Source organism: Lepidochelys kempii, chromosome 1 (assembly GCF_965140265.1).
Source record: "Lepidochelys kempii isolate rLepKem1 chromosome 1, rLepKem1.hap2, whole genome shotgun sequence".
NCBI lineage: Eukaryota > Metazoa > Chordata > Testudines > Cheloniidae > Lepidochelys > Lepidochelys kempii.
The window spans coordinates 175,796,089-175,916,885 of record NC_133256.1 but is presented as its reverse complement, the minus strand read 5'-3'; the positions used below and the strand labels follow the sequence as shown (position 1 = coordinate 175,916,885).

At 41.8% G+C, this 120,797-nt stretch overlaps 2 protein-coding genes across 4 annotated transcripts; one reads left to right on the top strand and one right to left on the bottom strand.

Moving 5' to 3' along the window:
- Nucleotides 1–4,071: 4,071 nt before the first annotated feature.
- Nucleotides 4,072–75,933, top strand: LOC140894923 (multidrug resistance-associated protein 1-like). Of its 3 annotated transcripts, none has more exons than XM_073303835.1 (28): nucleotides 4,072–4,294; nucleotides 8,224–8,285; nucleotides 22,522–22,663; nucleotides 26,034–26,191; nucleotides 30,674–30,851; nucleotides 32,272–32,526; nucleotides 35,714–35,779; nucleotides 37,143–37,280; nucleotides 40,871–41,017; nucleotides 42,506–42,590; nucleotides 42,719–42,785; nucleotides 43,541–43,667; nucleotides 45,702–45,878; nucleotides 47,061–47,228; nucleotides 48,852–49,038; nucleotides 51,894–51,966; nucleotides 52,519–52,579; nucleotides 53,771–53,990; nucleotides 54,564–54,718; nucleotides 57,282–57,437; nucleotides 66,508–66,707; nucleotides 67,346–67,472; nucleotides 69,464–69,565; nucleotides 71,043–71,186; nucleotides 72,227–72,385; nucleotides 73,233–73,399; nucleotides 74,494–74,688; nucleotides 75,191–75,933. In XM_073303835.1, exons 1-28 carry the CDS (start codon nucleotides 4,229–4,231, stop codon nucleotides 75,315–75,317), a joined length of 3,909 nt encoding a protein of 1,302 aa, XP_073159936.1. In that variant the 5' UTR covers nucleotides 4,072–4,228; the 3' UTR covers nucleotides 75,318–75,933. The 3 variants fall into 3 exon arrangements, with proteins under 3 accessions (XP_073159936.1, XP_073159954.1, XP_073159945.1); XM_073303844.1 differs by lacking the exon at nucleotides 4,072–4,294 and adding an exon at nucleotides 4,301–4,748; XM_073303853.1 differs by lacking the exon at nucleotides 57,282–57,437.
- A 7,880-nt stretch (nucleotides 75,934–83,813) lies between these two features.
- Nucleotides 83,814–97,333, bottom strand: HSPA13 (heat shock protein family A (Hsp70) member 13). Its single transcript, XM_073303790.1, has 5 exons — nucleotides 97,205–97,333; nucleotides 92,608–92,948; nucleotides 90,035–90,248; nucleotides 88,682–88,849; nucleotides 83,814–86,990 (listed from the first exon to the last, which is right to left on the bottom strand). The coding sequence occupies exons 1-5, from the start codon at nucleotides 97,227–97,229 to the stop codon at nucleotides 86,311–86,313; spliced, it is 1,428 nt and encodes a 475-aa protein (XP_073159891.1). The 5' UTR covers nucleotides 97,230–97,333; the 3' UTR covers nucleotides 83,814–86,310.
- Between the last annotated feature and the right edge of the window lie 23,464 nt (nucleotides 97,334–120,797).

Below are 120,797 nucleotides of genomic sequence, written 5' to 3'. Positions count from 1 at the left end.
GGGCCGCCTGTCAAAGGTTGCCAATCCCTGGGCTAAAGTATCAAAAACGGTAACAGATTTTTTCAGGTGTCAGAATCTGCTTTGATTTAATTTTCCTAGACCAAGGGTATATTTTCAGCTGGGCTAAGATCTGGCCTTCCATAGTTATTGGTACTGTTAAGACTTGCGAAATAATTTGGGGCGGAAATCTGAGTCATTTCACTTGTAGCTATGTGATTTGTGCCCATGGTTACTTATATGTACTAATAATTAAGATTATATGCACATTTTGTGGGTGTGATTTGCACCCACAAAAGGGATGTCACCCTTCCATAAATTTATCTTTCGGTATATTATTTGCTTGCTTTAAAATCAGGAATGCAAGCTTTGTGTCAATGGGTCAAAAGGTCACCTACGTGTTGTTATTGCCTCTGTGAGTAGCTTTTAATCTTTTACTGGAATGCTAATTTCTAACCCAACAGCAAGACAAGTGAATTACTACAGCAATTGTATGAAAAGAAGACAACTATTCCACTATTTACCAAAGGGAAAACATCACTGTCACAAAACTGTGAAAAATCAGAATAATGCAAGAAGAAATAATTTTCCTATTTTTCACTGCCTTGCTTATATTTGCAACAAAGTATAACTCATTACAGTAACAAACAGAAATGTACAGTGCTGTGGTTTTGTGCAAGAAAAGGGCAACAGAAATAATACTATAATCCTATTGAGTGGAAAGGATGACTTTGCTTTGAAATTTTTCTGTTACAAAAAGTTTAGGCTCAATGTAGACTGTTAATATTTCTATTACTATTAGTTTTTTTTAATCTTCTCTTTTTAATTGACCCAGTTCATTTAGATGTAAATATCACTTTGGATTGTTTGTGAAGCAAATAGTGTAACATTTTATTAATGCAAAGAAACCATTTTCAACTTGATTAGAATTGATTATTTCTAGTACCCAAATTGAATGAGATGGAAAGAGTAAACAGTATAGATGAAGAGAAAATTGAGAGTTGTAAATATTTCTATTTTATCATATATCACCGGTAAGTAAACTTGTTTTTTAAGGATGCTACCTGTAACCTGCCAATGTCCGTTTAACCAGAACTACCAGATATGGTACTTCCAGACAAGATAGACCCAATGGAAAATTAATACAACTATTCTGTGTCCTTGAGCTGTGTATGCTACACAATCTGCATTTAGGATTGTTAGAATCAATGAAGTAGGGGAAAGAATTCTGTTTGAGAACTGTTTGAGTCAGTGCATTATATGTATTGTAAAGCAGAAAATTTCCATTATATCTTATTTAGTATACACATAAGGAAAACACTGCGTCCAGCACAAAACACTGTGTGCAAAGTATAACTTCACTTATCTTGGTTAAGTGGAGAGAACATTACTTAAGATTAAACAGTTCTGTCTTGAGTCATAATTCATAGACTGGAAAAATTCCTACTCCAAAAATTATCTTGGTTTACATTTAAGTTTACTCAATTATGTTTCTCATCAAACACAATTACTAAAAATCTAGGAAGTCACTAGTTAAGGAAACATGAACCATCTATGCATATTTATAGGTATAGGGGCCTGATTTTCATTTATACTAAGACCTGTTTACATAACTCTGGGAATGTTACTGGACCTTAAAGGGAGTGTAAATGTAACTTACACCCACTTTGGCCTTTCTGCATTGTCAGGATGGGATAAAAGGGCCTTAGTGTAACTGAGAATCATGCCCATAAATCTTTACATTTTCAAACTTTTAAAAGTGGAATGGGATAGGAGAGTGGGGGGGGGCATGGAAGGATGGGTCTAAAGGGAGATCCAATGAGGTAGGGGAACATGCAGGGGATTAAGGGCAGAGCTTGGAGCTGGAGGAGGGCACGACTTGGATCAGATTCCAGTTATCCATATCTGTGAAGACCAAGATCGTGGACAGCTTTATTTTATTTTCAGGTGGTTCTAAAAATGGAATTGCAATCAGCTAATGCATTGGGCCTGGGTAACTTCAGTCTCCCGAGACTGCAATACTACCAGCTAGTGACCATTATTACTCAGCTTGTTCATTTGTGTGCAAGCTAGCATGCTGTTATTGTTACTTGTTTGCAGAGAGCCAATAGCATGCAAACATTTTGAAGAGCTTTATGAGATAAAACTATTCTCAAGTCTCATAAGGCCAACTTTGTCCCCACCTTCGGCCCCTCGGGTTTTAAACCACATACTGCTCATAAGATCAGAAAGTTGGGCCCAAGGTCTCTGTATCAAAGCCCTTTCTGTCATTTTAGAGCAGCCTATGCTCTGTGACAGGTGACAGCAGGCAGCAGTTAAGTAAAGGGTTCCAGCATGGAGGAATACATTATTATTTATTTTAGTGTCGAGCCTAATAGCTCCAGTTATGGATTAGGATCCCATTGTGCTAGGTGTTGTACAAACAGAACAAAAGATGGTCCTTTACCCAAAGAGCCTACAATCTAAGTATAAGACAAGAGAATACACATGGGGGAGTCCAGACGGGGAGTACAAGGAGAAAATATTGCACAGCATGACCGGCAGTGGTCTCAGCACTCCAACATTGTCGAGTTTTTTGTAGCAAAGGAGAGCTCTAAGGAGGAATCGGAAGTGGGACAAGGAGGTTGGTTTGCCAATGTTTATGGGGAGCTTCTCCTAAGCACAAGGGGCAGCATGAGAGAAAGCACAAAGGTACATGTTAGAAAATTTAACAAGTGAGCAGCATAGGCTGGCATCATGGGCTGACTGGAGGTGTGATTGTCATCTTGATAGTGAATGAGAGATGATAGGGTGGGGAAAGTGAAGACAAGCAGCTTGTTTGATGTGATACAAAAGGGGGAGCCAGTGGAGGGATTCAAAGAGAGGGGTGACATGATCAAAGTGACAGGCTAGGAAAATGATCTTTGCAGCAGCAGCAGTCTGAATGGACATGAGTAGGGCAAGTTGTATTTGTCAAGGCCAGTGAAAATGCACCAGTGATCAAGACGGGAGATGATGAAAGCTTGAACAAGTGATTTAGCTGTGTGGATGAACGGTAGTATCTTAGATGTTTTACATGTGGCAGGGGTGTGAGGATCTAGAGCGAGGTCCGAGTTGAAAATGGCACCCAGGTTACAGGTCTGAGTAACTGACAGGATGGTGGTGTTGGCTACAGTAATTGAGAAAGAAGATGGTGGAAGGCTTGACAGAAAAAGTAATACTCTGTTTCAGCTATGCTGAGCTTGAGCTGAACACTAAGCATCCCCAAGGAGATATGAGAGATAAGCTGAGATTTTAGTTTGGATAGAAGAAGACAGCCCGGAGTAGAGAGGTAGATCTGTTAGTTTTCAGCACGCTGCTGGTAGTGGAATTTATGTTTGCTGATTAGATTACCCAAAGATAAGGGGACCAAGGAGCGTCCCTGGTGAATCTCTCCCTGCCCCCAAAAAATTTAGAGGGAGAATGGGGAGGATCCTCCAAAGCACACGCTGAAGGAGCCATTAGAGGTATTACAGGCGTACTTCTGCCACCCTTCCCAACCTTGAGTAGTAAGTCCCTTAGTGTGCAAGGAGTCCCAGTGAGACTGGGGAATAAGATACTAGTCCACACAAAAAAGCAGGGGGTCAGAATTAGGCCCTGGGAAAGCCTGAAAGGCGAACATGAGCAGGAGGAAACCCTGCCCTGGCGGTCAGCTGCGACCCCAGCCTAACCTGTGTCCCACAGCGTCCAATAAAAAGCCCTTCTCTTTAACGCAACCGGAGAGCCCTGCTCTTGGAGCCGGGACCGCTACCTCGAAAAGCCTCCAGGGGGGATGTTAGCCCCGAACCCCTGCCTGTGCTCGCCCCCGCGCAGTCAGCCAGCACGCGGCTCTGGGCAGGGGCACCCGCTGCTAACGTGCAGCGCTCCCATTCCCTCCAAGGGGCTCTGGCCTCTGCCTCTAAGCCCCGGGGACGCAGGAACAGGCGGGGGTTGCTTCCCACCCCCGTGACCCGACCCTGCCGCCGCTTGCGGGCAGAGTGCGGCGACGGCCTTGCGCCTGGGCTGGGGCCAAGACGCGGAGGTGGGTGGTGCCTACGGGCCAGCTCCTCCCAGGCTCCCGGAGCTGCCCTCGGCACTGGGTGCCCCTTGGCTGTCACTCAGCCAAGCCCTGGCGGCTGCTACTACCGCCCTGCCCCGCATCCAGAGCCACCCCGAGCGGCTGCGGAGCCCCTGACGGCAGGCGCCCCGCGGGGCTGCAGGACGCGCTCGGATCATGCCGGCCGCCCTGCGCGGGCGAGGGGGCGGCTCCTACGAGCTCCTCCCCCCGCTCAGCCAGAAGGTAACCCGGCCCCGCTGGGTTGGCGAGGGGTCCGGGCCGCAGCCGCCGGGCGCGACTGGCGGGGCGGTTGCGTGGAGAGCCCGGCTGGGGACTGAGCCCCGCTCTGCCCGTGCAGCCCGGCAGGGATGGGGCGTGGCGGCGGGCGGCGGACAGGGGCGCTTGTGCTAGGGCCGCCTGGCCTGTGCTGGGCCCCCTCCGGTCGCTCCCCCGCCAGCCGTGTACAGCGCACAGACCCGCCGCTCCCGCTGCCTGCACCAGGTCTGAGCCTGGCCCAGGCTAAAGTCACCTAATGGCTGGCTTGGTGGGGCTCGGTCCAGCGGTTTCCCCGGAGCAGTTCCATGCGATCACTGCTGGGGGCAGGATCCCGGGCTTCTTGGTCCCCTTGTTTTTTTAATGGAAACCTGGTCGTTATATGAGGCAAAACCAGGGAGGGGCGGTGCGCGGAAGTAAAAAGGTCCTAATCAAGAGTTAAAGGATTAGGGGGGAGGAAGGTGATTGCGGGATAGGGGCAGTCTTCTGAGGGCTCTTTAAAATGTGACGTTAGGTAAATATACCGTCTTGGAAATAGGGGTCAGGACTGTGTCAGGTCCCAGTGAGTCTCGCATCCCCTTTCTTCTGGCCGTTGTTTATCCGAGGTATCTTGCACATCTCGCTCCCTTCACTCGGATAACTCCAAGTGAGTCTCACATCACCTTTCTTTGGGAGGTCTTGTAACATCCCTCCCCGGTTTACACCCCTGACCCCTAAAAAAACAAAACAAAAACATGCTAGGAACCTTGCACTTCCTGCTTCCTCCACTTTGGTAAATCTTTCCTGCTATCACTCTTTTTAGGATTCTCCCTGTCCTATGCATTTTTTTCCTCTCCTTTACATTCTCTTTTGTGCCTCCCTCAGGCTAGTATTAGAATAAGTAAAATTCCATGAACAGAATGTAAACTGATTTCAGAGTAAGAGAAACCAACAAGAGGACGCTTTGTTTCTGTGCTTATCTTTCCCTTCCCATTCCTTTTCTGTGTTGTCTGTATAATTGTAAGCCTTTTCGGCAGAGATGGTCTCTCACTACATATTTGAACAGTGCCTAACACAATGGGACCTGAGTTGATATTTTAATATGAGAAAAAAAAAAAACCAGCCGTTTATGCTCTTAGATTAGAATTACAGTATCAGGGCCTGAGTGGTACACATGTAAAAGGATTTGCAGGCTGTAGTTTGGATCAAAGTGAGAGACTGGTGTGAAATTAATGCATGTGTTATGGCCTAAAAAACATATTATAATACATTACAATAATTTAAATTAAATTAAAAAAATAAGCAATATCTGTTGGCTGCCAAATTGTAAAGAAAACCAAACCATTGGCAGGATGTAAGTCACTGGATAAGCACCTGCAACCAGAGTTTGTGAAGCTAACCAGCTTTTGACAGCAGTTGCTTTTTTATTTTCAGGGGCAAAGAGTACATTTTCCTTATTTCACTTTAATCAACCTGTTAAGTTCAATGACTAGTTCACTTAAAAAGTTAAGAAACCAGTTGGGAAAATGGAAGGCCTGTTTTCCTCTTCCAGTCTTTGAATAAAAACTAAATGCATGAGGATGAGATTTAGTGGTTCTAAAATCTTGAAGGATGTGGTCAGTTCAATTCACTGACTACAGATACTACTTTGTTTGATTGTTTAAGAAATCATTTAGTTTTAAATGGCAAGCATGTTTTGATAAACTGTGATAAACTTTTTTCTTATTTATCCAGCACAGTTAAGGTAATTTTATTTAACAACTGAAACATTTTAAATGGTGCATTTTTGTGCATTTCTGATTAAATTTGAATTTCCAGCTTGACACAAGTCACATACGGAAAAAAAATTAACATCATCCAGTAAAAAAAAAAAAAGGCATCACTCACCAGTTTATCAAATAATAAATGAAAGATTTAAGAATCTAAATAAAAATAAATTAAATTATATAATTGCTCAGATAAATGTGTATAGATATAGTGTGTCCTCCTGGTTAACAAAAAGAAGCTCCAAATTTAGTGTAAAGGCTATATTTAGTTGCAAATCAACATGTTTTAATGGTTAATGAGAAGCAACCTTTCTTTAGGAAAATAACTAAAAAATACCAATGCAAAACAAGATTAAAATCAGTTATTTAAATGAAGATTTCTTTCTTGCTGATTTAAATTATGATTAAAATCTATGATTTAAGTCAATCTACCTTGATGATGACACTGTATCATTAGTGTTATGGTAACATCTGCACTCAAAATATGTCCTGTATCCTTAGTAAAAAGTGCTGTTGCCTCTGGATAAAATATTTTTAGAAATTTTCAATTGAGCAATGATTTTCTTGATTGGACTGCAACTTTGGAGACTCAGTCAACCCCATTAAGGGTCTGTATATACTACAAATTAAAAATTAGCAAAGAAACATTTTCTTAATCATCAACATCATCATCAGAAAGTGCCTTCACTTCAGATTTCCCTCTCCTCATTCTCCAAATTGGAAAAATTCCCTAATTTTAAAAATTCAAAACAAGTCATAGGACTTAAAAGGTATCTTGTTGCTCAGTCACCATATCACTTGGCTCATTGAAGAGCACCTCCATGAGCTAGGAATGGGAAACCAGTCTATGTAACAAGATGGTAAAGCTGTATAATAAAACTGAACAAAAATCAGATTTTTTAATAACTAGCAGTGAAAGTAATACCAAATATTATTATAACTGCAAAAATAGTGATTCCCATTGTTTTGAGGCTTTAATACAGTGAAAAATACTAAAATAGGAAAATGTGCTTCTAAAAGCAGAAAGATTGGCAGGGGAACTCTGGAACAGGTGTAATATCTAAAAGTACTTTTAGATTGATTAGATTTTAGATTAATGCTTTTAAATAGGGTCAGTGTCAGGAAGTGAAAATGTGAGTGACTAGTCTGAGACAGTGCTGTAAACTTGTCCCGACATACACCCTTTGAATTAATGGGGAGGCAAGGGATGAACATCCATTCACAGATTTTAATCATAATTTAAATCAGCAAGAAAGAAATCTTCATTTAAGTAACTGATTTTAATCTTGTTTTGCATTGGTATTTTTTAGTTATTTTCCTAAAGAAAGGTTGTTTCCTCATTGGTTGGTAACCATTAAAACATGTTGATTTGCAACTAAATGTAGCCTTTACACTAAATGTGGAGCTTCTTTTTGTTAACCAGGAGGACACACTATATCTGTACACATTTATCTGAGCAATTATATAATTTATTTCTAGTTAGATTCTTAAATCTTTCATTTATTATTTGATAAACTGGTGAGTAATGCCTTTTTTTTACTAGATGATGTTTAATTTATTTTCCCCTGATAGTTTAGTTGGCCAAATAGTAAGGCAACAATTTTTAGTTTTAGAAATTTTAAGGTAGTTTTACTTATGTTAGGCCTGATTCACTGTTGCTGTAGTTGTTTACATCAGTGCAAAGTGGGTAAAAAACCACTACCAGATCAATGTAAAATGGTAGCATTTTACATCCACTTTCCACTGGAGATGAGTTGTGCCCATTGAATCAAGTAGCCTTAAACCTCTCTCTCATTCCATGTGTCTTCTGTGTTAAAGAGAGAAGGGAGATAGTTGTGGCACTTGATCATGATGAGGAGAAAATCATAGCAGTAAATTCTAGTATTTAGGTCTAGGTTTTCTGTGTTACCTAGAAAATATAGGTTATATCACTGGAATATTAAATATGAAGAAAATTTATTTTTAGTTACAACTTTGTGTACTGGACTTGGAGTTTATTATCTGAGATATATAAATTTAACTCACATTAACATTGATCCAGGGGAGAATGGTTCTCTTAATGCTTAAGTTTCTAAGGAAAAATGTGAAGTACAGATTCATTTTCCTCTGCCTTTCAAATAACATGAATTGTGTTTGGTTTATTTTTATTAATAGAAATGCAGTCCTGAAGAAAATGCTTCCTTCTTCAGTAAGATAACATATTCCTGGTATAGCAGGTGAGAATTAAAGTTATTTATTAGTGCTTATGCTCAGTTGGTTTAGGCACAAGTCATACATGCATTCCATCCCTTTATGCAACCTTGCATTTTAATCCAGAATGAGTGTGCTATTAAAACAGTGTTCTAAAGCCACAGTTTGCAATTCCTACAAGTCACTTCTTAACAGTTACTTCCTAATGTACTGGTCCTGTAGTTCTAGGCACATACTAATGTTTTAGATTGCCTGATTCTTACTAATAACAAACAGATAATGTTTAGCACTTTAATTAACAATTATAAAATGCTCTAAGTCAGTGGGAGCTATGCACAAGATCCCCTTCATTAGAAAATACACATGTATGTTTCCCAGTGTTGTGTGTGGTAATACAATTACCAGAGTAAATATTTTGGTGTGACCTACAGAAGATTAGTCAAGTAACCCTGTTGATCAGTTATGACTAATTTTCTGTGTATTCTTCTTTAATGTATGTTCTCTCCTTCCCTCCAAGTCATGTCATTTAAACAAGTGATTAAAAACCCCTCTCCTCCTTAGGTATAGCATACCTTCGTATGAACAGAAAGCTCAGCTACTTTAGGTTGGACTGCCTATTGTCATTTAACATTCTGTAGGATATTTCAAGCAATTTCACGTTTTGTCTCCTGACCATTACTCATTATTAGCACTTCTTCTACATCACGTGCTTACTCTGGAAATACTGTCAGTCAAAATAAACAGTGAGGCACGTAAGTGTATAGTGTAAGCCTATAGTCCTGAGAAAGAGAAATATTAAAAATATTATTAAAGTCAGTTTACAAGTAACAGCTGTTTTTTGCTTTGTTCTACATTACTATTGTAATATTCTTAAACTTTAGTATCTGATTCTTTTTTGCTTAGCCTAATTTTCAAACTTTCACATTATATGGTGAAAACCTAACTCCATTAAAGTTAGAGTTTTGTCATTGATTTCAGTGGACCCAGGATTTAATCCATGGTCTTGAATACAGTAGTGTTGCAAGTTAAAGTTTCCAGTTCTCGCACAATTTGCATAACATTTAGAACTCATCACTTTTATTACAGACATTGACTTATGAATATTAAGATCACAACTTTCTTCAAAAATAGAAAGGTTCAAATTTTGTTTAAGGTTTTGATTTTCTTGTCTGTCTGTGCAAAACTTGGTGATGGAAAAGGTTATCCATGTGCTCTGTATACACGCATATATGCTATAATCTCCTTGAGGGAGCTCCTTAGGATTTCTGTAACATAAATACTACACAACTTGTTGCAATCAATATTATTTAAACTTAAGTGTCCTTTTTGGAGAGCTCTAAAAGACTTATTTAAAATGTTGTTTTATTAGATAACGTTCTAAATAAATCATGTATTACTCTCCAGTAAAGTGTAGTTGCAGCCTTCTTGGTCCCAGGATATTAGAGAGACAAGGTGGGCATAGGTGACTTGTGCCTCCCCATACTGGTGGGGCACAATCTAAAGGGGAGGACACATGACCGCCCCACATGTCTCCTCTGCCCAGTGACTTCCCACCCTGCGCCCAGTCCAGGGCTGACAGTCTCCCCCGCACCAGGTTACCTGCGGGGGGAAGCTCTGTCCTTCTCTCCCTACATCTCCCCACCAGCATATTCATCTACTCTCTCTGGCAGCCAGGTGGGGAGTGGGACGGAGCCATTTCTGCCAGAGAGAGCCTGGCTGGGAGGCTACACCTTGCTCTGACTCTGCTGCCAGGGACAGGAGCCGAACATGCCGGGAAGTACAGGGGGGATTCTGGCTCACTCGGCCCCTGTCCCTGGCAGCAGAGCCTAAGTGGGGGGCAGCCCGCTGTCACCCCAGCTGCCAGGGACCATCCGAGCAAGCTGGAGCCCCCTCTCCACCCCTGGCATGTTTCCAGCTCACTTGGCCCTGCTCCTGCTGAAGCCCCAAGCCCCAGCAGGTGTGCCCTGTGGGGCTGAAGCCCCAACATCCCTCTCCTCACTGGGCAGAAGCCCCTACCCCACCACTCCACTGCAAAGCAGAGTTCCAGAGCTTCCCCTTTCCCTCCTCGCCCCCCCGCCTCCACCCCCGGGGCCTGGTAGGTGGAGAATGGGATGAGGGGGAGTGGAGGTCTCCGAAAGCCGCACTTTAAATGTAAAAGAACTGCATGCAGCTCATGAGCCACAGTTGGGCCACCCCGTAATAAGCCATAAATCCAGCGTGTCTGATCAGTCCATTATTTTTTGTGCCTAGCAGAGTAATGAATTTAAGCTCCCAGGCTCATCTTTTGAAAGTGTTGTGGAGCTTTCCTTTAAGGATGGGAACTGAGAGGTCAAATGTCGTTTTGTGAAAAGTAAAAAGAAAAGGAGTACTTGTGGCACCTTAGAGACTAACTAATTTATTTGAGCATAAGCTTTCGTGAGCTACAGCTGTTAGCCGACGGCCAAGGATGTTTGGTGAGGTGCCAGCTATGCCCGTTTATACCATCCGTGACTTTAACCGCTAGGACGCACTGTCCCTTCGCGGCGGGCAGCCCGGGCTAGGCTGACGGATGCCCCAAGGTCCTAACCACCCGTGACTTTAACTGCTAGAGCTCAGAGCTCCTTCGCAGCGGGCAGTCAATACTGACTGACAGGTGCCCCAATGGCAGCACTAAGAGCCTCTCCACACCCGTGACTTTAACTGCTAGAGCTCAGAGCTCCTTCGCAGCGGGCAGCCAGGATTGACTGACAGGTGCCCCAAGAGTTTGCCCCATGGAGGCGGCACAACTCAACGCTAGGCTCTTAGTACTCTCACCTAATGGCCAGGCTTTAGAGCCAAAACGGCTGAGGTTCTTTAATTGTGTTGGCTGCTTTACAGTAAACCAGAGAAAACAAGTCAGGCTTATGCATAAATGGTTACCAAAATTTATTAAGCTAGATTCTAATCATGTGGTTACAAAATTGCTAGTGCCTACTTATTTAAATGTAGAGGTGTTACACATACAAACAAGTTACAAAACTGAAACCACAATCCCAAAGAAAGAAAACAAAGTATAGAGCTCTATTTCAAAATATGTGTACACTAAAGATAGGAGATCAGGTGTGGGTGCTTCTTACCCTCCTTGCATCTCTCGATTCCAGCGGTGCCAAGCCAGGATCGGTCACTCAATTCCGCGGAAAGACGAATAAGGGACAAGGCGTAGGGACCCTCTTAGCTGCAGAAGCCTTGGGAGGCTGTCACTTATCTGACCAGCAGATAGATAGTGAAAAGCACTCAAAAATCATGGTGCTGTAGGTCCCCTACTTATACCTCTGTACTCCTTTATTCTCTTTCTCCTTTCTTATGCCAAATTGAGGCTGGTCTGTCGGGGTGACGCCAGCTTTCACAAGAGTAGTTTACATTTGCAAAGGAGAGAAACAATAAGTGTCGACGACTGGACATTTCTTTTATCAGGGTAAATATTTTCCCAACTAGGATGTTGGTGTGTGTGCATCACGCTATTTAGTAGGGGCTAACAGCCATGTCTGTCACAGGGCCTCTGCCTGCTGTGAGCTTAATCGTTGTATCTGTTCCCAGAGGCACATTGTAGCAGCACACCTGTGCTTTCACAGCTTCAAAGGCTGTGCTGGAATATATGTTAAGTGCCCTGTTCCTGCTTCCTCCTGTGTTTCCAGCAATGCTGGTCTGAGAGGGGGGGGGCTGGCTGTCTGGCTACATTCCACCCCCTGATGCACCACACTACATCCCAGATTGCAAGGTGGCTGTGATGCCAGCACCTCTTGCCCTCCTTGGGGAAATCTAGAAATACCCAACAACCAAATTAGAGGATGAGGGTTCGCGGAATTGGTTAGGATCCCTTTTTAGCTCTAGGTATCTGATTTGCGTGGAGGAAAGAGCAGTTTGAATCAAACGCTTCATAATACATAGAGTTACACAAAAAACAATTACAATAATTAAAATGGTTAAAACAGTATTCACAACCGAATGTAAAAACGGGGAGAGGGAGAATCCCAAGTGTTGAGCTAACCATTGCATCCATGAGGTTTGTCCATTCTCAGCCACTGCATGTAGTGGTACAAATTCAAGTCCCAGTCCATTGGTTGAATCCAGCAAGGTGCACATCCAGCAATTTGTAGCACCAGCAGCTGAGGCGATGGTTTGGATTGCTCCCCGAAGAGGATGTTCTGGTATTGCCAAGGTGACTGGAGCCAACAGAAGGATCGTGAGGGCTTGCAGGAACATATCTCTGGTGGGTCGTGTTGTAGCTAAAAAAACTTATTTTAAAACCAAAAGCAAAAATTACACCTGATATTATAAGTAATGGCAAATATATCAACAGTCCATAGTAGTCTCTAGTGATCAAACAGGTCTGCTGCATGGTCCATTTTGCTGACAGGTTAGCTGGCAGGTTGCTCGGAACCATGGGACCATTCCTGCAATAAATCACATGGTCAGCCGGTCTTGGATGCGATCCAAGCCTCTGTAATGGTTATTAGCCTTTTATCAGCATTTAAGGCACTCCATACACCTTTCTCTTTATAGGCGTGCAAAACGCAGGTAAAGGTTCCCAGGGCTGGGTGTTTAATCACAACAGTATCTCCAGGAGCATACTTGGAACTGTGCAGTGGTGTTCTGGCAGGGGAGATAGCTTTCCCTGTAGGGAAGAATCCCCTGCTGATTGGACTTCCTGTAGGAGTCTGTCTGTTGTTTAATCTCTGCACCACTTCGTCCAGTCTGTCTCCCCATGTGCCATCAGTAGGCTTCAAGTGATTCTTTAGAAACCCATTCCAGCGCTCGACCATGCCATTAGATTGAGGTCGATATGGAAGGTGGAAGGTCCATTGGACTCCATGGTTAAGGGTTCATTCCCTTACAAGTTTATTCTTAAAATGCGAACCATTATCTGATTGGATTTCTTGAGGCATTGGGACAATTGCTGTTAAGCGGTTTAGTCCCATAACTGTGGACAACCCTGTTGCCAATCGGGTTGGATATGCAAAACCAATCCCTGAAACAATTTCTACTCCAGTCAAGATGTATTTCCACCTCTGCCTTGTAGTGGGCAGTGGTCCGACATAGTCGACCTGCCAGGTTGCCCATAGTGTTTTTCCATCTCTTAGCCTGGCAAACCTTTGTCCTTCTGCTGTATGTTTTCTAGTCTCAGCACAAATAGTGCAGGCTTGCACCAGGTCTCTAGCCTGTCTGTGGGTGATAGGCCACCCCCTGATATGTGCTTGCCGCACTAACTCATCACTTCCTGTGTGTCCTAAATTATCATGTAACCATGAATATAAGCATTCCCATTCTACTTGTGTGGTAAAGAGCTGGGCAGCTGCATCGGCTAAATTGTTTAACTGTGCAGCTGGGGTATTATTCCTCTGATGAGCTGAGACATGTCCTATAGACAGGGGTTGTTGCAGGGCATGCTGATATAACCACTTCCAGTATTCCAGTCCCCAGACTGGTTTACCTCCTATTTCCCAGTGGTTATTTTTCCAGTTAGTGATCCACTGAGTGGCACCTGCCCATACCGCATAGGAGTCCGTATATACTGCGGTGGCTCCTGCTTCACAGGCCAGTTTAATTGCAGCCAATTCTGCAAGTTGTGCTGACCCATCAATTTCAGCAGTTAGGGGCGCTGCAGAGGTGTCTGCAGGCACTGCTGCAGCTTTTCCCTTCCATTTTCCTTTGACCAGCCTGGCACTGCCATCAGTGAACCATACTCCCTCAGGCTTAGAAGGATCAAATGGGGCAGCATCCTTAATGGGAGACTGCTGTGGAGGCAGGCGGTATTCATCAGGCATTCCTACTTTCCATAGGGATTCCTGAATCATAGTGGGGTTTTGTGCAGTGTCTGCACTCCCTACCCTGTGGTGTATGTAAAGTGCCCATCTTTGGATAGTCATCTTTTGTGCTACACCAGGTGGTAACTCTTTCCCTTCCAATATAGGTTTAATGATTGGAAGAGGAGTGTGAATTGTGATGTCCTTATCCTGAGTTAATTCCTCAGTTTCTCTCAAGGCTGTGTAAGCTGCCAGAAGCACCTTCTCATAAGGCGTGTAGTTAGCCTGTGACCCTTGCCATGACTTGGAACCAAACTGAATTGGTCGTCTGGGAGCAGTGTCACTTTCTTGCCAGAGAGCATAAGACATTCCAGTGGCTCCCACAGTTAGGTACAAATGGAATGGGGCTTCAGGATGTATGGGACCCAGAGCCTGATAGGTGTGTATCTCCCCTATCAGTTGCCTGAGGGCTTCCTCATGGGCAGGAGCCCATTCCCAGGCAGCACTTTTCTTTAACAAATTGTACAATGGTCTGGCTATAATGGCAAAGCCAGGTACATGTTTTCTCCAAAACCCCAGGGTTCCCAAAATCTGTCTCAATTGATCTTTACTTTCAGGGGAGGGTGCCTGATTTAGCTCTTGCACAGTGTCATTAGGCACAGACCTCCTACCTCCCATCCATACAGTACCTAAGAATTTTATCTCTTGGGAGGGACCTTGGCATTTCTCAGCTGGTAACTCTAAATTAAGGGCTTCTAGTGCTCCTTTGATTTGATTCATAGCCTCCTGTACCTCTTCTGGGGTTTTCCCACCTATTAAGATGTCATCAATGTATTGCACAGTTTGTACATTGTGTGGCAGTATAAGGTCATCTAGGACCTTTGCCAGTGCCCCATGGCAAATAGTGGGTGAGTGTTTAAACCCTTGTGGCATTCGGGTAAAAGTGTATTGTACACCTTTCCAAGTAAAAGCAAATCTTTCCTGGTCAGCTGGTTGCAAAGGGACCATGAAGAACATGTCCTTTACATCTAATGCTGCTAGCCAGGGTTTATCCCAGGTTTGTATGGTGTTTACAATATCTGTTATGCTAGGGACTGCTGCAGTTAATGGTCCAGTGTTACTGTTTAGCTTCCTATAGTCTATAGTGAGTCTCCATTTGCCATTTGGTTTCTTAATGGGCCACACAGGAGAATTAAAGGGAGAGTGGGTACGAATTAAAATTCCTCGCTGTTCCAATTCTTTGATCAGGTCAGTAACAGGGCTTATGGCCTCAGCTGGGACATTATACTGCTTTGTGTTTGTTACTGTTGAGGGCGAGAGAGCAGGCGCGCTGCTAAGTAAGTTTACAGAATAGTGGGGAGGGTTTTCCTCTTCCAGGTGGGTGGCATGAGGAACAGAACTGACTCCAAAAGCCCATCTTTCCCCATTAATCCTTCCCTTCTTTCCTCTTAAAACGTCCATGCCCAGTATGTTGGCATTGCCCAAAATCACCTCATATTTTCGGGGCTGATGGTGGGGTTGCAATGGGATATCCAGTTTTATCTTAACTAATGGGTAAGTTATGGTACTGCCATTTACCCCTGTAACAAGTACCTGCTTTCCGCCAGTAGGTGGCAAGCCCTGAAAACTTTCTCGCTTAATCATGGACCTTTGAGCCCCTGTGTCCATTAAGAAAGGAATAATGTGTTTGTCATTTACAGTTACATGTATCCGGGGGTCTTTTGCTGTTGTTTTCTCCTCTTTGGATTTAAGCTGGTTTATTAGGAGAGGAGATTGGCCCCCGCAAGCTAGTTTCCCTGCTCTGGTAACTCTTGCAGTTGCTGCAGCAATGGAGTATACCGGGTGTCTGCAGGTGGGGAAAGAGGAGAGAGCTGCAGAGGTGCACTGGGAGTAACATTAGTTGTCTCCCAGTCAGCTCTTTTAAAGGTGGTTAATAATTTTAGCCGCTCTGTGGGCAGTCCATTTATCACATCTCTGGGATAACCTAAAGCCAGACATTGTCTCCACAACTTGGCTCTAAGCTCCTTTTCCTCCTGGGTTGGCTCTCGCTTGTTTTTATGTCCTTTAGATGGTGTCCCCTTGTTTCCCTGAAGGGAACGCATCTTAGCTTTGCCTGTCAGTGCTCTGATGTCTCCGAATTCTCTAAAGTATGACACCAGAAGGTTTAGCAGTGCCCGAAAGGTACTGTTATGTGCTGCAGCTTCTGATCTAAGGGACAGTGCCATAGCCCTGTGGTTACTCGGAACTCCCTTAAGCAGGGGTCTGAGATCATCTACATCTACCTGACCCTCCCATGGGCTTTCATAGGCTAACTCTTGAGGGTTTTGACCAAGCATGCTAATGACAGCCACAGTTAATAGAGCTGTTTTTACCTCATCTATGTTGGTCCAGTGCATTACTGTGGGTTCATCTCGGTCTGCTGGGTAAATTCCTTTTGCCCATTGACAAGCCAGAGACCAAAGTGTTTTAGGGGTGTTCCCCTCTGAATGTTCCAGGAATATTCCTGCACCTAAGTTAAGGCGCTCAGTTTCTTGGGCTGTCAGGCGTATATATCCACCCCCAGTGTCCCAGAGGCGGACCAGCCACTCTATTATACCTTCCTCAGGCTTTTTAGCAAAATCTCCCTGGATTGTTTTTAACTCCATGGGAGTATATTGGCGGGTGATAATTTTGGTAAAGTGTGTTGGAGCTTTACTCCCTTTTCCCTTTTTACCTCCCTTCTTTGTTTTTGAAGAGGTGGATGGATAATTGTCATCCCCTTCTTCATCCAGCTCTGCCCCACTTAAATTTTCCTCATGTTCTTCTGATTTGTGATGTGTGATAGCTGGTCTTAATTTTACAGAGGGACCTTCCTCCTCAGAGGAGGGGGACTCATCTGCTGAATCCCAAATGTCTCCATCCCATTCCTCAGGGTCTAGCCAGAGAGCAGTCTCAACTTTAGCCCGGTTGATACTGCGTGTTTTAGTCTCCAGCTTTTCCCTTCGTTCTATCCCTTCTTTCTCAATTAAGGGAAGTAATCTTTTCTGAAGATGTTCCATATCCCTATTCAGTGTTCTTACTCTGGTATCTAAATTCTGGCATTCCTTGCGCAGTGTGTCCCTTTCCTGTTGCAGCCTATTAAATTCTATTGCCAGACCATGATAATCCTTACAGGCAGCTTGCCAAACGTTAGTAAGCAGCCATATACAAGCACCTTTTCCTTTCCCTTTCTTCATCTTGCAGGCAGTTCTCCAGTTACAGAAATGCTGCCAGATCTCTGCTGGTTTTCCCCAATATTTCTCCAGCAGTTCTTTGCTCCACAGAGGATTTCCCCATCCCTCTTGGGTCAAACTTTTCTCTAGCTCAGGGAATTCTGTGGTGTTTATCATGACTGGTTTCATTGTGTTACTGTAGTGCAGCCTATATCACAATCCTGTTCGTGACGCCAATTTCTGTTAGCCGACGGCCAAGGATGTTTGGTGAGGTGCCAGCTATGCCCGTTTATACCATCCGTGACTTTAACCGCTAGGACGCACTGTCCCTTCGCGGCGGGCAGCCCGGGCTAGGCTGACGGATGCCCCAAGGTCCTAACCACCCGTGACTTTAACTGCTAGAGCTCAGAGCTCCTTCGCAGCGGGCAGTCAATACTGACTGACAGGTGCCCCAATGGCAGCACTAAGAGCCTCTCCACACCCGTGACTTTAACTGCTAGAGCTCAGAGCTCCTTCGCAGCGGGCAGCCAGGATTGACTGACAGGTGCCCCAAGAGTTTGCCCCATGGAGGCGGCACAACTCAACGCTAGGCTCTTAGTACTCTCACCTAATGGCCAGGCTTTAGAGCCAAAACGGCTGAGGTTCTTTAATTGTGTTGGCTGCTTTACAGTAAACCAGAGAAAACAAGTCAGGCTTATGCATAAATGGTTACCAAAATTTATTAAGCTAGATTCTAATCATGTGGTTACAAAATTGCTAGTGCCTACTTATTTAAATGTAGAGGTGTTACACATACAAACAAGTTACAAAACTGAAACCACAATCCCAAAGAAAGAAAACAAAGTATAGAGCTCTATTTCAAAATATGTGTACACTAAAGATAGGAGATCAGGTGTGGGTGCTTCTTACCCTCCTTGCATCTCTCGATTCCAGCGGTGCCAAGCCAGGATCGGTCACTCAATTCCGCGGAAAGACGAATAAGGGACAAGGCGTAGGGACCCTCTTAGCTGCAGAAGCCTTGGGAGGCTGTCACTTATCTGACCAGCAGATAGATAGTGAAAAGCACTCAAAAATCATGGTGCTGTAGGTCCCCTACTTATACCTCTGTACTCCTTTATTCTCTTTCTCCTTTCTTATGCCAAATTGAGGCTGGTCTGTCGGGGTGACGCCAGCTTTCACAAGAGTAGTTTACATTTGCAAAGGAGAGAAACAATAAGTGTCGACGACTGGACATTTCTTTTATCAGGGTAAATATTTTCCCAACTAGGATGTTGGTGTGTGTGCATCACGCTATTTAGTAGGGGCTAACAGCCATGTCTGTCACAGGGCCTCTGCCTGCTGTGAGCTTAATCGTTGTATCTGTTCCCAGAGGCACATTGTAGCAGCACACCTGTGCTTTCACAGCTTCAAAGGCTGTGCTGGAATATATGTTAAGTGCCCTGTTCCTGCTTCCTCCTGTGTTTCCAGCAATGCTGGTCTGAGAGGGGGGGGGCTGGCTGTCTGGCTACAACAGCTCACTTCATCACGAAAGCTTATGCTCAAATAAATTGGTTAGTCTCTAAGGTGCCACAAGTCCTCCTTTTCTTTTTGCGAATACAGACTAACACGGCTGTTACTCTGAAATTTGTGAAAAGTGTTCATCCAGAGGTGGTGATTTTGTCTTTTATCATTTTCCTGTGTTAGTTCATTTGAGAGTGTAGTGATTGTCTGGTTTCACCCACATAGTTGTTGTTGGGGCATTTAGTGCACTGGATGAGGTACACTGCATGTTGTGATAGGGATGTGTAGGATCCCGGGATCTTGAAAGGGGTGTTATTGGGGTTGTTGATCATTGTAGCAGTGGAGCTATGTCTGTAGGTTTTGCATCTGCTGTTCTGGCAACATCTGGTGCTGCTTTGAGTTGGTGTGTCCTGGTCTGTGGGGAGTTTGCTTTTGATGATGAGCTTGAGTTGGGGGTTTATCTGAAAGCCAGAGGTGGGGGCATTCAGGAAAGATTTCTTTCAGGATGGGATCCCCATCAAATATGGGTTGTAGTTGTTTGATGATAGACAATCTGGGTTCCAGTGTGGGGTGATATGTGATGACTAGGGGTGTGTAATCTGAGGGGGGTTTATTTCTGTATTGAAGCAGGTTCTTTCAGGGTATTTGGGTGGCCTGTTCCATGATGCGATCTACTCCTCTGGTGCAGTGTCCTTGTTTGGCAGAGGCGATTTTAAGTGTGTTAAGGTGTATATCAGTAACTTTCTCGTGTGAGCATATTCTGTTGTTATACCAATAAATTAAAACCAGCAGGATCTTATTAAAGGGAAAAAGGCAAAATACCACATTTATTGTGAATACAGAAAGAATCATAGTAAGCAGTTAGTTATAGCTATAACATTCCATTCAATCTCATATTTATTCACACATTCATTCATACAAACACACACACAGGTTCTGCAAGGTTGTTCTCATAGTTACCAGCCTTAGAGTTGCTCATGCCAAGCCACTGGCCAGGTGGCCTGGACATGGGGGGGAAGCAGGGCCTTGTCAGATGCTCATCTGATGCTCCTGGAAGTTGGTTTGCAGAATCAGACCCCAAAGTTCTCACTTTTTAGAATCTATTTTTATAGGAATTTCTTCCTATGCCAGTCTATGGGAATTGCTTCATCATGCTGTTGCTGAATCAATCAGCAGATAGCACATTCCTGACGGCTCCGTGCTGCTAGATGTTATCTTGTTCTTTGACAGGTTTCAGAGTAACAGCGGTGTTAGTCTGTATTCGCAAAAAGAAAAGGAGTACTTGTGCACCTTAGAGACTAACCAATTTATTTGAGCATAAGCTTTCGTGAGCTACAGCTCACTTTGGTTCTCCCATTCTTGAGGCTGTTGGGTGGATTCCAGTCTGCCCTCCGGGGGTCCTCTGGTTATTTCCACTTGATGCCTTCTTCAGCCGATGGACACTGGATTCTTAGGCTGGCACCTCCCTGATCATTCAGTTATTATCCACACCACGCATCCATCCACATACATATCTCTATTTTAATCACAATTGTTAATACAACAAAAGGGCGGGGAATCTCTGGATGCTATTTCTGTTGTTAGAGTATTGCTTTGAGTCTCTCTCTCTGTGAATTGCTTTGAGAACAGACTCTGTCTTAGAATGTACTAACGCAATTAGCAGCTTGCAAGTTTCACACATAGAGGGAGAAAACCAGTACCAAAACCCAAGAGACCTCTTAATTAGTAATACCCTGGAATTTAAACTATGGGGAATCAAACTCATTTGTGATTTTAATACAGAACTTCTTTAATATGATCCAACACTGTGGTGTCTGAGTGCCTGGCTGTAGATAACAAATTTATTGGTGTGCTTGGGGTGATTACTGGATCTATGAAGGTGGGTGTGATGGTCTGTGGGTTTCTTTTATATGATTATCTGAATGGTTCCATTGTTTAAGATGATGATGGTGAACAGGAAGTTGATTCTAGTGTGAGAGTGTGGAAAGCTATAAGGGAGTTTAAGCTGTTTGTCTGTATCTGTTCCACCTTGCAATTTTGCTGTGATGCTAGGAGTTCCTTTCCCAGACCTGAAGAAGAGCTCTGTGTGGCTTGAAAGCTTGTCTCTGACTAACAGAAGTTGGTCCAATAAAAGATATTGCCTCACCCACCTTGTCTCTCCAGTAAAGGACACTTAGGGATTAAGTAATATTAGGCTTCTGCAGTCTGAACTGGGAAATCTCAAACTGATTATTATATAACTAACTCATAACATTTCATCATGCTTCCAGAATGAGATTAAGGCAATCTGGGGCTTTAGGCACAACCCACATTGGGCCCTTCAGTGGACTCCTCTGTCTTTTGGGGGAGCACCAGGATTCAGAATTGAGACCAGTGGGGCAGTTCACTGCTCGTAGAGGCATTGTTTCAGGTTCTCTCCTGAGTCAGACAGGTACCATTATACTCAGGTCACATTTTAAAATTTTCTTTGAATCCCTGAGGCCTAGAACCTTTTTTTTTTTTTTGTAAAATGAATGGTGAAATTCTGATCTTACCACCTGACTCCAGGGGTTGAGACTCTAAGCAATGACTTAATCTTGCCATGTTGGGACCCCGGTAGACCTATGCAGTGACATCTGGTTGTTTCATATCTGTTGCTTTCCAAACTTTTGGAACTTTCTTAAAAAATTAATTGACTTTGACATCAGCATTAATTTTTGCAGATTTGGTTGCTCTGCCCCCTCCCAAAACCTACAGGTTCCTTTCATACTCCCAAAACCTACAGGTTCCTTTCATTGTTCTTGGGGGGGGGGGGATTCCTGTGGGTTCAGAGTGATTATGACCATTATTTACATCCATTTTAGTTCTTCTGTATCTAACAGCAAAGGGTATAATATGGCCCCAAATTTAAACAACTCAAGATCTATTGTAAGCTTATTGTAGACTTATACTAAAACCCAGTTTCTGTTTGTCCCTGCGTACCCTGGTTAAGGATGAGTCACAGTAGGGTGGAATCCTGTTATAAAGAAGAACAGACTCCAATGTGAAACTGCAGAACTGGAATTAATTTGCAAACTGGACACCATCAAATTAGGCCTGAATAAAGACTAGGAGTGGTTGGGTCATTACAAAACCTAATTTTTTCCTGTACTAATTTCCCCCTACTGTTACTCACACCTTCTTGTCAACTGTTTGAAATGGGCCACTCTCATTACCACTACAAAAGTGATTTTTCCTCCCTTGGTATCCTACTGTTAATGGAATTGTCTCGTTAGACTGACCTCCCACTTGGTAAGGCAACTCCCATATTTTCATGTGCTGTGTATTTATACCTGCTATTGTATTTTCCACTCTATGCATCTGATGAAGTGGGTTCTAGCCCACGAAAGCTTATACCCAAATAAATTTGTTAGTCTCTAAGGTGCCACAAGGACTCCACATTGTATTTTCTGTGTAGATTATCATAATAAATGGACAGTCACTAACCAGATTTGCTGTTGAAATAACTAGAAATTTTTATTCTCCTTAACTTCATAACTACAGGTGAATGCTAAAGTGCAGGTTTTCCTCATTGAGGGTGTTCAGGTCTGGGGATTTTGGATTGGGCCCTTGTTTACTATAACTATAGTTTCAGTATAGTCAAGTTGACTGTAGGTGGGTTCCACAATTTTGCCTTTTATATTATACATTATTTATTATTGTGAATGTAGAGCTCATTTATAAGTATTATATTATGTGTATAAAGCTTCTCAGTTAGGATTCCTGTTTGATTTGGCTGCTTTGTGTTTCTTGTAATAGTTCACTTATTAAAGTATGTATTTTCCTTTCAGAATAATAACTTTAGGCTACAAGAAACCATTGGAAAGAGAGGACCTGTTTGAATTGAATGAAAGTGACTCTCCATATACTGTATGTCCCAACTTTGAAAAGCATTGGAGGAAGGAACTCTTAAAGGCAACAAAAGGATTAAAGGTAACGGTGATAGCAATAAGTAACATCACTAACCCTTACCTTTTTCTAAATTTATATTAGGCATCCCGAAAAATCCTTGTCAAAACTTAATTAAATTCTTGCAATGATTTATATCAAATATCTTCACAAGCACCCCATAGATTTCCATATAGTCTGCCCTCCCTTGATGGGTGCACTAGTTCAGAGTACCAGACAAAAGTGCTTCAGTGTATATGTTTAGCTCCCATTAGCAATGGTAATGAGTCTTGCTCTAAGCCAGTGATTTTCAACCTGTGGTCTGCGGGTCCCTGGAGGTCCGCAGACTGTCAAAGGGGTCCGGGAAAGATGACTATGAAAATAAAATGTTTCAGCTCCCAGAAAAGGCATTCTGTTGTTCTGATCAATCAAAAGTATGTGAATACCCCCACCAACAGATCGAAGCCCGGAAGTGGTGTCGTTACCATATATGCCCACAGTTCAGCGCCCTTTCTCAAGCTGCATTAACTGCTGTGCTGAGCACATGCAACATTTATAGTTGAACTATGTTCAACCAATTTTCAGTCTGACTTCTATGGTAAGGGTCCGTGGACTACGGCTTGAATTTCCAAAGGGGTCCACACCTCCATTTGAAATTTAGGGGTCCACACATGAAAAAAGGTTGACAATCACTGCTCTAAGCAAAAAGCAATTGTCTAAGGTTCTGGCAACACTTGTGCACCATTGCAAGCACTGGTATGTGTAGATGCCCGGTGTATTACAACCATAAGTAAGATTCTGCAGTGTAGAGCAGGCTCCAGTGTAATGTTTTAATGAAATTTCCTGGGGGGTTGTTTTATGATAGGTGTTTGTGGGTTTTTTGTTTATTTTTTGAAGTTTCACATTATGGACTTACACTGCAGGATTGCCATAACCTTAGGAAGTCTATATGAAGATCCTCTGTCCTGAGAGTCTTAGGAGCATACAGTGCTCACCATTCCCAATAAGGCAGACAAACTTTTCTTGATGGCCAGTCAAGATCAGATCATCAGGGGACTCCGGCTTCTGCATGATATGGTCGGCAGGGTGTTGAGGTCTGGCAGCTCTGATCTTGGGGCTGTGCCCCAGAGTTATGTTCCAAAAGGCTTCAGACCTTACAGGGCCATTTCTTTTCTGGATGCCATCTTTCTAACCCCAGCTGATTTGTGGAACTCTCTGCCTTCACCCCCTCACTCTTGTAATACCCAAGAAGGGTAGGTTTGTTTTTGCTCAGACTTTATAAGAATATTCATTTTTGATTAGAGACTTAACTTGGAAAATTTCAGGGTGCCAGGTAAAGATTTAGAAAGCTATTTAGCAACTAACATCACACCATTAGAATAGAAATTCTTAGGCAACCTTAAATATAACAAAAAGAAAAGGAGTACTTGTGGCACCTTAGAGACAAACAAATTTATTTGAGCATAAGCTTTCGTGAGCTACAGCTCACTTCATCGGAATGCATCTGATGAAGTGAGTTGTAGCGCACAAAAGCTCATGCTCAAATAAATTGGTTAGTCTCTAAGGTGCCACAAGTACTCCTTTTCTTTTTGCGAATACAGACTAACACGGCTGCTACTCTGAAACCTGTTAAATATAGCAGTTGTTACAATTCCCACTGGAAAGCAAAAAGATACACTGAAAAGCCACTTACTTATCTAGATCTATATACAGTACAAAAGGCTTCCTCCAACATGTCTAACAGATTTTTGGACGTTCCAACTATCATTTTTTGAGGAAGACTTTTTCTGTTGTTGGCCTACCCATGGTAATAAATTGCCTTTTTGTGATACTGAAGGATGATTGCAGAACCCTTATTCCCCCTTTTGTAAAGGATTACTAGATAGAAATATTTCTGTGCAAAAAGAATTTAGACTATCCGTCCCCCTCACTGAGTTGGAAGAAGTATGCTCCACAGCACTATAGGTGTGCCCGTTGCTGTAGATTGACACTCTTTGTTGACACTCATAGAATCATAGAATATCAGGGTTGGAAGGGACCTCAGGAGGTCATCTAGTCCAACCCCCTGCTCAAAAGCAGGACTCATCCCCAATTAAATCATCCCAGCCAGGGCTTTGTCAAGCCTGACCTTAAAAACTTCTAAGGAAGGAGATTCCACCATCTCCGTAGGCAACGCATTCCAGTGTTTCACCACCCTCCTAGTGAAAAAGTTTTTCCTAATATCCAACCTAAACCTCCCCCACTGCAACTTGAGACCATTGCTCCTTGTCCTGTCCTCTTCCACCACTGAGAATAGTCTAGAACCACCTCTCTGGAACCACCTCTCAGGTAGTTGAAAGCAGCTATCAAATCCCCCCTCATTCTTCTCTTCTGCAGACTAAACAATCCCAGTTCCCTCAGCCTCTCCTCATAAGTCATGTGTTCCAGACCCCTAATCATTTTTGTTGCCCTTCGCTGGACTCTTTCCAATTTATCCACATCCTTCTTGTAGTGTGGGGCCCAAAACTGGACACAGTACTCCAGATGAGGCCTCACCAATGTCGAATAGAGGGGGACGATCACGTCCCTCGATCTGCTCGCTATGCCCCTACTTATACATCCCAAAATGCCATTGGCCTTCTTGGCAACAAGGGCACACTGCTGACTCATATCCAGCTTCTCGTCCACTGTCACCCCTAGGTCCTTTTCCGCAGAACTGCTGCCTAGCCATTTGGTCCCTAGTCTGTAGTGGTGCATTGGGTTCTTCCGTCCTAAGTGCAGGACCCTGCACTTATCCTTATTGAACCTCATCAGATTTCTTTTGGCCCAATCCTCCAATTTGTCTAGGTCCCTCTGTATCCTATCCCTGCCCTCCAGCGTGTCCACCACTCCTCCCAGTTTAGTATCATCCGCAAATTTGCTGAGAGTGCAATCCACACCATCCTCCAGATCATTTATGAAGATATTGAACAAAACCGGCCCCAGGACTGACCCTTGGGGCACTCCGCTAGATACCGGCTGCCAATTAGACATGGAGCCATTGATCACTACCCGTTGAGCCCGACAATCTAGCCAACTTTCTACCCACCTTGTAGTGCATCCATCCAGCCCATACTTCTTTAACTTGCTGACAAGAATACTGTGGGAGACCGTGTCAAAAGCTTTGCTAAAGTCGAGGAATAACACATCCACTGCTTTCCCTTCATCCACAGAACCAGTAATCTCATCATAGAAGGTGATTAGATTAGTCAGGCATGACCTTCCCTTGGTGAATCCATGCTGACTGTTCCTGATCACTTTCCCCTCATGTAAGTGCTTCAGGATTGATTCCTTGAGGACCTGCTCCATGATTTTTCTGGGGACTGAAATGTTCACTCTGCATTTTTGTGTTAAAATCTTTGTCTTTATTGTGTGTGTCTCTTTTGTAAATTGACAGGCTCCTTGTGACAAAGGGATGATATCAGAGAAAGCAAGTTTCCAGAAACCATCTCTACTTTACCCTCTGTGGCAAACGTTTAGATTTTTATTGATTAAAGTTGCCATTCTGAAAGTTGCAGCTGATATTCTGGCCTTCATGAGTCCACAGATAATGAAGTAAGTTTTTTTTTTTTTAATGTACTCCATTTTTTGTTCAGGACAGCAATAATAATAAAGCTAAACAATTCCCAATATCAAGAAATTTAGTTCTGCTAACACAACTTTTCAGTGGCTAGGTTTATTAGAGCAAAGGTCTCTGTAACTTAAAATTATCCACATATTACATATTTTTATAAGATTTTTGAGGGATTAACAAACTTACTCTAAGGATGTTTTAATGCCAGTTTGTGACCAACATAAACAAAAGATACTTCTGATATTTACAGACTGAGAAGTTAGGTCATTGAGAAATGAGTCTCTGACTGAATTCCACTCAGCCCATGTCCTAGCAGATTGCACGCAGCCGTTCACATGAAGTTATTGAAATGCAAATATTGATAGTCACAGTTTGACAGTTCTAGTTTGAATTTGTAATTTCCTTCATGCATATTTTCTTAAATATTTGGCTGATTGTTTATTACATCTGTAGATCTAAATAGCATTCTATCAATACTACCAATTAGGGAGCTCCTTCCTGCCTTGCATTGATATAATATCAATGGAGCTAATAAGGAGCTAATAAGGCAAAGAAAATGTGGATTAGTTATGAATTATGAACCCTATTGATAGCAGAGATGCATTTCTCTCTTTGCAGTGTTACATGGCTAATATGATGTTGCTATTGATATTGAAATATCAGATGTTACTATATTAAAGAAAACAATGAAATATTTAAAAGTGTGTGTGTTGGGGGGAAGCCTGAGTTACAAAAGCTAAAAAAAAATAGAAAATCACGGTGCAAATTATCCCTTTCCACACAACGGGGGAAGGAAGAAAGTAAGGAAATACAAATACACTCAAAGTGGTTCATCTACTGAGAGGTGGGGCAAATGTTTCCCTTTCCTAGAAACACAAGGTAGAAACCACCAGCAAAGAGAGTTGGCTCATGGAGTTATCCAAATTTTCCCCTGAACTCAGGCCTATCAACCTGTATCTCTGAAACATTATTGTATTACAGAAAACTAGTAAATGTCTTATTAAAAAATGCAGAAGATTGTGGGGAGGAAGAGGAAATGAAGGAAACCTTTTAGTCACCAAAGTATGTTTTAAAAATGTACATCCGGTACGTAGCAGCTTCACGCATCATGTGTCAAAAGGAGGCTCATGAGTCTTTCCTCAAACAAATCAGACGTCAAGAATTAGAACATTCAAAAACCAGTTGGAGAACACTTCAGTCTCTCTGGTCACGCGATTACAGACCTAAAAGTGGCAATTCTTCAACAAAAAAACTTCAAAAACAGACTCCAATGAGAGACTGCTGAATTGGAATTAATTTGCAAACTGGATACAATTAACTTAGGCTTGAATAAAGACTGGGAGTGGATGGGTCATTACACAAAGTAAAACTATTTCTCCATGTCCCCCCCACACACTGTTCCTCAGATGTTCTTGTCAACTACTGGAAATGGCCCACCTTGATTATCACTACAAAAGGTTACCCACACCCCACCCCCGCTCTCCTGCTGACAAGAGCTCACCTTACCTGATCACTCTCCTTACAGTGTGTATGGTAACACCCTTTGTTTCATGTTCTCTGTGTATATTAATCTCCCCACTGTATTTTCCACTGCATGCATCCAGTGAAGTGAGCTGTAGCTCACGAAAGTTTATGCTCAAATGAATTTGTTAGTCTCTAAGGTGCCACAAGTACTCCTTTTCTTTTTGAGGATACAGACTAACACGGCTGCTACTCTGAAACCTGTCATAAGGTTTTGACTCTGAAGTAGATTTCAGGTCAGCTGTGTAAACAGCCCCTATATGACTTAATCAGAGCAGATACAATTACTCCATAAACAGTACTTTACTCCTTAGCATGATTAACTGTAAGTGTTCCCTAATAATGTATTTGCTCAAGCTAAGGAATCATATTTTTAAAATTTCATAATTCAGGTTATATACCAAGTTGTGGTATGAAGTCATTGGAACTTTTTTTTAAAAAATGCTTGAAGTGAAAATGCTGTGACCATCATGGAACTGCTATGTAATGATCTAAGAATACGGTTATGTAGCAATTTTATGAATGCTGTATGTGACCTGGGCAGTGAGGTAAAGTTACTGTGTAACTAGTATGGATTTATTTGAATTTCCTTAAATGTCAGAATTGATTTAACTTACATTGGAGGTAGTGGAATGTTTATTATATGCTTAAAATGTTAAAATTCAGCGTGGTCTGTGCATGAAGGCAACACAATGGCTGTCCAGACAAGAACATCCAGGCACTTGAAAGACAATGAGGCAAAATGTTACCCTCAATGATCCTGTGTCCTCTTTACAACAAACTGCAAACCAGTTACAAAGTCCTTCTCTGGAGAGGAAGTGAGAGTTAATTGTCAGGTGCTGCCCAAGGGGAGAGAAGCTGACAGTGACAGAGACTTTGAGGAGGAATCTGAAAGAGTTGGATCTTTCCCCATGTCCATGGAGTGCTAAGCTTTAGGGACAGACAGGCAAGAGTGTAGACTGGCTTTTTTTTTTCTTCTTTTTTTATGATTACATTTCAGAGAAAAATCTATTGTTCTAATAAATAATACTCCACTTTAAAAAAGCTGTCTGGTTGCAACTGTCATTATTCTTGGAAGGAACAGAATTGTAGGGTCTGGACGTACATCAGACCTACTGAGTCAATCTAGGGTGGCCATGTGTCTGGCTTTCGACCAGAAAGTCTGGTAGAAAAGGGAACCTGACAGTGTCTGGTCACCTCTACTGACTGGACACCCAAAGTCCAGTTATTGCAGGGGGGGGAGGTGGGGTGTCACTGGGTCATTGCCCGCGCCAGCCCTTACTCAGCTGCGGCGGCCCCCTATCTGCATCAGGCAGCTGCAGCTCCCAGCCCTGGCTTCACAGGCGAGTCCCTCCTGACCTGGGTGGTGGGGGGTGGGAGGGGAAAAGCACCGAGTGACTGGGGGAGGGGAAAAGAGGAGTGGGGGTGGGACATCAGGGGAAAAGATGGGGCAGGAGATTGGGGGAAGAGGCAGGGTGAGGGAGGTTCTGACACTCCTGCTGGAGTGGTCAGTTTCTAAATATTATCAAGGTGGCAATCCTAAGGTAATCATGGTTGATACACAAGGGACTGCAGCACAGTGCCTGGTCTGAGAGTGGGAGAATTGTGTGGTTCATCCTAAGAGGCAGGCAACTACTAGGGACTTGAGAGGGAGTGTATTTAGAGGAGGATCAGAGGGGCAGTTAGCCCAGGAACTGTGACAAATGCAAAACCCATCTGTGCAATCTGTGTTTAAGAATTTCAAAATTTAGAATCTGAATCAAGAACTAAAAACAAATGAAATGCAAAGCTAATTGAAGGCTGATTCTCAGACTAACTCAAAAAGTACATATTAAGTGTTAGCTTAAATTCAGAGTCAAAACTCTGAATTTCCAGGTTTTTGTTGCTTAGATGTAGATTTTTCTCGTTTGCTGGAGCAGCTTGAACAAAAAAGAAAAACCTACATCTCAGCCACAAAAGCATGGAAGTTCAGTGAAATTATAATAACTACAATTCAGGTTTAATTGAAGACTGAAAATGACTCTGCCAAGGGAGAGGAGGAAGTGATTTTTATCAATAAAGGGAAGGTGGTTAACACGGTTGTTCACCTGGTTGGTTGTCAGAGAATTCATGAACATAAGTGATTGTGTTAACCTTTAGACTGTTGCGGCTGTCACCCTCAGCTATGGAACAATTTTTGCTAAAAATAAACCTTGCTGAGACCTACATCTGCAATTGTCTGAAAGGAAATGTTAGAATGACACTGTCAACTACTCTACATTGTTTATTACACTCACTTGTTAGTAAAAAGAAAAGGAGTACTTGTGGCACCTTAGAGACTAACCAATTTATTTGAGCATGAGCTTTCGTGAGCTACAGCTCACTTCATCGGATGCATCCGATGAAGTGAGCTGTAGCTCACGAAAGCTCATGCTCAGATAAATTGGTTAGTCTCTAAGGTGCCACAAGTACTCCTTTTCTTTTTGCGAATACAGACTAACATGGCTGTTACTCTGTCACTTGTTAGTGGTAGTCTATTTTCAGGCTAGTAACAAAACTTAATTTTAACTTCTGATATTTTTTTTTACTCTTTTCATTTGGCAAATACTGATTTTTTTATTCTATATTTCTAACAAAAAATGGTAGACTTTTTTTAACCACCCTGTATTTGTGCTTCATTACCAGTGAAATCAGCAGCAACGTCCCCCTCTGTGGCATTTGAGAATTGTTTCAAAGGCAGCAAAGCAGCACACAGACGAATACTCTCTCTTGCCTCCCCTCCCCACATTTTGAATATCTTGGTTCTCCACTGTCTTGCACGTTTTAGACTCATTTTGGCCTGTGCAAAGTGGATGTAATAACTACACAGATTGTAAATGTATCCGTTTTACTGAAACCGTTTGCCAGATGCATATTGTTGATTAATGCACAGATTTTAAAATTTTGTATGCCTTCATTTGCAGGGAAATGATAACTTTGTATGAAAATGACTCTGATTTACGCTGGAAGGGATACAGCTATGCCATTGCTCTTCTTGTCGTGGTTGTCTTGCAGACACTTGTCCATCAGTTATACCAGCGTTTCAATATGCTCACCTCTGTCAAAATTAAGACTGCTGCTGTTGGCCTGATATACAGAAAGGTAACTGCTTCTTCTAACATTACCCGCTAATCTCCAAAAAGGGCAAATGTCTCCCTTTTGAAAGACAAAAGAAGTGCTACAAAAACAAAGATGTTGTAGATTGATGAAAATATTAATAAAGGTGCCTGAACTATAACTGTAGCACTAGCAACAGCTGAAGTTAAAATTGCATGTTTCCATTCTAAGAGTCCCATCTTACAACTAAATGGGGGAAGCTCTGCATCAGTGCAGAATCCGTGGAGATATAGGGGTCTGCTAGGGTAGGGCAAGTTGCTGGATTGGGAGCTACCCCCTTTTTCACTTGCTTACTGTTCTCTGAAACTCACTTTTTTTTTTTTTTTTTAAACTGGAAAGTTTCCAGCCTTGGTCTGTGTGTAAAGGTGGAGGGCTGTGTGTGTGTGTGTGTGTGTAAGTTTGAACAAAAATGATTCATCCATTTTTGAGCAAAAAGAAGGCTGAATTCCCCTCCATCCCTAGCCTTTTTAAAAAATAAAAACTACTTATGCAACCTTTCCTTGAATTGCTCTAGCATTGAAGTGGTGGGAGCAGAAAGTTGAAATTTTGGCCAGGAAATCTCCTCTGTAGGGGAGAAAAGTTGAGATCTTCAGCATTTCAGTGAAAATTGGATTTGATTTGGCACAGCAGTGCTACTTTGAAAGTTGCAGTATGCACAATAGTTTAGGAACGGTTGTGTTTTTTTAAAAGTAACTTTCACCTGATGTTTTAGATGAACTCTGTAAATGTGTGCATAGCTAATACATGTAGTAGGCCCTGTCTCATTCAGCGCAAGGAAGCTTAGGTGCTAATAAAGCTCAAGAACTTTTCTGGAGAGAGAGAAGATATCTCTATAGCTGGTCTATGTTGAGTTTGTGAGCTACAAAGTATTTACTGTACTGTAGTGCACAGCAAATGAGGCAAAGATGTTTTCTTTTTTCCCCCTTTTAAATTTACTGTGTAATGAATGAGGCAGGACTGTGCATGGGTTGCTACACAGTGCATCTTATACTTACTGTGCACAATCTGAAGGATGCAAGGGCTGAAACAATTCACTGTCTCTATTTAATGTGTCCAAAAGACAACCTCCTCTTTCAGGAGACTCAAACTAGCCTCAAACATTAGGTGAGATTCTGTGCTGCACTCCTAAGACAGCCTGTAACTGTCTTCCTTGGTTTCTGCACTGGGGGGTATTCTCTCTTGGCCTCATATAGGGCTTGTAAAACCCCTTTACCCCACTCTGGCCCCTTTAGCTCATATGCGGGGGCCAAAGCAGTGCGGGGAATCTCATCCATTGAGTGCAATTTAGCTGTTACTTTATTATGGCTAAGACAGGTCTTTGAAAACACCTTTAAAATAAAGTACATATTTAAGAAAGGTAGTTCATTTTGTAACCGTACACTTTGGTTTCTTGCTATTGTTGCAGGCTTTAAGCTTAGCTAATTCTTCACGGAGAAAATATACAACTGGTGACATTGTTAACTTGATGTCAGCAGATGCTCAACAACTTATGGAACTGACTGTAAACCTCAACCTTCTATGGTCAGCACCTTTTCAGATCCTGATGGCTATAGTCTTTCTCTGGCAAGAACTGGGCCCATCAGTGCTAGCAGGTGTTGCAGTGCTCGTCTTGGTTATACCTATAAATGCTTTTGTTGCTGCAAAAGTGAAACGGCTGAGGGTAAGAAATCTAAATGTTAATGCTGGAAACAATTGTGGTGTTACAATGAAGAGCTGATTTTTAAAGAAGAACGTAAAACTAATGTAGGCACAAAATAACCAGATTCCTTTGTTGGAGGGGGAGCTTTTGGTATATCGTCTATCAATATTTAGATCACTAAACTTTATCTATAAACAAAAAACAATAAACTGAAGAGATTTTGTGTATCTGTAGAAGTGTTATAGGCCATAATCCTACAAACACTTATGCATGTGCTTAACTTTACACACAAGTCATCCTGTTCAACTCACTGTTAGCAAATTTCTGGCAATAGTTAGGATTTCTGGTTTTAGGACAAAACTGACTAAAATACCAACAAAATAGTAAGGTGTGTTTTCAGGGGCTTGTTATTAAATAAAATGGAAGTCAAAAATCCAAAGGTCCAAATCCTACAACTGCTGCACCCATGTGGAGTACTAAATAGCGTGATCAGATGTCCCGATTTTATAGGGATAGTCCCAATATTCAGGGCTTTGTCTTATATAGGCACCTATTTCCCCCCACCCTTTTTCCTGATTTTTCACACTTGCTATCTAGTCCCCAAAGCACTATTGAGTCAGCAACTGATTTGGGCCTATATCTTTTCCCTGTTCACAGTTTTCGTTTGGGGGTGAAGAAGGAAAAGAAAATAGGAGAGGTAGCCCATACGTTTTTGGGTGTTAATCCCCAGGAGCAGAGGATGTTGACATAGGTGTTACATGGCTTCCCTTCTGTCAGTAAAGAGCAGGTCTTAAAAAAAAAAATCATATGCCTAAAGATAAACACCACAAACCAGACACTCTGCTTACAGTGTGAAATACTGACCAGAAGAGTTAGTCACAGAAGTGAGTGTGCCAGTAATTCAATACATTTAAATTAATAATACACGTTTGATTTAGGCCCTAAATCTAGGTTTAATTAACAAAAAAGCTTTTACAAACCTTTCCATGATTACTATAATTAATTTAAGTGGGGGTTGGGAAGTGGAATAAGTGACCTTCCTCAGCAGAGATGAAATGATCTGGCCATGATCTGTAGTAAAAGGTGCAGGAGGTAATTCTGGGAAAAGATATCTTTGTGAGGATCCTCTCAGAGATTTCACTTTCATGCTCTGACTCACACCATCCCATTGAGGTGTGTGTGTGTGGGGGGCAGATTAGCCCCCCCAATACTCAGAAAAGGCTGCACGACCCACTCTGAAACCTGCCTCCACAACCCCTCTCTGGCTCCCTGATACCACAGCTCCATTGGCACCCTTTTATCATGGACTTCCCTTGGCCACAGCTGCCCATGATCCACAGAAAGAATAAAAACAGCCCAAACTATTATCTTTTCCAAGGAAACTTTACAGGGCTATAAGGGAAGCTATTTGTATTCCCCAGCATACCCTGTTTCTAGCTGCTTATGCAGTGAGGGCCATGGACTTGTGGAGAGGTCTGGTCTATGTGTCTGTGAAAACAGTGCCACAGCTGACCTCCACCAGGAGGAAGGGGAGGGCAGATTTTTACACAGAAGTTCCCCTCACCATACAGATCTTGTCAGTGATGTGAAGGGAGAAGGAGAACAGTGAGGGCGAGTGCAGTGATCTTGGCCACTGTTTGCAACCCAAAGTGTTCTGCCTAAGTATCCTAATAACCAGAGTGTGAAAGGTGTTAAGTGAAACTGACTAGCATGTTTTCATTGAGCGAATTGAGTGAAATGCACAAATTAAATCTAGCATAAGTAGTAAGAAGAGAGGATTTTTTTAAAAAATCAGGTTTTAGTCATCAAAGATGTTGTCAGTAACAGAGGAAAGGAATTACTTTTTCAAAATATGCTCTTTAACCTAAGTATTCCTTCACATCTCACAAATCAGACTGGGCCAAATTCTGTTTGCTTTTGTCACAGAAATAGTTTCAGCAGTTTTTTGGGACTACTTACATGTGGTAGGTGAGTAGGATTTGACTCCTTGTGAGTGACTATTAAAGTCAATTTGCAAATGGTTACTACTCCATGGAAAAATATAATGAATAATCTATTCAAGATTTTAAGGAATCAACATCACAATTTTTTTTATAAATCATAATTTAGATGTTTAAGCATTGTTAAGATTAATCTATTTTGTAATTCTAGAACACTGAGAACTGAAACTCTAATTAGGAAGCTTTTAATTAGAATCTAAGAAATGCAGTTATTACTGTAATCATGCTGCAGGAAGTATTACAAAAAAATCAAGATGATATTTTTTAAAGAAAAAGTGCTATTAGAGAGGACATACCAATCCTTTTATCATATGATGATAAAATGATATACACGTCAGATACCAAATGTGAAGTACATTTGACAATGTAACGTGTACAGTACAAGAATTTTTTTCCAAGAGAGTCAATAATAGAGTACAGAGTAACAGCTGTGTTAGTCTGTATTCTCAAAAAGAAAAGGAGTACTTGTGGCACCTTAGAGACTAACCAATTTATTTGAGCATAAGCTTTCGTGAGCATAAGCTTTCGTGAGCTACAGCTCACTTCATCGGATGCATACTGTGGAAAGTGTAGATGATCTTTTTATACACACAAAGCATGAAAAAATACCTCCCCCCACCCCACTCTCCTGCTGGTAATAGCTTATCTAAAGTGACCACTCTCCTTACAATGCGTATGATAATCAAGGTGGGCCATTTCCAGCACAAATCCAGGGAGACTGCTGAAATTCAGAGAGACTGCTGAATTGGAATTCACTTGCAAATTGGATACAATTAACTTAGGCTTGAATAGAGACTGGGAGTGGCTAAGTCATTATGCAAGGTAACCTATTTCCCCTCTTTTTTTCCTACCCCTCCCCCCCCATCAGACATTCTTGTTTAACCCTGGATTTGTGCTGGAAATGGCCCACCTTGATTATCATACGCATTGTAAGGAGAGTGGGGTGGGGGGAGGTATTTTTTCATGCTTTGTGTGTATAAAAAGATCTTCTACACTTTCCACAGTATGCATCCGATGAAGTGAGCTGTAGCTCACGAAAGCTTATGCTCAAATAAATTGGTTAGTCTCTAAGGTGCCACAAGTACTCCTTTTCTTTTTGCGAATAATAGAGTAGTAGCTGTGTTCACTGTTTGAAGTACACAAAATATGTTTGAATCTCTGATATTTTTTAAAAAATTGTAAGCATTGCTCTCTCTTTTTTAAACTAGAAAAGCCAAATGAAGAATACAGATCAGCGAGTGAAACTACTAAATGAAATCTTGCATGGAATAAAGGTAATACCAGCAGCTAATGAGTTTCATTGCTCTCCCTAATAAAGAAGAACGACTATGTTATTCAGAAAACTAGGGTTTTGTCACTGAACCTTTCGACTGATAATGTAGGAAAGAAGAATTTAGGGGAAAATATATTCTGTTATATAACTACTTAAAGTGGATTTTTAAAGCATTATTAAAATAAGAGATGTGATTATAAAATATAGATTACCCATGATATTTTGATCATGTTCTCTTGTTTTATTTTTTAATCAGCACAGATAGTTTGTCATTAGATGGTTGGAAATCTTCACTAAACTTCACTTTTCTTGAAGAACAAAATTGAGTTTTTCAAATTTGTTCTTGTTTCTGAAAAACTATTTGTTATTTATGCTTCTTCAATTTTTAAATATTGAAGTAGCCAGTACTTCAAATTATTCACAGTTCGTTCTGCATTTTTCTGAAGTTTTGTGGATTTCTAACCACAGACATTGGTGCTGCTATAAAATGTATATAATACTTTCTTTAAGATGTTGCTTCTTGGTTGCAAGTAAGATAGAGAATATTTTTATCATGAAAGTGCTAGTATGATGGACTGGTAGCTATTTGCCAATACAAAGCTTGAAACCTCTTCTTCCTTGGGCATTTTGTGTTCTTTTCATTCATAATACCACCTTATATAGTATCTTTCATGTAGATGGATCCTAAGAGTTTCTTTCCAGATTCTATGGGCATACTTCCTTCAATTAAACTACTCACATAGCTAAAGGGTTAGGCCCTACTTGTATATGTAAATTCTTCTGTCTGGTGTTCTGGACAATAGTAAAGGATGTTTTCAGGTGTCCTTAGGAGTCCTTTGGCCACACTTTAAATTTACTTCCTTATCAGATAACAGTATTGTCTGGACACACCACCTGGAGATGATCAGTCTAACATGCTGTGCACCAGAAAAATGACATAAGCGTGTAGCTTACCAAGCTGATTTTTTCCCACATCAGAAAGTGATAGAAGAGGGTTACAATGAAGTCAGATGGTGGCACCTCTGTGAATAAATTTAATAAACTAAAATGTACATGGGGTGAATGCTGATAGTAGTAATCTGGAATAATAAGTAATCCACCAAAACAGGAGCACAGTGAAATGTATAGAGCTCAAGGTGACTACACTATAGCATTCTTCATAACAAATCTCATTTTGGGTTATATTGGGTCTTGCTGGGACAATATTTCATTTGTAGAAGCTATCCACTGGAAAATGCAAGTGTTGGATATTTACAGTTTTGTATTGTTCAACATTTGCAGGTACATTTTTGGAATTTAAACTCATTTTAACAATCACTGCTGTTGATTTACTAAGATGTAATTTTCTGTTTATTTGTATTTAGATTCTTAAACTTTATGCATGGGAACCTTCATATCAGAAGAAGGTTGTGGAAATACGAGAACATGAAATAGATGTTCTGAAGTCATCTGGGTACCTGACAACTTTCTCCATGCTAACTTTAACCTGTATCCCTTTTATGGTGCGTTACTTAACAATATCCATTTTTGTAGCTAGCTATCACTCACACCAGAGTATCTGACAGCCTCACAACCATTAATGAATTTATCACCACAATATCTCTGTGAGGTCTGGAAGTATTATTATAATACCCGTTTTACATAGGGGAATTGAGGCATAGAGAGATTGTGACTTTTCCAAGGTCATACAGGAAATCTGTGGCAGAGCCAGGAATGAAATCCAGATCTCTTCAGTCCAGTCCAGTCCCTTAATCCAAAGACCCTCCTTCTGTAATGTAAACAGTCACACATTATTTTTTTAATAGCGTTGATTCTTGTTGATATCCCCATTAAGCATCTAAGACAAGTTTTTGCTTTTTTTCCATGCTCAGATTTTTAAAAGGAAACAAGGTTGGGGTGGAGGTGGGGAAAGAGGTACACATTCTAGTTCTTCTGAGAAGAATAACTTTCTGTGGGTGAAAAAAGATTCCTTACATCGGAGTGAGATAGAGACAACTTAAGCCTGGCTGTGTTGGATAATATACTTGAGAAGGACAGAAGCTAAATTCCCTCCGACACACTCCTTGAAGTTGATAGCATCTGTTAGAGGTTCCCCCATCAAACTCCCTACATAGCAAATAAAGCTTCTCGCAGTTATTCACAAAAGTCACAATCTGTTTAGTACGCTTCCACACCTACTGATAGCATAGCTATATTCAGAAGTCAGATAGGAATTTTTCTTTTCCCTCCTCTGAAGCCACATAACTAGGGCCCTACCAAATTCACGGTCCATTTTGGTCAATTTCACAGTGATAGGGTTTTAAAAAATGTAAATTTAATAATTTCAGCTATTTAAGTCTGAAATTTCAGTATTGTAATTGTAGGGGTCCTCACCCAAAAGAGGAGTTTTGGGAGGGAAGGGTTCCGCAAGATTATTGTAGGGGTTATTGCCACCCTTACGTCTGCACTGTCTTCAGAGCTGGGCAGCCGGAGAGCAGCGGCTCTTGGCCAGATGCCCAGCTCTGAAAGCAGAGCCACTGCCAGTAGCAGCACAGAAGTAAGGATGACATAGTACAACACTTTTACTTCTGCACTGCTGCCTGCAGAGCTGGGACCTCAATCAGCAGCCGCCACTCTCTGGCTGCCCAGCTCTGAAGGCAGCAGTGCAGAAATAAGGGTGGCCTGGTATGGTTTTGTCACCCTTACTTCTGCGCTGCTGCTGGCAGGGCGCTGCCTTCAGAGCTGGGCACCTGGTAAACAGCCGCTGCTCTCGAGCCACCCAGCTCTGAAGGCAGTGCAGACATAAGGGTGGCAATACCACAAACTCCTAAAATAACCTTGTGACACCCACTCCGTTTTCAGTCAGGACCATCAATTTGAGAAACTCTGGTGTCCCATGTGAAATCTGTATCGTATACGGTAAAAACACACAAAAGACCAGATTTCACAGGGGGAGACTAGATTTCATGGTCCGCGACACATTTTTCATGGCCATGAATTTGGTAAGGCTCTACACATAACAAGCAATTGCTATAGTAAAGTACCAAAAACAACATAAGTGAACACATTTATTTCTGCAGCACACCTGATCTTCTGAGCTAAAGCCTACATCTGCTGGAAAATTGGGGGACCATGTGTTAGTAGATTGAATTCATAACTGGGAGTCAGAAACTCATGGGTTAATTCCAGTTTACTGTATGAATTTAGGCCAATCTTTTAACTCTTCTCTGCTAGTATTTTCATTTGTAAAAGTGGGATACTGATGTTTATTTGTGTATTATAAATCACAACCATGTTATGATGCATGATTTGTAAAGTACTAAATAATAATTGCAGAAGTGCAACTGTTACTGCATAATACATTTGTGCATTTACCTCAGTAACATATTTCATCCCTTCCTAAATTCCTGCAGAAGAAAGAAAATGATACAATTTAATTATATAAGTAAACACTGTTGAAAAATCATGTGGTCATATGGTGACCAGCTCTGTTATCATTATGCCTTTCTGCTTTTTAAAGTTTGGAAGATGCTTTTAATCCTTGTTTTTAGCAACCTCCTCTCTCTTCCCTTCCCTTCCCTTCCCTTCCTCTCTGCCACTCCCCTCCCTGCCACTGAACTGTAAGGTTCTGAATTTTAAGAAACTAAAACTGTTAAAAAAAAAAAAATAACAAGACTTCTAGCCAACTTCATCCCAACTCCGTTTCAGTGGAGTTACACTAGGAATGCATTTGGCCCTTCAGACTTAATCACTTCAATAAATAGGAGAAAGTATGGGCCAGATCCTCACCTGGATAAGTCCTGTTTTGTCAAACTAAAGTAGAGAAGTTTCAGAGTAGCAGCTGTGTTAGTCTGTGTCCGCAAAAAGAAAAGGAGTACTTGTGGCACCTTAGAGACTAACAAATTTATTTGAGCATAAGCTTTCGTGAACTACAGCTACAGCTCATAAAAGCTTATGCTCAAATAAATTTGTTAGTCTCAAGGTGCCAAAAGTCCTCCTTTTTTTTTTAAAAGTAGAGAAGTATCTTTTTCTCCTTTTTATCATCTTTAACAAAACATAAGCCTTTAAAATACATCCATTCTGTGTGAAATGCCTGGGTTAGTTAACTTGATTTTCAGAGCACTCGTGTAAAACGTACATGTCCAAATTCTTTGTTGCTTTATATCTGGCTGCAGCTTCATTGACTTCAGTTGCTTTGTCCATTTACAGCTGCTGAGAATTTGACCTTTATTAGAATGTCACATGTTTTTAGGAATAGTAAAACCTAGGTGATCCTTCATGACCTTCTAGTAAGGCTGAAACTAGAGCTGGTTGGGAATTTGTCGACTTAAATATTTTTCTTCAGAAAATGCCGATTCATTGAAACAAAACCTGTTCATGGGAGAGGGACAGTTTTGACACTTCTTGTGGAAAAAAATTGGAAAAATTTCAGAGTTGCCAGTTTCCCATTTTGACATTTTTGAAACAAAAAAGTCCTTTTCTTTAGTTCAAAATGACTTTTTTCATTTTGAAATGCAAGCTAATTATAGTAAATAAAATTTAAAAATGAAAATCGTCAAAATTGACACACAGTGTTTCATGTGCGCTGAATGGAATGTTTCCTCACACTGTCAGTCCATAAATATGTGCGATGGACTTTTTGTCCCAATTCAGGACCAAAAATCTGTTTCCTGCCCCATTCTAACAGAAACACCTTCATTTGTTTATGTCAGTAGGCATGCAATTGCTTGTTAAAATGACAGTGCCAATATACTGTGGAAAAAGCAGACAGTGGGGATACAAGTGCCAATCAACAAATGGAAACTATTGAGACCTTCAAATAGACTGAAATCCAATGGGAATATTATGTGTGTACAAACTTAAGTATGAAATGGAATTTTATACCACAAGATATAAGAGCTTGTATTTAGTCTAAAGACAGAAGTATGTTCGTTTTAATGCATGAATAGTAGCACAGTTTGTGTTTCAGTTTGCATTAAGCTGTAGTCAACATCCAGCTCTTAATTGCTACCATCATATTTTTGTAGCAGGAATCATTGAAAAGTAAAACTAAGCAGGATGAGAAAAGTAATGAAAAAATAATCACCCCCTCCCCTCCTCTTTTTTTTTAAAGGTCTCATTGGCTACGTTTGGAGTGTATTTTCTGCTGGATCAAGAGAATGTACTAACTGCAACTAAAGTTTTTACATCTATTTCTTTGTTTAATATTTTGCGACTGCCTTTGTTTGATTTGCCAACAGTGATCTCTGCCGTAGCCCAGGTAAAATCTAAATCAAATGCAAATAGGTGTCAAAAAAGGATGACCTTTATGGCCCTTTATTAATCTCCAGGGTGTCATGTGGTTTAATCTATTTAAGATTAAGGTTAAGCCACCTGATTATTTCTAGTTTTATTTTGTTGAAATTTTCATGTCTTTGAGGGGTGGGAGAGGCACTGGTATTGGAGGGGGTTTCAGAGTACATTATCTTTTGAAGTATGTGAACATATTATAAGGAATGACCAGCAGGTGGCATGAGTACTGTTCCTATTTCTACTTGTGCTCTATCTACTGTTTCTATATGTAGTTCAGTTTCTTGTAAAGAAAGTAGCAAGGCCATTGTCAGCAGATGCCCTCTCCATCCTGCTGTCAGACATGGGCAACAAACTATGCTGAATCAGAACTCAACCCTTCCTGGGGTTTGGTTTTATTAACCCAGAAATTAGCAGTAGTATAACAAAATTGAGCTAAGTCTCCCCAAGCATGGCTGCTGCCTTAGGACTGCTCAGTTTATATGCTAAATGTTCCCTCTCTCTTCCGGAGAGCTAATCCACAAACAACCTGTCTCAGACTTTGTCTCCACTGACACACAGATGTTTTTTAAACAGCAAGATAACTAACGAGCGTGGAAACAAGTCACTCGTAGTGTTTGCCACAAGGTAGCTAGCAGGTCAGCATTGTACCCCAATGCTGGTAGCTAGCAGGTCAGCATTGTACCCCAATGTGGTTGACTTTGCTTCATTTACCTTAAATAAAACTAAAGTGCATTGTCTCCACTATGTTTTTCCAGTAGAATAATAGCTAAAGCACCCTTTTTTTGTCAGTGAAGACATAACCTTCATGAGTCAGCAGAGCCTACTTCCCACTGGGACACGATTATCAATGCTGTCTAACAGGGTGTAGTGTTTCAAGTGAATACTGCTGTCCACCTAAATCAGTGGTCTCCAAACTTTTCAGGGTTGCGCCCCTCCTTGACCCTGTCCGTGCCCCTGCCAGAGCCGGGGCTGGGAGTGGGGCTGCAGCTTGGGAGGGGGAACATAGACAGGGGTAAGGGGTCTGAGGCTGGGGCCGCAGCTGAGATGGGGCTGGGAATGGAGCCCTGGCTGGGGTCCAAGGCTGGGGAGAGGGCTGGAGCTGCAGCCAGGAGCTGAGGCTGGGCATGGGGCCAAGGCTCGGAGTGGGGCTGGAGCAGATATGGGGGCATAGCGGAGCTGGGTGGCTCTCCCGCTCCGCTCCCTGTGGGGGCTGGCCCAGGTCCCACACTGCCTCCTGGAATGTTCCTCTGTGCCTCCCTACAGGGTGCGCCCCACAGTTTTGGGACCACTGGCCTAAAACTTCAGCTACCTTTATGAATGTACATAAGGAAAACATTTTCTGTTCATTTCCCATCTCAGAATAAATGAATAGACATGTTTGTTTCTTGGTGTAATCTAGAATATATGAAGTATTGCTTAAAAAACCAAATAGCATAAAAGTTTGTGCATTCTACAGACAAAGGTTTCTCTGGGTCGTTTAGAGGATTTTCTGTATTCTGAAGACCTCGACCCTCAAGACATCAACACAAACTACAGTGGAAGTAAGCAGGGTTTTGTTGTTGTTTCTGTTGTTGTTATTCAATGTCTGCAGAAACAAATTGATTAACCAGCAATATCAGCTGAGGGGCTGCCTCTGTAACTTATTGTTGATTTCTCTTTATTGCAACAGATCATGCTGTGGGATTTATTGGTGCTTCTTTCCGATGGGAGAAGACTGGACCTTCAATCTTAAATAAGTAAGAATCAAGGTTTGTGAAGTAACTTTGAACAAGAATCTGTACAGGCATCACATTCTGCTAGGCGGAGTTTACATAGATCATGACATAACCGTCCACCTAGTGCAAGGTGCAGCACGTTGTGATGTCCCAGAACAGCGAGGTGGGAGACTGACTCCCCAGACCACAGTATCCCTCCGGATCTCCCCACTACTCAGGGAATGGAATAAACCCGTAACAGCGCATGCTTCCTGAGGTGCTGGCACTGCTATGTGACCAGAGCTGTCTTCTCCTATCACATTGCTACTCATGATGCAGGTAGCCAGAACAGAGACATGAAGGCACAAGATGGCCCAGTACCTCCGCACAGCTGCACAAGCTGGACCACTGAGCCCCCTGAAAGCATTTGTGAAAATAGCTACAAATCAAACAGGGTGTTTTTGTTTTCCTTTCGGAACTTACATGGTCTCTTACTGTTGTTAATCTTGTACTGTGTGGTGGCTTCCTACTGCACTGTTGCCCTGATTCTGCAATTGATAGTGTATGGTGAATTTTTAACATGCAGAGAGACACTACAGTCTCCTTAAGTCCATAGCTTTTCAGGGTTCTAGAGTATGCTCTAGTCACAGGTATCCAAACTGAAATATTCACCTCCCCAGTCACAGTGGAGTAGGCTGTATTTTTGCCGTTTAGTGTCCACTAAAGAGGATTCTACTCTGTACACAGTACAGTGTTTATAGAGGATTACTGTTGTTTGTCTTCCTAAATGTTTCCAGTTTGAACATGAAGATCCCAGAAGGCTCTTTAGTTGCTGTGGTGGGGCAGGTTGGATCTGGAAAGTCATCTCTCCTTTCTGCTATTCTTGGAGAAATGAACAAGTTTGAAGGAACAGTCCAGAGAAAAGTAAAGTTGATTTTGTTTCTTGTATCCACAGTTATATTATTACAATATGACTGTTTTATAGAGGATGGTTTATTTGTGAATATAATAAAATATATTGACAATGGAAGCATTTCTTTTAGTATGCTGACCATTGGATTCTTTGAAAAAATGGCTTGGTGGCATTCATGTTACTTGTCAAGTTAACTGATTCGCAGCCACCTACTCTAAAACTAATATGATTTAGTTTTCATAAACCTATAATTATTTATATTTATAATTATTGATTGCAAAAATCCTTAGGATTAAGGTCATGCATCAAGCCTACACATCCTACAGTGGCTGGTTTAGAAGAGTGATACAACCGTAACTCATTTGGAGCAGTGATATAGTTTTGCAGGAGATAGTCAGCCATTTCACAATGGCTTACACATAGAAAGGAGAGAAAACATTTAAATGGGGGAAAGTGAGTTGTGGACAGAGATGGAAGGAAGTTCATTCTGCCCCTCTCAATGATAACAGCTCCCTTGGCATAAACTCTTTCTGTGGTTGAACAGAGTGAGGAAATTGTCCAAGTGCCCATCACAATAAAATAGAATTTAAAGAGGCTTATATTAGGCTAAAACAGCTAAGCAGAAAGATAACCTCTCAACATAGCCCACACTAATAATAATACTTATCATACCAAACACTGTAAATAAATTAACCAATCACCATAATACTGATAAATGCAGAGTTGTCAAGTAACTCCTGAGTTTGAGTCACTTTGGAGTAAGATTAGAATTTGTTAGTCCCTTTCTTCCATTCCTATGTAAATCCGCTAGACCATATTGCCTTTCACTAATGTTTAAATAAAGAGGGGTCTGAAGTCTCTTGCTAATTTACAGCAAGCGAATCAATTTAGTACATTTTAGTGGAAATAAAAAACAACAACAACAAAAGTGAGGGGGAGCCTCTTTGGGACAGGGAACTATATAGAGCAGGGATTGGCAGCCTTTGGCACGTGCCCGTCAGGGAAATCCGCTGGCTGGCCGGGACGGTTTATTTACCTGCAGCGTCCGCAGGTTTGGCCTATCGCAGCTCCCACTGACTGCGGTTCGCCATTCCAGGCCAATGGGGGCTGCAGGAAGTGGCGTGGGCTGAGGGATGTGGGGGCTGCTGCTTCCCGCAGCCCCCTTTGGCCTGGAATGGTGAACCACTGCCAGTGGGAGCTGCAATCGGCCGAACCTGCAGATGCGGCAGGTAAACAAACCAGCCTGGCCCGTCAGCGGATTTCCCTGATGAGCCGCGTGCCAAAGGTTGCCAATTCCTGATATAGAGTAAGCTACTGAAGAGTTAGTATGGATTCATTGGGTGGAGGATGATGTCAATGAATCTCATCATATTTCTTAATAAAATTAATAGATTTTCATAGATTTATGCATTTAAGTCAGAAGGATCCACTATGATCATATAGTCAGGAGCTTTTAAAATCATCACTCCTGTCCCATAAAACCATGTTAGTTTCTAGTGTTGACATTTTTATCTAGCTGGATCATCAGTGGTACATAAAGGCAGTGTGTAACTAACCACAGGAGTTTCCAGAATTAAGCAGTACTTCACCTTGTTGTTCTAATTGAGCAATGCTTCAAAACTGGCTTTACATTAAAAACCGCAAATTAAACCAAAATATAATCTTCCTATATTTGCCACGTACTAACTACAGGTCCAGTTTTGCTACCTTTAAGTGCACTGAGTAATACCTTAGGATGCAAGAAGTCCTATTGCTCTCAATGAGGCTACTCAATGAGTAAGATTTTACTCAATTCGTGTAAGGGTGACAGTATAGTGTGCACATGCCCTCATAACATGCACAGTATTTCAGCCAGTATCTTCAACAGCTTGGTTTGGAACATTTGACTTTTTAGAATTCTAACAGTTTGACTATGCTAATGTTTTAGAAGTAATAACCAATGACTTTACTTTGAAATATAATTTGAACAGCAGATGTTCTTAAAATGCTATCTTACCACATGTAGAACTGTCCAAATGAGAGTGTTGCCTTTTCTCTTTATTTAGGGTTCAGTGGCTTATGTTTCCCAGCAGGCCTGGATGCAGAATTCCATTTTGCAAGAAAATATTCTCTTTGGCTCAGATCTGAACAGGCCATATTATGAGAGGGTTTTGGAAGCCTGCGCTCTACTACCAGATTTGGAGCAGTTACCAAATAGGGATCAAACGGAGATTGGAGAAAGGGTGAGAACTTGAAAAATCACATGCAGTCACTCAGCTGAGCTGTAGTTCACAATGTCTTCCAAATGCATTTAGTTTGCTAAGGCTATGTCTACACTACATTGCCTTCAGCAAAATTTATGTCACTTAGTGGTGTGAATATTCCACTCCCCTGAGTGACCTAAATTACGCCAGCATAAGCACTAGTGTGCACAGCGCTATGGCGGCAGGAGAACTTCTCCTGCCAACATAACTACTGCCACATGTTGAGGGTGGATTAATTGTGTTAACGGAGAGCTCTCTCCCGTCAGCATAGAGAGACTACATGAGAGATCTTACAGCTGTGCCGCTGCAACCTCTCTAGTGTAGACGTAGTTTAATTGACATTAAACATGAAAAATACTAGAAAGACCTAACTCTGCCCCAAATGAAATCAGTGGGAACAGAGTTAGGCCAATGCTGGTTGCTTCTGAAAACCCCCCTCCCTTGTCCATAATATTGCTCTCCCCTCTCTACCCCTTTTCCCAGCTTGTGCGCAAACACGCGGATACTTCGCCTATCACAAATCACTCTTGTTTTTTCAAAGGTTACGTATGTTTGTCACAAAGCAGATGTACTGTATAAAATACATTCATATCCTTTTCTAGTCCTAAGCTTGGGAGTTTGCTAGAGCTCCTGTATGGAAGTTAGTGAGAGAACCAGAATGGAAAAGTTTAATTGTAAACTCTTTCAAATAAAGCTAAGTGGACATTTGTAAAACTCTAAGGGGATTTATAGCCACTTCCAAAGAGTTCCTCTTTTGAAGTAAAGCTGTGTCCCTACTTTCATGCTCTATGGTTGACTTACAACAGCAGTTTTAAGCTGTAAACAATTACTTTTAACCCTATAACCTTCAAGAAGAATGGAAAATAAATTATATACATATATTAAAACTACCACAAATATGTTTCATATGTGGTATCTCCTCTTGAAGTGATTTACACAGTCTATTTTCACTTAGTGGTATAGTGTAACTGATAGGAGCTAGACATGCTGCTTGAGAATGACAGTATCTTCCGTCCGATGATGTGAGCTGTAGCTCACGAAAGCTTATGCTCAAATAAATTTGTTAGTCTCTAAGGTGCCACAAGTACTCCTTTTCTTTTTTAGTAAATCATGTGTATCTCTTTTGACTGGTTTGATCTAATAATGCTTTTATTTTCCTAGGGAGTGAATATAAGTGTGGGGCAGAAGCAGAGAGTGAGTCTAGCTAGAGCTGTTTACAGCAATGCTGACCTGTATCTTCTGGATGACCCCTTGTCTGCTGTAGATGTACATGTTGGAAAGCATCTTTTTGAGAAGCTGATTGGGCCCTCAGGGCTCTTAAAAAACAAGGTAAATAAATCAGTCTTCACATAGTACAACAGGCAAATTGAAAATCTTGAATCGTGTCTGAGTGGGCTTGTTATATATGGTAAAAAGAGGGAGCACCTTGTTAAATAAGAAGCCCTGCTGATTATACTATTTGAATCATATCAAGCAGTCTTATGAACACAGACACAATTAACACTTAACCTGGGCTGACCTGGAAGTGTGAAAGGGTACAACTACACTGCAATAAAAAACCTGTGGCACCGAGTTTCAGCATCCAGGGCAACTAACTCAGGCTCGCGGGCCTCAGGGATAAAAAGCACAGTGTAAAAGTTTGGGCTGGGGCTGGAGCCCAGGCTCTGAGCCCCATCTTCCTTGTGCGGTTTCAGAGCTTGGCCTCCAGCCTGAGCCCAAATGTCTTCACTGCACTTTTTAGCCCCTTGAGCCCGAGTCAGCTGACCGGCCAAAGAGGGTCTTTTATTGCAGTACAGATGTACCCATACAGTCTCAGAGAGTCATATAATATTTCGGCTTCCAACTTGGCCCTTGCTCGTTAGTTGACAGAGATTTTAAGAGTGCCGTGGATTCTATCTGTGAGGAGGGAGGAAGGGCCTTGTGGTCACCATTGATCCTTCACCTGGCTGAAAGGGGGGCTGAAGGTTCACAGGTTCTAAGGCCAGAAGGACCCACTGTGATCATCTAGTTATCCTGCATCAGACACAGGCCATAGAACTTCCCCAAAATTCCTATTTGAATTACAACATATCTTTTAAAAAAACTGCTCATGATGGAGAATCCACCACAACCCTTGGGAAGTTGTTCCAATGGTTAGTTATACCACAACCTGTCCCCATTAAAAACTTGCACCTTATTTCCAGTTTGAATTTGTCTAGATTCAACTTCCAAATGTACTTGATAGGAAGTTGCATCCAATGTTAGTGGCAAAAAGGTTTTCTGGTGACCAAAGGAATCCCTGAGGAAGAGTGGGCAGGGGATGGAGTTTTCTCATCTAAAATTTGTTAAAGATTCAAATATCTTGGTGAAAAGTAACTTTCCACAATATTACTGATTTATGCAGATTATTTACTGCTAGCTGATGTCTATGGAATTCATGAATTGGTGGAAGTGGAGATGTTCCTCTTTTTACTTCCCTCTTAACCTTCTCTTCTTCACCTGCTTTATTGGTAATAAACACCTGAAAAAGGAGGTTCCAGTACTGAAAACACTAGTAGTGACAGATGCCTAAACAAGATGAACAGGGCTGCTATCAACATAGATATGGTACTAGGTTGTATTTAGAGGGACTCTTACCAAGAAACTCGAGCTTTCATGATCTTCTGTTATCATTAAAAATGAGCACTTCCCTAATTCTAAAGTATTTTTATTTGTAAGGCTGATACAACATGCCTTAAGAACCATGTGTGCAACAGCAGTATAATAATGTGTACTTTGATCATTACTTAGTTTATTGTAATATGTAACAATGGTAACAATTTCTTCAAATCTATTTGGTTGCTTTAAAGAAGGAGCTAGATAAATTCCTAAGACAATTCCATATGCAACTCTCCTTTTTTAAAAACTCCCTTGTACTGTTAGTATACACTTCATTTTCATATGGTAAAAAATAAAACGTTTTGTGTTTTTCAGACGCGTATTTTAGTGACCCATAACCTGACACTCCTGCCTCAGACAGACGTTATAATTGTAATGGAAGATGGCAGGATAGCGCACATGGGGACCTACCAAGAGCTGCTCTCAGAAAGACCTAACTTTGCTGAGCTCCTTCAAGTCTTCAGTGCAGAAAATAAAAGTGAAGAAACACCTCAAATGAAAAGTGAGCACATATAGTATTTTTTAATATACCATGTTTTCCGAAAACCTAGTTTTACCTTTCTACATCAATTGCTAAGAAAATATTTTTCCTTTAGGGGATTGAATAGCACAAGGATTTGGTAAAAGAAGCTTTCACCTTTCTATCACTTGTTTGAATTCAGGCAGGTCTAGATACTGAGATTCCAAGTTATAAACTGGAATAAAATTCAGGCACTATTGGAATAATAAGTCATTGACTTCAGGCACCTAAAGGCCCTCCTGTGACCAGGCCCTGTGTGAATATAAGTAATTCCTGGAACAGGAAACTGCCACATAGTTCCATGATTTTTCTGCCTATGCTTTTTTGTCCTGTTAACTCCTAATTGACTTTAGTCAAAGATTCATTTTGGTGTATCTGACACTTCAATAATTCTGACTTTTATAGTCATTTTTAGTTATTACAGTAATACCTGCTGGTACATCACCAATCTACATGGTGTTACATTAGAAACTCCCCTCCATTTCCATAAGTTTGTGGAACATGTTATGGAGAAGTATGGCATAGGAATTGTCAACCTGAGAGCATTTCTCTTCCTCTCACAAATATACAAAGAAAGTGTCCTGCACTTTTCAGAGGGATGTTTAGGCTTAACATTTTATCTAGCTGACAACTCTTTCAGTGTTGCTGGGAAACATTTCACATGGAAAGTTTCTGAATTTATTGTTTGTTTGGTTTTTTTAATGTATTGCTCTAGTGCTGAGAAACAAACAATTCCTTGTTTTGTATCTCCTATTTCTGTATAGTAGTAAAAGATTTAAGGGTGGCAATATTGCAACAGAAAAGCCTCAAAAACAGACTCCAAGGAGAAACTACTGAGCTTGCATTAATATGCAAACTAGATACCATTAACTTGGGTTTGAATAGAGACTGGGAGTGGCTGGGTCATTACACATATTGAATCTATTTCCCCATGTTAAGTATCCTCATACCTCCTTGTCAACTGTCTAAATGGGCCATTTTGATTATCACTACAAAAGTTTTTTTCTCCTGCTGATAATAGCTCATCTTAATTAATTAGCTTCTCACAGTTTGTATGGCAACTTCCACCTTCTCTGTATGTGTGTGTATATATCTATATATCTATATATCTATATCTTCTTACTATATGTTCCATTCTATGCATCCGATGAAGTGGGCTGTAGCCCACGAAAGCTTATGCTAACATGGCTGCTACTCTGAAACTAGTTAAACAATGTATTCTCAGATTGCAAATGATGCTGCTACTGTGTAAATTGACATGTTTTTTGGTTAGCAAGGCCTCTATGGGTAATCATATATTTATGAAAAATAGTGGGATGGAAGCAAATCAGTTTTTGCATAATGAAATAGGCCAGATTCAACAGAGAGATTATTGCCAAACTTCAAAGGGGACACTCCTGGCAACTGTAAGTAAAGATAATTAACACACAAACTTTAAAAAACAACTACTATATATTACAGAGATAGAATATACAAATAGATATACAGACATATTACAGATATATATATATATTATATCAGTCTGTGTGTGTGTGTATATATGTGTGTGTGTGTGTATATATATATATATACACACACACACACCCCTAGAGGTTTGCCAAGTAGGCAGGCCTCACTTTACCAGTTCCCAGTAACTGTTGCGGTCTTGGTGTCAGTCTGTTTCCCTCTAACTGTGTCTCCCCCTGCTTGAAGGAATGTGTCGTTTTCCATCTAGTTCAGTCATGTGTTCCCAAGTTTGACCTTTTTTGACAAACTAGTCCAGTTGACTTAGTGGGGGGCGAGAGGTAGGACATCAAAGTGAATGGCTCTTGCATCGTCTCTTAAGTGTTGGTAGAAAGGTAACTTTCTAATGCCATTGTTCTGCTTCCTGCTTGTTTTCCCTGCAGCCTGCTTGTGAATGATATGTGATCTGCTGTTATATTTCATTAATATTGTATGGTCTGTTAGATTGTTATGTCATTTTCTGTCATGATTACAAGGGGTCAACAGCACATATGCAGGAAAATGGACAATAGCTTCAGATAGTCCCATACAGTGATACTTAAAGGACAATGCAGGTGTTATTTGCTTTCAAATTTTACCTCTGACCATGCTGAGTTGAACAGACCGGTTAGCAGCTACAGGACAGGGGATCCACCCAACTTTGGCGTGGATAAAAGGACAGTCCCTGAAGAACTGAGGGGAGAGGCAATCTGCCGGGGACCAGACTGAATACCAGGCCTCAGAGGTTAGGGTGTCTGGGTTAAGATAGTCCTACTTATGCCTTTAGGTAAGATAGATATATGTGTAGACCATCTGTTGTGTTAAAACCCCATTTCTCTGTTTATGCTTTGTTCCTACTATTGGGCTTAAACAATACTTCTGTTTTGAAAAGGCTATTCGGAGTCACTGTATTCACCTACTGGTCACAGGGATCCTGAAGTGCACAAGGCTTGTAGGTAGTTGAACACAGCTGGGTCTGCTGAGTAACTAGGGTTAGTACACAGGGGTGTTGTACCCTGGGAAACTATTCTGAAAGTGGAAAAATTGCAGGATTGCATTCTTTGAGACGTGAAGGTACGGGTCTGTCACCTGAAAAGGTTCACTCAGGCTAAAGAGGGGGTCAAAAGTGCAGCTGGCCCTGAACTCTGATACTGATATTAATTTAAACCAACATATTCATACAGTAAACATCCCAATAACCAGGTCAGTATACAGTATTCATATATAGTTATAGAGCAGCCCCACTTCCACTTCACCTACATTCTCTCCTTTTTATTCCTCGCTTCTTAATTATTGCAGCTGTCTGAACAAACTATAAAGACTCGAAAAAAGTATTTTCCATTTTTTCACTATAGTGTCTTCTTTAAAGAAAGAGAGTCAAAAAGGCAATACTCTGCCTCAAAAAGAGCTCCAGGGGCAGAAAAACAGGTGAGTACTGAAAGCAAGTAGTACATAGCCAGGATCCGATTTGGGGAGGGTAATTGATGTGATACTAGAACTAGTCCAGCCTTAGGGAGTGCACAGTGCAAGATTTGGGTGCAAATCTGGGCTAGGGGAGGGGCTTCTTGCATCATCTCCATCTGTTCATAAGCAACATAAGAATATGGCTTTGTTTTTTCTTTGCACTCATGCTGCTCTCTCACATTGGTTTGGTTTGCTTTTTTGTGTACATCAGATTGCCTCTATATTCTGTTTGATAGCTGAGTAAATTCCTAGGGGCGGATATCTATTTGCAAGTTTGTAAAGCACTGTGTGCACTTAAGACACTGCATCAATCGTGGTTATTGTGTCTGGATACGCTAACATTTTAATGATAAAAAGGAAGGGCTTGGAAATACGCTGTGGCATTTTCAAGGAAGAGGAATTCACAGACCTTTAAGTTCACTGTTTTTTGTTCAAGATTAATTCTGTGTATGTGTTTTTCTTGATGTTTAACTTCATATTTACGATTAAAATACATTTTAAAATTGTTATTTTTAGTTCTTCCTTTGAACAAACCAAAGCATTCTCAATGAAGAAAGAAAATGTTGCTACTGGCAGTGTAAGCATTAGCTAAATTACCTTTGTAGTTTTCTATATACATGTAATGTATTAAAGTAATTATAGGCAGGGCTGGTAGCGCCACCGATTAAGATTTCCTGACATTGCCCATTATAAGACTCAGTTTTCAGTTATTGGTAGCTTTGCCAAACATTAACCATTTGGGCTGAAATTTTCCATACTAGGTGCCTGCCTCAAGGTGAATATTTTGGGAAAAATTCAGCCAAATAGTTCAGCTGTTTCTGAGCTCAGCGCTAGAGAAAAACATGTTTTGCCTGTGTTAAAAATAATTCTGGTGACCCCTTCTTTGAAAAGTTCTAATGCCTCCATGTTTTGGAGCCAGGGCTTGAAATTTGGCAAGAGGGTGGCCTTTGTGTCAGGGATTTGTTTTTTGCGATCACTGTGAAAATCTGCCCATATTTGGTCAAGTTATAAGCCTCTGAAAATCATGTTAAGTAGTCTGGAAAATCAGGTCTGAGATGTCTCAAATTAGGCACAGAAAACGATTGGATGCTTTTGAGCTGAATTTTACTGTGCCTCAACTTTCAGTCTGTAAAATGGAGATGATGCCCTGAGTGTCATCAAAATTAATTAATAAATATTTGTGTAGTACTCAGATACTATAATGACGAGCATTATAGGAAAGACCATGAGAAAAATTCATAATTCTGTATTCAGAGTAGGGTTTGAATAGCATGAAGTAAATAAGGTCAACAGCACACATTGTTTAGTGAAACGAAAACTAATAATGAATAATTGCTTATTAAGTAAGCATCATCAATCCTGTGCACCTGAATGAGACTAGGGTCCTATTGAAAAGAGTAGTATGTGATCATGTAATTAATTATTGTACTATGATGCATTTGAAGAAAGGGGGCAAGTTATAGGTGATTAAGCAACCTTTATTCTGGCATTTCCTAACATTTTTAGGCTTGAGTTTGTAATCTTAATGTTCTTTTTAATGTTGTGTGTAGCATATATTAAAAGTATCCCACCCTGTACAGCTGACAAATTTGTATTATAAGGGGGAAAATAGATTTTTGGAGATCCAAAATATGACTGCATGTGATTAAATTATTAGATTTCATTATTTATATGAATGTCTGAAGAAATTAGTGTATTCAGTTCATTTACTGTAATTTGTCTTTCACGGTGACATTTTTAGTAACTCCTGTGCTTTTCTTGTATTTAGATGTCAATGTCAGTTATTTTGAAATACCTGCAAGCGTTTGGATGGCTATGGGTGTGGCTAACCCTAGCAGCTTACTTGGGACAAAATGCAGTAGCCGTAGGACAAAATCTGTGGCTTAGCACCTGGTCAGCAGAAGAAGAAAAAAATAAGGATCACACAGAGTGGAAACACTTAAGAAACAACAAACTGGGTATCTATGGGCTTTTGGGATTCATACAAGGTAAGCCTAAGCATACAAGACTTTATTTTCTCTGTATTTGCAAAGCTTAGTTACCTGGGGTTCTTTTACATTCTGTTAAATCTGTAATGGAGACTGGAGATTGGGGTAATACAAAGACAAACTATATTGGTAATTCTGCAATCAGAGGTGTGTATAGCAGCAGAATAGAATCACTTCACATTTGGTCGAGGGGAGTGGCAGGGAGAAAGGATCAAGCTAGGGAGCTGTAAAGTGAAGGAATTATTGAAAAGGCAGATTAGACTAATTTGTAAAATGACTGTCCTTGGAACTAAGTCAATGTTGTATGAACAAGTGCACATTTTAGCTAATGAGGTGTTACTATTTTTTGTGAGGTTAGATGTCAGTGTCCATGTCACAGCTAGTGTTAACAGGAATCATACGCACTTGCTAATGGTAGGCTAGACTTGCTTATGAAGGGGTAAGATGTGAACAGATGCATACGTAAAACAAAACTTTATAGTGGGCCTACCAGGCTGAAGTGTAATCCGTTTAGAAGAGGAAAAAAACCACCAGTCATTATTTTATTTATTTATGTATTCATTTATTCTTAAGGTCTTCTGGTCTGCTATGGTGCATATGTGCTTACTCGGGGATCCCTCTGTGCTTCTCGGACATTGCATAATCACATGTTAGCCAACGTGCTGCACCTTCCCCTCCAGTATTTTGAAACTAATCCAGTAGGTCAGATCATCAATAGATTCACAAAGGTAAAGGAAAAACATGTCCACATTTTTTAGAAAATATACTGCAAAGAACTACAACTTTAATGCCATCTAATGCTTTTAAAAATCAAAGAGTAATACCAGATGCTAGACATCAGTTTCAGTATAGAAAGAAGCCTTCACAAATGCCACAGAATACTTTCCTGCAAAAACCACCAGTAGCTTTTATCAACTGAAGCCCTTTAATATTATTGCCCATGGTCACTGGGCGTGCATACCTCAGAGCACAGTCCTGCAAACTTGAGGTGTTAAGCTGAGTTGAGCTCAGTCTGGTTGTGACAAGTTACCCCCTTAGGATGCCATCTGATGTGCTGAGATACCACTGAGTCTGCCTGTTTTGCTAGCCTGGGCACCCCTTTTACCTGTCTTGCTGAGCCAGGCTATTAAGTCTCCTCCAGCACTCACACAGGCAGGGCCACACCCAACTGCAGAATGAAACAGACACTCAGATCAGTTCTGGGAAGGCTCATCTTAAGGCACTTGCCCCAGCACTCAGGTGTCCACCTCCCTTGGAGTGCAGACCCAAAGGTAAATTTTGAAATCCTCCTCCTCCCTCTGTGGAGGAAGGTATGCACAGCCTCTTATCCCCCCCTCAGTTATGAATTGCACAAACTGGGTTATATTATAAGTGAGAAATAAGTTTATTAACTACAGAAGGTGGATTTTAAGTGAATATAAGAGATGACAGACAGAACAAAGCAGATTACTAAGAAAATAAAACAAAACACACAAGCTAAGCTTGTTTCACTAAAGAAATTGGTTACAAAGAGTAATTTCTCACCCTAGATATTGTTGTCGGCAGATTAGAGAAAGTCTTGAAAGGTAGCTACACTGGTCTGTAGCTTGAGACTTCAGATATTATTACCCACAAGCTAGATGCCCTTTCAGCTTAGGCTTAACCCTTCTCCCCCAAGTTTAGTTCTTGCTTCCAGGCATTTTTCAGTGTCTCTCTGGGTGCGGAGGCAGAGAAGAAACATGATGATGTCACTCCCCTGCCTTATATAGCTCTTGTGTATGGCGGGAACCCTTTGTCTCCAAGTGGAAGAACACTGGCATTACAAGGGGTGGGTCCAGTACCAGGTGACTCAGCCTCATGTCTCTGCAGGGCTGTGGCAACCATTACTCATAGGCTGTCTGGAGCATCCACAGGAAGACTAAGCTCTTTCACAGTTCATTGTCTCTGCTAATGGCCCATTAGCCCTGTCTGGCTTTTCCATTGTTGTACCTGAAGGGCTGGTTGGGGGTGACACCCAAAGTAACACATTTTGAAATACAGATACATAGTTAATATTCCTAACTTCAGATACAGAAATGATACTGGCATACAAATTGGATAATCACATTCAGTAAATCATAACCTTTCCAATTATATCTTACATGCGCCATCTGGCATAAAGTATATCTCAGTTATGTCATTCATATCATAAGCATATTTTCATAAAGAATATGAAGTGAAATGTCCCACTGATATTAAAAGATTATAATTTTTATATCTTGCTAATGCATTGCTACTTGATATAAAAGATTACAGACAAACTATGTTGAATGAACACTAAGGTGTGAAATTCAAGCTCTCAAAGTTAGGATCCCCCCAACCCCCACCCAATACCTCTTTCAATGCACAGAATGGACAGTGCTCAGGGAATGACCTTTCTTAACTTTTGAGTGCATGACTTTGCAACCTTAACATTTGTAATGTTTATTTTTTGTATATAACATCTTATGTTTTTTTAAAAACAAAAGAATTCTATTTCATATAACTATAATGCTGCCCGTTCCTCTCATAAACATAGTTTGAACCCACAAGCTTCAGCACTGCCCATATACATCTGCTACTTGAGCTAAAGGATGATGTGCAATTACTGGTAGGCTGCTATCTTCTGTGGACTGGACCCAAGGAGGATGCATATTGCACTGAAACAGACATCATAACCATGTACTTAGATTTGGTAGCTTCTTTCTGAAAGACAGTGTGGCTAAGTAAATGAGACTTGGATCTGCCTTTTGAGAATCAGGGTTTTGCTCCCAGCTTTTATAACCTCTCAGTGGGTTATGAGGCCTTGATTAATAATACAGATTATAAAAGGAACAGAAATAACAGGAGTGAATAGAAAAGTTGAGAGTTGAATTCATGGTTTCTGGTTCCCAGTCTTGTATGCCTTCTCTTGCCTAATAGTATTTTGAGAGGGGAAAGCAGCAATAGCTGCCACTATGAATTTGTCTGTGGCAGTTCAGTTGAGTGCGTTAAGCTTTAGAGCATACTCACCAACTATGGAACAGTCTGATATTTTAGCAACAAGCCTCTAACATCTACTGAACAAAGTTCAGATGGGAAAAGGGGAGTAATTCTATCTATTTGTAGTAATAGACAGACTACAATATGTTAAATTAGTCTGTCATATGTCACCAGAACTTTTCCCCCAATAATTTTTGCTGCAGTAAAAGGATTTGGGTTGTTGGAGTTCAGAGTCTAAGGACAGTTTCTTGAGAAATGTCTACAGTTTTAGTAAGGAGACATTAAAACTAATTTTTGTGTGTAATATCACAGGACATGTTTATCATTGATCTACGCTTCCATTACTATTTACGGACCTGGTTAAACTGTACACTAGATGTTATTGGAACCATTCTAGTAATCATATCTGCTTCACCTCTCTTCATACTGGTAGTTATTCCCCTTGGATACCTGTATTTTATTATCCAAGTAAGTTGCTTAAATTTTTACAATAAGAGATATGTATTTTCCGTGTGAGAGAGAGAGAGACTAAAACAAAATCATCATTAAGCATTGTTTAAAACAATTGGGTGTAAATTTCAAATCTTGCCTGAAAAGTCAAAGTAGAAACCTAAAACTTATATTTTAGTATTCTGCCACCCAAATCTTTGCCTCCCTGCCCACACACACACTTTTTAAAGCTGACTCCTAAAAATATCCTCCGGCTTCTCTCAAGTATACAGAGTAGTCAAATACATTTTGACTGTTTCCTACAGTAATGCCCAGGGTGGATTTGATTTACATCACTAGTCAGGAAGACTCGATTTAATCATGGATGTCTATATAAAAGTGCATTCTTGTTGGTTGTTACAACCTTAATACATATTCTTCACAACTCAGAGATAGATGAGACCCAAACTGGGTCTCTTTTATGGCCTGCTGCCATTATAGGTTTTCCCTCTAGTGAGAGAATGGTATAGTAGATCTCAAATCAATGAAGGCTCTATTCTGCCCCCAACAATCTTCTGTTCGTTGATCTTTATGAAACTTTGCACATTTAGAGAGAGGTAAGGGACTAACTCTGTGTATACAAATTTGCAGAGGGACAATAGGGTTGAGGTCCGTTATTTCTCACATCTATATATGTCATAAATATAAAGGGAAGGGTAAACCCCTTTGAAATCCCTCCTGGCCAGGGGAAAGCTCCTCTCACCTGTAAAGGGTTAAGAAGCTAAAGGTAACCTCGCTGGCACCTGACCAAAATGACCAATGAGGAGACAAGATACTTTCAAAAGCTGGGAGGAGGGAGAGAAACAAAGGGTCTGGGTCTGTCTGTAGTCGTCTTGGCCAGGGACAGAACAGGAATGGAGTCTTAGAACTTTTAGTAAGTAATCTAGCTAGGTATGTGTTAGATTATGATTTCTTTAAATGGCTGAGAAAAGAATTGTGCTGAATAGAATAACTATTTCTGTCTGTGTATCTTTTTTGTAACTTAAGGTTTTGCCTAGAGGGGTTCTCTATGTTTTGAATCTAATTACCCTGTAAGATATCTACCATCCTGATTTTACAGGGGGGATTTCTTTATTTCTATTTACTTCTATTTTTTATTAAAAGTCTTCTTGTAAAACACTGAATGCTTTTTCATTGTTCTCAGATCCAAGGGTTTGGGTCTGTGGTCACCTATGCAAATTGGTGAGGCTTTTTATCCAACATTTCCCAGGAAAAGGGGGGTGCAAGTGTTGGGAGGATTGTTCAGTGTTCTTAAGATCCAAGGGTCTGGATCTGTAGTCACCTAGGCAAATTGGTGAGGCTTTTTACCAAACCTTGTCCAGGAAGTGGGGTGCAAGGTTTTGGGAAGTATTTTGGGGGGAAGGACGCGTCCAAACAGCTCTTCCCCAGTAACCAGTATTAGTTTGGTGGTGGTAGCGGCCAGTCCAAGGTGTAATATTTTGTACCTTGGGGGGAAGTTTTGACCTAAGCTGGTAAAGATAAGCTTAGGAGGTTTTTCATGCAGGTCCCCACATCTGTACCCTAGAGTTCAGAGTGGGGGAGGAACCGTGACATGGTGGCACAGTGGTGGGATTAACCTGAAATCATTTTGAGATCCAGTTGAGATTTTTTGAACTAGAAATACAGATTTTAAAAAGGAATTTTTAGGAAGTCCAGAAGCAGCTTTGAAACTGAAAGCAGCTTGGTTTCTCTCTGCTTTGTGGCCAAGCAGAGACAAAAGGGGATTATCTTGTGAATTGCAGGTTTTCTTTGCCTGGAGGCAGGGTACTTAACTCCTGCAGGGAAATTCACAGTCTTCCAACCCAGAGGTTTTTTTTTCTTTTCTTCCTAAAAGTAAATAGGGGGTGTGTGCTCTACCCATTTGCCTGGAGACAAAAGTGGCAGGGTTTTTTTTAGGATTTTGATTTTTTTTTTGTTTTACAAGGAGCACAGGTTTGAAAAGAAATTTTTTTTTCTTTGGGCTGGGTAAGCAGGTTCCCAAGTAGTTCGAGGTTTTTTGCTTTAATTTGGGCCCAGAGCAGAGACAAGGGAATTGTCTTTTTCTGTAGGCTGACAATCACTATCAGAGAATAGGTATTCTATTCCAGCACAGCAAAATTTTACAGCCAAGTTTTGTTTGTTTATTTCTAAACCTCGGGTGTAAAGTTAGTTAAAAACAGAGGTTAGAATGGCCAAATCCTCGGCTCGACTACAGCTGGAATTAGCCAAAATTCAGGCTGAGGAAAAACAAAGGGAACATGAAAGACAGATAGAACTCATGCGGCTGGAGAAGGAGGTACAGGAGGCTGCCCACAAGAGGGAAATGGAGGCGAGGAAGCATGTGGAGGAGATGGAGAGGATAAAGGCCCAGCAGAATATACCAACAAACCCTAGCAATCCTTCTCCAGGTACCACTTCCCATCCCAGAAAGTTCCCCACCTACAAGGCAGGTGATGATACTGAGGCCTTCTTAGAAAACTTCGAAAGGGCCTGCCTTGGGTACAACATCTCTACTGACCAATACATGGTAGAGCTGAGGCCGCAGCTCAGTGGACCCTTAGCTGAGGTGGCAGCTGAAATGCCTAAAGAACATATGAACAAGTATGAACTGTTTAAATCCAAGGCGAGAGTCAGAATGGGGATAACACCCGAGCAGTCTCGTCGGAGGTTCCGAGCCCTAGGGTGGAAACCAGACATGTCATTTACCCGACATGCCTACCACATTGTGAAACATTGGGATGCCTGGATATCAGGAGCAAGTGTTGAATCTCCAGTAAATTTGCCCTTCCTAATGCAAATGGAACAATTCTTAGAGGGTGTTCCTGAGGAAATAGAAAGATACATCCTAGATGGGAAACCCAAAACTGTAATCGAGGCAGGAGAGATTGGAGCCAGATGGGTGGAGGTGGCAGAGAAGAAGAAAACTGGTCGCAGTTGGAGCGGAGACCAGAAGGGACCACCCCAGACCACACCCTATTACCGGGGGCCGCCCAAAGCCCCACCTACCTCCCAAAGAACCCTCCAGACCCCTTATCGTCCCACCACCCCGTTCTCCAGCAACCCACCTCGCCCCGGTGACCCGTCAGCTGGACGATGTTTTAAATGTAACGAGCTGGGGCATGTAAAGGCCAACTGCCCCAAGAACCCCAACAGATTACAGTTCATTGCACCGGAATCACACCAGAGGTCCACAGGCCCAGATACCTCCCAGATACCCTTGGAGCGGAGGGAAACTGTGAGTGTGGGCGGGAAGAAGGTCACCGCGTGGAGGGACACCGGAGCACAAGTGTCAGCTATCCATGCTTCCTTAGTGGACCCCAATTTAATCAACCCAGAGATCCAAGTGACGATTCAACCCTTCAAGTCCAACTCTTTCAATTTGCCTACAGCCAAGTTGCCTGTCCAGTACAAGGGCTGGTCAGGAATGTGGACTTTTGCAGTCTATGATGATTATCCCATCCCCATGCTGTTGGGGGAAGACTTGGCCAATCACGTGAAGCAGGCCAAGAGGGTGGGAACGGTCACCCGCAGCCAGGCTAAACAAGCCGTGAGGCCTAGCTCTGTTCCGGAAACTTCTATCAGGGCCCGGTCAGAGGTGATGGACCCGGACCCCAGGCCAATGTCTGCAACAGCAGTAGTGGATCCAGTCCCAGAGACCCAGACGGAACCAGTCCCAGAACCGGAACCAGCCAAACAACCAACACCAGACCCCGTGCCAGCACTGAATCCAGTACTTGCAACCTCAACACCAGAGGGCCCCACCGAACCTGAACTGGCAGCAGCCGATAACCCTACACAAGAGGCTCAGCCGGAGCCTGAATCCCAACATAGTGCACCAGCGGAGAGCGGTTCACAGTCAACAGAAACAGCTCCATCCCCTATATCGCTTCCAGAGGGACCAAGCCTATGTCCCCAATCCAATGAGGAACTGATGTCTCCAGCATCAAGGGAACAGTTCCAGACCGAACAGGAAGCAGATGAAAGCCTCCAGAGAGCGTGGACGGCGGCACGGAGCAACCCACCGCCTCTCAGCTCTTCTAATCGATCCAGGTTTGTTGTAGAAAGAGGACTTTTATACAAGGAAACTCTTTCTGGGGGACACCAGGAAGACTGGCATCCTCAGAGACAGTTGGTAGTTCCAACTAAATACCGGGCCAAGCTCTTGAGCTTAGCCCATGATCACCCTAGTGGCCATGCTGGGGTGAACAGGACCAAAGACCGTTTGGGGGGGTCATTCCACTGGGAGGGAATGGGCAAGGATGTTTCTACCTATGTCCAGTCTTGTGAGGTGTGCCAAAGAGTGGGAAAACCCCAAGACCAGGTCAAAGCTCCTCTCCAGCCACTCCCCATCATTGAAGTTCCATTTCAGCGAGTAGCTGTGGATATTCTGGGTCCTTTTCCGAAAAAGACACCCAGAGGAAAGCAGTACATACTGACTTTCATGGATTTTGCCACCCGATGGCCGGAAGCAGTAGCTCTAAGCAACACCAGGGCTAAAAGTGTGTGCCAGGCACTAGCAGACATTTTTGCCAGGGTAGGTTGGCCCTCTGACATCCTCACAGATGCAGGGACTAATTTCCTGGCAGGAACTATGAAAAACCTTTGGGAAGCTCATGGGGTAAATCACTTGGTTGCCACTCCTTACCATCATCAAACAAATGGCATGGTGGAGAAGTTTAATGGAACTTTGGGGGCCATGATACGTAAATTCGTAAATGAGCACTCCAATGATTGGGACCTAGTATTGCAGCAGTTGCTCTTTGCCTACAGAGCTGTACCACATCCCAATTTAGGGTTTTCCCCATTTGAACTTGTATATGGCCGTGAGGTTAAGGGGCCATTGCAGTTGGTGAAGCAGCAATGGGAGGGATTTACACCTTCTCCAGGAACTAACATTCTGGACTTTGTAACCAACCTACAAAACACCATCCGAACCTCTTTAGCCCTTGCTAGAGAAAACTTACAGGATGCTCAAAAAGAGCAAAAAGCCTGGTATGATAAACATGCCAGAGAGCGTTCCTTCAAAGTAGGAGACCAGGTCATGGTCTTAAAGGCGCTCCAGGCCCATAAAATGGAAGCATCGTGGGAAGGGCCATTCGTGGTCCAGGAGCGCCTGGGAGCTGTTAATTATCTCATAGCATTCCCCACCTCCAACCGAAAGCCTAAGGTGTATCATATTAATTCTCTAAAGCCCTTTTATTCCAGAGAATTAAAGGTTTGTCAGTTTACAGCCCAGGGAGGAGACGACGCTGAGTGGCCTGAAGGTGTCTATTACGAAGGGAAATGTGCTGGTGGTGTGGAAGAGGTGAACCTCTCCATGACCCTTGGGCGTATGCAGCGACAGCAGATCCAGGAGCTGTGCACTAGCTACGCGCCAACGTTCTCAGCCACCCCAGGACTGACTGAACGGGCATACCACTCCATTGACACAGGTAATGCTCACCCAATTAGGGTCCACCCTTACCGGGTGTCTCCTCAAGCTAAAACTGCTATAGAACGGGAGATCCAGGATATGTTACAGATGGGTGTAATCCGCCCCTCTGAAAGTGCATGGGCATCTCCAGTGGTTCTAGTTCCCAAACCAGATGGGGAAATACGTTTTTGCGTGGACTACCGTAAGCTAAATGCTGTAACTCGCCCAGACAACTATCCAATGCCATGCACTGATGAACTATTAGAGAAACTGGGACGGGCCCAGTTCATCTCTACCTTGGACTTAACCAAGGGGTACTGGCAGGTACCGCTAGATGAATCTGCCAAGGAAAGGTCAGCCTTCATCACACATCTCGGGCTGTATGAATTTAATGTACTCCCTTTCGGGCTGCGAAATGCACCCGCCACTTTCCAAAGACTTGTAGATGGTCTCCTAGCGGGATTAGGAGAATATGCAGTCGCCTACCTTGACGATGTGACCATATTTTCGGATTCCTGGGCAGACCACCTGGAACATCTCCAAAAAGTCCTTGAGCGCATAAGGGAGGCAGGACTAACTGTTAAGGCTAAGAAGTGTCAAATAGGCCTAAACAGAGTGACTTACCTTGGACACCAGGTGGGTCAAGGAACTATCAGCCCCCTACAGGCCAAAGTGGATGCTATCCAAAAGTGGCCTGTCCCAAAGTCAAAGAAACAGGTTCAATCCTTCTTAGGCTTGGCCGGTTATTACAGACGATTTGTACCGCACTACAGCCAAATCGCTGCCCCACTGACAGACCTAACCAAAAAGAAACAGCCAAATGCTGTTCAGTGGACCGGAAAGTGTCAGAAGGCCTTTAACAAGCTTAAAGCGACACTCATGTCTGACCCTGTCCTAAGGGCCCCAGACTTTGACAAACCGTTCCTAGTAACCACAGATGCATCCGAGCGTGGTGTGGGAGCAGTTTTAATGCAGAAAGGACCTGATCAAGAATTCCACCCTGTAGTGTTTCTCAGCAAAAAACTGTCTGAGAGGGAAAGCAACTGGTCAGTCACTGAAAAAGAATGTTATGCCATTGTCTACGCTCTGGAAAAGCTACGCCCATATGTTTGGGGACGGCGTTTCCACCTGCAAACCGACCATGCTGCACTAAAGTGGCTTCACACCGTCAAAGAAACTAACAAAAAACTTCTTCGGTGGAGTTTAGCTCTCCAAGATTTTGATTTCGACATCCAACACATCTCAGGAGCTTCTAACAAAGTGGCTGATGCACTCTCCTGTGAAAGTTTCCCAGAATCAACTGGTTAAAATTGTCCTTGAGATGTGGAAAATATTGTTAGTCTTTATGTACTTGGTAGTATATTTAGAGATGCATGTGTCTTATTAACTCTGTTTTCCTAGAGCTCCAGGAAGAAATCCCAGCCAGTGTTTCACCCTAGCTGAGATTTGGGGGGCGTGTCATAAATATAAAGGGAAGGGTAAACCCCTTTGAAATCCCTCCTGGCCAGGGGAAAGCTCCTCTCACCTGTAAAGGGTTAAGAAGCTAAAGGTAACCTCGCTGGCACCTGACCAAAATGACCAATGAGGAGACAAGATACTTTCAAAAGCTGGGAGGAGGGAGAGAAACAAAGGGTCTGGGTCTGTCTGTAGTCGTCTTGGCCAGGGACAGAACAGGAATGGAGTCTTAGAACTTTTAGTAAGTAATCTAGCTAGGTATGTGTTAGATTATGATTTCTTTAAATGGCTGAGAAAAGAATTGTGCTGAATAGAATAACTATTTCTGTCTGTGTATCTTTTTTGTAACTTAAGGTTTTGCCTAGAGGGGTTCTCTATGTTTTGAATCTAATTACCCTGTAAGATATCTACCATCCTGATTTTACAGGGGGGATTTCTTTATTTCTATTTACTTCTATTTTTTATTAAAAGTCTTCTTGTAAAACACTGAATGCTTTTTCATTGTTCTAGATCCAAGGGTTTGGGTCTGTGGTCACCTATGCAAATTGGTGAGGCTTTTTATCCAACATTTCCCAGGAAAAGGGGGGTGCAAGTGTTGGGAGGATTGTTCAGTGTTCTTAAGATCCAAGGGTCTGGATCTGTAGTCACCTAGGCAAATTGGTGAGGCTTTTTACCAAACCTTGTCCAGGAAGTGGGGTGCAAGGTTTTGGGAAGTATTTTGGGGGGAAGGACGCGTCCAAACAGCTCTTCCCCAGTAACCAGTATTAGTTTGGTGGTGGTAGCGGCCAGTCCAAGGTGTAATATTTTGTACCTTGGGGGGAAGTTTTGACCTAAGCTGGTAAAGATAAGCTTAGGAGGTTTTTCATGCAGGTCCCCACATCTGTACCCTAGAGTTCAGAGTGGGGGAGGAACCGTGACAATATATTTATTTATTTATTTTAAAACATTTTTGCTGTTAACAAACATGTTATCTCTGGAGACACAAATACACAGTTTGAGAACTGCAAAACTAAGCATCTGTGATGGTATCTTCTAGACTTAGCCCTGAGTCCCATTGGGTAGATAGAAAGATTAACCTAAATAATCTATACAGAAGCCCCTGGAACCCATAAGATTGGGTCCCTAATCCATGAACTATTGGAACTCATTTACAAAACTTTTCTTAAACATTACATGAATATATTGTCTCATACTATAGAATTAGAATTTATAATCCCTGTTCCATGATAAGATATCTTTGAGCTATCATGTATTTTAATTAAAACTATCTTTAGATAGGTTTTTTCCTCAAAAAGCATTTTCAAGAAAAAACAATTTAAATTAAAAAAAACACGATTTTTTTTTAAATCCTTGATTTTTATCCACCATGGTAATGCCTGTATTTTTTAGTGACTTCCATTCTTTCCTGCCCATCTTTTTTTCTCTTGTAAGATATTATATTGTAGTCCCTCTAAGAAAACCAATAAAATTGTATGACAAAAGAATGGGCATGTGATATGGAAAGACAGAGAGTCAAAGCAAAAACTGAAGTAGGGTGTGTGCTACCCTGGGACAACACATGCAGATATTTGTAGCTTGCTTCAAGAAAATACATAGCACAGATATGAATTATAGCATTGAGGAACAGGAACTTAGAGAAATCCCTTAACTAAATTTCAACTGTCGTTTTAATGTGTCAGAAAAACTGTCCTTTGAAACATCGGCTTCCCTATCTCCGCTCAAGGCTCTGTTGATGTCAGACATGTTCATAATGTAGCATAATGTATATGCTAATAGATATAAATGAGGGAGCAGAGAGGCGATCAAGATTTGAGAATATACATAATTATACTGATGAAACTTAAGGTGGGGCCTTCATTTGAACATAAGTCAGGAAATTCCAGTGTAAAACTTAGTTCATCTCTTCAGAGGGTGTATGTTGCAACAGGAGTGATGGCAATTTTGGAAATGACACTACTCTTACTGCTAGCCCTCCCAGTAGTTTACATGCCTGGTTATTGCAATAAAGCACAGACATTGTCCACCCCTATGAATTAAAGAGAAATTTTTGAAAAGTTTTGTGCTAAAATTGTTTGAGTTTTTTTATTATGATATGAAAATAATCCACAAATTGTACTTGAAGTTTCAAAGCTGTGTGAAACTTTTTTTCCAACCCTTATAGTAACTTAGAATCTGCCTCTTTTGTATGTGTTGTTTCCTTAGCGATACTACATAGCTAGTTCACGACAAATCCGACGATTAGCTGGGGCATCACATTCTCCTGTGATCTCCCACTTCAGTGAAACTCTCTTAGGACTTTCTACAATCCGAGCATTTGGACACCAAGAAAGATTCATTAGACAAAACAAAGATGTGGTGAATGAGAACTTGGTTTGCTTTTACAACAATGTTATCTCAAACAGGTACTGTATTAACGATCTAGAATTTATAGAAGTTATGCACAGTGGGCCAAATCCTGATCCTGTTTAGATCAGTGGCTAAAATAATAAGCTTTGATGGGAGCAGGCTCGTTAAGAGATTAAAATAATCCTAAAATGTGTGTAAGCACTGTAACTTGTTCAGCACTCTTAGTACTGGCTTCCTGGTTTGTATCTAAGCAATAGGGTATGTCGTCCTCTGTGTGCAAGAATCCAATTAATTTATAGGAGATAGATATGCTTGCTCTGAGATGAGAATATTCTACAACAATGAAGTCTACTAACAGCTGCTGGAAGAGGAGAATTATAAACTGCCTTACTTATGGAGTTGCTGTCTATTTATATGGATTGGGGAGAAGTCTGGCCTAGCTGACAGCGCACTGGACTGTTCCAGCTCTGCCACTGGCCTATTGGGTAATCTTGGGCAAGTCACTTACCTGCTCTGTGCCTCAGTTTCCCCATCTGTAAAATGGAGATAATGATACTTACCTTCTTTGTAAAGCATGTTGATGAAAGGTGCTATAAGAGATAATTGTTGATATTTTACTATATCAATGTTCCATAATAAAATTTCTTTAGATAAATCCTTTTTTTTTTTTTTTCCCTGGCTACATTGACTACAGGTGGTTGGCTGTCAGGCTTGAGTTTTTAGGAAACCTGATGGTTTTCTTTGCTGCCTTGTTTGCAGTGCTGGCTGGAAATACAATTAATTCCTCTACAGTGGGTTTATCCATATCATATGCACTGAATGTAAGTGATGGTATAGTTTTGATGCTTCTACAATATTTCATATGGAAGGCAAGAATGATTGGGGTAAAATTTAGTAGGCCAAATTCTGCACAGTTACATCTGTGCAATTTTTAATCTCATGGATGTAACTGAGCAGAATGTACTATCACTACTATGTGTTTTTCTTTGAATTTACTCTAATTGTGGAAGTTTATGTATTATTAACAATTCAAATATTGATAGGTTTAAATGCAACAACAAAATATTGGAATATTGAAACAGAATTGTAAATATTAAACTTACTACACTGCATGGCTTACTTTTAGTATTTTGCTAGCTTGGAGAAGGGAAGTAGTCTAGTCAATTGCACTCGTGTTTTCAGATGCGTACTTTCTAGTTCTGGTGCACTAGCATAATGCTGAAATATTTAGGTTGCCATCATTGCAAGGAAGAGGTTGGTTTAAAAATGAGTTTTGTATTGGTATTGAAGTATTTAATGGAAACATTTCTACTGGCCTATTTTATTAAAAAAGAAAAAAAAAGTAGCATAATTGGGACCACATTTGACAAGCATGTCCCTTTTAATAAGGAGGGCTAGACCTATGTTGATTAATGGCTAGAGAGACAATAAACCCTTATGATTTAAAGAGTTTTAAAAACCCACACATCCACAATATCTTGACAGTTTGGTCCTATCACCTGTGTACTTTCCCGCTCTCTCTCACTCATCCTGTGGTCTAAAATTAAGAATGTATGTTCTTTGGGGTAAAGTACCATAGACATATATCACTATACCCATGAAGATGATACTGGCTACCACAAGACTTTATACCTGATAAGATCTGAATTCAATGTTCTGTGATTTCCCTGCAACAGATTGCATCAGCACAGGAAAGGGTATGTCATTTCTTTTATGCTTTAACACCAGAACACAGGCATCTTAACTGGAGGATCACAGCTCTGAACTCAGGTCTTTGCAGATAGGTATATTACAAACTAGCTTTCAATAATGTTAATTTTTTTTGTACTTTTAATCTTATACACATTTGGTTAAATATGGGCTCTCAGTATAGCTGTTTTTTTGTGTTAAGAAGCCTTTAGGTTCATCATTAAATATTCCTACCTCAGAACAACAATTTAACCTAGGATGGCTAGTTTATTAACCCATTGTGTCACTGACCAGTTTTGTTAAAGTTTAATTTCTAGTTCTGATCTATAATGTACAATGTCTTAGAACAGTTTAAAATAGACCAATTTTGTACTGCTGTAAATGAGCAGCCATCACATGGCAACTGTGAGAATTGACGTATAAAATTAGTGTCCACTGCATTAACTTGCCAATACTGGACTAGGTAGCACTAGTACTTGCAAAAATAGCTTCTCAGTGCTTAAGGATAGAAGTGATTTGGCAGATACTCTGGACCCGATCCCTAGGTGCACTGCAGCTGCTTTTGTCTTGCTGCTAAGATACTTGTGTAAGCGGCTCAGGGAGGATTGTCCCAGTGTAAAGGGAATACTGCAACAGTATACATACAACACAGGCTCATAAACCTACACTTCCTCTTTCAGCCAGGGTAACACAGAAGGGGAGCTTGGTTACTGGGGAAAAGGTGATAGCCAGGGTGCCCTGTACCCTACACTGATCCTGACCTAGTTTTTCTAACACAGCAAATGGTGGAAGAAGTGCTCGGAGTAACACTGGGATAAATGCAGTGAAAGTGGAAGCTTAAAGCCAGCTTTGCATACCAACTCCTGACTTGTGCTCTGCATCTTCTGGAACTATCTAAGCAGCTGATATTGTGTTTTGATGCTGTTTCTTACTATCCATAATACATTTCTGAAATATATTATGCTGTTTACGAAGACCAAACAATTTTAATACATTCTGTGAAATGAATCATAGAAATGTAGGGTTGAAGGGGGCCTCAAGAAGACATTAAGTCCAGCCCACTATGCTGTGGCAGGACCAGGTAAACCTAGACCATCTCATGAATATATCTTATCTTTTTCAGATAACTCAAAGTCTGAATTTTTGGGTGCGTAAAGCATGTGAAATTGAAACTAATGGAGTTTCCATTGAAAGAGTTTGTGAATATGAAAAAATGGACAAAGAGGTGAGCATTTTAGAAGACTGAATATAAACTTAGTATTTGGATACTATTTCATATATGTGTATAAGCTAGTGGCTAACTGATAAAAAGAAAATAAATTGACTGACTAATACAAATGCGTCTTATAATTAATAATATACGTACATTCTCAAAGTGTGATACATTCATGAGCTAATGTATTTGACTTTCTCTTCACACTAATGGTCAGAACAGTTTTGTATTTTTAATGTTGACCAATAAGTTTCTTGACATCAGACTTTGTGGTAGCTATTGTAGTTAGAAACAAACAAATAGAGATTTAAGATTTATTTTATGTAAGTCTCATCATGAACTACTATCTGAATTTGTCTGTGGGTATATCTATACTACAGTCACGGAGTGTGATGACAGCTCAGGTAGATGAACCTGAGACAGTTTAGCTAGCTAGCTTGGCTACTGGAGCAGTGAAGTCACAGCAGCATGGACTTCAGTGCAGGGTAGTTGCCAGAGTAATTACCCAGGAGAGTTTGTACAGCCCATGAAGAAGCCATGCTGTCACGGCTTCACTGCTAATCCAGCTCTTTGGGTATGTCTACATGAGTTGCAATCACACCCGATGATTGAAATTCAGAAATATACAGTGGTGCAATGATACATGGTATGTTCCATTCACTACAGAGCATGAGATATCTGCCATCATCAAAACCTTTGCTACTAGGCTGATACAAAAGTTGCAAGGTAGGAGTGGATATTTGATGAATTACTGTAACTAGAATAATAGTTGCCTATCACAGTTCTAGGCTGGAGTGTTCCCCTCTGCTTCCATGAGAGGAGAACAAACCTGCTGAGGTATAAGAAGGGCTGGCTTCACAGAATGTCCCTCTCCTCTGTGCTGTCTAAGCTCCTCTATGGTGGCTTCAGTGGTTTGGGCTCCAGACTTCCAAGAGCGAGGGCAGTCATTCTCAAATACTGCTACTTCCCATAGTGGGCCAAATAAGCCAAAGTGATTCCTGACCTTAACTAGCATGGGTTCACTCCTGATATAGTGTGAACAGTGTGTCCTATGCATTTTTTTCAAAGTAAGTGGCATTGCAGACATGAATAAAGTTGTTAGAAAGGTGCAGGCTGTACTTGCTGAGAATAGTGAATGTATTACAAAGTATTAATAGCCAGGGCCTTGGAAGCCTGAGTCTCTTTCAAAACTCAGGCCTGTGAGTTGGTAGAATAATCAAGGTTGCTCTCTAAATGAATATGTGCAATCTTTGTCTGAGTCTGGTTACTGAGGAGGATCATACAACGCCTCTGCATTTGGTGAAGTATTTTTAATTAAAAATCCTGATGTCCAAGAAGTTGTCTGACTTCTCAGTGCATTGGACTGAGTCTGAGTCATCATCATGTGTTTACTTGTATTTTTAAAACTATAAGTGGGTTGCATAAAGTATTCTAAGTGGCTTGTAAAAATGTAAAACAGTGCACTAAAACAATGTTAATTTAATTTCAGGCCCCCTGGATAATGTCTAAAAGGCCCCCGATGGGATGGCCCAGTAAAGGAATAATAGAGTTCATTAATTACCAAGCTCGGTATAGAACAGGTCTTGATTTGGCCCTACAGGATGTCTCCTTCCAAACGCACAGTAAAGAGAAGGTATTGTACATAATATGAAATAATCAAAAATAGTTTAATTGGCTCCTTAACTTTCTACATTCAATAGATTTCATGTATAAAAGCATAACTGAAGGAGTCCAAATTAGGATAATTCTTACTGGGTATGTAAATAATAAGCTATTAGAATTTGTGAAACTATTTTCTAAATGGTTGCGCAGCCAATGGGAAAAGTATATTTTAATCTAAGTTTTATTAATAGCAACATTAGATACAAGGGGACAGATGCTCATATGGTGTAAATTGATGTAGCTCAACTGACTTGAATACGACTCCTCTAATTTACAGAAGCCGAAGATCTGGACCAAGGCTTTTAAATGACAGACTTTAGTTTCAAGTTATAGTGTAGCTTGATTAGTAATGCCAATTAGAAGCCAATCCTGTCAAGTGTTGAGTGCCTCACACGAAACTTATGCAGCCAATTTTTTGGTAAAATGACTTTTAATAATCTTTTGCTCTCCATTTTAGGTGCATGAAAACAAATGTTTTCCAGCCATTTATTTTTCTTTTTTGTCTTTTATGTATGGTAAATTATTACTTATGTTTTTAATGAGGGCAGTATTAACACAGATCCTTTTATTTCTTGTTTGAGCACCAACCATAGTTAGGTTAGTCTATCTCCAGAAACAGTATGAACAAAGTCATGGGCCAAAGGAACTACTCGTGTGGTGAGCCAGGGGATCACAATCTGGCCCTAAATTTCTGTGCTGCTGCAATGCCAGCAGATGGGAATGTTAGCTTTCGAGTGGGTACCAGAAAACACTTCTTTGGGAATTCCCTCCTACCCCAGAGAAAACTGGATAGTCAGGATCCTGATGATGATTCCCAACCAAAGCGTGAGTGAGTTAAGGAAAATCTGAGGTGGGACCTAAACCACTGAGCTATGGACAAAGGGGCAGTGTTCTTTTATAACTCATGATATCTATCTACAGTGTTTAAAGTCACTAAAAAGAAATTGAAGGCATTAGTTTACTAAACTCTCCATTATTAGTTTTTCTTTTAAAGCTAATATCTTGTTCCAGGTTGGAATTGTAGGAAGAACAGGAGCTGGTAAATCAACACTCACAAATTGCTTGTTTAGAATTATAGAGCGAGACGGAGGCAAAATAATTATAGATGGAATTGATATATCAACTATTGGACTACATGATCTACGTGGCAATCTTAACATTATTCCACAGGTAAAATCTGTTTCCGAATAGACACTTGTCTTTCATTCAAACATTAGCTATTGCATATCTGTGAAGAAATTCTAAATCCCAAAGGCTGAAACTGTAACTATAAGAAAGGCCCCATTTTGTACCAATTCACCAGAGGAAAGATAAATCAGGATATTATTACTGAAATTATGGCTAATATTGAAAACTCCAAAGTTACTCATTAACAGGTATACCCCAAGAAAAGAGAGCTTTGGATGTAATCAAATAATAATAATGGTCATATCGCAAAATCAAAAGTAGCCTTATAGTAGGTGATTTCAATTGAATATTAAATCCTTGTCATGTAAAAGCACAAAACCAGATTCTTAAGAGGTTTAAGTTCCTAAAGATGCAGATAGACACCTACTGGGATTTTCAATAGCACTTACCTGCTTTTGCCTATCTGCCTCTTTATGTGCCCAAATATCTTTAAAAAAACTGGCCCACAGTTTAAAAAAACTGGCCCACAGGATATATTTATAGAAAGCTAGTAGATTTTTTTTTAAAAAACAAACAATGTTCTTTGCTAACTGTACACATTCTTCTTTTTTAATACATATTTTTGAATATGTATTTTCATTTACCAAAGACATAGACTAGACCACTCTCTCCCTCCCCTTTAGGCTTTGTGGTGTTAAATAATTTGAGCATAGCTAGTTTTGCCTTTTCACTCAGATTTCAAATATTATAGTTTGCCTTTTAAAAAGTATTATTTCTAGAATACCTTCATTAAAATCCTAACATTCCTGTGAGTGTTTGTTGAAAAACATTGTTTTGTTTTTTTAAGATTTGTGATGCTACTGCTTAGGCATTTTATATTATTTCTTAGGACCCCGTCTTGTTCTCTGGGACCCTTCAATCTAACTTGGATCCCTTTGGAAAATATTCTGATCATGAGCTGTGGGAGGCAGTGGAGTTGTGTGACTTAAAGAATTTTGTCCAGTCACTCCCAAAGAAACTCCTTCATGAGATTTCAGAAGGTGGTGAAAATCTCAGGTATAAAATTTTTAATATCTACTGGCAAGGGAGCTCTTCTGGTGTGCTAACTTGATTTTCCTTCAATACATTCTACATGACAGTATTCTAATATTTTTCCATGTCACAAAAGTGACTCCCTCATTCTAAATAGAATTACTCTTGTAAAGCAATTTGTGGGCACTTAGCTAAATAGTAACTGGGTGAAATTTTATGGCCAGGTTACACAAGAGGTCAGACCAGATGATCTGATGGTCTTTTCTGGCCTTAAAATCTATTATAGGTGTTTGAGAAATGAGCAAATAGTCCAAGGCAGGGAAAGGACTGCCACAAACAGAATAATTGAAATCAGAGAGAAAAGTAACAATATAAAAAGTAAGAAGAAAAAGAAAGGGAACAAAATATAACCAAGAGAACACTTATCGTTTGCGCTGTATTATATCTTCTATTATTTGCTTAGTGTAGTTAAGTAGCTGTTTAGTTTCTCTTTACAGTGCCTTGTTATTTCAAAGATATGCCAAGGAAGGTGACACTTTTTATAGGATAGAAAATTTCTGAGTGTAAGAGTCAGGCCATTGCAGTCTGCTAAAAATCTGAGAAATTTATATAAATGCTTGATAAGCTTTTAGCAGCAGAGTGGCAATCCAAAATTTAAAAAAGCAGAGCAGAAATGGAAAGTTAGTTAATAAATTGGAATGCATCTGCAAAAAATGGGACATGCCACTTCCAAAGATAGCATAAGAGTTTTTAAAACTCTCATCCTGAACCAACTCCCACCCTTGTAAAATACATAATTTAATAATCATCTGCTGTGTATCAGTCTCTTTCAAACTTATCCCATGTCCAAATTAGGACATGAATATAATACTGGGTATTAAGTTCATGTGGAAACTGGATGCAAATATGCATCCATCTGGAAAATGGAACCAGGGATATGCTCTAAAATAGATTGTAAGCATCTGGTTTTGCTAACAATTGAAAAATTATCCTACTCATTGCTTTCTCTCTACAAAATAACCTGATCAAGGTATTATCTAGCATTTATTGTGGGTGGGAACACAGCATTGCTTTTGCAAAGTTATTGAAATGACACCGTTTTCAAATGTGTTTAACAGTGTTGGGCAGAGGCAGCTTGTCTGTCTTGCCCGGGCTTTGCTACGGAAGACAAAAATTCTGATCTTAGATGAGGCAACAGCCTCTGTTGACATGGAAACCGATAACCTAGTGCAGTCCACCATCCGGAGGGAGTTTCACAACTGCACAGTATTAACTGTAGCCCACAGGTTGCATACTATCATGGATTCTGAAAGGTAAGTTTCAATATTGTTTTAAAAAACATGTGGTTTCATTTAGACATTGTCAAAGTTGGTAGGCATGAAAGCTGATCTGGCTTGACACTTTCCTCATATAATCTATGGTACCATGAAATACATATATATTTATATTAGTAGTAGTTACTGACAGTAAACAGACTGATATTTGTGCTACAATGTTTCTCCTATTCTAATTACTGAATTAATTTTTAACTCCATTTTATCCCAGTTGCAAACACAAGTTACTAGCAAGTCCGTTTAATTTACCAGAGAAAGTTGATTGCACTCTAGAACTTAAGGTGACAAGGCAAACTTTCATTTTCTAAAAACTTTTTTTGTGCAGGAGTTCACAGCTTCATGAATCTCTGAGTTATCTACTGCAAAGAGATTTTCACATATTAAAGGAAATCTACCTAATCCACACCTTCATAGGGCTGGAAAGTATGGCTGAAAAAAATAGCTCAATTTTCCTCATCACCTTTTTGTTTTTGCATTGCAGAGTGCTTGTTCTGGGCTCTGGAAGAATTATAGAATTTGATACCCCACATAATTTATTACTTCAGCAAGGAGTTTTTTCGAAAATGGTCGCTGAGGCTGGGATAACACAAGATACAAATAACTCATGAACTTATTTTTGTGAAGACAAGAATGCTGGTTATTCTGAACTCCGAATGCAGGAAATGCTCTAGGGATGTGTGGTTAATTGTATCCTTGAAATTATAAAATGATCACACAGTTTAGGGGAATTGTGTAGTTTTAACACTACAAATTTCTTACATGTGGTAGGATAAAAGCTGATGGTTGCTACTGTTATGATCTGTATTGCACACTCTTCAACCTTCTTTAAAATATTTTATATACTTTTCACTAGAACTACAAAATAATAAAGCTATGCTTTTCATAGCATACAGTGACTTTTGCTTTAATAAATGATCTGGAGACTACATAAATGCTTGTGAGCCACACTACTTAACACTCCAGAACCTTCAGCACTTGTTTTGGTTGAATCAGTTTGTATGTTTTAAATTATTTAGAAAATAATGCTGATTTAACCAGTATCCTCTGTTATAAATAATGAGCTAGTGAAAATTCATTTGAGAATTGTCATTTTATGAACATAAGGGGTTCAGTGCTGACTTTAATCTGTACATGAATGTTTTTAAAATTCTTTAGGGGTATATTTGGTAGATATTTTTAAATGGCCTTTGAAAACCCTAAAATAAATGACAAGTTAAACGATTAGTACTTATTTTTGTCCACCTAACTGAGCATTCTCAAGTCAAATTGTGACAGAATTCTTAAAAGGAAAATCCCTCTGGGAAATATTCATTTTATATTTAAAGCACATTTGTACAAGCTTTTCTTGTGCTAGTCGTGGCAATAGAACCCTCTTTTCATATTTAATGGGAATGCTAACAATGCATATTCTTCTGTATATAAAGGACTGTAAGTTATGGTTCTAATTTGTTGCCTTGTTTTACGGTTAAACTGGGTGAAAAGATATAGGGAAGCGAAGAAAGTTTCCATAAGAATATACAATGCGTACTAAAGAATACCCAAGAAAAAAATGAAATGGTGTTTTGCGCTAATTCAGACATTCATGGAGCAAATACAGTTCTGCTTTGAGAAGTCATTTTACTTCCCCCATAAGAACCTATGCATGCATTTGAGGTATCTAAGCTGTGGAAGCAGGGTACCTGTATCTTATGTACCATCTCCTACCTGCCTTATTTTCTTGAGAGGCACCCAGGTGGAGCTAGAGCACATTGGTGTTCACCTAGTCCAACACCAAACTAGCCTCTATCCAAAACTGTACTCTTTAAGGTCTATAGTACCACCCGAGGAACAACTTTTACAGAGTTCCTTGATTTTTCTCCTGGGCCTGATTAGGCGTTGGGCCCCAGCCCAGCTTCATTACTATAGCATAAATGCTGTAGGAGGTCAAGTAGGCACTGAACACTCTGCCTCCTGGTAATCAAATTGAGGCGGGCACCCTGTCACAGCAGCCATACAAGGAATAGCAGAGAAGAGTGATCAGTACTTCCCATTGGAGATCCACCAGTAGAACCACCATTCTGGTCATGTTGGCAGAGTCATCAGCTTCATTGTTTTGGTGGTAGCTTGGGCCTCTCCCAGGAAAAAAGGGTAAGTGAAGGACCCAGGCATTACCTGCTACTTTTAATTTATCTCAAAGGTACAGTATTGTCCCTGACAATAATAGCCAGCTGTATATAATACAGTTCCCTAAAATGTACTAATATGCTAGAGCTTGCACCAAACTATTAGATAGGATAGAGTAGCTATGGTGAAGCTAAATTAATTTTGGCAGAGATTAGACTTCATGCTGAAGCCTTTGCCTTCTGTATGAGGTGAGCGATTCTGCTTTTAAAATAGATTTTTTTTGTGACATTGTCAACTGGCTATAATCTCAGAATTAAGCTTCTTCAAAAGATCTATGTTAAGCACCAGCCTTCTGTTTTACGTATGAACAATCAGGCTATTTGTGTGTAAAACATCATTGATGGTGTTGACATAATTCAACCCAGCTGCTTCTACAAGCTGTAGGCCCAATTCACTGCTGGCGCAAGAGGGTGCACCTTCATTCACCTGAATTTAGTCCTGAGTTCTATTAAGTCAGCTACAAGAATCTGGCCTATTTGGTATTTAGAAACTTGAGTATGACAGAATGAAACCAGGGAGGGAAGAGGCCTTTAGTTCCTTTCTTGGTAGTGCCTTTTTAAAAAATAAAAATAAACATACAAACTTCTGTTTAAACACGGGTGTTCATAATTGCCCACTTCTGCAGCACACACTTGCATTTAACTTCTCAGGGAAGTTAATATTAACACAAGGCAATTGTTTCTATAGAATTTATCTTCCTTCTAAAGAAGCTACATACTTAAATGAACCAGGTGGAAAGAATTATTTTTAAACTCAAGTGATGCTAGTTTGCAAGAGCATGTTCAAAGATGTTTGAGCAAACAATAAGATGGAAAATATTGCAGTGAGAAATAAATAATGAAGTCTGGAAGTGATGTACAAGTACCATGCTTCTCTAAAGCTAAGGACTTAGGGACAAAGTGGAACATTACCTATTTTCTCAGGGTTATTAAGAGGTGTACAGCCACTACAAGGTACAAGGTTTATTTCCCTTGAAAATATCAGGTCAGTGTTAACATTCCTTAAAGACAGACTGAACAATTTGGAAAAAAAAAAAAGAAAGTTTGTCCTTTTTGTCTTTTGTAGCAATAAATCACAAGTGAGAGATGTTGCTTAACAAGACCCCAGGGAGCAGAGGACAGAAAAAGGTAGTCCATTGCTGGAGGAAGGCAATGTAGTAGAAAAACTATCACGTGTGAGTCTCATAACAGTAAGATACCCCCCACCCTAATATTTATTTTCTAAAAGACCTTGACTGAGGAAGGGGAAGGATATGATGCTGTAGCTGGCATTCTCTCCTGTAGAGAGAGACCCAACCATCATTGATACAAGGTAAGGGAAAGGGAACTGTGCTGAAAGGGAACTGCCCTGCAATGTGTCTCCTCTGAAGGACATTTAATATTTTTGCTTTCCTTTCTCTCCCTTATGCTGAACAAGAGCAGAGGATTTACCATGGGCAGGCTTCTCTCTGGTGGTCACCAAATGCTGATGGAGGGCTTTGACAAAGAGAAAAGCTTACCTTGAGGTTAAGGGACTGGAGTTAGAAGTTATATGTTTTAGTGCTTACTCTACCAAACTTTTCATTAGTAAGTTTGAGAAACTCAGTTTCTCTCTGTGTCGTCATTTCCTCATCTGTGAGATGAGAATACTCTGTCTTACAAGATGAGTGACTACATTCATGTATCTGAGAAATGCTCATATGCTGCTAATAAGGACCACAGAAGAGCCAAACACATCAGATTCTCCTAGTTTGGGACATCAGTTACATTTATGAAAAGGGGTTAATGAGACTAACTTAAGAGTGATAACTGTCTCATTATGTCAGTTTTCAGAGTAGCAGCCATGTTAGTCTGTATCCACAAAAAGAAAAAGGAGGACTTGTGGCACCTTAGAGACTAACAAATTTATTTGAGCATAAGCTTTCGTGAGCTACAGCTCACTTCATCCGATGTAGCTCACGAAAGCTTATGCTCAAATAAATTTGTTAGTCTCTAAGGTGCCACAAGTCCTCCTTTTTCTTTTTGTCTCATTATGTATTACCTAACATCTATGGTTAAGCATCTCTGCCTCCAACCTGTCAGGCTTTTTGTGTTGTACTGCCTCACCCTCCCACAAAACAACCTTGGCTCCAGCGCAGATAGACTATGAATCATTTCAGTGTAAGTGCTGCAATGCACAGCAGCAATAGATGGTTACTGCTTAGAGAAAAGGAGCACTTGCATTTTCCATAGGAAGTGGACCCACAAACAACATTCAGCCAACTACCAGCACTGAACCTTGTCCAGACAATTTCCATGTGTACCCACAGCGCAGATATGCTTTGTTTAATAATAATAATAAAAAAAAACTGGTGCAAACTATTCATTTCTCATTGGCCTGTGAAAATGTGGCAACAAGCATTATATGCAATTGATACCGTGTAAAAACCTGGATCTTTAATGATATATACACTGTTAATTTTGGTTTTAAACCCCGTTTACTTCTGCCAAATTATTGAAATCTGTAACTTAAAGGGTCATTTTATTTTGGTAATAGGACAAGGTAACCTCCATCTTGTGTCAGGTTCTTGTTCCTTGGTACCAAGAAAAAGGTGGGAAATCACAGAGGCGAGACACTAGGTTTGCCCAGCAACAGCTCCCTATAAAAGTGTGTGAGGGGAGGAGCTAGGCACACACTTGGTCTCTGGAGCTTTCAAGTGGTCAGAGGTTCAAGTGACCAGCTCTCTCGCACTGCAGTACCATCTTGGCAGTAGCTATTGGCCTGCAATAGCTATTTACTAATAGGTTTGGGTTTGTTTATGCTTTTATTTGGGAAAGCAGAGTGGCATGCACGGACCTAGTCTGAGTAGTTAGTTCAATCTTACATACACAGACGACACAAAGCGGGATAGGGTGGGAGTTAAGATAGGGATACATACATACCTGTCCATTCCATTTGCTGTCCACGGTCAGAGCTCATCAGTCCATCGCTGGCTTCGGCCGTCTGGATCCTGCCACCTTCCACGTAAACAAACATCTATCTATATCATTAAGTGTATGACTGTGTGTAAGTGGTATCTCAAGTCTCCAGAGTTGTTAATCCATTCCCCTCTCCTCCCTTCCTCTTCTCTTAATTAAATAAACTGTTATTGGCTTTTATATTTGGTGTGTATGTAGTTTTTGATATTCAGCTCTGATAGATGGGCTTAACGGGGGGACCCAGCAGGAGGTTACTGTGAGGCTTCCCAAAGTCTTCTGTTCAGATTGGCCTTTAGACATCAAAATCCTTACAACACCTTTATTCTAACCCTAAAGCTTTATTCTTTGCACTATTAAATGTCCATCAGTCCATTGATAGTTTAACAGAAAGAAAAGTCCTGTTCACTTTAAAAAAAAACACACACACACCCCCATGTTGGATATGTATTTTAATTCTATGCCTTTAGTTGCCGCCCTAATACAAGCCATTCAAAGGGAACTTTTAAATACTGATTAGAGTAGCTATACAATTTAATACACATTCAAATTGGTCATCCAAAAGTCTGCTTTTCTCAATTGTCACTCAGTGATGCATTTGCAGTGCCATGGTGTCAATAAGACTCCAGATCAGGCATTCTCACCCCCCCCCCCAACATGCTAGTCGTAGGGCAGAGGTATAAAACTTTTGGGTGCCCTGCTAAAGAGCCAGCTTCCCCCTGCTTCCCTGTAGGGTGGCTGAGTGTATGGGCCAGGCTCCTTAGCAGGGAGCCCAGCTGCAGGCCCTACTGAGGGCAGGCTCAGTGCCATCTGCTCAGCCTAGTGGAACCAGGTGGGTTGATGACTGGGAAGGCTTATAAACCCAGGGAAGAGCGCAGGAAGATAGGAGGGTTGAGGCTCTGTCTTTGCTGGCTGATACAAGCCTCAAAGGCCAGAGGACCCAGTGAGAGGTCGGAGCGAGGACAATTGGGACTGTACAGCCACTGTAAATAAAAGAACACGGATGGAGCACCTGCCAAAGACATCTGAGACCCTTTCTTTGGCCAGCCCAAGCACAGGATGCAGCTACAAGGAGAAGGAAACTTGTGCTGCCCTGTGACAAGTGGGGGCTTGTCCGGGATTCTTCCTAGCGATCGATACCAGTGGCTGCTCGTATGGAGGAGACCCTGAAATGGCTGGTTACTACAGTGCAGGAGCTGCAGCAGTCCCAGCAGACGGAAAGGCAGGCCCTGATAGCATGGCGGGGGACAAAAATCAGGCCCTCCAAGAGTTCATCAAGGAGCAGTCGGTGGCCCAACAGCAGATCCTCCAGCGGGTGGTGAGTCTGGCGAACAGGGACAGAACCAAGACAGCAGGATGGGGGCCCTGGGCCCCATACACCTTTCTGGGGACATTTGAATGGGTGGCTACGGCAGCAGGCTGGGAGAGTTTGAGTTGGGCCTTGCCGCAAGCCCCGTACCTGGGAGGTGAAGCCCATGTGCCGTTTATGGCTTTGGGAGACACCCAAGCCAAAGACTATGCGACTGTGAAGGCTGCTATCTTGGACAGGGTTGGACTCTCAACCGAGAAGTACTGGCAGCAGTTTTGGGCGTCCTGCTGGATGGAGAGCCTGAGGCCCAGGGCATTTGCCCAGAAGTTGACTGACTGGGCCACTAGGTAGCTGAGGCCCACGGCCCAGACAGAAGAGATAATGATCCTGGATCAATTTCTCCAGGAGTTCCTGGACCCAGTACGCATTTGGGTCTGACGACATCAGCTGGCCTACGTAGTGGATACAGTCTGGCTGACAGAAGAGTACATTGAAGCGGAGGCACCCAGAAGGGTGGTGAAGCCCATTAGGGGAGCAGGACCTGGACAGAGTCCACCGGAATCTGCACCCAAGAGCGGGGCGGACCCCGGGCCCACCTGCAGCTGTGAGCTGACCTGTTGGCAGTGCGGGTGCCCTGGCCATAAAAAACAGGACTGCCCTCAAATGGAGTGTGGGCGGGTGGACCGGGGAGTGGGAGGGACCAGGAAATCAGCCCTTAAACACAATACCTGTGTTGGTGGGGAGGAAGCCCCGAAAGGGTTTGGTGGACTCCGCCTCCACCCGCTCACTGGTGCGTAAGGGTAGGCTGAAGACATGCTGGATGGTTCCGGGGCTAAAGGTAGTCCTTCTGTGTGTTTATGGAGATACCTGGAGCTACCAGATAGCCCGAGTTCCCCTGGAGGTTCAGGGATGCTTCTGGTGGTAGCAGGTAGGATTAGTGGAGAGGTTACCCTACCCAGTCCTGCTGGGAAGCGATTGGGGACTCCCTTCTTGCAAGACAGGAAGTCGGAAGGGAAATCCTGATGAAGTGGGAGGGAGAACCTGATTAAGGAGGAGAAGGGAGATGGGGGGCTGGTAGACCCCCCCCCAAAGTAGCAAGAACTCCTAGACAGCAGTGGGAAGAAACCACCAAATGTTGGTTTTGAGGTAATGAAGGACCCCCCCCCCCCAGAAGGGGGGCCAGGAGTGCAGCCCTTGTGAGCCCAAGAAAGGCAAGGCACGTGGAGCCCTGCAGCTGACCCTGGAGTCAGGGTACCTAAGCACCCAACCATGCTAGAGAGAGGGCCGGGGTGGGGGGGGGGAGGAGGAGGAGGACAATGACAACAAGGAAACACTCAGACTGGACTTTGTTAGGCTAAGGGCCATGTGCAGGAGACCTGCCCCTACTGTAGAGATGGGGGGGGAGCACCTAAAGAACCCCAGGGAGGACCTGCAGGAACCCACAGCTGTGGTAAATGAACCCCCTTTGAAGGGCCAATATGTCTGGCTGAGAAGAGGCCAGGGCTGGTTGAGCCTGGTGGCTCATTAAATGGGGAAGGTGTGTCGAAGGGCAGAGGTATAAAACCTTTGAGTGCTCTGCTAAAGAGCCAGCTTCCCCCTGCTTTCCTGGAGGGTGGCCGGGTGTATGGGCCAGGACCCTTAGCAGGGAGCCCAGCTGCAGGCCCTACTGAGGGCAGGCTCAGTGCCATCTGCTGAGCCTAGTGGAACCAGGTGTGTTGATGACTGGGAAGGCTTATAAACCCAGGGAAGAGCTCAGGAAGGAGGTGAGCCAGGCAGGAAGATAGGAGGGCTGAAGCTCTGTCTTTGCTGGTTGATACAAGCCTCAAAGGCCAGAGGACCCAGTGAGGGGTCAGAGCAAGGACAGGTGTTGGGGAATTGGGACTGTACAGCCACTGTAAATAAAAGAACACAGGTGTAGCACCTGCCAAAGACATCTGAGACCCTTTCTTTAGCCAGCCCAAGCCCCCGGCACAGCAACAAGGGGAAGGAAACTTGTGCCGCCCTGTGACAATGCTATAAAAACTCCACGGCCCACATGTGGCATAACAACTGTTTTTCTGTATATAAAAGCCAGGGCCAGTGTTAAGAGGTAGCAAGCTGGACAATTGCCTGGAGCCCTACAGCCCAGTGAACAGCGCAAAGCTAAGTTGCTCAGGCTTCAGCCCCAGGTGGTAGGGCTCAGGGCGCTGCAATATTCCTTGCAGTCCTGCCTGGCAAAACTTTGGCATTCTGCCCAGGGCTCTAGTGAGTCTAATGCCTGCCACAGGTGGCTGACCCTCTGGAACCTGCTCAAAGCCACCGGATCCCTGGTTGAGAACCACTGCTCCAGAGGAGAAATACTCCTGCAGTAATATTGAGAAGGTTAAATATTTTTACTAAGAGGCCACATCCAGCAAAGTTAGATTTCATTTTCTAGAAACCTCATTGGACAATGTCTGTGGAATGCCCAAATCTGCACCATACAGAATTTCTACAGCATGTTTCTAGTGACCGTATTTGTCACTATTGATTTAATAAAAAGGGTTACAACAATTCTAGATAAATCAAGTTGTTCAGAGCTGCTCCTTCACTTTCCTAGCCCATATTACCACCTTTTGTAGGTCACTGGTGCACTTCCTTCTCCCTGCCCTTAGTTCTGCTTCATTTCTAACAGCAATGCTTCAGACTAAAATGAAGTCCCAAGGAAAGAGAAACAAAAGTTTGTCAGGCCAGATGCAGTTACCTTTATTTAAGAACATATTTTAAAAGGCTGTATATGAATATCTCTGAAGGATGACATTTTCCCCGAATGCAGATGATATACATGTCAACCTGTAAACTGACAAGATTTTAAAATATTGACGAGGCATCACCACTTCCAAGACTGCACTCCCTTGAACCTCAGCTACATAAACTCTTCTAAGTAAAGTTAGGTGGTATAGGGCTACAGGCATCAAGATTTAAATAGGACTAGTCATAAAAACAGAACTCCAATCTACAAACAGTGGCATTTAGTTAAATGAAGGACCTTGATAGTAAGTTGTGCACTGGGGAAAATATACAAAGTACAATATTTTGTTTTGTTTAAAATTCAGTGGTTTGTGCCAAAATACAGTACCAAAAATTAGCATTTTAAGACCAATTGTAATTCTAACACCCTTAAAAAAAAAAAAAGCTATGAATAAGACTTACAGCAGGGTAAGCCCTAATTCTTGCAGAGAGTTCTGCATCTATGCAAAGTAAACACAGAAGTATTTGCACAAGAAGGGCCTGAAATAGCATCTGCATATTATTTGAGAGAATTGTACTGCATACTGATATTTGTCCATTATTTCTTTGAAGGGACTTCAAACTTTAAGTTTGTCATTCGTATAAAAAAAAAGAAAAGGTAGTTTCAAGAATTACATACCTACCCCTGCTAATTTTTGTAATTGTACAACCACTTATTAAAATATTTCCCCCTCTTGTTGCAATAGGGCCCATATAAACACAGGCACGAGGGCCCTTGAGAACAAAGAATTTCTGCTATTTTTCTTTCTCCACACAGAAAGCTTCTTGGTTTTCCTTGGTTACAGGTCAAAAGCTACCAGCAGTATCATCTGAGATACTTTACAAATTCAGAGACAAGGCCACTTTAAAATAGTTTAAAACACACTATTTTGATGGAATGGGTCTGCCCTACTAAGTGCAAGCCTATTACTGAAAAGTCTCAAAATGTAGCAGATAACTGTTCATTTTAAATATTTTGCTATTAAATCTCACATTTAAAATACAACTCATTTCAGATTTGTTAAGCAAATTTTGCTTAGTTATCTAGTTAGGTGATAATACCCTCTTCGTTGACTAAGGATAAAACAACATATATAAAAGAGAGTTCATTTGGCTATTCAGCATTTCAATTTATCCCTTCAAAAAGAACACAATTAGACAAGTTTCTTTAAAACCTTCCTCCAACAGTTGAGACTGTAGGAGTCAACTTCTGCTCCTTGTGTTTATTAACCCGCCAATAGTCAAAACCGTTATCAAAAGCAAAAGGCTGCAATATTACTACATTTACATCCCAGTTCCTGTGCTACTTGTATGGTTTTTCTTTACCAGACTACACCTCACAATTATCACTCCATGTCCACTTCACAGAGTGGGCGCAAGCATCAGGAACCTGAAAACATGTAGACACCAACATGATAGGCACCAGGTAAAAATAGTTGGGATTCATTTTATTTTTAGGGAGAAAGTTAATAAAAAGAAGCTGTAGCAATTCTCTTAGTTGACTACCAACGCATTTCATGGTAGGGATGTACTGGCTGAAGAACTTGAATGGGACCCTTCCAGAGCCTAATGTGCTTTTTTCATTTAATATAAAATTGGCTTTATAAAATCGTTTGGCTGCATGGCAGGAACTACAGTAATGATGGTATTATCAGGTGTCTGCCCACTGGAGAAACATCAGAGGGACCACAGCAGCCTCTCTAGCTGATGACAAACTGAATCATAGGAATCTGTTAGGAAAATGCATTTTAAAGCAGACACCAGCGTAACAGAATGAAACAGCTAAAAAAATTCTTAATTTTTTTTGACCGCAGTAAGTCTACATTAAAAAGAGACAAATCCACAAATAGTTTCAGCAATAACACTGTGCTGTTATAAACAGCAGCACAAGAATCTTAAGTGAAGTGGACAAATAGACAGTATTCAAAACAGGAAAATTGCATTTAGAAAGGTGCTTTGAAGTGCTCAACTGAATCAGTTTAATAAATAAATTTAAGCTGAACATTATTTGAGCTGTCTGCATTAATACTGCTACACCTCATCTCACAGTACATACGATCTCCACCACAGGTTCAAGCTCATGATTACATTCCACTTTCGAGTTTTCAGGGTCTGCTAATAAAATTTAGCAAGAAAATGTGTGCATTTTATTGGCAGTAGCAGGTTTTCAAAACTATCAATTCAGGTTTTCATCCCACATCCAGACGACAAACCAATGGAGCAGAGGTGGGTTGTGTGTGTCCATTATTTTTGAATTGCTAGTACCTTTAAAACATGATAGAGCCAGCACACAATAAATGGTCTAGCAACACTTAAATGGAACAGAATTAAAAAGGTATATATTACATGGCTAAGACTAGGTTTCACTGTCTGTTGGGTAAGTCTATGCACGGTCATGAGTAGATTTTTGAAACAGTGAATAATGGAATGTGACAAGAACAATGAAGTTCAGTTGAAGTTAGTTTTTCGTAAATGCCTATTAGGAATTTCTACAGCACTGACTTGGAGGGGCCAGGACCCTCCAACAATCCCAGCTTGGATAGCTACACCCATTACCACTGCCAAATCAGGATCCACAGAGGTGTTGGGTTCCTTTCCAAAGAACTCTTGAATAACTCTGCGTATCCGGGGAATACGTGTAGAGCCTCCTACTAATACAATCTCATCCACTTCTGTCTTGGGTAGATGTCCTTGCTTCAACACCTGCTCAATGGGCACAAGGATCTTCTGAAAAAGGTCCTCATTCAACACCTCAAATAGTTTTCTTGAGATTTGTGTTTCAAAGACAACTTTCACAGTGTGGCTCTGTGTTTGTGAAAGGTCATCCCTTAAAAGGTTTATCATACCGTCTTCCATTTGTGAAGATTTGGCTGTAATTACGTTTTTTTTTTTTATCTGTTCTCCTTCTGAAACAGCTTTTAGGTCCTTCCTTTCTGGCATAGTAAGAGAGACTCTGACAGGAGAAGACTTGTGTAGAGTTAAATTTAACTTGACTGCTTCCACAGCCTGCCTAAGTCGATGTATTTCTTCCTTTCTGGAGGGCACCGAGCCATACATTCGATAGATTTGGTCATACAAGTACTGCAGCAATCGCTGATTAAAGTCCTGTCCTCCAAGTTTGTTGTTACCTAAGATACAAAAATATATCAGGTCACACACAGTATTTCAGAAGGCACAAAGATGCCCTTTATGTCATGTGCAGGACATTCTCATGGGACTGGGAAAAAGAAACGTTCACAACTATAGTCCCAACAGTCAGTGGCACAATCAGAAGTATAATCACTTGGGGATATTTTGTTTGTAATGTGATTCACAAAACAAGACAAGAATGGTCTCAGGTTCTCTGTTTCAATATGCATAAATGAAAAAGCAAGGGGTTGGGGATTTTAGAGGAAGTATCTTTTTAAAAAAAAAAAAAAAAAAAGTCCACAAGAACACTAGGAAGGGGTTTGGTTCGCAGAATGTAAAATTTGAAATGGAAAATATTTGCAGCCTGCTGCGATACTATGCAAGTCAATCTTTTCCATATTCCCAACTCACACTCCAAGTCTTAGTTACTGTCTACATCTCTGCCCATATTAGACATTTTCACTAATAGCAGCAAGATGAAACTCATGAAGGATTAGTGCCTCAACTCCTGGAGCTGAACTTTGTTAAGGACTTATTGAATTTTAGAGCCTTCATATTAAAATCATATACTAAGGGACATTAATGTGCACCAATAAAGGCTACTTTTGAGCCATAAGGTATCTATTCTGTCAAGTTCTTCCTGTGGAAACGCTGATTCCCAGTAGGAGTTATTTCATCTCTTTGATCAGTGAGCTTCAAGCTCTGGTAACGGACCCATCCTATACTAGGCTTTATAGGTATGTAGTGGAATAGTGCACTCATCCCAATTTCCCTCCTAATGTGTTAGTTCCACCTTAACCATCCTTCCAACAGTTTTCGGATACCCATGCCTGCTCTTCATAAGATTGGCCTCTTGAGTTTTCCAATGGAATGTGCAATACCCATAAATATTCAGTCCATCTTTTTATTTCAACTGAAAAAAGGAGTTCATACTGTTCAACAGAACCATGTTGAAATGGCTGACTGCATTTATTACTCTTTTGCTTTCACTAGACAGCGCAGCAGATGTCAAAGCCCATTGAGTCGGGAATATCAACAATAGTACTCAGCCTCAGATCTGTCTGAATCCAGGTCATCTGCAAAGCAATTTGTGTTCACTACATAGGTTTACAAAGCATTGCTGCCAGAATTCTTTGCCAAGTGATGAATCAATCAGTTTGGCATATTTGTGTTACAAAACCTGTTTCTGGGTTGACCGTGTGTGAGCTCTCCACCCCTTAATGTCTGAACTACAGCGTAGCACAAAAGGGGACTGTTCTAAGGCACCCTTCAATAATATGGCAAATCCCCTTGACTCAGACAGATGGAGGTAGTAGAATGCTTTGAAACGCCACTAGCTCCAAGCACAGTAATTGTAAACGCACAAATGCTCAGGTTACCTGTGCACAAATGTGACAATGACAGAAAATTAGACCACAGCTTCTTATGTTAAAATCAGCCAAAGAATGGAAGAATTTCTCTTAATTAAAATCAGTTGCAAACCTAATTTTAGAATTATGGAGAGTAGAAATAACATTCAGGGGACCAGTAGGCCACCTAAAGTTCTAAGGTATGTCAATCTCAGCATGTCAATTTAGCATCCCTTTACAAGTGATTTTTTTACATGTATCCACTGAAATTATGTAGAACTAGTTTTTAACTTAAGAAAAACCAACATGTTCTATTGAAGTATAGGGTGACTTATCCTTACCTGCCATCGCTCGTGTCAGAAACATCCCTCCTTGTTTATTCAATAATGAGACATCCAAAGTTCCTCCACCCAAATCCACTACCAGAACATTAAACACATCCACTTTATGGAGACCATAAGCCATAGCTGCAGCAGTAGGTTCGTTAATTACCCGTAATATCTCCAACCCTGAAAAAGCAAAACAAGTTAACATTTTCTCCACACAACTGATGAGTGGAATCTATTGTACTACACAGTTATTAGTAACCCAGCCCAGTGGCCAGCAAAAAGCTGGCTAATATGATCATAGAATCTGGCATTGTCCAACAATTGCCAATGAGTGGAATGCAGGTTTGAAAGGCTGCAGCCAGAGAAGGAAGCACTGAGCTGCACCTCTCCTCCTCACTGCAGCCCTGCAAACCTCCTGCAGGCAGGGTAGCAGTAGAGAAAGGGGCTGCAGTGCAAAAGTTGGGGCTTTCTATCTGGGGCCAAAGAGCTGCACAGGACCTCTTCTCTCCAAGGCTCAGCATCTCCCAGCGTTTCTTCCCCTGGGTACAGTTCCCTGGCAGGACACAATCCAGAAAGCACAGAGAGAGATGCTGCGTAGTGCCAGGATCCTGGCTACAGCTCTCCCTCTCTGCTACTGCCCTGCCCATAGCATCCTCTCCCAGGCCACAGCCCCTTACCTCCTGTCCACAGGCAGGTTTGCTGCGCTGCAGCCAGGAAAGAAACGTCAATGGGACATGATTTGGTTAGTAGCAACATTTTGTTGGGAACCAAAGCTGTTATATCTGGGTTGCTATTAAGTGGAATCTACTGTATGTTTAAACAGAAACTCTATGAAAATATTCCATTAAATAGTGTCAATTTTTGTTCAGATTGAAGTAAAATATAAGACATTTAAGAGAAGTTCACAGGGAATTCTACATCTGCCATAGCTTTCATTTTTTTGTTTTTAAGATAAACTTGGAATATCATTCTTAAATTTACTTCTAGAGCAGTCTGTCAGAATGAAAACTGATTGAACAGTTACCTCAGTGTGCTTTCTCAGAGGAGGTGAGGTGAGGTGGGGTGGGATGGTTTATCATCTTGTTTTTGAGTCTGATTTATTCCCATGAAGTTTCCTGTATAATTTTCTCGAATTGAAAATTTCCAAAAAACCTATTTCCTTTAGTGATACTTGGGCACACTGCTATCTGTACTTGCATTAGCCAACAGCACTTCAGATCATTTGAGAGTTCCCTGCTGTTCTTGGTGATTGCCACTGATTCTCTGTTGCTATTCTACATTTCACAAACAACTTAGTATAGATGAGTAAACCTCAGGGTAATTCAAAGAGTAGAGGGGAAAATACCAGAAAGAAAGATGCATCACCTGCAAGGTTAGCTGCCTTAATAGTATAGTTCCGTTGCCTTTCATCAAACTCTGCTGGCACTGAAATGACAGCATTAGAAACTGGCATGCCAAGGTACTCCTCTGCCATCCTCTTTAATTTCAATAGCAGTTGAGAGCCAATATACTCAGGTGAGACATTATATGTTTCATTGGTTGTCACTGAAAATTCAGCTGCTCCATTGTTGCTGAAAATCTGAGGGGGGAGGGGGGGAGAGGAGAGAGAGACAGCAAAACCCACAAGTGTGAAACACAGCCCATCTTTCATTAAACAAAATGAATGAGTGAAACTGTACTTGGATATGTAGAATACCTGCTTACTCCAGAATCTACTATGTGGTGGCTTTGCCAGCCTAAAACATTCTATCTGAACCAGTTTTCTTTACCTTCCATTATGAATGATATATGACATGAAGGCATTCAAGTTGCCAGAAAATGTGCCTACAGTACTTTGATCTATTTGGGCAAAATAGACGAGTGAGTCAAAATCCAGAAGCCGGGTCACACAACATCAGAATTAATAATCCTACACAACAGCACATCTAAGGAATGAAAACAGTTCTTTTGAGGCAAACCCTAAGTCTACTCTACTGCTAAAGCAGAAATTATACAGGACGTCTCAGCAGACACGCATGTATATAGGTACTTATTCAGTCCACATCAAAGGAGTTGCTGAGTGCTACTGTACCACTGAAGATTTATTTTATGCAGACTCCCTGCACCCACTATTAGCAGAGACAAGAGAATGATTTCCGATGCCTGACTTAGTACCCATTGTTAAGTATTTTATTGTGCTAGTTTCACCATTATTGAAAGACAGGTTTGTAGAACTGCTACTTTCAGGTCCATTTATAATTATAAATGAACTGCATAAAAAAAGACAAACAATGAAAAGGAGTACTTGGGGGGGGAAAGGAGGGGAATAAACATGGGGAAATAGTTTTACTTTGTGTAATGACCCATCCACTCCCAGTCTTTATTCAAACCTAAGTTAATTGTATCCAGTTTGCAAATTAATTCCAGTTCAGCATTCTCTCCTTGGAGTCTGTTTTTGAAGTTTTTTTTTTGTGGAAGAATTGCAACTTTTAGGTCTGTAATCGAGAGACCAAAGAGATTGGAGCATTCTCCAACTGGTTTTTGAACGTTATAATTCTTGACGTCTGATTTGTGTCCATTTATTCTTTTACGTAGAGACTGTCCAGTTTGACCAATGTACATGGCAGAGGGGCATTGCTGGCACATGATGGCATATAGCACATTGGTAGATGTGCAGGTGAACGAGCCTCTGATAGTGTGGGTGATGTTATTAGGCCCTATGATGGTGTCCCCTGAATAGATATGTGGACACAGCTGGCAACGGCTCTGTTGCAAGGCTAGGTTTCTGGGTTAGTGGTTCTGTTGTGTGGTGTGTGGTTGCTTGTGAGTATTTGCTTCAGGTTGGGGAGCTGTCTGTAAGCAAGGACTGGTCTGTCTCCCAAGATCTGTGAGAGTGATGGGTCCTTCAGGATAGGTTATAGATCTTTGATGATGTGTTGGAGAGGTTTTAGTTGGGGGCTGAAGGTGATGGCTAGTGGCATTCTGTTCTTTTCTTTGTTGGGCCTGTGCTGTAGTAGGTGACTTCTGGGTACTCTTCTGGCTCTGTCAATCTGTTTCTTCACTTCAGCAGGTGGGTATTGTAGTTGTAAGAATGCTTGAGGGTAGTTGGGAAATTGTAAGTGTAAAAGACTAGCTATCCATAATCATGGAAAAAATGCATTGAGAACTATGAAAGCTGTGTATTACATAATGTTTACAATTCAATTGAAGTTTACTGAAAAACACTATTTTGGTTTACATCTTATACAGTATCAGCAGATAAGGTCCTACTCTGTGCGTTGTGACAAAACAAGGCTAATACTCAAGTAACTACAGGAGGGGGGAAAGGATTAGTACCCTAGAAACTCTCTACCTGTAGTGCATTTCTTGTTGTATAAACTAGAATTAATAAAAATAAATGTATTCAATAAAGAGGGAGGCTCCATTTCAGAGAGAAGATTCTTGCATGTTTCAGGTACCCTCCTGCTCAGAACAGAAGAGGATCATGTATGTACTGTATCCACAAACCATCACATCTAGTAAATTCAAATTTGGCGTTTGCCAACATAGCAACTCCCATTGCCAAATACTCTTCTCTTAGATTTTTCCTTCTGCTGTGAAACCAGTTGTTTTGCTCAAGTTCCATCCCACTTCTCTCTGCCTCAAACTCATATGCCTCAAAACAGTCCAGTATCATAGGTATAAAAATAACATAGGTATAATAGCCAAATGCAAAGTTAATCAAGAATAAATACCTGTACAATATATGTTATTATTTTATCTTTATTTTAAATTTTTGCAATTTCTATGTTTGGATCCCACCAGCACAAAGACCATATTTTGTTCCTGAAATGCTACATTCAGGGTTCTGCATCCTGATGATCAACCTGCCAGACAAAGGCAATTGGATCTGCTCCCTCTGAACACCATATATATAAAACTAATTTGGATAGAATTGGTAAAGATTGCTATCTGTTTACCTTAAATGGATATCTGCTACTTTCATTTTTCAGCTCTTCTGGAGTGAAGATTTTCCCTATGAATCTTTTGGCATCATATACCGTGTTCTGTGGATTAGAATCTGCTAGTTCTAGGCCATCATATCCCACGTACACATCTGTGTCTGTGAATGACACTATGCTTGGTATGCTGTTATGCCCACTTTCATCTGAAATAACTTTCACCTGCCCTGTGCCAGGAAGGAACACGCCAACAGAGCAGTAAGTGGTGCCAAGGTCAATCCCAATCACTTTTGGTGTAGGCATAGGTAGATACTGTTGTGCCAGGTAACCAGCCAACAACAGGGCCAAGACAGCTGAACCTGTGAGAGCGATAAAAAGACAGTATCAGAGCATCCATCCAAACAAATTTGGAAGTTCTTCATAGCTATAATACTAGTTGTGACAGTGGTAAATTGAGTGCCAGCTCTGGCCAAGGCCATAAGAACTGAAACTCGTAGCTGGAAGCCAAACCAGCTCACCTGTATGTTGGTTTTGTTCAAAAGAGGTATTAGTATTACAATATATTTAGTGTTTAGACTATGAAATGCTTGTAAATTGCTGCACGTATTAATCTCACTTGTAGTATCTGTATTCCATTCTGTAGGGAAATACACAAGTTTTACTTTATAACCTTGAAAATGTTTGCTCTGAATTTGTGAACGCAGGCACGGGAATTGTGTGTCTCTTCCCCCCACTGTACATTAAGAAAACCTATCAAGATTAAACAGGCCATTAAGAAACATCACAATACAAAGGACTGGCGAATGGCCCTATCCCACCTTGGAAATGCTACATGCAAGGGAGCTTCTCAAATGGACTGTAGGGCCAAATGAAAAAGATAAAATAAGTTTACAAGAAAATTTTTCATTTCTTTTCTGTTTGAACTCTCACTGGGTCAGAGACACTTAACTAAAGCAGAGATCTCCAGGGCCCTGAAACTGAATTGACAGATTCCTATCCCTGTCATCTTTATCAACCATATATGGTATGCTTGCTTGCTTGGTAGCACCTGTAAATAACTTTCTTATTTCTTTTTCCTAGGTAATAAGCCTTTAGATAGTTTATTATGGGACTGGCTACAGGTGTTGTCTTTAGTGTAAGATCAAAGGGTAGATAATGAGGGGTAGCTGACCGGTCTCTTGGGACTGGAAGCAACCTGAATATTTGGTGATTTTTATGTAAGTGACCATTTATCACTAAATCCAGCTTGCGTGGATGGCAAAATAGACTGGAGAGCCCGAGGGGATGGTCTGACACTCCACAGTAAGACTAGTACAGTGGCCCAGGAATTCATATTTGTTACTGAGTTGATGAAATCTAATTATAGAACATGCCACCAGTTTGGGGTGTTCTGCCCTGTTTTTGACAGTCTACCCTGAAGTAACACTCATGGCCATGAATCACTCAGCCAGCATGATATTACTCTGCTGTGTATAAATCCCTCCACTGATTCCACTCAGTATATATATATTTACTCTGATGTAAAATTAGAGTGTGAAATCACATTGTGAAACTGCTTTGTGCTTAGTCTCATTTCCTCAGAAGTCAGCAGCAAGCTTGCATCTGGCAATTCAGGCAAATTACTAGCCACTGAAGTGTAACAGACAAGGACATAAGATTTGTGAAAGTTTAAAGAAAGGAATGGTAAATCAAAAAAACAAAATAATGTTGCAAAGTGATTTACAAATAATAATAAATACTCATCTTCTATGTGAGGTATGTAAGTATAATCCCTACATTACAGATACTGAAAACGAAGCAGAGGCTAAATGAATTGATCAAGGTCACACAACAAATCAATGACATAGCCAGAGTAAGATCCCAGGAGTTCCTGGCTACTAGTCCATGGCTCAAATGACATCTCTGTATTTCGCTCTCCTGCTTATTTTGAAGACTGTCAATATAAATATACATACAAAACATGAGCTTCCCATGTCAGTCAAAGACTAGTCATATCTTCCAGAGAGCAATAGCCTGATGTTCTAGTATTGGGACTTTATTTTAAGCATAAAAGGCAGCATGGAAGATGGCATAGAGATGGGAGAGGTGAGGCTGAAACTGTTGACAAAGCCAAGATACATGATAAGAGAAGAGACCCAATATGAGAGCTGGGTAGGGTCAAGGCCTGGGCTCAAATGCAAGAACAAGAAATGTACGTTGTATAAATTGCACAAAGTGGAATCAGTGGAGGGATTTAAAGATAGGAGCAATAAGGTAGGATCACAGGGCAAAGATGATGTTAACATGTATTTCTGACAGATAGGAAAGGAATTGTGTGTTTGTTTATTTTTACAGTTATGCTTCTTTTCTGAAGAAGAGTGTTTGAATGATTTTGGAGTGATATTCTGTATAAGACCTGTACCAAATGGATATGTCACAAACAGAAATGATTCAGGCATAAGTATCCGGAAAAGCCAATTTGAGAAGATAAGCTTCATGCCTAGACTTGAAAATATTGACAGTTTATGGCAGATATGTTCAAATTCAGTGTCCCACATCTCTGACATGTCACAGGCAAAAGCACGAGACAAAATAGTCTTTGAGAACCTTTTGAAGTTGAAGCCATACTGCTGTAACCAAATGTAGGTCATGACCAGGAATACATACAAATCCTTGTGAACTGACTGGCCAGAGTTACATGAAGATTTACATATGAAAAGAAAGCTCAGCGCTAGTAACAGATCAGAAATAAGGAAGAGCTTTTAGCAAAATAAATAAAATACAATTAGAACAACAGACTTTTGTACCAGTCAGCACTCTGACGGCAGGATTAGGCAAGAATTAAGACTACGGACATGTCTACACAGAACTGTTTCTGACTTACCCACTTGGGTTAAACTAAACAGGAACAAGCCATCCTTTTTCCAAAATGAGAATCCACACATGAAGGTAACCAGAAACAGCTACTGTGCTTTAAATTTACACCCTAGCTCAGGGGTGGGCAAACTTTTTGGCCCAAGGGCCACATTGGAGTTGCAAAACAGCATGGAGGGCCATGTAAGAAAGGCTGTCCCTCCCCAAACAGCCTGGCCCCTGCCCCCTATCCACCCTCTCAGAATCCCCAATCCATCCAACCCCCCCGCTCCTTGTCCCCTGACCCTCGGGGATCCCACCCCCTATCCAACACCCCCCCCCCCTTGTCTCCTGACCGCCCCCTCCCGGGACTCCCCGCCCCCATCCAACCCTCCCTGTCTCCTGACCGCCCCCAAACCTGCATCCCATCCAACTGCTCCCTGTCCCTTATCCAACCCTCCCTTCCCCCTGCTCCCTTACCATACCGCTCAGAGCGGCAGGACAGGCTTATTGGAAAGCCTGGGAGGGCGCAAGCCGTGCTGCCCAGCAATAGCGGTGGGCCAGAGCAGTGCCCGCTCAGCGGCGTGGCTGCAGGGGAGGGGGGACAACAGGGGAGGGGCCGGGAGCTAGCCTCCCCGTCCGGGAGCTCAAAGGCCAGGCCGGATGTGGCCCACGGGCCGTATTTGCCCACCTCTGCCCTAGCTTAATCCATGTGAACTGTCAAAGGCAGACAAACCCTGAGTGTTACTATTAACCCCATAACATGCCATGTTCAGGATCTATTGACCATTAAGGCACTAAGACTGGGCTCTCCACATGGATCCCCAGGAAGGAGATCAGCAACAAACCTGTGACAGATGGAAAAGGTTATCATAAGAACGGCCGTACTGGGTCAGAACAAAGGCCCATCTAGCCCAGTATCTTGTCTTCCAACACTGGCCAATGCCAGATGCCCCAGAGGGAATGAACAGAACAGGTAATCATCAACCATTCCCAGCTTCTGGCAAACAGAGGCTAGGGACAACATCCCTGCCCACAACCATTGATGAACCTATCCTCCATTAATTTACTTAGTTCTTTTTTTAATCCTGTTATAGTCTTGGGGCAAGGAGAGCCACAGGTTGACTGTACGTTGTGTGAAAAAATACTTCCTTTTGTTTGTTTTAAACCTGCTGTCTACCAATTTCCTTTGGTGGCCTCTAGTTCGTGTGTTATGAGAAGTAGTAAATAATATTTCCTTATTTACTTTCTCCACACCAGTCAGGGTTTTATAGACCTCTCCCATATCTCCCCCTTAAGTCATCTCTCTTCCAACCTGAAAAGTCCCAGTCATACTAATCTCTCCTCCTATGGCAGCTGTTCCATACACCTAATCATTTTTGTTGCCCTTTTCCGAACCTTTTCCGATTTATCTTTTTCCAGATGGGGGACACCCCTATTTACCGCTCTCCACCCATCAACTCTGCTGCTCCTTTGTGCACGTTCCTACATAGGGCCCGCTGCTGCCCTACAAGCTCCCCCCCGCCGGCCGCAGGCGAGGGGCTGGCAGAGCAGCTCAGCCTCCAGCCTCCCTGCCGCGAAGGCCCCCCGAGGCCGCCCACTGGGGCCAAGGGGGAGCCGAGAGCGGGGACCCGCAGCGAACCTCCCCCGGGCACACAGCGGCCCATTCCCGAGCCCGGGGGCCCGGACTCTTCCCCCCGCCCCCGAGACCGACGGGGCCGCCCCCGCCTCCGCCCAGGGCTGGCACCGGCCCCGGCCCCGGCCCCCAGCCCCGCTCACTCACCCAGCATCGTCATCTCGCCGGCCATTGCCCCAGCGCTCGGGCCCGCCCGCTCCAAGCTGCCGCTTGTCCGCCCGGCTTCCGCACCCGGGGCCGTTTGCTGACGCTCCCTTTCTGCCAGGGAGAGGTTTGGAAACCCCCGCTCCGCCCGCGCGGCCCCCTGGGAGGTGGAGTCCGCTCGCCGCCCCCTGCCCAGCGCCGCTGCACGGCCGCAGGCTCCATAGAAACGACAACTCCCGGCAGCCGTCGCGTGAGCGACGGTGCGTCCCCGCCTTGAACGTCATCAAAACCAGCGTCCGCGTCCCAGTGCGCATGCGCGCAATGAAAGGGCGCTGGTCCGGGACGTGGCTCGCAGTGTCTGCTGGGGCGGGTAGTCTCATTCGTTCTATCCGGGCACTGCGAGCAATTCTCTCTTGTGGCCACCCCCGCTGCGAGGCATGGGTCAGGCCCCAACGTCATCAGATTGGTTATAAAACGGGGGGAGGGCGGGTAATAAAATGGGGTTTTTTTTGGGTTTATTGTTTGCCTGGTTTTCAAACATTGTTGGGAGCTGTAGCTCAGGAAAGCTTATGTTCAAATAAATTAGTTAGTCTCTAAGATGCCACAGGTCCTCCTTTTCTTTTTGCGAAAACCCAGAAGGATGCTCCAGGTAAAACCTGAACAAGTGGCAACCCTACGTGGAGATCACGTTTTCCAGTTTGTATCCCCAACCTGGAGGGCTACACGTTTAGGAAAGCTGAGAATAGAAATTCATATAATTCTGTGTTTTCAGGACCTAGGGCATGAAGAAAAAACACCAAATATGGCTAATCTGTGATAAATATTACAAGTTGCCAGGGAGCAGACTGAGCCTCTTCAAGCACTATTTCCAGAGTCTTAATTCCCCTCTTGCCGCCCACACTATTGCCAACTTCCAAGGATTCATAAATCAGGCCTCAAAAAAAAAAAAAATCACAAAATTGGCTTAAACCTATTGAAATGAAACCAGAGTTTTGTTTTATTGTTTTTTAAATAAAATTTGTGAGCTTTTTAGGTTTCTGAGCTTTTAGGGTTCATTCAGGTCATGGCAGTCAAACATCTCATGGCAACCAGAATGGCCAGAAATTTACTTTTTCAGAATGAAAGCAAAGATTCTCACCATCACTTGACTTCACTAGCTGGGGCTTTAAGATAACCAAATACTGCAAGACTTGTGATCAAAAGCACAAGAGTTAGCAAGTCTTCCCCCACTTCTAGCGAGGCAGGTGATCAGTTCTGTTGTTTAGGTTTGGCCCATTATAGGGCTTCAAATCCTGATGGTAAATTCAGGGCTTCTGAAGGCCTCAGGGAGATTTGGGCCCCTGCTCATTATCTCACACATATCTCCTTTCACAAGCTCCAGAACCCCTCAAGGCCTTCTAAGGAAAACAGCAGAAACTGTTTTCGTAAGATTGCCTAGCACTTTCATACACATTTTTGTTACCTTTCTCCAAAGTGCTCTCATGTCTCATTGCAACATTAAAAACATTCTTTTTTGACACAATCATATACACACAACTCCTCTCCTTTGTGCATTTGTAACTTGTGGGAGGGGCGACTTCTGGGGAAAAGTCATCCACAAGGAGTGAAAAGACATTAGTGCAAGGAGTGAAAATTCTGCCCAGGACTTTGCAAATAACCCTGCTAATGCTTTCTGCGGCACCAATTGTAGTCTATTCCTAGAAATCACACGCCACTGGCCCTGTTTAGCTTTTTCTATATATAATATTATGCAATGCAAAATAAAACTAGTTAGTTAAAATCAAATCCAATTTTGAGTAATTAAGTAAATAGTTTAACAAGAAGCAAAATCAAATCCAAATTTTGCTTCTTGTTAAACTATTTACTTATTGATAATGTTGCATCTCTGGTGAGTAGCAGCAGATTTTCAGGGGCTTAGGTCATTTTCCTATTTGGATCAGAAACCGATGACATGGAATAAGTTCAATTTATTTATTTATAAAATAAATAGTTCATCGTTCAGTTTATTTATAAAATGTACATTTATGCTGTTTTCTGAAACACGGATGGTAACAAAAAGCACATAGGGAGAAACCCCAGGCCAGTCGCCTTTGCCCAGTCCTGAAGCAGCTCTAGTGCTTCTACTTCTCCTCCAATGCACATACACTCACACTTAGAAACTGACTGCTTGGAGCTTACCATGCACTGGGCTGGTCTACACACACAAGTTACACTGCTTTAACTACTATACAGATATGCATTGTGTAATGTACATTCATTCCTGCTTCTTCTCATTTTTGTGTTTTCCTGTGTCTCATTAAGGGCAGCTTCTCCTTTTTGTAGAGTTTGGCCATATACACACAAACACACACACACAACTTTATTTCATATGTATGTGGTAGAAGGGGGCCCATTCACATTAGTTCACAAGTCAACATGTCATCAACTCATCACTCATAAATCCAGTACATGAAACACATTAGATTTATAGCTTTCAGATATAATCTACTTATAGTTTTGTAGGTCATGGGTCTGACTACCCATCTGCAACAAATAACGCAATTTACTTGTTACTGATGTGTAAACATGGGTCATCATGCCCATGATAATGGTTGATTTCATCCTGTTCCTGATATAATGGAACATGGGTTTTTCAGTGAACCATTTACAAACTCCCTCATGCAAACTACTCAAGCAGCTGGTCCTTTGCCTGTCAGAATGACCAGAGAGAATGTGCCATGGCATGTCAGAGAAGGTGTAATACCTCATTAATCTCCATTTAAAATAAAAATCCTAGCAGCCACCCACATGCGCTCAGATGTGATTTTTCAATTGCTTATTCAATCAAATTATTTTTCATATATCACAGATGAATACCTTACCATGGACTCCTCAAATGCCAAGTTTTAAAGCTCAGCCATTGTTAAGTTATTGGGTAGGGAATAAAGGGTCTGATAGTTTTTACAGCATTTTTTCCACCCTCACAACACTCAAAAAGCAGATGGAATAATTTTACCTATTCATTCGCCTTTCTGTAGAGAATAAGAGTTTTGGAAAAGAGTTTTAGTGAAAATGAAAAAGGGGCAATGCAATAAAAAATGTATTGCATTCATAATTACAGCATTGCTGCCCAGCAAATGTTGTAATAAGGTGGACCTGTTTGAAACCCCACACGCCTGTAAAAGTTCTAGTGCCCGTGTGCTTGTTTGTCCTCTAAACTGTTGTCACACAACATTGCATGGTGCGGGGAGAGGAAAAAGGGAATTGTGTATAAGACATTTCTTTTCAGACGTAAGTGTTTGCTGTTTTCATTCTTGGGATTAGAAATGGATAGCGTAAATCAGCAAGCTAACTCAGCCTACACACTAAAGGACACTCTCCAGCCACAGCATTCCAGTCCCCTTTTCTTCAGAGCTTCATTTCCCCAAACTCCCCCCCCCCCAAAATAAAGCTATTTAACACAAAATTAACGTATCAGTCATGCCCCTTCCCCCCGACCAAGGGTCTCCTGCAGTGGCCTATTTACTCTCTACAGGATTACACCACACAGGCCTGAGTCAAGTCAAAGCAAGCCTGAATGCAGGACTATACTCCAGAGGTTCATATGTGATTTAGGTTCTTTCTCACACACACCCACTGCTACAAGAGCTTTCTTATGTCTTGCAGCTCTTACTGGCTTTTATGAGGCCTAGGTGATCCTCAAGCTATCAGCTCATCCATGGCCTCACAATCTCTCCTGGGAGGCAGCTAATTAGTCACAGGTGGAGTTAACCCAAGGCCCCTTAAACAGCCAGCCGGCCTGTGACAACATGTCAGTGGGAGTGAAATACTGTGCCTATAATTTACCTATTCATGACCAAGTGCTTATTTATGCTTATTAGTGCTACAACTCATGCAGGCGGGAGTCTATATAAAGCCTTTGCAAGAATTATGCAGTGATTAATTTCCTTTGACGAGAATGTTTTTTCCCTTGTGTTTTGATAGGTGGTGGAAAAAATGTTTTGGTCTATAAGTGGGTTGAAGAAGAAAAGAATTAATGTAAAATCTGACTAGCTGGCTTTAAAGCAATTTCCCATCAAAGAGGAGCAGGACTCTGTAGTAAAACCTGTCATGTTGTGGGAACCCCATTACAGTACTGCAGACTCCTGACATGTTTAACACACAGTTCAGCCTTCCGTTGTCAAGGGGACCCAGCCATATTTTAATTGTGTTCATGAACTATGAAATATTCATGTGTTAAAGGAAGGAGGAAACTCAGGGGAATGCAGCACCCTCTCTTCAAAGGAAGAGCTCCCCCATTTCTCCTTGGTTTGGAGGAGCAGTGCTTTTCCATAGCTCTCCCTCCTTGGCTTGTGCAGTGAGAGCTCCTCCCTCCTGTTTCTGTCTGCTTTAACCAGCTATTTCTATATAGTATCCAGAGCTGTAGCATATGGTTCAGGAGGATAGTTAAGACACAGTTTGGTCCCATCTCTGCTGGAGAACCCAACCAAGAAATGTGTGAGATAAACACCTCAGAAATCAGGCTATTTATTGAGGTGCCGAAATCTGGAATCTCTCTGTTTTTAACCTAGACAAAAACAAGTTCTCACCTATCAGTAAGATTCTATGTTAAAAAATATAGAAACACTGGAACTTCACTGATAGTGCCTTGATCAAGTTAAGACATTGAGAATTATCCTTCTTTATGTGATTGGGAAAGAGCAATTTTTTGATTTTTCATGTTAAAACTGTTTGGCTTCAAGCTGTCTAGAAAAATGTGTGACCTTGAATTTAGGTGTAAAAATTATAACTGAAAATATATTGAGATTGTATTAAAGTCACTACATGGGTCAAATCCTGCAAAACCTTAGTCACATGAGTAATCCTTATTTACAAAAGTAGCCTTATTCATTCAGTTGGACTATACCCATGAGCAGTTCTTGGTGAAATTTTTTGTTCAAAGCTTTTTTTTTTTTTGACCAAAATGTTCAGATTTGGGTCAACCAAAATAATTTAAAAATTTGTGTCAGATTCAAGAAATTGTATTGGTAAAAAAAAATCCAGAAAAATTGAAAACTTGTTTCGAAAATATCAAAACAATGTTTTGATTTTTCAATTCAAAATGACTTTAGAAATGTTTCAATTGTATTTTTAAAAAGTTAGAAACATAAAAAAGCCCCAAATTAAAACTAAATCTTCTGTGTCCTGTCCCCCCCGGCCAATTTGTTGGTACAGCCAGCAAGCTGGAAAAATCAGTTATTTCCACAGCTGTACCCTCATGTAACACTACCCTTATGTGAGTGAGGGCTTACAAGGTCAAGGTCTTATGTTAAGCACAGAATTTTTGTAATTATAAGTTCCAAAATATGGTTTACTGATTTTTCCCCCCTTTTGGCTGGCTGTCCCCAATCAGGGATGCCATGAATGCTTAGTTGATCAAAAAGCAACTATCCACCCAGAGGAGATATCTTTGGAAATGGTCTCTGTATCTGGGAGGATTTGCATTCAGACAGTTGAAGCTATTACAATCATCGTCCAGCAGGTGTCTCTATAATGCAGTATTGTTAAAGCTTCTTGAAGGGGGACATTTCTGAATATGCAGAAATTTTACGCGCACATAACCTTTTGCAGTCTTTATCCATATTTAATTGTCTTAAACTTATAGCCACTTCACTGAACCCCGCAAAGTTAACAATGAAATCCATGATGTCCCTTTCACAAATAAAACTGTAGAAACAACAATATCATATAATCCAATAAAAATATAAAAGGTAAACATTCCACCGAGGCAGTAAATTCACATAGGTGCATCTCATAATTCTCTTATTAAATCTGTTTGTATCTTCTATGAAGAGCTTTAAATATGCACCTTGTCACTTTACTATGTAAGGAAGAGGCCAAGAGCCTTTATTTGGCTAGATGGGCCTATCACAGCTCCTACTGGCTTTGCCAATGGGAGGCTCCATTTTGACTTAGTTTATAGAGCAACTCCTGAAGCAATTCTGCGCCAAAAAAATTTGTGCACAATATTTTAAAATTCTGTAAAATACTGCATATTTTTGTCATCAAAATAACTCAACATAATCATTCCAGTTTCAATTATTTTGGTAATTGATTTCAAAATACCTGTCAACAAATATCTAACAATTCAGACAACAAAAATTCAGAAGATTTTTTTTGATAAATTGATTCCTTACTAGGCATATTAATACAGAACTTAGAGTAATAATTTATTTAAACTACAACACAGAACCGTATTTCCCACCCCTTTCAGAAGCAGTGCAAAGGCTTGGGGGAGTCAGGGTAACAAAGGAGGTGAGGGAGAGGAAAGTAATTGCTAGGAAGAAGCCTGGGAGTGAACCTGGAGGGTTGTTGGGAGAAGTATGGAACAGTTGTGGGGTTTTATTGGGGAGGGGGGTGGGAATTGTTAGGGAGCTGGGACGCCTCCCCCATGCAGACTCTGCTGACCCCTTGCCATCTGCCCCTGTCCCCATGTGTCACTGCACCGTGCCCTTCCCCCATCCCCATGTGGCCCTGTACCCTGACTCCCATTCAGCCCCTGCCCCAGTTTGTCCCTCCCATTAGCCCTTCTGAACCCCAGTCTGTGATCCCCCAGTAGTTTTGTATGTCCCACTTTGTCTGTTTCCCTCACATGTGCTTCCTCATCTGGCCCCATAGGCAAGGCACTACGAGGAATGCAGCTTCTGCTCTCTCCCTATTGGCTGTCATGACTGGTGAGCAACTGCCCTCTATTGCAAAAAGAAAAGGAGTACTTGTGGCACCTTAGAGACTAACCAATTTATTTGAGCATAAGCTTTCGTGAGCTATTAGTGGGCAAAAGACATAACTGCAGCACCTCTGCGGCAGAATGTATTTTCTGCGGAGAAAAAAAAATCTGCAGGGGACATGAATTCTGTGTGTGTGTTTGCCATGGCACAGAATCCCCCCGCACACTGAATAATAGAGCTAGTGCCTCTGAACTGTCTACTGGGGTTCTGGTCTAAGTCTTGTTGTGCTAAGGTGCAGAATGCACAGACAGCCACCACATGGAGGAGCTCAACTAAATGATTAAGCCCACTTTAGTGAGCGGCAATGTTGAGTAGTGGTTCAGAATTTTCATCTTGGTTCTGACTCCTACTGTGGTCACTTAGGTTCTCCTTGACTCAGTGCCCCATCTCTAGAAGTAGGGATAATAATACCTCCTTACCTCACAGAGGTGTTGTAAGTATTAGGTATTGTTTGTACAGCACTTTGAAAAATGTGAAATGCTAGATAAGTGTTGCTTATTATTAGTGTCTGGATGTCAATGGGAAGACAATCTAGAGCACAAGAGAGGGAAAAAATCTGACTGGTGGTTTCATGATCTGCAGTATCTGAAGTCAAATGAACAAAGAACACTGGAGTCTTCGAGGAGGGCAATTTCTCATTCATACTGTTAATTGTGCCTGTGAAATCCATACAGATGTCAGACCCACACACATTGCAGTGGTGCAATCAAAACACATCCCTTTATTTAGTTTATTGTATTTGTCTCTTCAGTTTTCTAAGAACACATTTCTAGGCACTTATCCAGTGCTCTGGGCATCTATCCTATCAATTAAAGAACAAACAGACAAAAGAGTGCCCATAAATATATTCACCTCAATCTATGCTCCCCTCAGTAGGCCTTAATGGAAGCGGGTGGGAAATGGGCTTTGCAGCACTCACAAGGTTAAGAAATCCTGGCTCTGGTAAGGGACAAAATCAGTTGTGGGGTTTTTTTTCCATGTGACTCCCAGCATGGGATGGGGAGGAGTTATTTTGCAGCTGTTCCCTCACCGTCTTCCCTAGAGGTATCTAGAGCACAGTCCATGGGCAGTGCATTGAATGGATTTTTGGCCTTTAAGAGAGGGATCTTGGTCTTTCCATTAGCACAGAGAAGGTATTTTAATTAATTATTTTAACTTCTTACTACAATTACAGTTGTGCTTAGAGGGCCCTTTTTTATAAGCTATGCACAAATGCATAGTAACAGATTGGGTTATAAACAATTTGGGGTAGGGACAAATAGACCAGAAAGACAAAGGCTGAGAGAAAAATATTATCCCTTTTTATAAAGGTGGGAAACTGAGGTATAAGGCAACTCATCCAAGAGCATACAGGAAGATTGCGGGAAGAGGTAAGACTTGAACCCATGTATGCTGAATACCACACCAGCATCTCAACCACCAGACCAACCTTCTGCCACTCTTAAAGATTAGAATCAATGCTAATGCTAGTCTTCTGTGGTTCTCAACCTTTCTAGACTACTGTACCCCTTTCAGGAGTCTGATTTGTTTTGTGTACCCCCAAGTTCACCTAATTTAAAAGCTACTTGCTTACAAAGTCAGACATAAAAACACAAAAGTGTCATAGCTGACTATTATTAAAATCTTGCTTACTTTCTTATTTTTACCATATAATTGTAAAAAAAATTGATTGGGATATAAATATTGTACTTAAATTTCAGCGTACAGTATATAGAGCAGTATGAACAAGTCATTGTCCATTTGAAATTTTAATTTGTAACAACTTTGCTAGTTATAAAACTAGGCAAATATCTAGATGAGTTGATGTACCCCCTGGAACACCTCTGTGTACCCCCAAGGGTATGCATACCCTTGGTTAAGAACCACTGTTCTTTGCTATACTGTGGAAATTGTGTCTTCACCTATGCCTTAGACCAGTGGTTCCCAAACTGGGGTTCATGAACCCTTGAGTGTTCGCAAAATGTATCAGGGGGTTCTCAGAAAAAAATTCTGTAATGGTGGACAGAGCCATCCCTAGGGACCCCAGGTGCCGGGGCTGGCCGCCCGAGCCCCGTGGGGACCGGCAGCCTGAGCCCCATGACCATGACTTCTTGGCAGAAGAAGTTTAAGCTTTGTTGTAGTCATGCGTTGTTTGCCTGGACTGCGCAAGACCCGAATGCTTGTGGGAGGAACTCTTTATTTGAGTTGGCTTCTTAAATACCTTCATTCTGTTTCATGTCTGGTACTCCTTGATGAAACATGTAGGAGGCTTAACTGAAGTGATATGAGCTACAAGAATGATATCTTGGAAGAGTGTTGCCATTTGCATAATGTAATAAAATTAATAATGTAACTATTACACACTATTTATTATTACATTATTATTTATAAGCATGTCATAAACAAATTATTTCCAAGATCACTGTTTCTATAATTTATGCTCAGGTAGGGAGAAAATCCCTGGAAATATTCATTTTTAGGAGGGGGTTCACAAGATTTGATATTTTCATGAAAGGGGTTCATGAGTTGTTAAAGTTTGGGAACCACTGCCTTAGACACAATGCGGGTCACAGCATAGTGGTATTTACTGTTGATCTTCAATCTCCATGTGTCTCTGCTGGTCAGAGGCATCCCTACATTTGAATATCTAGCATAATTCAGGGGCAGGATTGAGTTAATCAATGCCTAATTCAAAAATTAAAAAGAAATTTAAGTGCCATGCTGGTTTTTATAAACTCAGTTAATTTTTCTCTCTCTCTGGGTGTGATTATTTGAAACTGATGGCATCAGACAGCATCCCTCACAATGTCTCCCATGTTTACCAAACATCTGGGTTGGTGCAGAAAAATCATGATAGCATGAACCTCATTTCGATCAATAAAATGAAAACAAACTCATCAGCATAAGTCAAGGTCCTTCGTGTTGCTTCTTACTGTCCCAGAAACCTCTAGTCAGCTGGCATCCAGTTTGCATTAGCCATTGCCTGTGCTAAGGGTTGCACAGCCGAGAGGGTTCTTAAAACTCTGACACTACTGATGGAATCATTCCGACGTTAGTCAGCTTATTCTTACAAGACAAGCAAAAATGTGAGCTACTGCATGTCTCCTTTTCTCAGCATCACTCCCACATACACTGGCATGTGAGTAGCAAGTGTTTGTTTAGCCTAGAGAAAAGTTTGTTGAAAACAGATCCTGCAAAGTTTGAGCCTTTTTAGAAAGGCTGTACACATCTGAAAATAATCTAACCACAGAAATAGAAACAACTCTTAACGTGCAATCACAACACAATAAAAGTCACCCCCAAACTTCCTACCTTTGTCCTGATTGATCATGCTGTTTACTGGTCAGTTGAATTGCATCTTTACCTCCTTGCAGCCTGTCCTTTTGGCTCAGTACTGCTCTTCAGATATCCAAGTGCATACCCTTGCTTATTTGAAAAATAAGCTACTGCATACACCCACATGAGCACAGGAGTGGATTTTACAAGATATGCAGTAATGCACAGCAACACAGTTTAAGCTTTGAAATGTTTTCACCAAAGGGAAGATACAGTTAAAAATATAACAGTATGCTTGTGTCTTTGCTATCAGAAATCTTTTTCCAATAATCTCTTTGGGGGCAGGGACAGTTTGTTCATTCTGTGGTTATACAGAGCCTAGCACAATGGGGCTTTGGCCCATGATTAGAGGCTCTGAGGCCTACTGCAATATCATTAATACACGATAGCGATGGGGATAAAAATAGACATTCTTCTCCTTAAAATTTGTAATAAAGAAACATAAATCAAACACTTACTTGTTCTTCAGAGCATGGATTGTGCCTTCCTTTGTATTTGCAAGATACCCAGCATATTTTAGGCATGATTGTAATAAATAATAATAAACTCACTGGGCATTTATTTTAGGTGTGTTGTGTCCATGCATTTGTTACCAGTAGAAAGACACCCTTTGTGTTCAATGAGTTTTGGATCAGGCCCAAAAAGTGAATAGAACCGAAGTATATCAACTATTCTGTTTTTCCCCCTTCTCGAGGAAGCTCACAGCCCCAGTTGTAGGCCTGACAATTCTCCACGTTTTTGTCTGTACCTCCCTCACCCATATTGCAGTGATCCTCCCTCCCAGCTTCCATAAAGAAGGCTGGACGAAGCTCCCTTCAAAGCCCATCAATACTGCTCGTTCACTCTGTTGAAAGAGGAGCCAGACAACAAAGAAGGTGCTGCCTGTCCTCCATCTGCTGTGCATGCTTCCTTCACGACACTCTATGTCCCTGCTGATCTGGGAACATGGACTGAGCTCTCATTTCTCTTATGACACGACTGGGTTGGAAAACTATTTTGCTTCCTTTAGAGATTTAAAATTATATGTAGGTGTGTGTGCTACAGTAATCGGTTTTCACAAGAGCACCAACCTGGGCAACATTTAGATACTATGAACTCCCTATGGGGCTAGTTTCTGGGGCAGCTAGCACATGCTAATGCATCTGTGTTGCTGTACCCCTCCTAGCTACATTGAAGCTAGCATAGATATGACCACTCATACTACAATCACACCATCACTTGCAGTATAGACATACCATAAAATATACAGATAGTGAAATGGAATATTGTTTAGCAGTTTCCAGAGTGGCAAATCTCTCTTATATATCTCAACAAAAGCAATTAGTAGTGAATAAAGACTTGTCATGCGATGCTACATTATTCGAATTGAAAGATGTGTATCTAAGTCCCCATTATAATCTGTAAAAATGTGAAGGAATACAACAGTTTTAGACTATGCAAGGCATAGATAGAGTTAGTAGTTTTCAGTGTCTCATTGTGTCATTATAGTTGTGCTTGATTACACAAAGTTTGAATTTAGGAAGAGGTTAGCGTGTCCTGATCATTCCAAATACTATATGAAAGGGATTCAAATAGTCAAATGTTGTCTCTAACTTTCTCTCCTAGGGTAGATCATCCATAAATAACATTGAGTTGATTCTTACAGGCAGCTATTGAAGCTAAGTAGTTTAATGCCCTTCTATCTGTTAGCTTTGTCTTTCTTTGCATGGGCAAGGAGAATATGGGGCAAGTTTGCTGATTTATTTTTCCTGAATTGTCAGTCCCTAAAAGCCAGAGAAGGGCAATCCAGATATCTTTGTTGTCTATGGAGAACTATTGGGATAATGACATTACAGTAGGCTGAAATCTGAATTAATTTGCCCCTAAGCAGGAGGCCTGTTTAAAAAACTTTATGTTGATGCATTTGAGTTCAAATGCGTGACAAACAGGAGAAAGCCCTTTCTGTGAAGGAGTCAGAAGACAAGAAAGCTGCAGGTCAGGATGTCACTATCCCACCCTCGTTCTCTGGCCTTCAGAACTTCTATCAGGAAAAACAGGGTAGTCAAGACCTGATATTCCTGATATTTTGAAGCTTGAAAATCATACATAGGATACACCTACCTAGCCCTACCCCCCTTTTAAACAAAAAAAACATATTACCTATCCCTGCCTCCTCTTTCAACCCAAACATATGAAGCCATCAGTAACAGGGTCATCTGCTCCTTTAATAGCCCCACAGGGAGGAGGCAGGAGCAGCCAACCTTAACCCAGAGAGACGCCCAGGAGACAGGTGCTGGGGGATCAGCTGACCAGCATATGATTGGCCCACACTCTCAGCTGACAGGCAGGCCCACAGGGGTCAGAAAGGGTCCTACCCAGTAGCTACCGGAGCCAGGGGACCCCAGTCTGAAGGCCTAACCAGACTGTTGGTGGCAGTATTTTTATATGCTTTTCTTGCTTTGTCTGGGAAAACAACAAACAGAGCCCTGGAGAAAATGAATGAAATCTAACCTGGGCATGGCTGTCTCTCTATCCCCAGTTGGACAAGGGCCACCAGCGTACACCACCTTTAGCCTTCCCATTCAAAACATCCCCAAGGGGGTGTCTCCTGCCTGCAGGCTGATCCACCTTTTTCTTCTTTCTGTTGCTGCCAGCCACAGCCCCTTTGCCTGCTCAGGTCTCAACTTCTCACTCAGCAGCCTAGCTCATAGTCTGCCTTCCTTCCAGAGGTAGCTCCCATGCATCTGCCTCCATTTAGCCTGTGGCTGGCCCTCACACACAATTTTCTTTCTCTAAGGCTGATTTTCTGTGGAGGTCAATACTTTTTTCAGTTCAATAAGTATCACAGAGCCCTCTACAAGCTAAATGTAGAACTGCATTTCCACCCCTCCTAGAAGGACATGTGGGCCAATAATCCTTTCTTCCTACCAACTCATTCTGAAGGAGAGGGTGAACCCAGTAATGAGCTTTGCAGTCTAAGCTAGTCAACAAATATTTAAAAATAGCAAATACATTCACAGAAATCAGGTTTGATTCACAGACTGTTCGTGAAAAGGGCTACATTTGTTGGATAATTTATTATCCACGAATGATTCAGCCAGTTCTTGCCACCATTCTGCTTTTCCATATGTGCTGGCCATCTTATTTTTGTAATCTAAAATAAATGTTCTCAATCTGCTATTTAAATTATTCTGTCTGAATATTGCATTCTGCTTTCCCATCTGAGCAGACACTGTTCCATCTGAATGGCAAAAGGGACAGAGGATCATAGGAGTTAGATATGGAAAAGCCCTATTAGATTGGAGTCCATTATCCTGTAAGATTAGAATATAATACCTTGACAGAGGCCATATCAGATATTAAATTGATGTAGTACTCAAGTACTCTACATTAAACACAATTATAAAGAAAGAACAGCCCTGGAATGAATTTTTCATTGGTGCAATAGGTGGACATTGCCTCTTGCACCCAGGATTGCCTAACAGGCTATCAGATAAAGTTTATGCAATTAAGTCTTCTGTAATAAAGCATTGCATGTTTTGAATTATAAGTTCACTGTCTACATGCAGCTGTACCATTTTGTGCTGTGTTCCTGTTAGATCTCACAAGGCAAGTGGGGACAGGCTGATTCAGTACTTAGAGCTGATCCAAATTCCACTGAAGTCAGTGGGAGTTTTTCCATTGACTTTCATGTGCATTGTTTCAAGCATTTCAGTGGTACGTCTTCAAGGAATTCCTAGGAGGTACTGTTGGTGACACTCTTTCCTCATAGTCAAAGCTGAATCTGTTCCTGAAACATGATAGCAGGGGGCACTGTGCAGCTAGAGGAGGTATATTTTGCTTGAGATTTAAAGCCAAGCTCCTGACTACTTATCAATGAAAAGTCTCATGGCATCCTGATCAAATTCAGAATTGGATGGATACATTCTGCTTTATTAAAATTCCTCCTGCAGTTTCCAGTGAATAAGCCATATTCTGAGCTATCGTGCAGTGCTTTGCTTCTTATTGTTTTCAATGGGCTTTGAATGAGGCCTAAAATATCTATTGCCTTTCATCCTAATAGGCAGTGAAAATTCCTGCTTGTTAAATGTGTCCCATCCAAGATGATCCTCTGGAAAAATAGTGCTATAGAAATGTAACTATTTTATGTATACTTCTGCATCAGCATACAAACTTAGTTTATGCTACAATAATTTACTACTGAATGTGTTGCAAGATGAGTGATATATTTAGGGTATTGCTTTAAATATTTACAAGTATTTAAAATAAACAGTTGTAGAAACAAAGAAAATACATTTCATTGAGTACATCCATTTCACTTCTGCATGGTCCATTCACCACCACCAATGTGTGCACGTTTCAGAAACTGAAGTCATGTCTACAAAGTGCTGATGATTAGTGTAGATAGGGGTTTAACTAATAAAGGTACTAAATTTGTTCTTAATACATTGTCTATTTCTGGTGCTGACCGAACACTAGAAAGGATGGCTGGAACGTCTATTATGAAGGCAACCTATGTCCATCTGCCATTCCCTCTTTACATTTCAGTTTCTATCCTGCAAAATAAAGGGCTTCAGCAATACAACTCAATGGGGTCTGTCAAAATTTGGTAAGCTGAAGATTTGTCTACATCTGTCCCACTACAATACACTAACTTTTATTGGTGTCACAGATTTGGCCATTTATATTGATAACAAGAATACCCAGCATTATTATAGTGAAAATTAAGAATAGAAATGAGTTTTGGAAAGAGTATAAACTTTCTTGATTCAGGGCATAAGTCAACTTCTAACAAATGGGAGTTAGAAAGAAACTTTCCCTAAGGGCAGCTTATTCCATGACTATAGTAACAGGAATTCTACTCACCACTGCCCCCGCTTGTGGCTACATCTGGAGATTACCTCTATGCAATCTGACATCCCTTTCTGTCACTTGATTATGCCAGGGCCCCTCTTGCTCTCTAGGAGTCAAATCACTTCTTCACTAGCTTAGCCTTCTGGTCAGGTCACTATACAGTTTTCCCCTTTTGGGGTAACAAAGTCTCACCAGACCCACAGGTCAGGTGCCATTCCAGGCAGTCTTGCCAATTCAAAACTGTGCCACTCTGCCAGTGGCTGGAAGGGGAATCAAGGCCTCCCTGCTACTCCAGGTTCCAGCCCAGGGACACTACAATCAGCAGCCAAGGTCTGCACCATCTCAACCCTTGCTGTAGTTTTCCTGGGCTTCTTCCTACTCCTCTTTCTGCAGCTTTCTTCTCCACCACCCCTCTTGGTAAACTGCTTCCCTCAGGGTCAAGATCTCAAGGCTTCTATTTCCCCTAGGTTTTCACCGTCTCACTATCCTAGGCCCCAAGAGCAATTGCAAACTTCCACACTCTAGCACCCTTTGGGGGCTCACTGCCTGGCTTTATATAAGCCCTGCATACTCTTGCCCAGATGGGCTCCATCTTCAATTAGTGCATGTCAATCAAACCTAAATCGCCCCCGCAGGTGCAGCCTATGAGGCTTATTACCCCTTTCTGAGCTACCTTCGCCCCTTCAAGAATGGTGTGGGGTGCATATCCCCTCACAACTACCTACTTCAGGAGTCTTGCACCTTCCTCTGAAGTGGCTACTGTTGGTCATGAGAAGAGACATGGCCTAAATGGACCAGTGAGCTGACCCAGTATGGCAATTCCTATATTCTGTAAGCCCAAAGAAAGGCAGAGACCATCAAATTCAGTTCTCTAAACAGTTTTGTGAAGGTGGCTGTTGTTGTTTTTGTTTTTCAATAAAAAGGTAATTAATTCTATGTAACACAATTTATTGCTATGGTTATGAGCTTCTCAGCTCTGTCAGCCATTTGGAGTTCTTTTCCTTAGGGTTTGCTTCTTGGCCAAGCAAGTTTTAATCCTCTTGGATTTAGGGGGTCGGGAAAATCGCTCTTGCTCTGAGAAAGCCAGCTCTGCTGGCACCTTTTTCCATGAGGCTGACATTTCAAATCAGTTCTTTTATCAGCACATGCCTCTTGGTTGCTTTTATGATAGCCTCAAAAAATATTGCAAAGAGCTGTCTCAGTGATGATAATCTTTGCAGAACACTGACCTACTGCAAGAAGAGGAATGTTTCCAAGTGACTACAGTATATTAACAAATTAGCAGGTTGTGCATGCCCTTTACCACATTATCACCATTTCCAGTGCTATATGGCTGGGTTAGCACTTTCTTTATAAACAACCTCCTTCTCACTGTTTATTTTCCCCAAAATGAGTTTATAATTTGATCATAAAAATTTGCTCCAGGCTAAATGGTATAAACTCTCTGCCTGAAGCTAATTGTGTTACTTGAACCAAATTTCAAAATCATTGGTCTAGCTCTCAGAGTTCTAGGGGACCAGGGTTTTTATTATTTCTTGTTTGGATTTGTATTAATAAGAGAAACCACTGCCATTTTTAAAAATCCCCCACAAAAATTGGTAGCTGATTATCCTTTAATGTACAGCAATCACTTTTTATGTTGCTTGTAAAGTTGCTCAAACTATATAGATGTTTTTATTAAGTAAAGGTAGGGCAGTGCAGGTGTGGTAGTGAATACACAAGTGCTAGGCCATTCCAAGTTAACATTTTCTCCCTTTCCTCACAGTTCTGCAAAGAAATAATATCCCAGAGAGGAAAACAATACATTATTGTAATAATAAATGCTGCATGCATTAGGAGTGAAGACCCTAGGCTTCCATTAGCACCAGTTCAAGTTCCACAATTGTGCCTTTGAAGTTACTGAATCTCAGCGGAACCAGTCATTGGATGGAGAAGATCTACTCTTGGTAATATGAGAGAGTAGTGATTCTGCAGTGGGGGATGTTTGAGCCACAGTAGTGTGATCCCAGTACCTTTCACCATGCATTCTTTTGTTTACAAACCAAGACCCCAGTTCTGGAGTGAGCTCCTTGCAGGCAGACCCCCCAAGCTCACATGGTGCCAGATCTGGAGTCACTGGATGCCATTCTGAAGTCACTTGGGTGGATGCAGATGTCTGTCTGCATGGAGCTTGGAGCAGTTTCCAAACTGCTCTTTTATGATGGTGGTTTCAGAGTAACAGCCGTGTTAGTCTGTATTCGCAAAAAGAAAAGGTGTACTTGTGGCACCTTAGAGACTAACCAATTTATTTGAGCATGAGCTTTCGTGAGCTACAGCTCACTTCATCGGATGCATACTGTGGAAACTGCAGAAGACATTATATATACACAGAGACCATGAAACAATACCTCCTTCCACCCCACTCTCCTGCTGGTAATAGCTTATCTAAAGTGATCATCAAATTGGGCCATTTCCAGCACAAATCCAGGTTTTCTCACCCTCTGCCCCCCCCCACCACACACAAACTCACTCTCCTGCTGGTAATAGCCCATCCAAAGTGACCACTCTCTTTAAAATGTGTATGATAATCAAGGTGGGCCATTTCCAGCACAAATCCAGGTTTTCTCACCCCCCCCACCCCGCTCCAAAAACCACACACACAAACTCACTCTCCTGCTGGTAATAGCTCATCCAAAGCGACCACTCTCCCTACAATGTGCATGATAATCAAGGTGGGCCATTTCCAGCACAAATCCAGGTTTTCTCATCCCCCCCCCCCACACACAAACTCACTCTCCTGCTGCAGTTTCTCTTCTGCAGTTTCCACAGTATGCATCCGATGAAGAGAGCTGTAGCTCACGAAAGCTCATGCTCAAATAAATTGGTTAGTCTCTAAGGTGCCACAAGTACTCCTTTTCTTTTTATGATGGTGGTCACTTATATGGGGCGCTGCTTTGGTGAACCTAGGACAAGGATGGGGACTGTGCCTACACAGCGTGCTTCTTTCAGAATAGAGTATGAACAAAAGTAAAGTTCTTTACACACGCACAACCCATACAAAGCCTCATTAAATAGCGGCAGCCTATTCATTATATACCTTACATTTGGTGGTGTTGCAATCTGATCCAGCTCCAGCTCTGAAGCAGGATTTTGAATGTAATTGTTCCTAAACTACACCTGCCAGCTGAGTGTTTAATCGCAGCCTCGTAGCTCTCCAGTGATGGCAGTTCCACTACCTTCTCTGTTAACTTGTTCCATTGCCTAGCATTTCAAATAGCTATAACATTTTCCTAATACTAAACCTAAATTTCCCCTTGCTGCATCTTAAACCCATCACTTCACGTTCTGTCCTTGTTCACTAATGAGAATAATTGGCCAATGTCCTTTGCATAAAAACCTTTTACATATTTGTAGACAGTAATGCCTCCCGTCAGTCCTTTTTCCTCTAGACTGTACAGGCTCAGTTCTCTTAACCTTTCCTCAGAGGTCTTATTTATTAACTCTTTAATCATTTTTGTTGCTCTCCTCTGAACTCTCTCCAATTTCTCTGTCTGTTTTAAAATGTGGGGCCCAAAAATGATTGCAATTTCCCAAATGAGGCCTAACCAGAACTAAATAGAGCAGAATAATTATCTTGCTTGTTTAGCACATGATATTCCCATTAACAAAACCGAATGTGGCATTTGTCTTTTCTGCATGAGCACAGTGCTGTTGACTCATATGCAACTTATCATCCATTATAACCCCATGAGGTGCAGGACATTTTTAATGTAAAGCTTTTGGGAAAAGAAAAGAAAAGAAAAGAAAAGAAAAGAAAAGAAAAGAAAAGAAAAGAAAAGAAAAGAAAAGAATCCTAGTTCCCTTATTAAAAAAAAAAAGGGTTGATGGGAGGGGCCATTTAAACTATAGACCCCCTGTCCCATGTACCTGTGGAGGGACCTTCAGTGTCATTGCATATTCAGCCTTTGGTCTCTCTCTTGCCAACCAGGACGCCCCTAAGAGCCAGAATTTGTACAATGGACAGCTTCCCTGTAATGTGGGGTGGACAACCTGATCCTAAGAAGGAGCCAGAATTTACCAATGTACATTGCCAAAGAGCCATAGTAAGACGTCAGCAGTCCCCCATCAGCTGCCCTCTGCTCCCGCTCCCAGTGCCTCCCACCCACCAGCAGCCCCGCTGATCAGTGCCTCCCGCTCCCTCCCCACATCTTCCAATTAGCTGTTTCATGGCATGCAGGAGGCTCGGGGGTGGAGTGAGGGCACTGCAGGCTCAGCGGAGGGGGCAGAAAGGGGTGGGTGGGGGCAGGGCCTGTGGCAGAGCCAGGGGTTGAGCAGTGAGCACCCCCCGGCACATTGGAAAGTTGGCACCGGTAGCTCCAGCCCTGAAGTCGGTACCTATACAAGGAACTGCATATTAACTTCCGAAGTGTCACATGTGGCTCCGGAGCCACAGGTTGGCCACCCCTGCTGTAAGGAGTTAATAGAGATCAGCACTCATCTGATATACAATACTGGATAGGACTGTGCAAACTCTGGGTGACTTAGTTAACAGGAGCTGGAAGCCTCCCTTGAATGTTTAGTGTGATTTCAACTGGAATTTAATTCACACAGGACACTGAGCTTGACAGTTTCATCCCTATTTGTCCACGTAACAAAAATGCCACACAGCTAGCTCCACCCAAGTAAAGCTCAGGATTTACACAAGAGGCGCGACAACTCAATGACACAACAGTAGAGTTACCTATGTGTAGGAAAGCTTGTATTAACCACATGATTCCTGGCTCAGGGATCCTAGTCCCTTACTTTCCAACGACATTCGTTCACCCACAGAACTTTAAGGACAGGTGTTCCAGTACACTCTGGCTGCTTTGTACCACTCCAGGGATGCAAAACAGGCATAAATCCAGTTTAGCTGGCCAGTGCACCTCAGTGAATCAGTTCCTATACGTTTAAAATAAAAAGCACATAAAATCTAAAAGAAAATAGCCTCAGTAAACCACAGTAATTTGTCTCATTTCTGATTAAAAAGCTGGTATATACATCAGTAACTTTTAAGGCTTTTTTCTAAAGCTATTCATGTTTCCAAATGCATATTATAATTAAGGTGTTGTTTTCCATCTAGTGCCATCTTTTAGACTGGATATCTACAGCAAAAACCTTTGTGCCCTCGCCAGTCTGTGTCTGTTTTTGTTTTTGTTTTAACTGAGTTCAGGTTTAGCAGTGCAAAGCTGTGCAAGTGTTCCTTTTGGCTTGTCAGTCTCAAGGTCAACCTAAAGTCAAGCTCTGATGAGATGTGAGCAGTTGTGATTGGGTCATCTATTTTCCTGAGTCTGCTGCAGCTCTTTGAGATATGTGGAGGGAGAGTAAAACAGATGAGAGAAAAAGGTTTGCAAGAAGTTGGATACCTACAACCATGATGTTACTGAGCGAAATTAATAGACTCATAGAAATTAGAGAGGGGAAAAAACCCTCACATTCAATGTCTATTCCCCCAAGCCAGTGTGGGACGTATTTGTCTTAATTCAGAAATCTGTTTTTAAGGCAGTTATTATTTTGAGCCTGTGATATGAATGACTTGCTGTGGGATCATTTCCTATGTACCCTCAAGTTTCCAGAATTACCAGTCTGTCAGGCTTTTTGACAGTGCTGCACAAGTCTTGCCTTCCAGTAGCAGTATTACAGTACAGCACCAGGGTACAACAATCTTTGAGTAAGCTTTGTCAGACAGTGCTGAGGAAGCCTAGAACTAGTAATGCCAAAGAGTTTAGGCTAAAATTCTACCTTTGATTAAATCAGTGAAATCTCCTTGAAATCCCTGAGTTCAGAGGTGTTGCATTGGTGTAATCAAGGCTAGTGTTTGGCCCACTACATTCACAAGTGTAACTGGCAGCAGAATTTAGCCGTTTGACTTTGGTTTTATAGGCCTTGGCTACACTTGCAAGTTGGAGCACATTAAATCAGCCCCGGGCGCCCTAACTCTTGAAGTGTCCACACTTTCAAGGCACGTAGAGCTCCTGGACTCCTCGGCTGGAGCTCCCCTGGTAATCCACCTCCACAAGAAGCATAAAGCTTGCTGGGCCCTGGCTGGAGTACCATGGTGCCAGTATTGACGCCCTGGTCTATTAATGCGCTCTGATCAGCCTCCATGAAGTGTCCCACAATGCCTGTTTTAGCCACTCTGGTTATCACTTTGAACTCTACTACCCTGCCCTCAGGTGACCAACTATCAGACCTGCCCTTTAAATTCTCTGGGAATTTTGAAATTCCCCTTCGTGTTTGCTCAGCCAGGTGTGGAGTGCTCTCAGCGAATCTTTCCAGGTGACCATGCCTCCACGCGCCAGGCGATCCCCAGTATGGAGCAATGGTGAGGTGCTGGATCTCATCAGTGTTTGGCGGGAGGAAGCTGTCCAGTCCCAGCTGCGCTCCAGCCGTAGGAATTACGATACTGTTGGGGACACTGGGCACTACACTAGGTAACTTGGGAGGGTGGAAGACCACGAGTGCCCTCCTGCTCTAGGCCCGGATAAACCAAGGCCCCTTTGCTCCTTGAACCCTCTGTGATCCTGCATAACTCTGAGGAAGCTAGCACACAAACAGACAGGTTTGCACACGGCTCGCCAGCCAAGGCCAGCTTCGGCCTGGGAAACAGATAGATAAGGCAGAAATGTTTAGCAAAAACCAGTAACAAATAGGACTAAATAAGGCAAGGCTTGGGCAATGCTACTGAGGAAAAACGCAACTGGCTGCTTTAGCTGATTGGCTACGGTATTGTACGGGGCAACAGGTAATTGGTTGCATAAGCTTGTGTAGTGAAATAGGCAAAGGTATAAAATGTATACTGGAATCTGCTGCACTGCGGCAGGATTTGAGACAGCTCAGTCTCCCTGCGCCCTATTTGGAGCTCCAAATAAATCTCTCTGCTTCTCCACCCCGTTGTGGTCATTGGCGCGATGCATACCGGGCAACGAACCCAGCTGTTGCTTGCCTCGGGCACTCTGTGCCGGCAACAATACCTACAGGCAGATATCAAGGGACATGATGGAAAGGGGCTATGACCAGGACACAGTGCAGTGCAGGGTTAAAGTGAAGGAGCTGCGGAATGCCTACCACAAAGTGCAGGAGGCAAACCACCGCTCCGGTGCTGCCCCCATGATGTGCCATTTCTACAAAGAGCTGGACGTGATACTGGAGGCGATCCCACCTCCACTCCGAAGAGGACCATGGACACTTCAGAGGCCATGGCAGCCCAGAGTTCAACAAGGCAGGAGAAGGAGGAAAGCGGGAGCGAGGGTGCTGAGGAGGAGGGGGATCCGGAGCCAGAATATGGCCTGGCATCCCTAGATGCATGCAGCCAGGAGCTGTTTTCAAGCCAGGAGGAAGGTAGCCAGTCGCAGCGGACGGTGCTTGTGGAAGAACAAACAGCTTAGGAGGTGCCCAGTAAGCGGCTTTTATTTTGGGAACGGAGTTGTTCGGTGCAGGCTCTTGGGGCAAGGAGGGTTGCAGAAAGAAGGGTTAGGGCTGCATGCATGCCTAGATGCAGAATAGGGCGTTGATGTGCTCTCTCACATCGCGGTAATTGGCCTCAGTAATCTCATCGAAGGTCTCATGCAGAAGCTGGGCAGTCCGCTTGTGCAAGTTCCTTGGCAGAGCTACTGTGCTTCTTGCCCAGTCAGGCTAACATGTCCGCGCCACTGTGCTGTGAGGGGCAGGGGGACCATCGCTGCACACAGTCAAGCTGCATAAGGGACAGAGCAGAAGCCGCATTGTAGTAGAAACCCTCCTTTGCTTCCCAGGTCACCCTCAGCAGCGAGATATCTTCCAGGACAAACTTATCCTGTGGAAAATGTGGGAACAGTGTTGAGTATAGTGTCCCCGTGCAGCTGTTGGCTCTCCCCCATGCACAGAACCCCAGAGGACAGTATGGCCCTGAAACAATCGTTCCCCCTTTCCCCTGTGCTTACTCACCATTTCAGGGCTCTTGTGGGTTATGTGCACTCGCTTTGGGATGGGCACTTTTTGCTATTGCGTGCACTGTGCTTGTCTTTAAGTTAGACCGAATCATTGCTCTGTCTAGTGTGAACATTGCTGCCTCTGTTAAATGTTGCATTTTGGCTTTACAGATGCAACCTTGAGATCCCAGCTGTCCTTGTTATCAACAGCCGAAAGACTGCAAAGAATCAGGAAGCACCCACGAAGAAGCAAGGAGGACCTTCTGCATGAAGTCATGCAGCAGTCCCTTACGAAAAATGAAAAAGTACAGGAGTGGCAGGAGACCAAAAGGAGGCTCTGCCAGGAGAATGTGGCTCGCCAGCAACAAACCACGGAGTGGCTCCTAAGCATTATGGAGCGCCAAGTGGACTCGATGCAGGCGCTCATAGCACTGCAGATGGAGCAGATCCGCGCCCCTCCTCCACCCCCAGCCCTCCCCCCCGGCAGCCCTTGTCCCAAAACTCTTTCCCTTTTGCCCCATGTCACCACCAACCTACTTCCCCTAACATCCGGTTTCTTATTGCCACCAGCTGCCTCCAACACCTGTAGCTTCACCACCCAGCCCTGCAAACTACGACCCTTACCTACTGCACTCAACCCCCATCACTATGCATTTTAGACAGCCTGAAGTCCAGCACTCATTGCACAGCACTCTAGACAGGAAGGCTGAATATGATAACAGGACATACGCAAATCTGTGATTGTCCCAGTCCCCACCCCACACCTTTCCCTCC

Excerpts from the sequence above, each read along its gene's own strand:
- LOC140894923 (XM_073303835.1), top strand. The coding sequence starts at position 4,229 with ATGCCGGCCGCCCTGCGCGGGCGAGGGGGCGGCTCCTACGAGCTCCTC. Across the intron at positions 30,852-32,271 it reads TTGGCCTGATATACAGAAAG|GCTTTAAGCTTAGCTAATTC; the intron begins GTAACTGCTTCT and ends CTATTGTTGCAG. Across the intron at positions 53,991-54,563 it reads GCTTTTGGGATTCATACAAG|GTCTTCTGGTCTGCTATGGT; the intron begins GTAAGCCTAAGC and ends TTTATTCTTAAG.
- HSPA13 (XM_073303790.1), bottom strand. The coding sequence starts at position 97,229 with ATGGCCGGCGAGATGACGATGCTGG. Across the intron at positions 92,949-97,204 it reads CGGCGAGATGACGATGCTGG|GTTCAGCTGTCTTGGCCCTG; the intron begins GTGAGTGAGCGG and ends TCGCTCTCACAG. Across the intron at positions 88,850-90,034 it reads TAAGGCAGCTAACCTTGCAG|GGTTGGAGATATTACGGGTA; the intron begins GTGATGCATCTT and ends TTGCTTTTTCAG.